General features: G+C 41.3%; 5 protein-coding genes across 13 annotated transcripts; 2 read left to right on the forward strand and 3 right to left on the reverse strand.

The window, feature by feature from the left end:
- Positions 1–5,675: 5,675 nt before the first annotated feature.
- Positions 5,676–11,242, forward strand: VSTM5 (V-set and transmembrane domain containing 5; the record flags this gene model as incomplete). Its single annotated transcript, XM_080363791.1, has 4 exons — positions 5,676–5,760; positions 9,082–9,411; positions 9,512–9,652; positions 11,199–11,242. 4 exons carry the CDS (start codon positions 5,676–5,678, stop codon positions 11,240–11,242), a joined length of 600 nt encoding a protein of 199 aa, XP_080219917.1.
- A 4,693-nt stretch (positions 11,243–15,935) lies between these two features.
- MED17 (mediator complex subunit 17) lies at positions 15,936–28,821 on the reverse strand. Of its 3 annotated transcripts, none has more exons than XM_080353112.1 (12): positions 28,546–28,821; positions 27,799–27,965; positions 27,267–27,486; positions 25,794–25,930; positions 25,609–25,693; positions 23,602–23,754; positions 22,640–22,770; positions 21,280–21,464; positions 20,560–20,697; positions 19,361–19,478; positions 17,973–18,132; positions 15,936–16,317 (listed from the first exon to the last, which is right to left on the reverse strand). In XM_080353112.1, exons 1-12 carry the CDS (start codon positions 28,775–28,777, stop codon positions 16,112–16,114), a joined length of 1,932 nt encoding a protein of 643 aa, XP_080209238.1. In that variant the 5' UTR covers positions 28,778–28,821; the 3' UTR covers positions 15,936–16,111. The 3 variants fall into 3 exon arrangements, with proteins under 3 accessions (XP_080209238.1, XP_080209237.1, XP_080209236.1); XM_080353111.1 differs by having other exon boundaries at positions 16,285–16,353; positions 28,546–28,801; XM_080353110.1 differs by lacking the exon at positions 15,936–16,317 and adding an exon at positions 17,661–17,746 and having other exon boundaries at positions 28,546–28,801.
- An 825-nt stretch (positions 28,822–29,646) lies between these two features.
- Positions 29,647–39,816, reverse strand: LOC308052928 (ester hydrolase C11orf54). Its single transcript, XM_080363643.1, has 9 exons — positions 39,726–39,816; positions 38,221–38,344; positions 36,602–36,700; positions 35,612–35,685; positions 34,737–34,838; positions 33,564–33,740; positions 32,666–32,815; positions 31,966–32,082; positions 29,647–29,909 (listed from the first exon to the last, which is right to left on the reverse strand). Exons 2-9 carry the CDS (start codon positions 38,276–38,278, stop codon positions 29,736–29,738), a joined length of 951 nt encoding a protein of 316 aa, XP_080219769.1. The 5' UTR covers positions 38,279–38,344; positions 39,726–39,816; the 3' UTR covers positions 29,647–29,735.
- A 1,215-nt stretch (positions 39,817–41,031) lies between these two features.
- On the forward strand, positions 41,032–56,408 carry TAF1D (TATA-box binding protein associated factor, RNA polymerase I subunit D). 2 transcript variants are annotated; one of them, XM_080361089.1, is made up of 17 exons: positions 41,032–41,091; positions 42,016–42,088; positions 44,449–44,694; positions 44,800–45,265; positions 45,551–45,726; positions 47,444–47,504; positions 47,824–48,110; positions 49,445–49,513; positions 49,766–49,818; positions 51,031–51,151; positions 51,481–51,527; positions 52,384–52,421; positions 52,887–52,947; positions 53,348–53,402; positions 54,337–54,409; positions 55,233–55,291; positions 56,015–56,408. In XM_080361089.1, the coding sequence occupies exons 3-7, from the start codon at positions 44,462–44,464 to the stop codon at positions 47,977–47,979; spliced, it is 1,092 nt and encodes a 363-aa protein (XP_080217215.1). In that variant the 5' UTR covers positions 41,032–41,091; positions 42,016–42,088; positions 44,449–44,461; the 3' UTR covers positions 47,980–48,110; positions 49,445–49,513; positions 49,766–49,818; positions 51,031–51,151; positions 51,481–51,527; positions 52,384–52,421; positions 52,887–52,947; positions 53,348–53,402; positions 54,337–54,409; positions 55,233–55,291; positions 56,015–56,408. The 2 variants fall into 2 exon arrangements, with proteins under 2 accessions (XP_080217215.1, XP_080217216.1); XM_080361090.1 differs by lacking the exons at positions 52,887–52,947; positions 53,348–53,402.
- Positions 56,409–57,097: 689 nt separating this feature from the next.
- Positions 57,098–100,426, reverse strand: CEP295 (centrosomal protein 295). Of its 6 annotated transcripts, none has more exons than XM_080358159.1 (28): positions 100,362–100,426; positions 98,041–98,174; positions 96,694–96,894; positions 95,310–95,434; positions 94,297–94,390; positions 88,644–88,757; positions 87,114–87,254; positions 85,828–86,011; positions 83,878–84,069; positions 82,042–82,266; positions 80,333–80,439; positions 78,601–78,813; positions 77,689–77,786; positions 76,476–77,562; positions 75,365–75,536; positions 75,074–75,226; positions 69,951–70,057; positions 69,028–69,166; positions 67,246–67,479; positions 65,746–65,894; positions 65,351–65,507; positions 62,763–63,403; positions 61,830–62,003; positions 60,489–60,606; positions 59,484–59,687; positions 58,857–58,965; positions 58,257–58,356; positions 57,098–57,402 (listed from the first exon to the last, which is right to left on the reverse strand). In XM_080358159.1, exons 2-28 carry the CDS (start codon positions 98,146–98,148, stop codon positions 57,355–57,357), a joined length of 5,394 nt encoding a protein of 1,797 aa, XP_080214285.1. In that variant the 5' UTR covers positions 98,149–98,174; positions 100,362–100,426; the 3' UTR covers positions 57,098–57,354. The 6 variants fall into 6 exon arrangements, 4 of the variants coding, with proteins under 4 accessions (XP_080214285.1, XP_080214284.1, XP_080214287.1 ...); XM_080358158.1 differs by having other exon boundaries at positions 65,746–65,903; XR_013923194.1 differs by lacking the exons at positions 57,098–57,402; positions 58,257–58,356; positions 58,857–58,965; positions 59,484–59,687 and adding exons at positions 60,962–61,037; positions 61,501–61,605 and having other exon boundaries at positions 60,579–60,606; positions 65,746–65,903.
- Between the last annotated feature and the right edge of the window lie 42,928 nt (positions 100,427–143,354).

A 143,354-nucleotide genomic window follows, 5' to 3' on the forward strand; every position in this document is an offset into this window, starting at 1 on the left:
CAAGGTCCCCAGGCACATGTGCCGACTGCACAAGGCTGGAAATCCCAAACCACTCGTTATAGCAAAAGTGAGTCACGGACGTGGCCACTGCCTTCCTTCAGTCTCTGGGAAGATATTGATGACACAGCCATACCAGAAAGCCTTTGTAGACAACTCCTACAAGATGTACTTCTAATTTTGAAGGATTTGAGTATGTTTTCATGGCTGTTACACTTGCCATGATTGGTGCCATAGCTGCTTCTCTGGGTCAAGCTGTTTTTCTTGACACTGCTTGTGGTGCAAGAATTGCAGCTAGTGTTGATAATCAATGCAGGCAGGTGTATTGAGCATGAGGAAGTGGAAAAAGAAGGACGAAAGAAGAGAAAGAGAAAAAGGCTAATGAAGACCTCAATGAATTGCAGTGGCCATGTAACGTGCCTTCTGCTACTGTAGTGCTAGCCTGCAGCCACCACCCCTGTGCTGACTGTGCCCTGTGCTCTTGCCCTGCCATCTGGAAGGGATGAAGGCAACCTCAGAGACCCACAAAAGTAAATGATTTTTTTCTCTGTTTTGCCATAAACTTCCTAGAAAGAAGCAACTTTATGTTTTGGTTTCCTGTTTGAAGAAACTGAGTGTATGGCCATCTCTGTAACTACAAAAGGGTGCAGAGGATGGGGCTGAGGATGTAACACCTTGGGAGTTTTAATGCCACATAGCAAAAACCTGGTTTGTTTCTGACACTAAACAGTGACTTGTGGGCAAACACAATCACCCAGCTAACCCCACTCAAAGGTGTGCTTTCAGTGCCTCCCATTTGAGAAAAGCTGGTTCCAAATGTCTCCCTCCAACTAAGCATCCGTGTGTCCTCAGGTATACATTTCTGCATCTTTCAAGGTTGAGTTTCACCTCATTTCATTTTTTCCTCTGTTTTCCTAACCCCCAAAACCACAGACCAAAACCACAAGGAGACTAAAGCCATCTAGATTGCTTAAAAAGTGGAGGAACACTGACAGAGTGGGACTGCCCATTGTTTCTCAAAGCTATTGATTGATTTGGGGCAAGAGAAGGGTTTTTTTGTACTGTGCTTCAGCCAAAAAAGAATAAAAGGCAAAAAGAAACCAATGACAAAGAAAGTGCAGATTTGGCCAGGTTCTACTTCAAATACTGAAAAATACTTTTTTTCATCTTACATGCATGAGAGGAATGTTTTTACACACTGAGACCTCCCAGTTAATATTCTTTTCGCTTCCAGAAGACCAGAATAAAGTAATTCTGGACCACCAACTTCATATGAAAGGGGAAAGTCCAGCAGAACGTCTCCTCTTTTTCTTGTCTGCCTGTGCCTGGTGTACATTTCTGTTGCTGGTTCAGAAGCCTGCAGCTCTTTCCTGCTCTCTGCCAGCTGTTTGCTGGCTCTCTGCATCGACCAAAAGCATCCCAAGGCAGCGGTGAGCAGCTCCCAGCCCTCCCACCCTGCAGACACAAAGCCCTACAGCCCCTGATAACATTTCGTTGCTGAATTTTCTCCCGCGATTTCTCGCAGGATGAAAATATCTCTAAAATGCTAATGTAGGTCTGGAATCTCTGTGAATTTTTAACTCTGGTGGTTTTTATCTTTTCTTCAGCAAAAGACAAGGTCAAGCATTTCATTGAGTCCAAAAAGACATCAATGGAAAAAAGGTGAGGGGAATAAGGAAAAAGCAAACCCTCTTTATAAAGCATTTCAGAGTCATGCGGCATATTAGAGAGCGAAAGGAGCTTTCTGGCTTCTATCTGGCTGTAGTTGCAATTGTTAATGTGATTTTGTTCCATTATTAATGACACCAGAAAGAGAAATCAGGCCTTCCAGGCAAACTTGAGAGACTCTCAGATGGTAAAGAGAAGGAAGGGAAAAAATCCCTTAAAATAATGGAAATAAGCAAAGGGAAGGGGAAGGGTAACTTAAAATACTGATCATGCAGCAATAAAAGTCTGCAGATGTCTACAGCAGTGTAGGGATTGTGAATAAAATCTTTTACAAAGCTTGTAAATCGTTCTCAGAGCCTGCTAGTTTAAGGGCACTTTGTAACTAAACAAGGAATAATTAATTTCTTACAGCCTGTACGATATTGCTTGATACATATATATTTCCTAGAATTGCTGTTTGACAAGCAGAGAAAAATAAAGCCAGAAGAGCAGCATTAACGGATGAAACGTCTGTAACCCAGAGCAGCACATCATCAGCTTCATCTGAATGTGGTTGGACAGGATTCCAATAAAAAACCTTGTTAGGAAAAGACATCATGAATATGCCAAGGTAAGTAATCTCAGGATTAACACTCCCGTCTGGTTTTCTTGTAAATGGACTGTGAGGTAGCTACCCAACCAGCACCATGCAGCAGAGCCGGGCAGGGCTCACCCTTTGCTCCCACCCACGCTGAAGCCTTGCACCCACGCACAGGACCCATCACCAGCTCGTCCGCAGCATCCTCTTCAAATTTTATCCCAACAGCAGGAGAGATTTCCTGAGACTCATCCCCCATTGCATTGGGAGTGCTGGGAGACAGGCAGTGACTCAAAGGGGCCAAGCATCAGGGGTAAATTTGGTGATATGTTGGCTGATAATCAATAATACAGCTATTATTGGTACTCCTTGAGGTCAAGTGATTCACACTGTAGTCACTGGCTGATGGGGCTGCACCCCATGGTTCCAAACACCACCCCCTACAGTGCCGCTCGCCACAGCCACGCTCCTCCACAGGCTGTCAATAGGGAACCTGTCCCGAAAATCCCCCCTGCCCTCTGCTGTGATGCCACGGGCTCCCACCCTGCCCAAAGCGCTCCCCATTGCTGCCGTTCCACACCGAGCTGCATTTCTGCTTAAGACAAATCTCTTCCCTTCCAAAGGGGTTGTTTGCAGCACAGGGGGTGAAAATGTTGCTTGCAATGGGCTCTCGGGGAGAAAGGAACCAGATGGCTTCCAGATAAATTTATAAAAATTGGGTTAAATACTTTCTTAATACTGGACATTTTGTCATATGCATCACTGAGGTGCATTTTATACTAAGAAAACCCAACCTCTAGACGTTTTATAATTTCCTTCTAAAAAGAAGGAATCTGAAAGCTCTTTTGTTGTTATGGATGCTGAAAACAAAAATTCATTTCTTATCCCAGGGCTCAACATTTGACCTATGCTGCAAAGACAAAAATCCCAACATTTGGGAAAAGCTTCAGATGTGGATTTCAGCTTCATGACTATCATCTGCCTTTCTGATAGGGTGGATTACATTAATACAACAAGTGTGATACATTTTTAATTACTCAAAGTTCAATTCATTTTATATGAGCATATACCCTATATGTTGTGCTGCCAAAACAGATCACTGGGCCAAGAGCTCAAAAATAATTTAAATGAAGGTTGAAATAAATGGAAAAGGAAAATGACATAAAGTCACATTACCACGAGACCTTCTTTAGTGTCTTTGGGAATAAAACTGCCGTGAAACAATGGGATCAGGAAGAAGCTTTGCCAGCGGGGATCTCTCCCAGGGGAAGGGCTCTGCTGCTTTCTCCTGTAATCTCATTTGCAGCAGGGACACCCAGGCACGATGTCAGCCTGATGCAGCAGAGGTGATTTGGCCAAGCACAGCTCAGACAGATGGGGTGCAAGGGAAGCACTTCATAGGCTGCCTCTGTGGATGAAGTGCAAACACACTTTCAGGCATCCCCAGCACCATGGCAGGCTGCAAAACCTACATGAGATCAAATATTTGGGCAGTGTGTCCTCAATGACTTCTCTCCTCCTGTCCCTTCACCTGATTTTCATTGCTGAAGCTTCAAGAGATGCACCAGAAGTCAGAGAAGCTGGAGATTTTCTTGCACCCTGAATAAAACAGATGAGCCCTGGAGTCCGTGTAGATTGCACCCTATTGCCAAAGCCTGACCTAAATCCTAGAAGTGCCCTCTGAGGTGTGCAGGTAGGAAACCCTAAAGTCACATGGAGGCTTTCATCTGGCTGCACCACACTCATTGGAAAGCCCCAGGGGGAGCAGGTCCCCCACAGCTGAGCCCTGAGCATGCCCAGCCCCAATCCTCCTCCGTCCCCAGCCCAGGGCTGTGCTTCAGCCACCCAGACCCTCACAGGACTCACTTGTCATCCTCACAGACAACCAGGATGTAGGGAAACCTGCACTAGTCACAGGATCACAGGATCACAGAATCACAGAATGTCAGGGATTGGAAGGGACCTCAAAAGATCATCCAGTCCAATCCCCCTGCTGGAGCAGGAACACCCAGATGAGGTTACACAGGAAGGTGTCCAGGCAGGTTTTGAATGTCTCCAGAGTAGGAGACTCCACAACCCCCCTGGGCAGCCTGTTCCAGTGTCTGTTACCCTCACTGAGAAGTTTCTTCTCATATTTAAGTGAAACCTCCTGTGTTCCAGTTTGTACCCATTGCCCCTTGTCCTATCATTGGTTGTCATTGAGAAGAGCCTGGCTCCATCCTCATGACACTCACCCTTTATATATTTATAAACATGAATGAGGTCGCCCCTCAGTCTCCTCTTCTCCAAGCTAAAGAGCCCCAGCTCTCTCAGCCTTTCCTCACACGGGAGATGCTCCACTCCCTTAATCATCTTTGTTGCCCTGCGCTGGACCCTCTCCAGCAGTTCCCTGTCCTTCTGGAACTGAGGGGCCAAGAACTGGACACAATATTCTAGTCCACACAGTGCAGTGGGAGATGTGGCTGCCCAGCTTAGAGGGCTCTGGCAGACCCCTCCCATCCACTCTGAGAAGCCTGTGCTGACCAGCAGACTGAGGTGTCTCTTTTATCCATGCCCTACCAAAGAAAATTTGAGGAAACAAGAGGAAGAAGGGGATGGAAGAGCTGCAGAAGGGCCAACCTGGTGTTTAATTCTTTCCCCACCCTGAGGGTGCACATGGCTTCTGTAGCATCTGCCCCTGAGCGAGGATGAATTTTCAGGACTGGGGCACTTGGATGTTTTCTAATCACATTTCTCCCTAGCTCATGCTGTCCGAAAGATAAACAAGCATTTCTAGGGACCTCCTCTGGAAGACGTTGGAAGGAAGAGATGAACACACAGTACTCGTGCTGGGTACGGTGGGATGGGAACCAGGCTCATTTTCCAGTGTGGTCATCTGAGGTGACCCTGGGGACACAGAGATGCTGTTGCCCAGCCCCACCATCTCACCCGCAGCATCACCAGACTCCTCGGGGGACAAAGTTCTTTTTAACACCCCGACGGGAAATTTCCCTTGCAGATGGGTGTTTCCTTAGCAATCATACACACACACACACACACACAAAGCATCCTCGATGGAGTGCCCCCAGCCCTGGGCACGGCTCGCCCCCTCGCTGGGAAGCAGCACAGCGGGCAGGGCTGCGGCCCCCCCGGCCGCCCATTAGCGCCCATTTCCTGGCTGGGGCGATGGCAGCCGGCCGGGCAGCGCTTTCCCTTCCTCAGCCAATTGCATCCTCAATCCGTATCGGCGGATCGCGGGGTGTGAGGCGTGGGAGAGCCCGGGGGCCGGTGCGGCGGGCGCCGGGGGGAGCAGCGACCGGCGCCGCGGCAGGAGTGGGAGGAAGAGGAGGGAGAGGAGCGAGGAAGAGGCCCGGGGCGGGCAGCCCCCGGGGTCGGGCCGCGCTGGCCGGCCCAGCCGCTTAAATGCAACCCCTGGGGCACCGGCTTCTCTCTGATGAGACCGCTCCAGGGCTGCCGGGGACGGGGCGTCGTCGTGGGGACCGTCACCCTCTGCCTGGCCGCCGGGTGGGCTCTGCAGAGTAAGTGTGCGACTCCGGCCCTTTCTCCCCTCCGCTTCCTCCCCCGGCTCATTCCTCCTCCTCTTCCTCGCCGCGCTACCCCCGGCATGCGGCGAAAGCCCTGCCTGACCCCGCCGGAGCGCGGAGACCTGCGGGAGGGGCTGGGGACGGGACATAAGGGGGCTCGGGCAGGCACCGCTGCTCTCCACAGGCTGCAAAAGGCCTGGGAAGGCTCTGAGGAAGCGGGGGAGCGGAGCGGGGCCAGCCCGGGGCTGCAGCCCGGCCGGGGAGCTGCGGCTGCGGGGGAACGAGCCCCGCAACCGGTCCGGCGGGGACAGCCCCGAGCAGCCGCCTCCCCGCGGCTTTACCAGTGACGGCGGGGACAAGCATGGAGGAGGAAATCAATTCCTTTTAACCAGCCCGAAGGGCTCCAGCTCACGCTTGGGAAGCGCAGCGGCGAAGAGGGAATCACAGAATCATAGAACAGTTTGGATGAGAAGGGACTTTCAAAGGTCATCTAGTCCAACCCCCCTGCAATGAGCAGGGACGTCTTCACCCAGATCAGGTTGCTCAGAGCCCCGTCCAGCCGGGCCTTTAACGTTTCCAGGGATGGGGCATCTACCACCTCTCTGGCAAACTCCAGTACTGCCCTCCTTGCAAAAAATTTCTTCCTCATGTCTAGCCTATATCTCCCTTGCTTCAGTTTAAAACCATTACCCCTGCTCCTGTCATAACAGGCCCTGCTAAAAAGTCTGTCCCCATCTTTCTTACCGGCCCCTTCTAAGTACTGAAGGGAAGGTGGATTTTAACCCAGCACCCCGTGGGGGTGCGGGGGGACAGGGCAGCACACGAATAGCTCGCCAGTCCTCTGCAAGTGACAGCCAGAGTAGGCTGCAGCGCCTCCATGCCTGGGAGTTGAAGTGGGCAGTGCCACAGGGGGGTTCATTTGGATACGTCCAGCTGTCTCCTTCATCATCCAGGTGACACTGAAGGGTGAAGGAACTGTCCCCTGAGTGTTGGAACTCCAATTTGGAGCTGTCGTCCCCATTTTAGAAAGCCTGCTTGGGGGCTCCTGACTGCCAACCCTTTTCCACCCGTTGCCCAGCACGCTGCAGGCCCGGCTGCGTTGCTACAGCAGCTTTGACTCTCAGCCAGGTGAATACTTTGGAGTGCGGCAGCAGCGTGCCAGGGACAGCAAACTTGCTGCACTTTGAGCAGCACCAGTACCCTCCTCTGTGCATGTTGTACTGGGTGTGAAGGGTCTGGTTTTGCAATCAGCAGTGCACGATGGCCTTGCACTGTGCTGCAGGTGGGTGTAATGTTTGCTGTCAAGGCTCATGCAGCTCTGTTTAGATTAGACTGCTTCAGGTGATCTGGGCAGACTATGTATTAAACGTATTTTTGAATGGTTATTGCATTGCCTTTTTTGGCTTCGTGTGCTGGGCAGGGACAGAATTTAATAGAAGTATTATTAGTTTTTTTTACATTTGCCTTGCAATCGTGTATTTAAAAAAAAAGCCATACCCTTATCAAAACATTAAAGGGTCCCTGAGTGGTGAGACACTCAGTTCCTGTCTAGTCAGAAGCAGAGCAAAAGGCCTTTAAATAAACATGGAGCAGAAAACAATTAGAACAATTTGCAGCGATTATCAGAGGTTCGCGTCTGTTGTGTTTCTCCAGCTGGCACAAGCCCCATTTCACAGCCCTGGTTAGTCTCTCCTGCACACAGGCTGCAGGGCAGAGCACAGCATAGCTGAGGATGTGCTGGGCTGCCCGGAAAGCATCACGTCCCTGCCAAGCAACATGAGCATGACAAGATACCCATGGAATGGGGATCCCAGGGGTTTTATCTGGGCACAAGCCGAGATCTCATCTGCTTAATAAACAGATAGAGGCTGGGACTTTCTCCTGTGCCGGTCCCACAGGTGTGGACCCAGGAATCACACTGGCTTCTCGAGCTTCCCAGCCTCACCTTGACCAGCAGAGTTTCTGAATTCTGCTACGGATCGCAAATAGAGTGAAGTCAGCTTGTAATTCATTTACCCATCTCTCCCATTTGTGGTTGCTTTGAGGTTTTGCTGGCCAGAGGGGGTTTCTTATTTTCTAATAAGGTTTTTTAAAAGATTTTTTTTTTCCCTTGGAGATTTTTTCTTTGCTTTTTTTAGACCATTTTTTTTTCCCTGAAGTCTGAAAAACCTCCAGGAGCATCCCCAGGGGTCCAGCTTTGCACTCCTGCAGTATTGCTGAGGGTCTCATCCTCCCTCCCTACTGCGTTAGAGACACGTGCAGCTCAGCATTATTTCTTTGGTTCTGCTATTGCATTCAGGCTGTTGGCACAGTATGAGAGGAGAGCGGGTGAGCTGCTCCAAGCCAAACCAGGAAAAGGCATTCCCCGGTGAGGCTTATTACTCTGTGCTTTATCTGCCTTTTTGCCTGGTTTGATTTTTGCGGGTAGATAACAGGATTTCAGTCTCTAGCCAAGTGTCTCAAACATGCCACTAATTATTAAAAAAAGAAAAAGGAAGCCAATTGAAACTTGGATGTTTGGTGTTTATCCAAATCTTCATGCAGAAATTATTGCAGTTACACATTAAACTACATGGTCAGTTCAGTTTCACAGTGTTATGAACAACTCTGTAATCACATCAGTGGGAACTGGGTGAGAATTAAATATTCTTTCATGTGCATTTTTTCCTGGAAATCATCAGGAACATGAAGTCCCTGACTTTGCGTGAAACTGGGCACCTTTGATTACATGCAGTGTGTCTGCACTGCCATATAACCTGCTGCCTTTATGAAGCTGTTGTCTCAAACATTGATTACACATCCTGAAAATATTACAAAGTCCTTGCCAAGTCTTCACATACTTAAGCCTTCTACAGTTCTTGCTTTTGGGAGATGGTAATTAATTTAGTAGATTACCTTGACCATGGTGATTAAACTTTCCACTTAAATGCAGGATTTTAAAGGAAGGCCAGTTAGTGATGAATACAAAAGCATTGCTCAGAGTTTTCAGAAAATGTTACACTCCCTTCCCCAAAAAGATTTGTCCAAAGTCTGCCCTCATGGGTATTAAAATGCAGAAAGACATATAATTACTTGTCCTGGATGGTGGCAGTGTTTCTCTTGCCTATCACTGATTAAAAACGTGTATTTACTCTTTAATTTAAGTATTGCTTTTATGGTCAGGAGAAGGAAAGAGAAACTGCGGAGCATAATCCATCCTCTCCTAAATCAGACCACTGTGATGGGTAGGATGAATCACACCCCAGAGGTCCCATCCTGCCCAGTTCAGTTGGTTCAGCATCACCTCCACACTCATCACCTTCCTTTGTCTTTCAGCTCCCGGAGGAGTAACATTAGTTGTGCCACAACCCAACATCAACGCAACGGTGGCACAGAACATCCTCCTCTCAGTTGAATACTCTTGCAGAGGCGTCGCCACCATTGAGTGGAAGCATGTGTCCAGCTGGGGCACCACCAAAATCGTTGAGTGGAAAAGTGGGAATTATATCAACATATCCACGGTCTACAAGGACAGAGTGACTACTTTTGAAAATGGCTCAATACAGCTTCTGAATGTGGGCATGAGAGATGCCGGTTACTATTTTATCACTGTAACTGAGGAGCATGGAACCAACACCTACGGCACCATCATAGTCAACGTTTATGGTACAAACTAGATGAGAGTTCTTGGCTTTACCTTGTCTTTCAACATTAATCTGCTCATAATCAATTTTATAATAGTATGTTTTTTCTGTCCTCCCTGCAGAGATCATCTATGAAGATTTACATTTTGTAGCAGTTCTCTTTGCATTTCTCGCCGCAGTATCTGCCATTTTGATCTGCTTCATGTGGCTGTGTAACAAATCTCTGCATCTATTTCAGAAAAAGACAACACACAAACTAACAGGTATCTTGCTAAGAATGCCGTCAAGGTATAGGGTTTTCAAGTCCGAATTTTTAGCCTAAAATTCACTTGTGATTTGGGCCATAAAGGTGCTAAGCAGGGACACTGAGAAATAAGACTGGAAGGGCTAAATTCAGTTACCCTGTTCAACTCTTTACTAGCTGAGGCAACAGAATAATAAATATTGAGTTGCAGAATGATCCACAGGACATCTACCTTATACATTTTACATCGAAACTGCAAAACACTTCCCAACATTGCTAACTGCAAAACTTAGGGAGAAGAGGCCAGAGCTGCAATAACCCCCATCAGAAGGCAGGAGACAAAGTCAAGAGCATCAGCAATGCTCTCGGGGTCCGCATCAGAGGTATCTCCTACGGAAAAATACTCAGATGGCCCTTTGGAGTGGTCCCCACCTCATTTCACGGAGCATTCCACCCCTCCTTCTCCTCTCAAACCCCCTTTCATCTGTCCTCATGTTTGATCCAGTTGCAGACTCCAACAAACACTGGCTAATAACAAAACCAGACTCCTAAAACACGCTAAATACACCAGGCATGAGAAGATCAAGGGAACACTGCACCAAAGGGAACGTTCACATACTAGAGAAGCAGTTTCCAAGCCACAGCCAGGGATATTGAGCCCAGGCAGCAAGACAAGGTCCCACACTGCAGGTCTGGGCTCAAGCTCTGGGCACATGCTTAGGATGGGACATTTCTTTTACCACTTCAAAACATATCAGGCATTTACCTCCCTTCTTTGTAAGTGCAGATGCACTAGTGGCTTCTTGTCTGGTAGGTGAAAGGTCTGTGTTTCTTTAATAAGCACTGCTTACGTGGTTACACTACAACAAGCAGCGTAAGTACCAGTATTTGACTAGACCAACACAGACACTCAAGAATCCTAAGCCACATGGCCCAGACTTTGTGTCAGCTCTGCAAAACCTGGTATGAGATTAATCTGGCTCAAGCTGACCTACCGTTCTAAGCGCTGCTGCTGTTTTCATGGTGCACACACCGCTCACGAACTTCTGTAGCTACTGAAAATTTCCCTATCACGCCAGAATATACAGGCTTTGGTTTGGATAAAGCCTCTTCTTCCTCCAGATAAAGCCAATCTTCCTCCAGAGCCGAATCAAATACAGTTAATTGGCAGGGTTCAGGAAAACCACAGTTCTGGAGACTTGCTTTGTCATCTCCCAGAACATGATCCGAAGCAGAGACCTAACTTCTGCCCCCGTTCCACTTTAGAAGAGCTCTCCTTTCAGAAGCCACAAAGAGAGGTATAAGAACAGGCCCTATGGACTTTGCTTTTCATAGTCTTTAGTCTTGTACTGGAAGAAACCAGTGTCACTTTAAAGATTGTGAGGGACTCTTTCTGCAGTTCAATGTTTTGAAAATACATATTTAAAACCTAACTGTATATGAGTAAGCTTGAGCTAATATTAAAAAGTTCAAAATGTCTCGGCTATTAAGACAGCATTGTTAATTTTGGAATGCTGGCCTTCCAATCCATTTGCCAATCAATAATAATATCCTTTTATTTGCAGCAAGTACAACAGAAGAGATTGAATTGGACACCATTGAGTGTTAGCCAAGGACTGTCTCATAACAAAAATAACAATTCTACCTCAGGAAAAAGTATTGGCAAAGAAAGCGAGAAGAAACCTAAAAGGTAAAATGTTTGTGGCTACTGTAGAAACATCCTGACTTGCAACCTAATAGACATTAAATCAGCAGTGCCTGATGCAGCCATTTTGACCTGTGAAGTTTTCGGTCAAGAAAAGAGTATGCTTTTATGCTGAGCACGAACACATTTTTGTGGCTAATTAATAAAATCTACAGCCTTTACCACACTTAAAACCAACCAACCCACCCTCAAAGATCAGCCCATAAAGGAAATGATCATGGTCTTCAAGGACACCTGTATATTGGCTACAGCAAGTCTCCTATTAGAGCCAGAGCTGCCATTAGCATCCTTCAACGTAATAAATGTAATGTCTAATTACAGTATTATATTAAAAAATTAATTGCAAGGATTGAATCCTGTTTATCGTGCCTATGCTGCTACTTTGGGGTGCAAGGCATTTCCTGAAGCCCTGGAGACCAACTGTAATACTTCATGAGACAAAACTGACTTTGAAACAGCGCCGAGCTGGTCAAAGTTCCCCCACTTGCGTTTCCAATTGTTTACACTGCCCTGGGGTATTAAGACACATCTTATGACATTACTAGAGAAGGCTGTTAAACAAGGAACCATGCACAGGCACTGAAGAGGATGTCATCTATAATGATTAGAGGGTTCAGATAAAATACTCACACATCACACCAGTGGGGTGGCAAAATACTAAACAGTTTCACTGTGAAAGATGTCAACTCCTTTACAAACTTAGGCCACTGACAAATAGTCTATCTGGGAAGAAAAGCTAAACCAGCATTACTTAGAAATCCAGTATTTACAGATATGGTCCTGAAATTGCTCTTGTTGAGGAGCTACCTTTGCTTTCCTGTGTTGCAAGAAAACATGAAATGATCAAACTAATTTTTTCTTGAATCTGAATACTGCACTTATGTTTTCTACCTGCAGACCTGCTGAGTAGAAAAACATTTGGTTTTATGAGTGAGAAAGCACTAAACTGAGCTTCAAATTACCCTGTTTTGATTTTTTAACTAGAAGAATTCTGCAGCATGAAATAAACTTGGAAAATGTAAGAGACCACAGCCCAGCCTGTGTCTGCAGACGGAGCCCAGCTGCTGCCACTGCCTCTCATGCTTCAGCTCACTTGTTTGCAAAAGCCTCTTACAGTTCAGACTGACAGAGCTCTGCCCCTGCCCAGGGACTATGATGCTCAGGTGCTATGGGTTAGATTTGGAAAAACAGAGGCTTTCTTACCAAGTGCATGACAATGCTGGTAGGTGCCAAACAGGCTTTTTCCACAGCACACTGTACACAATCCCTTTGAAAAGCCATCCCTGGATTGAACTGGCCATTTGTAGTACAAACAGCCTCACCTACTCGTAAATTTGAGTACCAGATTCAGCTGGTTGCTCCTTCCTGCATCTCGGAGATCAAATAAGGTGAGAAACTAAAAAAAAAATTAATAATCCCACTCATCTTGGCAAAGTAACAACTTGTTCTAATTCCTCAATTTAAGTATATATTACCAGTCTTTGGTATCTTTGGGTCAGCTAAGCTTTGACAACACAGAAGTCATAAGTGTATCTGTTTTAATCACCAAACTTGAAGTACTTTGTAAAGTATCCATATAGCATATGGAAAACATATTAATACAACAGATATTAATAATTTAACATCTATATTTTTCTGTTTTCCATTCCAGATTTTTTTTCAGTTTCTAAATCTTAGAACTTGAATGTGATGCTACTCATTAGGCTGAACTGAGTATATAGCAGGTGCTCTGCCAGACGTATTTAGGAAGTACGAAAAGTGCAGCTTATATGTAACACCATTATTATTATCTGCTAACATTGACTTGAATGCTGTGACTGCCAAAGCCAAGAAATAGATAGAGGCATGAGTGACATTTGAACACATTGCTGCAAATTTGGAGATGACTTACACTTTTAGACTACAGTATTTGAAGGCTGAGATGAAAATAGAAAATGACCACTTAAAATTCTTAAATTTAACATGTGCTATAGCAGCAGTAAGAGGTTCCCAGCTCACACAGTTCTGCCTTGCTCAGCAAGTTCAGGCACCTGTCCTTGGGTACTGATGCTGGTGCCAACCTTGCTCTCAGGCAGTAATATCTTAGAAGAACAATAGGGATTCAAATAATATTCAGTGAAGACATACAGTACACTTAGACTATGTACAGCTTCCTTGTAGGCAGTTCCTCATTCACAATTTCACACAGAATTTAACATGCTCACTCTACATAGGTAGGATCACTTACAAAATATTCACATTTTATTAAACTGATGCTTGTCAATAATAATACATGATTATATATTTTCTATATTATCAACAATAATAATGATCATCATAATAATGATGAATGTCAGTAACATTTGATACACTGAATGTGAGGCTAAGCTGTCTGTAGCAGTTTCTTACAACACTGGAGGTACATGAAGTATATAAAGTCTTACAGCAAGCTGTTGAAGTGGAAGTTTAGCAACTAATAGCTATTCTTACTCCAGTTGTGAACTCTATGCAGAACAGCAGCAAATTTAATATGGAGAACATTCCAAGCAATCAAAGGGATAAAGGTATTTTGCATTTAAACTTTAATTAAAGAGACGTCCAAGTTCACAAGATTGCTTTGGCAATCAATTGTAAAGGTCTTAATCACCCACTAGTGTCTTCATTTCATGTTCAAAGATGCACTACCAAGGATTTCAAGATGGTCCCCCTGTTAGAAGCCTCATTTGTCTGGTTTCCATTAAAATTAGGAATCCCTGTGTATTCAACACTAAAAGACAAACTCTCCAGGTCCCTAATCTTTGTTTGTGTTGTGTTTGTTTGTTTGCAGCTTGGCCTGGATGTCTTGAGAAATGTCTTCACAGCTCATGTGCAGCACTTGAACTTCTGCAACACCAGAGACGTCCTCTTACATCCCTTGTTTCTATCCAGTAGGGGACAAATCCTGCAACTCTGAGATCCTAACAGCTCCACAGTGACCCTATTACTTGGTAACAAAGAGATTGTTTGACAAAAAGGACATCACTACATGCAGGCCTGTCAACTGAGGTTAAGAACAGTGAAGTGTAATGACACGTTTAAGTTTCATCTGCTAATTATTACTCAGAGAAGATCTGTTGTGCTGCCAAGAGTCAAAACAGCCTCATACAATCAGAGGCACAAACAGGTAGATCAGGCTGTTGGCTGAACAAGGAACAAACCCCCCTCTGCTGCCAACCTACAGAGCCTGCTGGCCAAGCAACAGGCGGTGTATACAACTCACCCGTCTTTTAAGAAGATCAAGAGCCTATTTTCAACTAGTATTTCTTCATTTTCAGAAGCTGTCTTAGGTAACTCATGAGAACCTGAAAGGAAAACTCTTTCTGTCTCATAGTTCAGTTGCACAGAAGCAAGTACTTCAAGGAACTGTAATAACAAGACGTTCTGCGCTGGCAAACACCAACAGAAGTAAGTACAATAGCTGCTTTGGATACACACCGAGGAGCAGCTTGCCACAAGCAGTTGCTTAATATATATTTCCTACAACTGCTCTTTATTGCTCAACAATTCAGCAAAATAACAACTGTCACCGTACAATTATGACGTTCAATTCAAATATGTTCTATGTGCAAGAAGTTCTTACAGATATATACACACACTTCATAACACAAAATATGGACATAAGTCTGAACCAACTCATACAGCCAGGTTTCAAAAATTGCTTTAGCAAATTATCATCAAACAAAAGAAAAGTTTTGTGCAACACCTTTCTAGAAGCTTCAAGAAGGCTACAATGGCAACCAAAAAAAAGACAAAAGCATGACTCTTTTGCTTTGGAAGTACTTCTAAAGAGCTGACCTTCAGGAGGGTATTATTTTTTTTCCCTAGATGATAATCAGTAACAGTGCAGGGGGGGAAAAAAAAACAGTGTGGAGATCCAAGCTGTACTGCATAAGTTATCAGCTTCTATCCAGACATTAATTTACACAAGCCACCCACAAACTCAAATTGTCAGAATTTTGCAAGCAGAGTAAGACCCTTTCCTCTACATGTTTGCAAACAACAAGGACAGAAAACACAAGCAAAGTAACTGATACCACAGAGGCTCATCTATAGCCATCAGAGGGGAAAGATGTTTGCCACAAGCTGTGACATGGTAACACTCTCAATTTAAACAAATTGCTAAGTAAATGTATCTCTCAAAAACAAATGGGTCACCCAGAAGCCAGAACAATGTACAAACTCCAAGTCAAGAATGTCCCGCAGTGAAGACTGTTCCTTTTATTTAGCCTTAATTCTTGACAAGGGAGCTCTGCCTCTCCTCTGTCCCACTTCTCATTGAACGAGTCCATCAGCTCCCACAAGGATTCCCATTCCCTGCAGTATAAGCTGCCGAAAGGCTTATCGATAGCACAACTCAATTCTCGTTTTCATCTTCCAGAAAAACCTGCCAAGATCCATTGAGGAAAAAGTAGGGCCATGAGGGGAAAGGGAATGACTCCGAGCAGACACCCTTCATGTAGCAAAGGACTACTGAATTTAATTTTATAAAAGAAAAGTACATTACTTACTCAGCTATGTTACTCTACATAGAACAATCTGCAAAGATCCAGCTGAAAGGAACTTTTCCCAAAAGTTGTAATTTATATGTAATTGAAAAAGTTTTATTACAAACACTACAAGGGACATGTATTTGTACAGGAGATAAGTTTGGTTTCGCTTTCTTGTACTGCCCCATAGGTTTCCTTTGCTGCACAGGCAGTGATCATTTACAGCGCAGTGATGGGTCAAAGGCTGCACGGAGAGGCTGACGGATGATTAGCAGGGAGTCAGGGCGGCCATGAGGAGTTCCATTTTGTACACAAAGTTACGTCCTTCCATTTTATTCCACTGCACTTCCTTGAACGGCCCTCGAAGGTGATTCCACTTGTTGTCTTGCAGTACATCACCTTTGGGGAGATCCTTGCACTGACTCCGTGGAAACTGAACCATAACTTTGCTGCCACTTTCCGGACCATTACGTACTGCGATGAACAGAGATGTTTATGAGCACTTTCACACTGTAAGAACCCCTCATATTAAATATCCTTCCTTATGTATGCTATATACATTACTCCTACTCAATTCCAAACATGCTGAAAGCAAACATGGGAAATGATCTTTGTTTTTAAAAAAAAGCTTTTTCTCTTTGAATTTTGTCTCTCATCTCCCATTTCTTTATTATTTTACTGCCTTAGCACTGCATGTTCTTGCTTAAGCAAATTAGAGAAACATTTGACCAAAAAAGCAACCCTTACAAACGGGGGCGTTTCTCTAGTGATGCCAGGAAGAGCAAAGGTGGGTTTTTTCTGATTCTTGCCTTGGATGTATTCCCCCCCAGTATCTTAAAAAACATGATCAAAAAGATATTGCTTCTAATGGATTTCTCTCAAATGGACAGGAATAAAGTCACTCAGGATAGCTGTTGCTTTTAATCACAAAATTCTGCAAGACTGGTGGAGGTGTGGTGGTGTTCTACTGGGTTGGGTAGGTTTATGTGTTTTGATGCTGGCTGGTGGTGGTCTGTGTTTGTTCTTTTTAAATAAGCAGTTAGTGAGTTAACACTTAGCCTTCCCCTCACCTACCAAGCTAGTGTTCTACAAAGAAATAACTATCAAGCTGAATGAACATAATTTCTCCTTCATAAATTGATGCTGACTATTCCCCATCACCTTCTTCTCCTTACTATGTTTGGAAACTGTTTCTGGGACTGGTTTTTGGCCTCATCTTCCCAGTAATTGCAATGAGGCTGACCAGGCTGTAGTTCCCCAGATTCTCCTTGAAGACAGGTTGTGATATCTGCCTTCTTCCAGTCCTCAGGAATCCTTCCTGATCACCACGACCTTTCAAAGGTGATCAAGAGTGGCCTTACAATGACATCAATCAGCTCCCCCAGCACTCCTGGATACATCCCACCCGGTCCTGTGAGCTTGTGTATGTCTAAGTCTGTTCAAAGGTTCTCCAACTCCATCCTCTGCTCCAGAGGGTAAATCGTCTTTGCGCCAAAATTTCCCCTGGGTCTCAGGGACGTGGGATTCCTGAAGGTCAGTCCTGAGACCAAAGCAAAGGCAGCACCAAGTACCTTGGCCTTCCCCATGTCTTGTGCTACCAGGTCCTCTCCCCATTTAAAGGCAGGCCTACATTTGCCTTAAGTCTTCCTTTTGCTGCTGACTAATCTATTGAAGCTCTTCTTGTTGCCTTCTATATCCCTGATATATCAACCAGCTCTCTTGGACCCATCTTCTCTCCGTCCCATAGAATGGTATCCCATAGGATTCTTCCAAGAAGGTCCTTGGAGAGACCAAACTCCGTTCTGGTTGAGAGCTGTGATCCTGTTGTTTGCCTTCCCTTCTCTCAGGAACTTGATGGTTTCTATAATCTGTTTTTTCTATGCTAATTCTAGTATTTTAAAGCCTGTGGAAATTAAATCAGGTTTATATGAAGTGGCTTACTGGGCAAAGTATTGCTTCTATTTAGGTGTCAATTCTATACGCAAAGAGATTGTTACTAGAATATTTTGCCCAAAATTGAAATGATTCTATATAAGTCTAGAGACTATCTCAGAAAGAGACTTACAAAGTCTGTAAAATTTGCTTAAGAATGTTAAGGTTTTCCATACATTCACAATAGAAAACAGTACCTGAAATGGCATAGTCTCCATTTGGTGATGCCACAGTTATTGCTGAAGCATTGCCAATACTCTCCACCGGCCCCAAGCCAACATGATTACTGAAACTCAGCACATGCCATCCCATAACCTTCGCAAGCTGCTGAACTGCATGTACTTGGTGCTGTGACATCTGAAAAACAACAAGCGATTCATCTTCTCTTCAGTATTTGCACACCACAGAAAATAAACTGCTTACTGGTTTTACCAAGCTTTTTTCCTTCTGCTATACAGCAGTCACTTATAAAACTGACTTTGTCTTATAAATTCTCTAGTTTCAGAGGAACTTGTTTTATAAAACATATATGCTACATAAGTGCTAGTAGATCTTTTTGTGTTATTTGAATTTAGACTAGTTCCTTTGCGCACTGAGAAGACCACTGTATTAAGCAAGCTATGCAGTTAGATTATTCAGGTCTCAAGAACTAATTCAAGTGATACAAACAGGATTTTGAAATAATACTTTATCTGAATGGAAATAAGTCTTCTGCTGTAAAATATATAAGATCTGTGAGAGTATTATCATAGCAAACTCAGAAAAAAAGTTGAGGCTCTCAGATGCATGATCATCTCCATTAATGCTCACGTGTAAGCATAGAGCTTTAACTGCTTAAAATTTTAAATGCTAATGCTTTTCTGTATCACAAACTTGTAACAAGGAAGTATCTGGCACTGTTCAGAAGTTCTCTGTGAACAAGTCTGAAAACATTTCAGCAGAAAGAGATACCCTCAGCAGAATCTGCTTCAACTTGTTTTCTGTGTTGTGGAGTTTCGTGTAACTGCAATGGGCCAACCACTGTTATTAAATACTTGTATTTTGAGTATTTATAATGCAGAGTAGGGAGACTGTCACTTCTGAATAAAACCAGCGACTCGCTCTAAGCAATTAAGAAAACAGAGTTCATTCAAATATCAGCTGATTTAGTAATGGCTGATGCAGAGTGAACATTAACAAGACAATGTTGAAACCGCAGCAATTGTGGCCTCATTAAGATCTCTACTCTAGACAGGACCTGGTTGCAGTAAGTTTCATATATTGAATACCTTTCTGTCTGCTATGACTCTCACGGACTTGTTCTGAAGTAAGCAAAAATCTTAGTACTCCCATGATGATTACCATAAAGAGATGTATTTTAAGTGGGAGGGAAAATATTATTACTACTAACCTTAGTAAAAACTGGAAACTGACAGTTGCTAAAGTCATCATACAAAACATACTGAAAATAGGAAGGTGGATGACTGAATTTTTCACTCTGTATTTAAAGTTTTCTCACATTTTCTACACAGATAAAGGTGAGATTTCAACAGCTTCTGTTTCCCAAACACTAAAAGAAAGGGAACAATAATGTATATGAGGTTACCTGAGATAAAAGGAAATCCTGCAGTTCTTGCTCTTGATGGGACAATGTAATAACTCTTCCATCTCTGTGCACAACCCTGATCTGTTCAACTCCGATGTTCAGTTGTAGTTGAATGGATCTTAGAAGACAAGATGAGTATTTATTCAAAATGCATTACAACACTTAGGAAAACAGGAAACTAAGTACACAGAATCCCTCCCATACATTGGCAAGAACTCTAAGATGAGGATGGTGCAAAGCCTATGGAACACAACAGCAATTCTGAACATTTCCATTTCATCGCTCAGCGCAACATCTCCCCCCACACTGCAGGGGACACGCTCTGTGACATGTTCCCAGACCTGGGCCACTGCTTCTTCAGGTCAAGGAGCCTTCTGAGGCGTCTCACAGCTCCCTGCCTGCCACTGTACCCAAGTGTCCTTCCAGAGGTGCAGGGAAAAATGAGGTGTGCTCAGGGCCCGTTCTATCCTACAGCCAAGACTTAGGGAGCACACAGAATCACAGCATAGAATCATAAAATCATTTCAGTTGCAAGAGACCCTTAGGATCATCGAGTCCAACCGTAACCTAACGAACTCTAGCACTAAACCATGTCCCATGTGCTCTGGAACTGAGACTGCAAATCACACCAGTGACACAGCCAGAGCGGACTGCTCAAAAGGGTAAAAACAACTGGGGCATCCAGTCAATGCAGCTGATAATCCACTGCTGGTCAGCACATGGACATTCGTTTCTGGAACATGAAATCTCTTATTATGATGACAAGGTGCATAATTAATAGCATGAATTACATGAGTCCCACATTTCAGTACCTATGCAACCAAGCTAGCGCACTAGCTCTCTGTGGCCAGACTGAAGTTTAGAAGCCAACACATACAAAGATACTTTATATTTAATTATCTCTATCCAAACTAAATCTCCCCTGAAACAGCCATTTCACCTTCAATTCCTTATTTGAAAGAAAACTATGATAGTTAACTACTTACTAAGTTTCTTCATTAACATGTAAAGTGGGGGGAAGAGTTTTCTCAGGGTGGCTGTTCCCTCAACAGCTCAGAAAAAGAAACACTCATACACAACTAACGGGCTCCTACTTGTCTGTCTGAAGAGAACCTAAACTTGTGAAACACAACCCGAACACACTCTGCCATTGCTGCACGCTTCTACAACTAGGAAGATGCATGCATTTGCATACTTACTTGCATATTTGTTCATATCCTTGAGAAGTTATTAGAACTTTGACACTGGATTCATAAACATCATTTATATTGGACCAGTGAGCCTGAATCTGAGGATCCTCAATACGACTCGCCAGACTGTCAATGGTTCGAGCAGTTCTAGTAGACAAAGACATATTCCATGCACAATAATCTAGACAGTTTGTGCTACTATCTTGTTTAAAGGAAACTAGTAGGTTATTAATTTGTGGGAGCTTTTTCTTTGTTTGTAGTTGTGTGTTTGTTGTTGTTTTTTGTGTGTGTGGCGCACACACAAATCAATGGAACAGTGTGGATCAATGTTCTATTTCAGCACCATCCTGCTGCTAATGAAGCACGCTTGCTTACTCTGTACTTTTCACATGCATTCTGAAGCAGTATCAAAGTTACTCAGTATCAGCTACTGCACAGCAAAGAATAGTAAAAAAGATTTATGCAGTTTAAGAAAAGTAAGGACAATTAGCAGCATCCTGTGTTGTAACTGTCACAGAGATCTCAAAGAAATCTGTTGTGTTTTGTTTGGTTTTAATAGCTGAGTGTTGTTTGCTCATATTTCATATGTTGCTGCTTCTTAATACTTAAAGACTACTTTAACAGTGAAGGAAGAAGTAGCTATTTTTAAGAACACTGAAAAAAGATCAATTGTATTCTACATAACAGTACATTTTATTGTAACTTTAATAAGAATAGCTTGTGACCTACCTGCGCCTCAAAAAGATATGTTTTGCCTGCTTTATTATTTTTTCCAGAAGTCCTTCATTTGACTGTAAAGAACTGATATCATTTTTATCAAAAGCCTGGGGTCCTGCAAGTCTCATTCTCTTATGGCCAAAAGGGGCACTAGCTGGATGCGGCATCACTGTTGAGCTCAGGGTTTGCTTGTGACACTGTGACAAACAACAAATGTTATAAAGAGAAGTGGTCAGATAATGTTTTTTTCAAGAAATAATACGTATACTACAATACGCTGCTTCTCATCAGGTTTTTTGAGTGTACATACTTGCCAAAAGCTCAACTTTTTTACTTTATAAACTTGACAGCACTATAAAGCCAGCTTTACACTTGTACTTTGGCTCCCCTGTTTATGCGGTTCTTGCAAACCTCACGGAAAGTGATTTTTTTAAAAAAGGTGCTAGCTAACAAAAAACTAGTAGTATAGCAGTAGTTGCTACTAAGAAATCTGCCTTGTATACATGTCTGGAGACAGAATGGTCAAACGAAAAAAAAAAAGGAAACATTTGAGACAAAAAAAGATTTAGCAGCCTGTTCAAAGTCAAGAAAGGAAATTCACAACAGAGCTGAGCACTGAAAGCTTCATGAAACCTATCCCAGTGTTTAAAACACTGGACTATTCCACACGACTGCATGAGTTGCAGAGTCATGCTCTAAGGCACGGGTGTCAAATTCATATTTACTGGCGGCCACAACAGCCTCACAATTGCTTTCAAAGGGTCAAATGTAATTTTAGGACTGTATAAATGTAACTACTCCTACATTTAGTTTGACACCCCTGCTCTACAGAGATAAACAGTCCCTAAAACATGGTTTCACAATTGTTTAAGTATGTAAAATTGTGCTCTTTTCCTGAAAAGACGCAACCTCAACCTTCTACCCCAGGTCCTTCTGCTTGAGTATACGAGAATCTAAAACACTGAAGCAAAGAAGCAGACATCCAAACAAATGAAGTTACTATGGTAATTGATTGTTCTTTCTTTATGGGATACAGTCTGAACAGATGCTCACTTAAAGTATTTGACCAGCACTAATTAGACGCAAAGGAAAAAGGGAGACTGATAAGCTGTGGTGGAAAAAGCTTGCCCAGCTTTTCTGATGTAAGCAGTCAGGCCTGAGGTTAAACGCAGAACTAGCGCTCCATGAAAGCATTAACTGGAATTCTCCAACCACCTAGACAGGTTTACAACCTCACGGCAGCTTGCCTTATGCACACAGACAGAGCACAGCTGGCCTCTGGTGGCACTCGGCTGGTACAACAGTGCTGCACACTGTGGAAGACTGAACAAAAGCCCCAAAACTCTTCAGTATTTGACTGTAAATGCATTACCTCTCTGATAAGTTGATGCAAATTATGTTCCAGGACATAGAGATGATCCTCTGGATTCTGTTTTTCAGAAGCAGACTTCTGTGATTTTTTGTCATTGGAAGAGTGGCACAGAGAAATAGACAACTGCAAACCTGTATGAAGCAGATTACAAACAAAATGAGAACACAATTTTCAAGAAGGCTACTGAGAACTGCTTTTCTTCATGTTTTGTAGATGGTAGTTTTACAACCAGTATTCCCTGTATCAGAGAAAACCAAAGAATGATGTTGGAGAGCACAGCACCAAAGGCAAGTAAGACTTGCTACTCACTGAAGTGTTGACAGGCCAACTATTAAACTCACTAGGTGCATTTCACACCAATTTCTGTGATACTCCTACACAAAAAAAGTCCTCAGGACCCCATTCCTTTCCCAAAGGAATAATGATTTACCATCATATGAATTTTAAGCAATTCAGAAACATATTCTTCACATGATGTTATCAGTTGTGTACCCTTGCTATGAACAGAGGATTCACCAGCCGATTCTGAGCCTCCTCCTTGCCATTTAATTACTCTCACTGAAGATTACCGGCCCCCATTCTTCTGAAAACCCAGTAACTCAAGTCTTAAGTTTCAGCTGCTTGCAAACCAGAAGCAATGACTTATGCACAGCTCCAAACTGCGATGTGTATGTGGCATTACAGTTGACAGCTTTAGGTGCTACTGACAAAAATACAAAGAAAAACAATCCAAAATCCACACAATAAAATATGAGTAGTTTAGAAACTAAAGTGCAGCATCTGAATGTTTCTATAATTAGCAAGCAAAATTCAAATTCTGGGAAACTCTGGTTTTCAAAACCTTTGAAAAACAAGAGTGTTTGTTTTCAAGAAGATAGCCTTAAAAAAAGTCGCATCAATCAGAATCTCAGTTCACGTTTAAGAAATAGTCATAGGTTAAGAAGTCTTAACAAGTTTCCTACCTGGGAAAGGTTGGGAGATTATCTGATTTTTCACAACAATGTGGGGAATCTGCGATTTAATTTGAACAGCTTCTCGTGACAGCTGGGCAAAAATTTCTTTACACAAAAGAACATTCTGTGCAGTCTCTAACTTCGTCTGCCAGTGTGGAGAACCTGAAAATATAAATCGACATTTGCAGGAGGAAAAAGTAAAGAGAAGCTACCTTTTGTTCAGATCCCAGATACTGTACAAGTAATCCAGCTACAAGTAATCACTAAGGTAATCAGTATCTTCTATCCAAATAAAGTATTTTCAAAATTTTATCCCAATTAAGCAAGCACTTTAAGATAACACTAATGCATTTTACTTAGATTTTACATAAGTAAATTGTGAACTGCTCCCTTCTGGAACCGCGTATTGTACTCTCAGGCCTTTTGTGAACTCTGCTAATGAACCTCTGCTGCTTCAGTCACGATCTACTTTCAGTGATACTTCAAGCTTTATTAAACTCACTCTACAAATGTCCTGGTTTTGGTTAAAACAAGACCAATCCTCTGTTAGTGAATTTTCCCTTCAGTTAGTTTCTTCTAAGTAACTGCATTTTTCTGAAGTTGGCTGCATGTTTTTCGGACAGTGATCACCTATGGAGCATAATGCCCAATGTTTACTGAGCTAACGGTAGGAATGGCGTGCAGAAGAGGCCCAGGTTTATCTTTAATTGCTATAGCAGCCAAGGTCGCTGACAGACCTCTTATGTCTCAATAAGTGAGGGAGTCGTACTTGCAGGGGGGAGGTGGACAGAACAGGTGACCCAAACTGACCAGCAAGGTATTCCATGCCATATATGTCATATGTGGTTTAAAAGCTGGGACATCACAAGGGTCTCGCTCTCTTTGTCCATGCCTGGTGTCTGAAAAGGACCCTGCCTGTTCTCCTGCATGCAACCCTGACCCTGGTTCCAGTCTGTGCATCCATGAATCCAGTTCCTGTCTACTGTGGAGTCCAGTTCAGGGCTTCCTGGTGGCTGCCCTGCAGGTGACTTGCTACTCTGGGAAACTCCACACTGGTTTTATGTATTTTGCATTATTTTCTCTCAGTATAGTTTTGGGTGTTGGTTTTGTTTTTTTTTTTAGCTTTCCATCTTGCAAGTCTCTGTCCCCTTTCCTCTTTTCCCCTTTCCTTAGCGGGGAGGGGGAAGCTAACAGAGAACATCTGCCACACTTTATTGTTGCCTTGCAGTAAACGGTGACAACAATGAACCACCAAATAATGTTAAATTCATGTATGTGCTTTCACAGGATTTATAGGTCCAAAATTCTTGGAAAATTATGGTCTGAGTAAGCACATGAGCTCCACACTGTACCCTGGATACCATATGAAACACCTACATAGAACAGCATCCTGTCTATGTTCAAGACAGAGCAAGCATCTGTGTCACAGACCACCGTGAAATAAAATCCTGTCAATTCTTTTTAATCTTGAAGGATAAAGGATGAATTTTTAATCCCAAAGGTTTACAGCTTCACATATTGGCACATATCAAATGAATCAATACAGTGTCTGCCAGGTGAGCTGTTGGTAAGTAAGGCACATACTGTCTGCAGAGTTTCAGATCCAGAGAAAACATACGAGCCATGGAAACAAGTGATGCATTTTGTGCAAAATGAAGAGTGAACAGTCACTCAGTTCAGTTGAACTCATGGGATGCAACTGGCTGAAACACAATACACTGGTTTGCTTTCAGTTATGTGCACAAACTTTTAGTGACTAACAAAAGGTGCGTGAGAATACTTAAAATATAATCCTAGTAACTGTGTTTCAGAAACTAATTAAACACATATGAAAACCTGAAGGAGTGTGCTTTGAAAGTATCGTGTTTCCAAAGCACATGCAGCCTCTAAACAGAAAATTTCAGTTGAAAGAAGAGCGAACAGGAATATTTTTATTTAAATCTATGTGCTAAAATTTTCACATGCAAACCCATTTCTTAAGAACGTGCTCAAAAAACAACATATAGCTAGCTGTACCTGGTTTTGATTTTGGCATGGGTCTTTTAAAGAGATTGACTGTTCCAAGGTCACCAATGTCCGGAGCTTGTTTCTGAATAGAAACCTAAACAAAAGAGAATGTTATTTGATGTTTGTTCTTTGTTGCAAGCATATTAACATCAAAACAAAACTCACACTATATCATTAAAGTTACTCTGGCAAACCTTGATATAGGCTGATCCCTCTAAATCACTTGGAATTTGAACATCCAAAGGACAGTAATCCTCAGGTATCTTTTTATCCAGGTCAATGTCTGTGTTCTTTATCACCTCAAATGTGCCGTGATGAAGAAAAAGGGAGCCTAAGAAAGGAAGAACAAAGATACACATACTGTACATCAACCATCTTCTGCAAACAATGAAGCTCATACCTCTGTTTTGCAAGAATATGTATTTCTAAGTCTCCAAACCTCCGTAGTTGCAATTGACACAAATTTCTTAATGACTTCTTAAAAAACAGGTAAATTAGAAAGCTAATTTCAGCACATCAAAATCTCAGTCCTCCAGTGTGTGATGTGGAAGTTAGCAAGTAGTATTGAACAATTATGGCAGAAAACCAACAGTGTTTCTAAATGGTGCCAGTAGATGCAGGGAAGGAAAAATAAAAAGGTATTTTGTTAAAACAAGAAGAAGTTAACTGCCCCGTTTTGCAAGCAAGTAGTTTAAGGTGCAACACCCCTACTGAGTTAAAGGAATGCTAATGATGTTTGGTTTACAGTCTTAAAACTACAACAATGTTCTGTCTGTAAAATACGACTGTACAGCCAGTCATTCAGATGGGACAGATAAAAGCAGTTGCCCACATCTGTCCTAGTGCATCCTTCTGACATCCAGGGCACTGTTCATCTAAAGAGACATATCCTGGGCTACAACTACAGTTTCTTCATCAGTACAAGATGAATAACCCTAAATTTGTCCTACCCCCACTTCACTGATGACAACAGAAGCACAACATAACCAGTTCAAATGCCTGCTTTGTATCTACGTCTTAAGTTTTGTGAGATCCTGTATTCACTCTTTCACTCCCTAACTGGCTCTAGAACTCTGGGTTGGTTACCCTCTCTTCCTGTAATCTCTGAAATGATGCAAATTCTCAGCATCATCTCTCACAAGTGTAGGAATAACACGTAGAATAAACCTATCTTCAACAATGCTCTTTAGTCATGCACTTTAGTTTTAGTTAGTCCTCTGAGGAGCAGGGAGTTAAACACAAAGATCCTCATGAGTCCCTTCCAACTTGAGATATTCTATGATTTGATCTTTGCTCAGAGGAAAATGCAACATACTTCTTAATATTTTTAAAAGGCTTCACAGCCTGTAGGTAAGAGCCAAAGATTTACAAGCTCTACATGTCAACTGATCAATTCCATTGCCAATGCAGAATTGTTTCTGTAAAGCAATCTTTACTAGAATCCCACAGTTAGCCTTTAAAATCACTTTCAAGGTTGAGGATTAGCATGATATTTTTCCTGATAATAAAAGAGGCTTCCTCCTTTTATAATCCTATCTCATAATTACAATGAATTTTTATTATGTTATATTATTATTAGAGCTATCCTATCTGTTCTTCCAGTTACACAAAAAATCCCATAAAATATAAATACCCATTCTTGAGAAAAACGAGACCCTAGTGTTTACCTGCACTTCTGTAGCTCAGATCCCCGAGAATTTTGTCTCCTACTTTTCTCAGCTTCCAGTGTTGTCTCAGTCTTAGCAGTTCAGAGTTGAAGTCTCTTTGTCGCTTATTTTCCTGGTTTTCCGCAACTGACTTGGATAATCTCTCCGCACCTTTCAAGAGAATTTGAGCTGCTCCAGCTAATGACTTCTTTTTTGAAATCAACTGTAGAAACTGAGGATTCTAGTAACAAAAATAAAAAAAGATAGTTGCATCTTAATTCTCAAGAAGATATTATTAGTGGAGTCTAACTGACAGTGACCAATAACTTTTGCTGGATGTTCAGTAACTTATTTAGAATTACTTTCACACCAGCATTATATAGCCACAAGCAGCATTTTTACTTAGAGCTCCAGCAAAGGGGCCTTTGGTACCAGCCTCACCTCCCAGTCTCAGCCTCACCCCAACCCATAAAGCACCATACCAGCACATGGCAAGGAAAATTTTACTAAATCACATACGTATCACACACGAAAAAAATTCAAAGAAATATACCTGTTTTGGAGGAATAGGATCCTGCATAACTGGGTCTAGAGTCATGAACTTTTTATCCTTCACAATGCTAAGAACATCATACAAGACACACATCTCAGTCAGTGCGCTTCTTAAGTTGTTCCTCACTGAATCCCAAGGCCAGAGAGATGGCTGAAACTTTACCAACCCTAAAAATAGGACAAAAGAACAGGGGAAAAAAAAAAGATAGTAAAAAGTAATGGTGTAAGGCCCATTTTTAAGCCACAGAGAGATGACAGAACAGTCTGGGTTGGAAGGGACCTTCAAAGCTCATCTAGTCCAACCCCCTGCAATGAGCAGGGACATCTTCAAGCAGATCAGGTTGCTCAGAGCCCCATCCAGCCTGGCATTTCTTCTGGGATGGGGCATCCACCACCTCTCTGGGCAACCTGGGCCAGGGTTTCACCACCTTCATTGTAAAAAAATTATGTCTCATATCTGGCTTGTATCTCCCCCCCTTCAGTTTAAAACTATTACCCCTTGTCCTATTGCAACAGGCCCTGATAAAAAGTCACAATGGCCTGAAATACAACATAATTGTGTACTATCTGGATCTACTCTTTTCCAGTTTACCACTGTAATTCACTCGGTCATGCAAATCCCAGCCTGATCCATGGCCAACCGCGGGAATCCGCGAGGAGGGTTCTCCAGGCCCAGGCGCCCGTGGGGCCGCAGGCCGGGCAGCCCCGCAGCCAGAGGGCCCGGGCTCGCGGCTCAGCCGCCCCTCACCTTCCTCATCCTCCGTCTCGCCCGGCTCGGCCCAGGCGCGGCCCGCCGAACCCGGCTCGTCCTCCTCGGAGCCGGAGCCCTGGCTGAAGTCGATGCGCTGCGCCAGGCGGGCCAGGTTCTGGGACATGGAGAGCGGCTGCAGGTAGGTCTCGCTGCCATCCAGCCCCACCTCCTGCACTTGCTTCTCGCACGCCGACTCGATGCTGATGCGCACGGCCGGCGCTCCCGCCATCTTGCCGCGACCTCCGACCGCGCCTGCGCGCACCCTCCGCCCCGACTACGGGTGCCGGGCGGGAGCGGGGCGGTGAGAGAAGGGGCGGGGCCAGCGCCGGGGGCGGGGCTCGTTTGGCCCCGGAGAGGGCGGAGCCGACCCTGAGGGGCCGGGCGGGTTGAGGGTGGTCGCGGACGGCGTCGGTGCCCGCGGAGCTGCCGCGTCACTTCCACGGCCCGTGGGAACACGCCGCCGCTTTCCCTCATCCTCCCGCGGCGCTGGTGAACCCCAGCCCGGTGGCGTCCTCGGAGCTGCAGCGACTTGTGTGTTCAGCCTGCAGGAGACTGAGGAGAGAGAGACCTCATGGCGGCTACGGCTTCCTCACAAGGGGAGGAGGAGAGGCAGGCGCTGAGCTCTTCTCTCTGGCAACCAAGAACCTGAGGGAATAGCAGGAAGATGTGCCAGGGGAGGTTCAGGTTGGACATGAGGAAAAGGTTCTTCCCCCAGAGGGTGCTGGACACTGAACAGGCTCCCCAGGGAGGTGTCACGGCCCCAAGCCTGACAGTGTTCAAGAAGAGACTGGACAACACCCTCAGACACACGATGTGAACTGTGGGGGTGTCCTGTGCAGGGACAGGAGTTGGACTCCATGATCCTTGTGGGTCCTTCCAACTCAGGACATTCTGTGATTTTTGACCACAGCTGGTTTAATTCCCTGTTCTAAACATAAATTCACTTCTCAGTCCCCAACATCAACTACGACCACACAGGAAGCTCAACCCAATAGCAAAAAAAACACCCCACAATAATATTGCAATGAAATTACCATTTTAATTCAGTCACAACAATTTTAAGTACAAAATTAAGAAGTTGGCAGTTTACCGCTCTCATATTTATTCTCGACTGATAAATGTGCATCATTAAAAGCGTTACAAAAATCAGCATTTGTATTTCAGAAAGACCAAGCTGCTGTGGCGGCTCAGTCCCTGCCCACACGGTGTGTCTCGGGGGGCCGGTCAATGCGGAAGAGCAGCTCTGCGGGCAGCAGGTACCCCAGGTACCCCACGTTCTCAGGGCTGGTGTCCTGGTGGTAGTGTCCTCCCTCCCCGTGCTGGCTGAAACAGTGGGTGTGCTCCAGGCGCAGGTCAAAGCCCTGTCACCAGAGAAAAGACCGTGAATGTGCATTCAGGTGAACTCCGGTTAAAAGTTCTGGGATAGTCTTTGCTTTATATTGTGTGTTTTCACACATCTCAGGGTTCACTCCAACAACAGTGAAACTTGAAAGATGCTTGGGCAACTAGTAAGGCAAAAGAAGAGAAGCTGTACAAGGATTTACCATGAGACATCAAAGAGAAAAGGATTTAGAAACCCTGATAGCTCCCAACTTTTGGTGTCAACCTCCTAGAGATTTCCCCCCCTATTTTTTTTTTCCCCGCCCTCTCCCTTTCTTTCAGGATTAAGCAAAACAGTCACACCAAGGAAACCCTACTGGAAATCAGAACCTTTCTGCACTGAATGCCACAGGCCTATGCAATTAAGGGACAATCTCTACTCAAAATTCTGAGCACCAGCTTAAATGAAAATGGGAAGAACTAAATAAAATAACAACTAGCCCACTAAACTGTGAGATCACACCCACCAGTTTGATATATCATAGAATCATGGAATGGTTTGGGTTGGAAGGGACCTTTAAAGATCACCTGGTCCATCCTCCCTTGCCATGGGACACCTTCCACTACATCAGGTTGCTCAAAGCCCATCCAGTCTGACCTGGAGCACTTCCAATGATGGGTCATCTACAGCTTCTCTGAGCAACCTGTTCCAGTGTCCCACCACCCTCATCATAAAAGATTTCTTCCTTATGTCCAATCTAAATCTACCCTCTTTCAGTTTAAAACCCTTGCGCCTTCTCTTATCTCTACAGGCCCTGCTAAAAAAGTCCCTATCTTCCTGATAAGCCCCTTTTAAGCACTGAAAGGCCACAATAAGGTTTTCCTGGAGCCTTCTCCAGGCTGAACAACCCCAACTCTCTCAGCCTGTCCTCCCAGCAGAGTTGTTCCAGCCTCTGATCATTTCTGTGGCTCCTCTGGCCACTCTCCAACAGGTCCATGTCTTTCTTGGGGCCTCAGAGCTGGATGCGGCACTGCAGGTGGGGTCTCATGAGGGGCAGAATCACCTCTCACAACCTGCTGGCCACACTTATTTTAATGCAGCCTGGGATACAGTTGGTTTTCTGGGCTGCAAGAGGATACTGATGAGTAACACAATGGCATTTGAATGCCATCTTCTACTGCTGTCTCTGTAGTGACACTCAAACATTTCCAAAACCATAGGCTTAGCCGAGTGCTGGTGAGCTTGCTGTCAAGTCAGATGGGAGCAACCCAGCTGCATCCACTACACAAGTTGCATTGGTTCTGAATGCAGCAGCTGCTGATGGCTGTTTTCAGAGCACTCGCCACTTGATTTTGGGAAGATGCACACAATTTAGCCTTTGGGCAAAGGTTGCCACATAATGACAACATAAAGTCACACCCTGGAACATATCCAAGCTTACAGCATGTCTCATTTAATTCTGGAAATAGGTTTTTTATATTACTTATGACTGCATTATTATTTATAGTTATTTTCATCTATGGTTTCCTGGTTACTTTTAAAAAATAGTCTTCCTAACAATGCGTATCTTAATAGCTTTTGAAACCAGATTGTTTTTTATCCTCAATTGTTTGCTGTTGTATTTAGTACTTGTGAAAGATGCTAGATAACTTTCTAGCCTGAGGTTTTGCAGGCTTTAATTTGCATCAGCAATTATGAGACACATGCTTCATATATTTTGACACAGCATTAGTAGAGACAGTTCTTAGGAAAGTGAACTACATGAACACGTGGCTGAACAAGCATCCACACTCCTAACATTTCTGCTGGTGTGGCCAGCACCAAATGCAGACTGTGCTGTTGGGTTTGGGACAAACACTTGCACCCTTGCAATTGGAACTGAACTATTAAGTTCAATCCACTCTGAACAGCCACTAGAACAGATTGCCCTAGCCTCAATTCAAACCAGTGACAGGAATGAGAAGCTTCTGTTCCATTATACCACCTCTGGAAGAGTTTAACACAATATACACACACTCCTGTTCTTAAAAGAAAAATCACATCCAGGACAAAATTCATTACAAGTCTCAGTTTACACTTAGAAATGACAGACTCACGGGATCTCTGGAAACTATTACTGGCTGGCAAATTAGTGGAGCCTTCATTTCAAAGAATTTGAGCCAGTTATTCACATCCTCGTCGGTGTTCAGAGGACAGGCAGAAAATTCTGGAGGCTACAGAAGAAGTAAAAGCTTTGTAAGTGAAAGGAAGACACTTGTATCAAGACACTTTTTCTCTAGCAACTTTCCTTTACTTTTGCTCTCCCCACTATTCTGCTCACAGTCCTTCTTGCCTAAAAGAAGTTCCAGTGTCAACTACTGTGCTTCTGCCAGAAACACAAGTGACCAGAATATTGCTTCTTTCATTCCACACATAGTGGGAGAACTACTGAAGTTAGGATTCTCCTCCTGGTACATTTTATAATAAGCAATAGACTTTTTAAAATTTACTGAGCTTCTAAGTATAATCTCAGTTCATGTATTTAATTTCATTTTACAATAGTTCTACAGTTCTTTAGCTGTCCACAGATTTCAAAGGAAAAGATGATGGTACTAAGGCCAAGTAATTAAGCGTCACTAGTTTTGTAACATCACTTTCGTAATGTCAGCTCCTCACTTTAATACACTGCTTATCCTAACAGATTATGGATATATTTGAAAATACAAAACAAACTCCAAGCAGTAAAATGTTACACCCTGATTTATACTTCTGTTTTCAGAAGGATGAATAAACTTAAATGAACTGAGAACAACTTACCATAATGTGAATCTTTGCTTTCCCCTTCTGAATGATAAATGTACCACCCATGCCAACTGGCTTTTCTCCATAGTGTTTCTCTAAAATTTGTCTCAGACAAGACACAAAGTTAAGTTCCCCAGTTCTTCCATTGGCTTTCACTTCAATGACCTGGAGAATAAAGTTAATTTGTCACTGCTGCCTCCCACAGCAGCAGTCTGCAATGGTCTGTAAGAGCTGCTCTGAAATTCTCCCAAGCTTATAAACCAAAATTACTTTCGAAAATGTGAGTTTTCCTGCAAGTACTGCTCCACTTGCACCCTTCTAGTACCTCACCAACTCCCTTTCCCAACTTTCTGTTCAACACTAGCTTGTCCTGTGAAGGGTGCTGAGCAGCAAGTCATTTACTTATACATAAGACAATGATTTAAGCAACCCCTCTCTGTTCCCCAGCTGGCTTCCACTCTCTTATAAAGAAACTCTTGGAGACAGAGAAGGCTGCTTAGTTTCCATGCAGTAGTCAGGTTTTTGACTGCTCTGCCAACACCTCTTTGTGCAGCTGTGGTGGGGGAAGCACTTCTACAAAGAAACTAGACAAGTGCCCAGACCTGATTTACACAAGTACGTTGCACAACCATTACCTTAAATCACTGTTGGTTTGGGCTGGATTTGGATGGATGATTTATGATAGAAAAGTTTTAGTACACTAATATACTTATCCCTCAAAAATTCCAGTGCCTCTCTGTCTCCACCAATTCTTCCCATCATTCAGCAGCATCTGTTCCTTATGTTTGAATAATTCTTTAATGGAATTACTACTTCATTGTTATCACAGAAAACTGATAGTAGAACATTGAAGCACACGGTTCCCTTCAGCCACAAAGCTCTACACAAAGTCACCTTTGATCCAAATACGTACCTTACCGGGTTGGCCCTCGCTGGCGTAAAGATTGGCCAACAGCCCAAACTCACAGTCTGTGTATTTACTGCTGTACTTCTCAAGCAGGCATCCTTTATCTGCAGGATTTATCTGAGCAATGTAGCTCCCATTTACAGCAGGCTTTTTTTCACTCTTAGTTTGAACAATAGGAATAAGCTGAGACAAAGAATAGGTGAGAATAAGTCAAGTAAGTCAATGAGAACATGGAAGAGTCATTCCAATGAACAGAACTCATAAATGCAATTTAAGCTTTGGACAACATTCCCAAGAAATAATCCCCTTCATCACACAACTGTCTCTCAGGATGAGGTCTGTACTGGTAAGAAAAATGCACTGATATTGTAATGTAATTGGAAATTCCAGAAAACAGTTTTAATTTTTCTGGACAGTTACATTTAATGTTATGTGAAGATGAATGCTAGTGTTGAAAACAAAACCAACCAAACAAAAAACCCCAAACAAACAAGAAAAAAAAAAAACGAAAAGAAGGAAAAAAACAGTCTAACCATTGAGATCTGAGGTCGGCATGCAAGTATTGAAATTCTATATAATAGCTTATCAGTGAACAGTAACATCCACTACTATTGTGGCACAAATTTAATGCTGACATGGACTATCTCATCTGCCAATAAATGCATCAAAAGGAGATAGCAAGACCAGAGGTTTATGCTTCAAAAGGCTCTAATCAAAGCCTCCACAGGCAGTAGTTTTTGTCTCCTGCAGGTGATCGTTTTGTGTGTGGCATCTTTAAAACTTATGAGGGTAAAACGAAGACATCCAAGAGGGCAAAAGACAGGGAGTATTGCAAATGCATTTACCAGTAACTTTGACAAGCATTTCTAACTCTTGTCATTAAAACCTCTGGTGAGGTCTTTGTCAATCAGTTTCAAAAAATCATGTTTCTTGTATGCTTGAAAACAAGCACATGCTTCCCGGAGAATTACAAGTTAAAAATTAATCTTTATCATCTCAATAGTATGCACTTCACTGGATGGCTCTCATCCAAATCCGTCCTCATTATTTTATGTGCTTTTGGCATGAATGGTGTTTATTAAACTTTTTATTGTAAATGGAAAATACCCAGCATGATTCTGCTCTACTATTACGATACTTCTATTACTTCATTGAGAACCATCACACTTATTTACCAACCTCAGCATTTACTCCAAGAACCTTTGATGAAGCCGCTCCAGCTCCAAGAAAGAAAGCTCCAGGAAGCTCTATGTCTTTTGCAACTGTATTTAGATCATAAACCTGCAAAAGAGAATCAATCCTATGATTTTGGTGTGGTGCTCTGATTCAGATTTGTCATCCCGTTCACCATAACCTCTGGATGCATTTAATTCGCAATGCCCTCATTGGTATTTTGGATAATTAGGTTGAGCACAGTTTCTGAACAACACATTTGGTAGCAACAAATTTGGTATATGAGCATTTGTTCTCTGAAACGTAGAGTCTGCCTGTATGTTTTCCTGCCATTTTACCCCAAAAATGAATTATTGTTCTTATTTAAGTTTGTATTTCGGTAAAATAAAAAATGGAAGGGAATATCATATAGAGCCAGATGTCAGAAAGGAGGCATGATGTTCTTGGAAAAGGACAGTGACACAAATCCATTGTTGGCCTGGAAACGCAAATACAGCCAGTTTTTACAAATTAGCATGGCTGTGATTTGAAATCACAAGCATACAGCAAACCATACATAAACATGCACACGAGCCCTTTGTTTAGTACTTCCTTCCATGGCTCCTGTCACAGACGGTATATTTCCAAAATTATCTTGTATTTGAGGGCAGGAGAAGATGAACCATCATCCACGATATGGTATTTTTCCTTCGATGTATAAGATTTCCTGACATAGTCTATGTTAAAGACACGTCAGAATCAATCTCGTAAAACACCGAAAAGTCTTTTTTACAAGTGGAATCTTATAGTATCTGCTAATCCTTAGTTTTGTTTATATTTCAATAAGATATTGCTTTTCTTTTGACAAATGTATTAAATCCCACAGCTACAGGAAAACTCACTTTTTCTTTCCGTACAACAGGTATTAGGTAAGGAACACCTCCCACATCTGCTATTCTAGGCTTTCCACAGATTCCTGGAAAAATACAGCCAGTTAGCCTGGTAAAATAGTTTTTCCTAATTAAACAAGCATGCAGTCTAATCTACCAAAGAACTTGTTCCTCAAACTTCTAAAACCCTTTGAGAACACTATTTCCCTAGCATGCTTAGGTAACGTCTTGCACTACTAAGACGTCCAAGGACAGTAAACCCCCAAATGATTCACAGTAGGATTTAATGCTAGGCAGCCTGTTATAAAATTAACATTCGCTAAGCACAAAAAAACATGACAGTGGCAACAACTTACTGGTTCTCCGGTAAGATGCCCTTACCACACAGTGAATACCCCCACCGGTACTTGCAAAATTTCAGCAAAGCTGGATAGCCAAGTCACAGGACAGTTCATCATCCCACTTATTTGGACATGTATTTTACGAAGGGATGAATCACCTTCTGTTTCTTTCACTATACTGATGACAGAGGGAACTCAGATGAGTAGCACAGAAGACATGTCTGTCTTCCAGACAGCTAATGTCAAAAAAGATGAATCCCATTCACTTCACCAACATATGTGAATGGCAGGGATTTAAAAATTAATGGAAGTGCAACTCCTTAGGTTCATACAGTGATTGGCAGAGATTTTAAAAAGTATCCATCTGGAAGGTAGCTTAACTTCAAAATCTTTTCAATACACTAAATAAAGCTTATGAAAAGAGTATTGCAATCAGAAGTTAAGAAAAAAAAAATAGGACAAGTATGATATTTGGTATTGAGTTGTCCTTGGTCATACATCAACTAGGAAGCAAGTTCAGAAATAAAATGTAACTCTCATATATAGTCTTTATCTTAAAAACAATTTAAGCTCTTCCAGCATGTATAGAAGACCAAAACCAAGTAAGATCAGGTAGAAAGAACTGGAGAAGTCATAGTGGAAGACAGGAATACTAGGTTACCTTTGGCAGGAAAGTTGAAGGGTTCCTGAGTCAGATCAGGACAGTCTACAACAGAGACTTGAGCATCAGCAAAGTTTTCTTTAAGCCCTTTCTGCAAAACTGTAATAAAGAATAATGGCAAAGTTACTAACAACGAAGAATTTCTAAGAGTTTGACAAGTTACTAACAACAATAAATCTATCTGTTTAGACTTTATTTCAGCAAGATATATCAAATGATTTATGCTTACCCAAAGTAACCGCATTGATTTAAATGTTACTGTCTGTAGGCACTTGGTTCCTGAGCCACAGCTTCAGAGAAGAGCAAAAGCTCATTCAGATAATTGTTAGTTAGCACACTAACAGAAGAATTTTTAACACCTTTTAATTGAAATACAATGACTGACCGCTCCCAGTAGACTAGGAGTAGCACAATGTGAAGCGACATGGGTAAACTTCAACTACATTCAGCAGTGGTTTTGCTTCACGAGAGCAGACAGTTACGATCACAGAAAAATATCATGTGAGAGCAAAGGAGGAAGTGAGGTTTAGCTGAAGTGACAACCAGTTCTTTAAATATAACAACTAGACTGTTTGCAATTGCTTTATCATGATCTCAAATGGTCTCTGCTGTTTGGAAACTTCTGCAGTCAAGGATATTGCCCATCATGTTTCTGTTCATGTAGGGATTTTCTGGCAGGTGCCACTGTCAGTACAAGACACGTAATGAATGTGCTGAGGGACAACCAACAGCCCCAAATCTAAACTTTTGGGTTTGCTTCATATCAACGCTTTTAGGCTCAGACCTGCAGAGTCACTCAAACAACAGGAAGGATTCTGACTTAGACTGTTTGGAAACAACTGCCAGACACTGTTTCAAATACCACGTTAAAATGCCCAAGTTCTTTCATGCCTGGGGCTCTGCTTTGTCTGATATCTCAAACTAGAGAACAGAAAATCCAGCCTGTGATCTCAAATCAGGCAGTTCCTTATTTACTCAGAGGATTTTCCTGTGCCTTCGTTTCCTCCAGTGGGGGTTTCAGCCCCACTCCGTGTCTCAGGAGCACCCTGACCAAGCCATTGACCACAAGGGTCAGTAGAAAGTACTGGTCAAGTTTCTCAATACACCTCAGAACCTTCCAGTAAGTAGAAAAGGACAAGAAAAGGACACTCCTCAAATTATACTCAAGAGCTGAACAGCAACAAAATTCACAGCTTACAGGATACCCTCAGGACAGAGATGGAGGTGGGAGAAATTCTGCTTTGTGATCCACCTTTTCTGCTACTGTTTTAAGCTGTTCTACTGCAAGTACACACTGTTCTCTGCCAGCCCACAGGTCTGTAATTGTCAAAACTTCCACAACCCATGCACGGGTCTGCAAATGCAGCAGTTCTAAAGGGTCTCAGATCCTGTTTGAGTGCTTAAACATCATTTGGGTCTGGGGGAGGACTCATTGTTTGCTTTAAGGAAATAACAGCATATAGAAACACAGTGCTTTTCTTTACATCTCAGTGTACTAACAGCATGAACATTCTGTGTGTACTAGCTGTAGAAAGGTTTTGATAAGAGCTTTAAGATAAGTTTGGAAAGTACATTATAAGTTTATAAGTTTGTAAAAAGTTACACGCTGCATGACTTACCCCCAGCAAGCTCCTCCAGACTTGGAACATGAAAAGCAAACCTTTCGACTTTGGCCATTTCCTAATTGGCCCTGATTTCTTCAGGCAAGAAATTACAATATATCACACTGCAGGAGCAACCGATCTATCAACAGGGATAATAGTTTAATGATTAAAACAGGCTGTTTTCAGGGTATTACTTATTTTTCATTTTCAGTCAAGAATACACAGAAAACAGTAGAATTGTATTTCTGCCATCAAAGGAAAGACTAACAACTTCAATATTAAAGTGCATTTTCTTATGTGCTTTGGAAGAAGATGTACCTGTCAGCTGTATAGCTGGCTCAGAGCCTTAGGTATGCTAGTCTCAAGCTTACAACTGGGTGTAGGCAAAACACATCCTACACTGAATCCAGTTGAAGGGACAGGTCAGGAGATTTATCTGTCCTTTGTCAGCCTGGAGTCATAATTTGGTTTTGAAATAAGACTCGGCTTTTCTGAGCACATTAGCTGCCTCCTCAGTTCTTCCCCACCTTAACATTTACTTTTGCAGCATTGGCTATGATAGACTTTCAACCCCAGCTGTGACTTGGTCTCTAACTGATTCTGGGAATGTGTTTCCCCTTCGTAAGAGTCTGTGACACCCTTCCAGAGGGGAACAGGCTAGCAGCAAAATCAAAAACAGCAGCAGCAAGTTCTGCAGTATCAGGCTTTGTATGGGTACAGAGCCTGTAGCAAAAAAACTTGTTTGAACATAAGTTTAAGAACCTCTTTACAAATGAACTGTATTTCAGTCAGCCTTGCAACAGCAAAGCCAGCTACTAGGGCTAACCACTAGCTGAGGGCACAAATGGCTGATTATACACTACCTATAAATCAGCCACCCACAGCAATCATTAACTCCTTAGGCACATGCTTGCTGCACACAGGAGAAAAACAAAATGGGTCCCGTGATCCAGATCTCAGGCCTTGGAGTAAAAAGCAAAAAGCCTAATTACAATCCCAAATCTGACAGAGCTTTTCTTAGGAAAGACCATGATGTGAGCTAGCTGTTTATGTGTACTTTTAGCTTCTATTTAAAAAAAAAAAAACAGCTTGTATAATTGTTGAAAATCATAACTGTCCTTATACCATCAGCCTCTTGAGTCTGCATAAAGAAAAAAAATATCCAACAGGTAAAATGGAAAAAAAAAAAGGAAATAAAAAGAGTTGGGAGATCATAGCGGTCACTTAAGTGAAGTCTTCGAGTTCCAAGTTCAGCCACCTCAAGTTACTGCTGTAACAAGCAGTAGAGAAAGAGAGAAGGACAGCTGCCTGTGTGTAATAATTCTCATCTTAATTGGTCTTATTCATCTCCACAGGTGACTCAGTCCGAATAAGTAGGCTCAGATATAACACCTAGACCATCACCTGCTGTTTAAAGGGCAGTAGTCTGCTCCCCACAATCAAGAAAGGAGGGAAAGACTGTGGAAAAAGCTCAATGCACCATGATAAACCCAATCTGATTGCTAGGCAGTAGTCCTTACCTGGAAGGACACCAGAGAAGTAGATCTGTGAGTCACCGCGCAAAGAGAGCAGTCACAGGGGAGCCTGTGTCTGTGGGAGAGGGAGAACCTGAAAGGAGACAACATCAAACAGTTGAGATCCATCATGGAGGGGTGGACCGACATTGAATTACTACAAAAGACTTTCAAATAAAGAACACAAATGCTAAAGGATGATAAGATTGTTAGAGATCTGGGATGGTGCAACAGGAAGGGAGATAACAAGCATCTAAAAAGACTTTCAAAATCTGTCTTTTCAGAGCAGGAAGAAAACATCAGAGAGAATATTCAAAGGCCAGGAGAATGAGGATGGAATGGGAACTATGATATTAATGGGGTTGTCTAGTATCAAAACCTGAATTAAAACTAGTTTGCAGGGTAGAAGCCAGAAAGGAGAGGTTAGAGGCAGGCTAGAGACGAGTCAAGGACTGGGGGGAAGAAATATCGGTGAAAAATTAATACGGCAGTTACGGAGAAGACACCAAGAAGATCAAAACATCTACAGCTGCATCCTTAGGGGTTGCATTCCCCAGCTGGAGCCAAGTGAGGAGATCCTGTCCGGGCAGGGGAAGGCTGCGGGACAGCAGAGGCATCTGCCCGAGCGGCGGGGATTTGGGGAAGGGATAAGTCATGGAAGGACAAGGAGAGCGCCTGGCGGGACTGGGGTGGCATCCAGGTGGCCGAAGGCAGCAGGGGGAGCTGGAGCGAAGGAACGCCAAAGCTGACAGGGCACTTGGCAGGGCTGCGAGGGGAAGGAAGGGGGTGCTCAGGCTGCAGCCGCCCGCTCGGGGAGACGGGACAGCAGTAACAAGAGACCGACCAGTGCCGCGAGTCTCACCCCGGGCGGGAAGTGCGGGAACCGCGCCCTGAAGAGAGCCCAGACCCTTCGGGCTGAGACAGCCGGGAGCTGCCCCGCACCGCCCGAGCCTGCGAAAGCGCTGGCGGACGGTCCCTGCCCCCAGACGCGGCCGCCGCTACCGCCTGCCCGCACGTACCTTCCCCCGCCGCCCGGGCTGCGCGGCGGCACCGCCCCCCGCCTCCCGCCGGGCACCGCCCCCCCCCCCTCGCCGGGCACCGCCCCCCCCCTCCCGCCGGGCACCGCCCCCCCCCTCGCCGGGCACCCCCCGCCCCTCGCCGGGCACCGCCCCCCCCCTCCCGCCGGGCACCGCCCCCCCCCTCCCGCCGGGCACCGCCCCCCCCTCCGCCACCCTCAGCATGGCAGCACCGGACAACTCCCCAACTCCCTCCCTCCCGTCAGCCCCCGCGCCTCTCGCGAGCGCCCGGCGCTATTTAACCTCCCGGGCGGCCATTTTGCGTTCTTTGCAGCGGGGATGCGAAAGGGGAGCAGGTGAGGTTATTGCGCGCGCCATCCGCCGCCATCCGCGGCGCTGGGGCGACGGGAGCGAGGGGTGCGGGTGAGGGGGGAAGAGTCACAGAGTCACAGAGTGTCAGGGACTGGAAGGGACCTCAAAAGCTCATCCAGTCCAGTCCCCCTGCTGGAGCAGGAACACCCAGATGAGGTTACAGAGGAAGGTGTCCAGGCGGGTTTGAATGTCTCCAGAGAAGGAGACTCCACAACCTCCCTGGGCAGCCTGTTCCAGTGTCTGTCACCCTCACTGAGAAGAAGTTTATTATAAAACTTAAGTGGAACCTTTTGTGTTCCAGTTTGAACCCATTACCCCTTGTCCTGTCATTGTTTGTCACGGAGAAGAGCCTGGCTCCATCCTCGTGACACTCACCTTTTATATATTTGTAAACATTAATGAGGTCACCCCACAGTCCCCTCCAAGCTAAAGAGCCCCAGCTCCCTCAGCCTTTCCTCATAAGGGAGATGCTCCACTCCCTTCATCATCTTTGTTGCCCTGCGCTGGACTCTCCAGCAGCTCCCTGTCCATCCTGAACTGAGGGGCCCAGAACTGGGCACAATATTCCAGATGCGAGTAGCAGCGGTACCGGGTCGTGCCCGCTGGCCGGGGAGCCCGTGTGCGGGGACGGGCCCGGCCCGGCGCGGTTTCCCTGGGGAGCGGCAGTGCCGGGAGGCGCCTCTCGGGGCGGGCGGGGCGGCACCGGCCTGTGGGAGCGCACACCGGCCTGTGGGAGCTCAGTGTCCCCCGCGCCGGCCCCCGCGCTGCCGCAGCCCGGCTTGGGCGGCGTGACCGGCGCCTGGAACCTGAGGTAAATGTTGGCGAATTAAAGGGTGGCTATTTGATGAGGAGGGAAGTTTGTGTGAAATAATCAGCCAGTTACACCTTGTTTTTTTTATTTCTTGAAGAGATCTGTCTGGCCCGCGGGCTGTTAAGCACTGGGGTGCAGCAGAGGCGGGGAACGATGCTGAGCCCCGAACTGTAAGTACCTGGCACAGCCTGGAGAGCTGAGAGGGCTGATGTTGCGTGTGGTGGTGCTTGGATGTCATCCTGTTTTTGGATGTTGCGTTTGTCAGGTCTTGGGTGAACTGATGTTAGCCGTGTGGCTGCAGTTTGTCCAGGGCGTAGGTGCACGTTGCTGCTAAAAATCACCTTTCCTCGCACTGATATGTGTATTTTGATACAGCAGATCTCAATTATAGTTCTGATTTCTTTGTTTTTGGTAACAGTATGTAAGATTTGTATTTTAATCATTTGCACTTAAGAGGAACTTGTACTTCGTTATCTACTGACTGTATATTAGGGTAAAATCTGTGTTTTGTTGCTTACTCACTGTATTTGGTTAGGATACCTCGCTGTACTAACCACAAACTTGAAAAATATGTTGATGGAGCAGAACAGAATCCTTAGAAGCAGAACTTAAAGCAGACAAGAAGGATAATAAATAACTGAAGCTATAGAATTGCTGCTTAGTGTAAGCACAAATGGACTGTGCCTGCTCAGTGAGCTGCTACCATAAAGAGGTCAACTAGCAGACAAGTGATGAAGATGATAAACGACCCAAAGAGGAAGTAACAACCATCAAAGAGATTGAAAGAGTTTGTAATACCAGTGAGAGGATGCTAAAGGACAGCAGAGACCATAGAATAATCTGCCTTATGCATATGCAATTAGTTCTCAGAGCAGGCAACCAATATGATAATGATTTCTGGGAAATGTAATGAGTATGTAATATTTGTACCAATATAAACCATGTACCATCAGCTAATCAGTGGCATACCTATGGAGGGACACCCCCAGTGCTGAATAAATAAATGCTACTTTTAAAACCCTAAAATGTGGTTTTAAGAGCTCGTTACTTTGCCAGTTTCATGGTACCAGTATGGCTGCAGTTTGTCCCCGACATAGATGCAGGTTGCTACTAAAAATCGCCTTTGCTCACAGTGAATGGCAGATTGAGTCCCTATCTGCTGCTATTTTAAGTGCATTAAGATGAGTTTAATGTCTAGTGTACTTCCAAGTCTGCATTTAATGCAGGTTTGGAATGAAATATTTTCATTTTGGAAGAAATGCAAGGGGGTAGGTTCTGCCTTGAGCAGTTAGATGATACAAAAATTATCTAATTGTAGAGTGCTTAAAATTCAGCCACTGATGTATGGCTGCAGCAGACTTGTGATATTTTTATCAGTCTTTGTTTTGAGAGTAACTTGGAGGTCACTGTAGCTGGATGGATTATAGGTGTGAACTTAATATTGTGAGTAGTCGTGGCTGGTTGTGTTCTGTAGCCATTTGTCCTGGCCTGCTATTCTTAATCTTTACTGCTGATCTATATAGATGTACTGTATTTTCAGACTCGTCAATTTCATGTTGCTTATGCCATGCTTTTGGGAGGCCTTCCTGAATCCATGCAGTTATGTGTAGTCTACAACATGAAACTGTTATCCAGATAATAGCAGGTTATCTGAGGAAATCAGATGAATCTTCAGATGCTAAATGGCATGTAATAACATTAGAAATATTAATGGGTATGATGATGGGTTTGTGAAACAGTAAAAAGTACAGTGAAATTACAAAGATGCAAACTTGTGTGACTAGTAAATTATCAAGGACCAGGTAAAATAAGGCTATTAAGTAAGAAAGACCTGTTCCTCTGATGTGTATTTCAGTCCCTTTTGTGTAGACTTGGGCAGCTGAAGGGCTGGATTGGGCTGTCTTGCAGATTAGACTGAAAATTAACAATTGTTTGTGGGACTGTTTCCCATGTGGGTTGATAGCCAGTGAACAAAGGATTGATAGATGGTTAGAGCAGCAGGCTTTAATTATAGTGTAGCTAGCAAAAGAGAGGGAAGATGGCATTGCTTCTGGCAGCGACACTATTAGATTAGTTTTAAAAGGTTGCAAAGCATAGGGAAGTGGGTATCTGTGTGTGACTTAAAGCTGCAGTGTCCTTCCAAGTGTAAGAAGCTGTTGGCTTACATGTGTGCTTATACAAGGGAAAATTTATTCCTAGTTGGGAGAGAGTTAAAATATTCTGAACTCCGATCTATGAATTTCTGAACAATCTGATGCAACTCTGAAGTTAGCCTTGCTTTGAGCAGGAGTTGGACCAAAAGAGCTGTAAAAATCCCTTCTGTGCTGAACTATGCTATGAATGTCTTAAGTAGCTGCAACTTAACTGTTGCTCTGAAGGTTTATACACGTTTGCCTGTGGTTCACAGGAGAATCTATGTTAAAATGTGCTCGAGATTGTTCTTGTAAGTTTATTAAGTGGAGTGGTGGAAGGCTTGTTACCTGATTACATAGAATTTTCTTTAAAGCCTTGAATTCTCATTGATTTTTAGGGCACACTGAAGCATGACTGATACGGATGAGTCTCAGGCTTCTGGCTCCGATTACTCTGATGCCCAAGAGCCAATGTGCAGCCAGCAGAAAGAACCATATAAGGTACATGCATGTGAAACAAATACACAAATGGAGTGTTCACTTTCAAGACAGAAGAAAGCTGCTCCTAAGGGGTCTTCAGATGAGCTTAACGGTGTACGCAGACCTTCAGCTGAGGTTTTACTGGACAGCAGTGACTCAGAAATGTGAGTTTTTGTCTCAAGTTTAGAATTTTTTGTGTGAAGTACTTGTGTCATATATCATAAAAGTATACATTCCTTTGAAATTAAATATTATTTTTTCCTTTGCAGTGATCTCTCTGCTGCTGGTGGCAGTGAGTACCATCCCAAGAGCTCTATTGCACCTTCAAAGCGAAATAAGAGATCTCGGTCTTCAGGGCAACAAGCTGGATCTGTTGGAGGAGTGCCTGACAGTGAAAGCTCTTCCGATTCTTCTGTATCCCCTCCAAGTCCAGTGAAATCATTGGAATCTTCCAAGCAGCAGAAGTCAAAACTCAATTTGAAAGCCATTTTTGCCTATCACTTCAGAGGAAAGAAGTTTAAGGCTGCTGCACACCGAAAATTCAGGATTGTCTCAGGGAAGAGGAAGAAGAAGAGAAAATATGAGAGCACAGGGAAGCCTATAGGGAGGCCACCACTGACAGCCTCGCCTCTAGAGCAAAAGAGAAGGCTTCTACACAGAGGCTTTCGGTTCCCTTTTGTTGAAAAACATTATGGAAAGAAAGATCTTCCCTTAAAGATGGTTCTTGGTTATGAGGTGAGTCTTCTTTGTCTTCTTTTGTGGGATAAATGTGTTTTTTCATTCAGTCTAAAAGTAGTGAATTTAAATAGGCTATGTTGTGCTTCTACCTGGTGTCCTACAACAAAATGAGGAAATGGTTTTTACTTTTGTTGAACAGCATGCTTGATGTTGTCTGTTTAATACCTTTGAGACAAACACAGCTAAAATATGGGTATCAGTATAATACTACAATTCAGTTCATTAAATAAATCCTTTATAGTGATATTTTAAAGATCTCACCTGATGTATTTTTTTCTTTAGCAAGCAGCTATTAAGGGTTTTTTGCAGTACATTGAAGTGCTTAAATATGAAGAACATCTTAGAAAAGGTCTAAAAGCCCTTGAGGCTGGTGGAGACTTAGAAAGAGAATGTCTGGTGGTACGGAAACACAAATATTTAGATGATGAAGGCCCCATTTCTCCTATTCGGGAGACAAGGTAAGTTCATCTTTGTATTTTTAGGTGTATAAAACTTGGATTTTTTTTGTTCTTACCTAAAATATAAATGTGTGTGTATTCATGCAGGTGCATGTTTGCTGGTATGGGGATGGCACCAGCCCTGCTTTAGTCTCCAGCCCCAAACAGCACTGTGCAGGTTGCTCTGGAGAAAACCGTCTCCATCCAGCCACACCAGTGCAGTCTCTGCTGCTCTGACACTTAAAGAATTCAGGAGATAGGAGAGGAGCATGTGGGTTTGTTAGAGTTTTAGGTGTATCAAGTTCAGCTCCTATCCTGTCCTTGTAGCTGCTGTCAACACTGTGTAATCTAAATGTGAATATCTGCTTGTGAAAGTGTTGTTTATTTTGGGAACAAAGTGCTCAGCTACTTGGCATTCTGTGCTTGTAAATATGACCTGGAACTTCTTACAGAAGGAGATATTTTTAATCTGAAGACAGATCTTTCTTTCAAGTGATGATTTGCAATGTCTTATTAAAATGATGTGGTAAAAATGTTCCTGAAATGAGTTCCTCTATAGTTACCCCAGATAATGAAGTGGTGTGTTTTATGGCAAAGACTAAAGGATATTTTCCTTTTTACTATATTAAGCATTGAAGTATCATCTTTGGTCTTTCTTTATGATCATGCAGTTAACTTAGATGCAATAAAGGGATCAGCAAATCAGCAAGAATACTTAATGTTTTAAGTATACTCAGCACATTAAAATAGAAAGACTAAAAGACAGTGTAAGGTACAAAGCAGGCTTTCAGCTGCTGTTCACTTTAGTAATCACACTGCTAATTATGTGAGTAGAAGTATTAGGGTGAGCATGTAAAATGAGTAACATTAGTTTGCTCTCTTACAAAAGACGAGAAGAAACAAAGTTCTGTAGAATAAATGCAAGTCAGCTTATGCAAACATTGGATTCTTTATATGAAATGAGTACTGAAGACTTGTAGGTTTTAGAACCAGCCCTTCCTGTGCCATTCACTGAATAAAATGGTTTAATCTGCTTTGAGGGAATCCTTTCTATCTTAAACCTGTAGGTGACAGTAGAACTGGATTTCATACTTGTGTTCCATGACAGTACAGAGATAATATTTGTCAGTTCTAATACCAGGAGGATGGCTATGTGTTCCTGCTAGCTAATGCCTGTCCTCGGATTTTCTTGATCGTATTCTGCTGGGTTTCTGGCTTACTGACTCTCTAGGTTGTTTGCTGGTGTAATCACAAATATCTCAATACTACTATTGATGTCTGATATGGAATGTTTGTTCTGCTGCTAAGCACTGCTTCTGTCTTGCCAGTATTGCTACTTAGGATGCAGTTCTGGATTCAGAAACTACAATTTGAGAACAACCTTATGCAGAAGTAGTATTATCTTACGCCTACCCTGTTTCCCTGAAAATAAGACAGGGCCTTATTAATTTTCGCTCCAAAACGTGCTTACTTTTTTACATGCATAGCTGCCTGGGCAGTATTTAAATTGACTTTTTAATGAACTGTAACTAGGACTTATTTTTGGTTTAGGGCTTATATTTCGAGCATCCTCAAAAATCCTGAAAAATCATGCTAGGGCTTTTTTTGGGGGAAACGAGGTACAAGCTGTAGCACTTCCTTACACATTAAGAGAAACCAGGGGCTGTGGTAGGGCAATAATTTGCGTGTTTTGGGCTACTATAAAAATAGGAACTTGATTTGAATGTTTATATTTCAGTGATGATGGTGATGACAGCTTGAATTCTCATAATCAAGATGACCTTGATGCCAGAGTAGTGGTGAGTAAATATTCCTTAACTTCAGAAACTCTCTAACCTTCTTTCTCTTCGGAGGTTTAAGAATTTGTAGGTAATGTTTTGAGTACTTAATTCTTGAGCTTAGATGCAGAGTTAACTGTGTCGTACCTGTGAATCCTGATCTGTAATGCAGAAGGAAGTTGTTTTGAGAGTCTGCGCTCTCTTTGAAGTAGTGCTGGAATGTGTAGGAATTCTGGAGTTCTCTGAAGAGTTCTTAAGTTTGCGAAGTTACTTCCAAAATCTTACCTGTTAAGTGTCTCAAAACTAGACTTGTGAGTACTTCTGTCTTCCATTTTCTTAGGAGAACAGCTCTTTCATTATAAGCAGTAAAATTCCAAGTAAGAAAAAATCAAAGCCAGAAACAAAACGTGCAAAATCACCTAAAGTGATTGAAGTAGAGGAGGAAGACAACTGTGCTGCTGCAACCTCTGGGCTTCTGCAAGGGTCACCCCAGTGAACAGAAAACGAAGCAATGAAGTGGCAGTGGTCACTCTTCAGTTACCTTTTCATGGCCTGCTTGGTTTAAAGCATTGTTCCTAAGCCAGTGTTGAGCTATCAACCAAGGAACCTAGTCAGGTTTGGTTTAAGGTGAGTGTATTGGGCTTGTGTCCGAGATGGTTACAAAACCAGTATAATTTGTCTTTTTGCTAACCTTCTAAGTGTCTTCTTTGTTGTCCTGTATCAAGTGCATAATATCCTTGATCCAGTGGCTGATAAACCTGCTGAAACGCTGACTTCTGCAACTTGACTAGTGTTAACCAGTGGATCATGGAATTTGTGTAATTAAAAATAGGAAAACAACTTCTGAAGATTGTAACATAGCAGTAGCACAGTATAGGAAAACGTATGCATTTGTGTATGTACATATATATGCTCGTGTTACAAAGGACAATTTGGATGCTTTTCTTTCATAGCTGACTTTTGTAAGTGGCACTTGATTATTTTTCTGTGTCTTAAGGAAATGCAGGTTAAAGTTTGAAATATTTTGAGACCTAAGGGTTGAAGACACAATGCAAATCAAGTGCCAACAGTAAAAATTCAAAAGTGCTTAGTCAACTTGGGCAGAAGTCTATTGCAAAATATGGTTAATGTATTTAAATGATGATAAAAATCAGTTTGTGTGATTGAGGTTGAGTATTCCATGTGGAATAACTTTTCTGGAAATTAATTCTCTGCTCCAGAATCTAATACAATGATCTGAAGTTATAAGTTATCTTAAAAAATAACTCCAGCAGCATAGTGAATCTTGGATTAAAAGATTGTTTTTCCCTTCTTGCCCTCCTCTGTCCAGAATGGTTTCTCATATGAACATGACTAAGCAGAAGATCAAAGCTCTTTATGATGACATTACTTAACAAGCATTGCCCCAATTGCAAGCATCTTTTCTCAGGGATGCTTTAGACAGTTGGAAACACGACTAGTGAATGTTTAGAAGTGGTCTGAATACAGCTAACTCCTAGATCACTAGGCTGTCTTGGTAGCAGTAGAAATAAAAAATAGTTTTAAAAGTTTACTTGTCAGTCAACAATATTGAAAAAATGAAGGGTGATCTGCCTCACTCAAATGCTCTTAATAACCAAATGGCTGTCAGCAACAAACTAACAGCTGTTCAGCAGGTAAAAGTAGTCTGGGCCAAACAGTGATGTTGTCAGAAAAAGACTTTATATCTACTGGTTTCATTTCCTTCAAAATGTAGTTGACAGTCTGAGGAGATATACAGTGAGTCCTCAGTACAATGAGAGCGGGTCAAGCAGCATTTCTTATATGGTTGAATTAAAGTCACAAGTCCTTGTAAAGGAAGTTTGAGGTTTCCCAGTTGCAACTTGGTAGCTAGGGGGTAAAACTGCAAAAATTACTCTGCGGTAGTTGAAGATCACATTGAGTGTTGGTCCAAAATTAATGGCTAAACGTGATTCTTGCAGGCATGTACCTGAGAAATACTCCATGGCTTGAAAGACTCATCCTGGACCGAGGAGCGTGGTTCTTGCTTGGTAAGGCATAGCGAAGTGGTTCCTGGAGTCCTGCTCATTCTGCAGTTCATGTGATGAATTTTTCTGTTCAACTGCTGAGTGACTCAGAAATGAACTAAATTTCAATTCTGATTAGAACTGGATAAATTAATATGAAAATCAAGCTTATTACAACCGCTAAATTGATTGCTGAGACCTAGCTTTTGACTTAAGAAATCTTGAATTATTTGATCGTATCTGATAGTTCTTATCACTTTGTTTTTTTCCTTCTAGTTTGTTGCCTTTGGAAGATGAAATACTACTGCTCTGTTCTCTTGGTGTGCAAGGTAAGCTGTTAGTTGGTTTGCAGTTCCTATTTTCTTCAGGTAGCTTTTATACTTTGTTTCACTCAACATTTTGGAAAAACTGTATTCCATAGTTCAAACGTGAATACATAAGTGTTCCATAGCTGCGCAACTTTGTGTGAAAGCTTCCAAAGTATGGAGTTCAGTGCAACATCTCTTCTGTCAGTCTGAGCAAAATGGGAGCCTGGAGCCTCTGCTTGAATGAAAACCCAAACTTTTGAGTTCTTGAATACTTGTCTGTTAAATGCAGTTTTTGTTAGAAGTTGTGTATAGAAGTACATTGGTTTTACCTGATGTTGAATGCTGCAGGGCAACTTAATCTTACCTGAGTGGTTTGGACGCTACCTGGGACCTTCGCTGCTGTGCCTTTCTGTACTGGGCTGTATCATTCAGCTGCAGCTTCTGATCGCTTCCCAGTGGTAAAATTTCATCTTAATGCATGTCCCATGCAAGAACAGGGGGGACAGCACAAAAAAGCCAATAGTCTTTCACAAATATATTGATAAAGCTGTGAAACTTACTGCAGGATGTTACTGAGTTCACATGGCTTCAGGAGAGACTAGGAAATAGAGTGGAAGAAAAGGCCATGTGAGATCACTGCATAGGAAAACAGCTTGAACATGGGCAGCCCTGAGCTAAAGCTGGGCAGTAAGGAAAACCTCATGAGAACATACTTAAGAGGCACTTTCTCTGGCCATTGCTACAGTAAGGGCACTGGACTAGAAAACATCAGTTTGACATAGCATAAATTGTTCTTATGTCAGCATGATACTGGGTTTTCTGCCAGCTACCTTGGTCAAAACCATACCTCTCTCTAAAAATAGAAAAGAAAGTGACAGTTATTATTGTAGGTATGTAGGAGACTGAGAAATAACTTGATTTTTTTTTTTTTGGTACTGTTAAAAAGCTGTTTCAGAAATAGTAAAAAGATAAAAGTTGATGCAGCCAGTCTGTTCCAGCACGTGTTCAGTTTTTGTCTGTTGCTGTAGACAAAAACCTGGAACCTAGTGCTTAGAAAAAACCCTTCTTTCGCAACCCACAGCTGATGAACGTATTAGTTGTGTTACATATATGAAGGGACAATATCTGCATATATTCAAACAGCAATTCCTTTAAATCCTGATGAATCTAGGGGATGAATTTCATGTTTGTGATTTGCAGAAGTGTAGTTCAGTTATGTCGATCTCTTTCCAGGCTCTGCAGCCCTAAGCAGCTGCAACTTTTTTGGAGTGCTTGAATTCTTACAGCTGTTTGCTGGCCTGATGTACAACTCTAGTACTTTGGTGGACTATAGTGGAATGTGTTGGTGAAAAAGGTAAGCTTTGTGTGTAAGAATATTAGATTTCTTCAATTACTGTTTCCACAGCAGATAATCAGACTAATTTGTGCACTGTCTGGTGTCTGCACCCAGCAGTGTCTCCCTGATGGAGTGTTCAAAAAGCAGTGCTACAGTATTTCAGCAGCTGACATCGTTGGTTTTCATGCAGATGTGCTGGTTAAACTTGGTATTTCTGTTGGAACAAGTAGATTGAAGGTTTCTTATTGCAAAGCTTGTCAAGTCCAACACGGAAGAACTGTTGAACTGTTATGAGATAAAAGTACAGTTAAAGCAATGGCCTTGTTCTAAAACATTTCTTCTTAAAGGGCATTCCTGTGATGTCTGGAACATGGTGGAAAGCCTCTACTTAAGGGTAAGTACTGAGGAAATAGTAGTTCTTTCCTACGTGGAGGTAGTTGGATGAGCATCATAAAAGCTAAAGTCTTAGCTTTTTGGTTGCCTTTTTACAAAGAAGCAATATTTTATTTTGAAATACAAATCCAAGTACCAGATGGCAGCTGGCAACATGTTTCTTTTGAAGTTAACTGGCTAGGCTTCAAAACCAGAAGCTATTCTACAGACATTGTCAAGAGCTAATTGTTATGCCTCGTTATTCAGCAAATAGACACAACTCACTGTGTGTCTGAATTGAAGAACGTGGCTAGAAGAGTAACAGGTTCTGCTTTCCTCGCTGTAAAGTTAATTGCAGTGGTGACAATGAGACCTGTAACAAGTTGACTTAGTGGAAAAATGATGCAAACATAGTTCAAAATGTAGCTACTGTAAAATCTCAAGGATTCATTCTGCCTCCTGCCTCCTAGAGGAACTAGAATTGGCAGGTAAAGACATGCAGTGCTGCATTCTTGTAGGTGGTTTATTAGAGCATATTTGTAAGGTGTCTTAAAATTGTGCATCATGTGGGTTTTCTTTACATCACAACACCAGCTGACTGTTGGGTAACTCCCTTAGTTGTACATTCTGTGCCATGGTGCTCCAGTTGCTTAAAATTGCAGGTGGATTTTGTTGATATGGTAGTGTGGGCCATGGCTCAAAAACAAACAAACAAAAAAGAAACCAACACGTTGTTGTGCCATTAGAATTCAGACAGCATAACTGGGCTACAGTCTGCCTGCTTTGAGTATAAAAGTACCAAAGTCATGGTAAAAATTACTACACTGCTGAAATAACTTGGAACTATTACTCAGTTGCAACAATTTCCTTCTTTTTAGGGAGCCTACGTGATGGTCCAGTCTGAACTAGCATCATGGTAAGTTAGTGTGACATTGTTCTTTTGCCCTCGCCTGTTGCAGGTTAGCTCTCTGTCTTTAACCTGCTGAGCTGCTTATATTGCTGAGTTTCTTACTGAGAAGATGCAGCGTTGCTTTAGAAAACAGGAAAGCTTGTCTTCCTCCCAGCTTGAGAATACTGTGAGAAAATTGTTGTGATGATTGGCAATATGTTCAACTGCTCTGAACAGAGTGAGTGAGAATGGCCTTTCTGAACAAATCCGAGTGTTCTTTTCATGTCGCTTTATTCTGAGCATCTTAACAAGCAGCGTTTTGTGTCAGTGAGCAAAGATCATGACTCTGTAAAGAAAAGCCTCTCTCAGGGAGAAAGGCTGTCAGGAATGCCTGTGGTGGTTAGAAATCACCTAAGTGCCAAGTACTGCTCTAGGTTCTGATGGTTTGTGTGCACATACGTGTCAGTATGTAACCTTAGCTTGTATTTTCAGGTGGAGTGTGATGAGGAGAAATACAGAATATCATTTCGCAGAAATCTGAGGCCTCTTCTAGGTTAGTATGACCTCTGAGGTTCTGCACGTTCCTTAATCACAGGGGGTTAAAACTGTTGCTCACATGGAGTTCCACTAATGTGGGGAAGATAAAATATAACTTACCTTCTTCCTGCCACCAAATGTCTTGAAACAAATGTACAAAGTGGTTTTTTGAGATACCTTTCCAGTCTGCTTAATTTTTATCTGTCATGTTAATTTATAGTAGCAGGAGTGTTGAGGTCTATCCCGATAGGATCTCTTCCGTAGGTTCGTGTCGTTGGAAACGCCTCACAGAATAAACTTGTGGTTTCGCTTTACCCATTGAACTACCTGTTAGCTCTGTGGGATAAAACTGCAAGACAAATCTCTGCAGATGTAGCATCCTAGGAACGGCAATAATGCTTTATGTTTTCCTTTAGGTACTGACTTGTGCTTTTGACACAAATGAAAAAGTGATTCAAGTGGAAAAGCTTGGTAAGAGTCAAGAGATGGTGTGTTTTGGGACTTGAGGTGTAACCAAAATTTTGGGTTACATGGGCTGAACCTACTCTTTAGCCAGGTTTTTGTGTAGGTACTCGATGACTAACATGGTTTATTGTGGTTTGAGTTTTCTGGATGGCTTGAAACAATCTATTCCCCCTTTGATCACGAAGGAGTGATTGTTTATTTCCTGTTTTGGTGGCTGTAGGAAAGAATAGGCAGCACTATCTGACCTACTCTGTCTGAACTTGAAGCGACTTTGTAAACATGCTGCATTTTTGTTCTGTGTTAAGTAGATGTTTGGTATTTTCATACTGAAGAGCAATATTGGGTTTTATGTCTGAAAGTTCCTGAGTATAAAGTGTTATCTCCGAGCAGCTCGGCCAATTTACTACTATAGCATTAAAATATTTGGCTTCTGTTGTATAGAATGCAGAGTTTAAAATAAAACAAGCAAAATATTCTCAAAGTATAAATCCTTCATGGCAGGAATACATACACACTTAAAAGAATTCTGAAGCTTCTCTTTCTTTTAGGTGAAATTCATGGAGATTGTTTTCTTTTAGTTGCATGGCAGTTTTTGTGAAAGGAAGAGTATATCAGCTCAGCTTATCGCTAGACACCTAACTGCTGCACACAGAAAGCTTGCGCGTTAAGATGAGTGATTGCAGCTGTTGCACTGAATGGTATCTGCACCCAGCAGCATTCTCCTGCTGGGGTGTTCAAAAACCAGTGCTACAGGAGTTCAGCATGTGGCATCGTTGGTTTTCATTCTGCTGTGTCTGTTAAACCTGGTATTGTTGCTGAAACAGTCTCTGTCCCTTTTCAGGGATCTGGGTGTACTTGCTTTCTCTTTCCATGTTCAGTGTGAGAACTGGATACTGTCGACTAGGCAAGTGCATTCAGTTTCTTTTTATTTTCTAAACAGGTGCTAAAGCACAGAACAATGTGACTTGTGCTGTGTTAAAAGGATGAGCTGTGGAAGATAACCTGTCTGACAGGTGAGTATGGAGTTACTTCTCAGTTCACAAGGTTTCCTTGCAACCATGTGTTAACTTGGTATGACTGTAGAACATTGAAACCCCTCAGTCAGTGTGGAAATAGTCATCTGGTAGCAGAGACTGCAGGGCAGTGATTACCCAGTATCTGAGCAGGTTGTGTATCTGTGAGCCATTCTTGTGTGTATAAATACTTGAAATGGATGTCACAGTTGTGCAGCAATTTGTAGCACTAGTTTCTGAATGAGACTGCTCTGGGTCGTGAGGAACTGTTCTGCACTTGGAGCTTTTAACAGATTTTAGGCTTGTTGGTGTACACAGCTTGGCAGGATTGATTGGTCCTTAACAAGAAAGGAGAACCTGAATATCAGTTTAAGCTGGTGGTAGCAGCAGCGAGAGCCGAGTACCTGGTCATTACCAAGGCTGCTGGGATGTTGCTGTTTCTGGTGAGCTGTGGACATGACCGTAAAGCAAGTAAGTCCAGCAGACTCTTCCATTGCCACATGATGTGGCACAAAGTCTGCTGGGAATAAAGCTTTAGTGTGGGTCAGACACAGTGCTCCCTCCTGCTGCTTCGATGACAGCAGGTTCCTGCTGAGGTGTAGGTGTGTGGCTGTGTCCTTGCACTTCAGATGCTGAGGAATAAAAGTTCTAGCCAGAACCTTTGTAACTTGGACTCCAGAAGCTGCTGTGGAAAGGATGGATGATTGATGGTTGTCACACACAGAAGCAAAAAGAGGAGAGAAAAGGCTGCTCCCTGCAATTTACGTCCAACTTTGTTGTTAACACTTTGCTTACACTAACCTAATCTGCCTTTAACCCATAGCTGCAGCATGTCAGAGGGCTGAGGAACACCATCTGAGTGCCACCAGAGTGAGTCTGAAGGTAAGAGTGCTCAGCAAAACTGCTGATACTGAAACTCCAGGTCACTTCAAAGAGAGTTTGCATGGCTGAAAAACCAGCAGCTCTTAACGCGGTGACCGCATATTAAAATCCTCTGCAGGATGCCGTGGACGCTTGGTGTGTGCTATGGTCTATTTATGAGGATATAAACCTTCCCTAGTGAGGCCTCTTGGGCTGAAAAAGGATGTGTATCTACTGCCATAGGTCCTTTGAGATGCTGATGTAGGGAAGAGGCTGCTCAGTTCCATTCTGAAACCAGCTGACTTTCACAGCATGTGAAATTGGAGAGCAGGTTAACACAGTTGTGACACCAGCAGTCCTGTGACTTAATTGCTGCTTCCTCTTCCCTTGGCAATATGATGCACCCTAGAGCTGAATGAAGGTCTGACAGTGGATAATCCTGAACAACTGGGGGAGGGAGCAGTGCAGGGTGGGAACACAACAGGCACAGTGAGTAGCGATAGGAAACAGAAAATAATGGTATGTGGGGAGCTGGCATTGAGATGATGCTTCTGCCTCTTAACATTGTAGAAAGGGGGTATGGATGTGTTCCCCATGTCGTGCTTCAGACTAGAGGAAGCCTTGTTAAGTGAAGAATCCAGTGTGTGGAAGACAAAGTTCAAATAGCTGTGGGTTTTTGGGTGGTGCTTTGTGTTGTGTTGTTTTTTTTTTTGAGTGGAAGTGCTGATGTTTATTCTCTCGCAGGTCCTGGTGAGGTTGCTGTGAGTGCTGCAAAAGAAGAACTAGAGAGCTCTTTCAAACACAACCTTATCTAGACTGTTTCTTGCAATAATCTAGAATTAAGTGTGTCATTCCAACTTCCCTCACTGCTCTATAAGATGAAATAGTGGATGGTATTTGGAAGCCAGTTCAGAAGCACAGGGAGCCTTTGCCCTCCTGGAAGGGATGGAGACTTCGCTGCCTGCTTGGTGTTGCATAAAAGCTAACAAAGCTGAGTTGTGTCAAGTTGTGATTTGACTAGAACAGGCTTTATCAGCTGTTCTCCTTCACTTCTCTGTCACTGAACTCCACTGTACTAAAGCTCTGGTGAGGTATTTACTCTGTACAGAATGTCAGTATTTAAATAAAACTGTCTGAAAGCTGCAGCCTGGGGTAATTTCCTGTTCTACTGTACGCAGCAAAAGGAGAGGTGAGTAAATCACAGCTTGCTGGTAGCAAAGTGGAGGTTCAGTCTGATCATAGTATGAGAACAGGCATATTCAGTCACACATTCAGCCCTTGGAGAACCTTGAGAATAAATATGAGACTACAGATACTATACCCTTCATCTTGCATTGCAAAAAGCCTCCACCTCATCCAGGTGCGTGGTATGACAAGGTGGTTTTGGCTTATGCTACTAGGGGGAAACAAATGGCTTTTGCTACTGTAGCACATGCAACTGCACCATGGAATATAAAAATAATCAGTGAAAGCAACCCTAAATTGAGGAGACTTTCTCTGCTGCATTTTGAACAGGACCAGCCTTAATGAAATTGCCCTGCTATTCCACCTACCCATCACTACCTTGAACTTTGTTGCAAAAGTTGCTTTGAAATTGCCCTGTTATGATATAATTTGCTCTGAATTGGAGCTGAGGAAGCTGGGACAGAAGAAACACATTTGGAAGTGGTAGCAGTGTAAGGTTTTTATTCTCTTCCTGTCTTTAGGTGCTTAACTATGTGCCTCTTGGCTGCAGGAGTTCACTTCCTAAAACCTTAAATCACATCATGCAAAGGACAGGTTAGAATTTGCACAAGAAATTAATGTCTTATACTCTGAGGATTCAAGTATTTCAAAAAACTTTATTTGAAAATGTTTAATACAGGTATGTTACAAGAGATTGTATGATCTCCCTTTCAAACATCCAACACACGTAAGTAAAGGCTTTTCACAATTAAAACTGGTTAATCTGCTTTTGCAGGAGTTCAGTAAAACAAGGTACTACAGATTGTTCACTTACAGCTCCCCAATTCACTTAATGAAGTCTGCATTACTCCTGGGATTGTAAAATACACAAGTGTTCCTTGTTTCTCCAAGTCTGCCACTCACGGTGCTTTCCAAGTCTTCTTGGCTCTTAGTTTTTCCAGCATTTTCTGCAAATCAAACAAACCATGAGATCACAGTAGTCTAGCTTAAGTGACTGCAAAAAGTGTAGTAAGGTGGATACACCTGAGGTACTACTCATATTTAGGCTAAACATCAGTAAGAGTGGAAGTACCGCTCCAAAACCCACACCGGTTTCACAGGGGAGGTGTGCTTTTTTTCACTTCTTTTTATACTGTTCTACACATTCCATAAGTAACAGAAAATAAGAGCAATTTATTCCACCACAACCACATTCAGGTGGTCACTGCTAAAGGCAGGAGTTGAGCCTGGAGCCTCTCAGAGCAGCCTCAACCTGTCGGGTTTATAAAGTATATAATTCCTCCTGGTTGAGGGCCAGCAAGGGGACAGGGACAATTACCAACCCGAGTCCTCTTGTTCTAGACCAACTGCAGGCAAACGCAGATGGAATTTTTGCAGCTTTTAAGTTGAGGAGCGCTCAGCAAGGCACAATCTTGTGTTACTTACAGTAGCAACAAAGCCAGAAAACAAGAGACTACCTTAATGGAAATTCAGTCAAGCTGGGACTAATAAAACCCCCACCCTTCTTTGGCCCAGTTGACTTTCTAGCAGCTGGAGTCCCTCAAAGGCTTTTTGCTCAACTCAAAGTCACCAGAAACATTCAGCCTGACATAGATGCTTTTTAGAGACAATTCCAGCCCAGTCATAGTGCTGACAAGGAAATGAAGTGGGATATGTGCCAGGAGCACCATTTGAAATCCAGACTGGTTTGATGGGCTCTTTCAGTTGCACGCATACCACAGAACTATGTCTTAATTACTTTGATTAGAAGCTCTGAAGTCATGAGAACTAACCAGATAAGATGACACTAGTACACGATTACCTTTTGAAACTCTTTTGCCTTTTCTCTGTTTTTAGCATAAGTTTCTTGCCTTGTTCTTTCTTCCTTTCTGATTTTTACTTCCGCAAGTTGATTACAAAGTCTGTCAAAACAGTGGGAAAAAAAGTGTCTATTGTCAGGAAGTGAAGTGGCAAAGCAGAAATCAGTTAATAGGCTTAAAGGTTTATACTGTCTCAATTGTTAGAAATTTAAAAAAATAAAATGGACTCGGGTCTTTAGTAATCTAGAATCACTTAAAATTCTTCTTTGGCTGCCTGTATCTAACAAACACCCTGCTTAGGAGTTGTATTTGCGTGTTATCATTAAGCATCCATATACAATTCTGAACTTTGTTTCACCTTCAGTATAATTTCACACGTGAGCGGACAGCAGGAGCTGAGCAGACAGCAGGAGCTGAGCAGGCTGCGGCCCTGGCTCTCACTGCCAGCGCGGGGACAACTTCCAGCAGGTTCCTGGGTCAAACACAACATCCCCGGTCCCAACCCGCTGGTGCTGCTCTGACTGACCAGCAGCTTTCACAGGACAGCTGGACTACTTCTGGTTTTTCAATCTAACCTTCTCCCGCTTGTGTTCATGCAATACCTTGAAGTACGCTGATGCATTTCAGTTTCTCCAGCTCGCCTGTCTTCTGGAGAAGACACCTTCACTTCTCCTACTTTCTTCAACTGATTGGCAACTGCACCTTTTTTTCCTTTGAAAAAAAAAAATCCAAAGCGTAGCTTAAATCTCTGGTTCAGCGAACTCAAAAGTATGAGAGGTTTCAAAGATCTTTAAATGGCCCTACAAAAAAACAGGCTAACAGAACAGACACACGGGAGATGACACCTTGTGTTGAAATAGATCTTCAGTCTCACTCATTAGGCTGTTGCCAGTCGCGGTTCTCAACAGCCAACGTCCAGCTCCACGTTAACACAGAGAAGCAGCAGTTCACTGAATATGGTTGTTCTTTATCAAAGAACTATTGTTCGCAAAGAAATGATCTATGGCCACAAACATGTAGGCAGACTGTGAAAATAGGTCTCATAAAGGGCCTTTACAACAAGAGGTGGCCAGACAGTGGCAGAAAAAAAGCTCCCTGCATTCCTAAGAAAACAAATTAAATATTTGTCTGCAACAGCAAAGATGCAACAAATGTGAAATGTATTCTTCAATAGAACACAGCAGCTGAAAGGATACCTAATGTTACACCTTGTCCCCAGATAAACCTACCAGAGGCAGGAATCGATTCCTTTCGCTTGCTTAACTTCTCAGACTTTCCTCTTTGAAACTGTCTGGCTTCTGGCTTCGTATTTTGTCTGTCTTTATTTTTTATTTCTTCTACTCTTTTCAGAGATTTCTGGAGGAAGTTCTTCTTTCTTTTTAAAAATGATTCTTGCAAACTTCCTGGTGTGGACACAAACTCCAGCAGCATCGCTGTGAAAGAAAAAGTCAGGTCTGAACGTCTCTCACTTACTAGAGTTGATATTGCTCATGGAAAGTCATGCATTTCAATGCATCTCTCCTAAAATGCTGAGCTGGACTACTTTTGTGAATCACACAAGGGAAATGACATTAGGAATGATGAGTAATCTTGTAAAACAAGCAGCAATTCAGACCTGTGGAATCTAATAACTGCAAGCAGGTCTGCCAAGGCAAATCCTGTGATAAACACTGCACTGAAAGCATCTTGATGCCTCAAAATGTATTAAAGACCTGAGAAGTCCCTAACATGGTTAAATTCTGTCAATTCCTGTCTTTTGCGTTACTGCTGTTCATTTCGGACAAAAAAACCCACTTTGCTGATGTTCCACACTACCATCAGAATAGGAAAAATACATTCTTTCGCTATAAAGCTTGGCGACAGACAGGAAAACAAACCAACCAACCAACTCAAAACACATGGGGCATAAACTACATGACAATAAATCACAAAACACTACAGAATTTTTCAAAATTAAATAGATACAACACAATAAAACCAGTAAAAGTTATAAAGCCTCATTGGAGACAGCCTGGCATAGGAAGAGCCAAGTCAAGACTTCCTTGTCAATAAGACACATTTTAAGCCTGGGCCAAATGATCTCCAAACCAGGCCTGAAGAGGAAGATGCACTTGCCTAAGGAAAAGCAGCTCTATGTTTTCCAAAGGAGAAGTGTATTTTATTGATTATTTTAATACTGTAAATAAAGACCTCCTCTATCTCAACTTCAGTTTATTGAAGTCACATATAATTACCTGCCGTCTGATGTGATGGAAAGTGACTGTCATTGGGACTCTGGGCTTTGGAAGAACCATCAGGACTTGCAAACACCGAATAATCCACATCTGGAGCTAGCGGGAAAAATTCTCTCTCCTGTTTCAAAAATCATCAGTGATTGCAAACAAAACATGCCACAAATTTGCACAAAGCGATAGTACAGTGCCACTAGCGTAGACTAGATTCAAATAAAAGATGCAAGAAACACATCAGAAAATGATCTGCATAGTAAGTGTTAAAAAGCTGCTTTCTAAAAAACATTTTAAAACTTAAAATAAATAAATAAAAAAATCCATTAAAGACCCTTTACCCACCAGATCCCGATTTGTTCTTAGTTCAGGGCTGCCTAATTTAATCTCAACCAATCTGATTTTCTATCTCTCCCCCATCACTCTCCTCCCTGTTCTCGGGGAAGGCAGCACCCACCGCAGAAGCACGTCCAGCCACCAACCTCCACCCTGCCCACGTTTCCATTGCTTTATAAAGACCCAACTTCAGGCACTTTTTCAACCTTCTCGAGATGCCTCCTGCAACTGAAACATGATTTCACCTAAAGTATTAATCTAACACACATTACTTGGTTTTACTTCATTGCTTCTGTACCAAAACTATTCTCTCATTACAAACTAGTCCCTCTATAATTTATGGCCTTTGCTTTATAGAATCATAAACAGTTTGGGTTGGAAGGACCTTCAAAGCTCTTTTAGTCCAACCCCCTGCCATGAGCAGGGACATCTTCATCCGGATCAGGTTGCTCAGAGCCCCGTCCAGCCTGGCCTGGAATGCTTCTGGAGAAAGGTTGCTTTATGTAAGCACACAGCAAAAAGCAGACCATAGACAAGTGAAGTACAGCAGAACAACAAGCTGATCATACTTTCCTCATAAAACAAGAACTGCTATGTGGACCTGGTGTAGCTCCATCCGCCAGGCAGGGGATTTTTTTCCTTTCCTCGCCTGTTTAGTTTGTAGCCTTTGTTTTCTCCTACCTACCCTCTTCCTTCACGTTTTCAATGTAATGGGACACAACTTAAGTCTTGAAGACAGTGGCAAGATGTTTCTGTTTCTCAGTAGAAGTCTTCCCAAACTCTGCTTGCTCTGATATGACAAGGTAGTGATGTTAAGGAATAGCCTTAACTTAAATTAGTTCCATTATATCTGTCCACAAAACTTAACAGCAAAACTAGATGATCCAGTGACTCACTAAGTTCAGGCAACCCTCACATTCTCTCATTTTGCAACAGTGGATTAACTGCTACCGTGGGGCCTCTCCTTCTAGCATTAACTTAAAAGTACAATTACATTAGATAAGAAAGACTCACCTCAGTAAAAACATTAAAAGCAGGCTGATCCACACGTGCTGCTTTATTGATTCCATCCTCTTTAATTTTCTCTTGGTTAGTATGTTCAATGTCTGATTCTGCCAGACTGATGTCATTTGAGGCTATCAGAGTGAGCTCAGATTCTTCCAGAATACCACACCCTGACTCAGTCTCCTGGAAAATAAATTATACAAGACATCACTATAAAAAATAATATATATATCACTATTTCCAGCAATAGGAACAGCTGCTATCTTATCAAAAGAGGAGGCTCATCCAACACGTAGAAGAAAGAAAATTCATACCCACGCTATAAATGAAATGCAGAAAGAACACTTTGCTGAGGTATTGAGGTGTGCAAACCCTGGAACCTGAGTCCAATGCAAAGTATTTTATCTACCAGCGTTAAAACCCAAAAACAAATAACCAAAAGCAAGCAAACAACAACAAAAACTCCACCTCTCCTTCACTCACCTCAAGTTTAAATTACTTAGCTCCAGAGCAACCCTTTTTTTTTTTTTTGCTTTAAAGCTACATCAAAGCTGTTTCCTCGAGTTTCGTTATGCTCTGGTTCAATTACTTACCTCCTTCAGGCTTCTAAATGGGGAGGGGCTGTTCAGTAAGTAACTGTGCCAGGTAGCACAGCCACGTGTTATCGTGACTGATGCTGAGGGAAATGCAATAGAGACGCTACAGCTCCTCCAGCAACCATGGGAACTCCAGCTCAGTTTAGCTACTGCTAATTACTGCAGTGCTACCATCTGAAAGAAGCAGTATGGCACAAGTCCAGGAAACATGCAGGTCTTAGACTAGAATTGTAAGAATCAACATTTGCCAGGCTTTCAGATAGTAAAGGGCTTAGTGCGATAACAATAAAACCTAAACAACAAAAAAACCTGCACAGATTACTGCTTTGGCAAATTTCTAACTCACCCAGACTGGAATAGGACACGAGCTTCTGGGCACAGATTTAGAATGTTCTTCATGTCTTCCCAGGAAAGAACCATTCTGTTGTATGGCAGCCTGTAAATGGATGTCCGTGTCTTCCAAGCTGGTTCCTCTGGGAATCCCTGAAGCTTTTTTTACTTCTGGAAAACCTTGATCTGGCTCCTTTACATTTGTATTGCACTGAGAATCCAGTTCCACAGCTTTATTTGCTTCATGTACATGAACTGGTTTTTCAGGCAGTTTCACATACTTCTTATCAAATGCCTCCACAGGTAACTTTTCAGAATTCACAGTCTCTTGTGATAAGCGTTTAGGGAAAGTTTCATCCACTGTACCTGGTGGAGCATCCAGCAGATAAAATGATTTCTGCTCTTCCAGTGGATTCAGACTTTCATTTTGCTGATCTTCCATGGAACACTGGAGATTAATATGTTCCATATTTTTTGTCAGTTCTTCATATTCTCTGGCAGATGAAATGCAGTTCTCATTGCCCCATTTTTTAATTCCAGAGGTTTGTTCCAAAGATCTCTGGAACACAGCATGGAGGTCCACTGGCTGATCAGCACTCTGACAGTGGGCACTCGGGGTAGATTCCAATTGCAGTGGGTGAAAAGAGTCTTCAGAACCTGTTTCAAAGAGGATCAAGTCAAAATTCCAGCTAACACAACAGAATTCCAGCTTTTAAAAGCCTGTCCATAATGAAAAATTTTAGTAGTGTATAATAAGAAGTCCAGCAACTAGGAAGAAACATTTTATTTAAGAAAAGTCAAAGTTTCTTCTAGTGTAATACCATTAACAGTACATAAAACAATTGCTTCACTGTATACAAAACAACTTCAAGAAACAACACTTTTTATTTTTCCTTCTTAGAATATGTTTAGGGACAGACTTTTCTATGCTAATGACAACTACATTGTAAGTCAATGGATTTTACAATTTATACTCTGTCAATGAAAGCCCTTTGGGTCACCTTTTGGGACAAAGTCTCTAAACAAGGAAGGAAACAATCTAAACCACCATTATTACTTGGGCATAAACTTGTTAAAAGTAGAAGGAAACATCTGAATTGGAACAATGATTGTTGTTTCTGTAAGCTACAATATTGCACCCTCAATTATCTTTCCCTTAGACTCTACACATACACAGCAAGATTTCTTTCCCAGAAGAGGCTGGGAAACAAAATCAGGTATCAACATTTTAACTACTGGAGAAGCATTTCAGCCAAACAAGGGTTGCTTGTTATTTCTTCCCTCTTTTAAAGCACAAGAGTAATAGAATAATTGGTTCAGGCTTATAAAAACATGTAAGAGATGGGGAGATTTTGTAGTTACAGTTAAATCACAAAGATTGTTTCTGTAAGCAATATAGAAATAGAATGGTTTGAAGTTAGAAGGGAGTTTCCTAAATCCTATTTGCTGTGACCACAGGCAGTCTCAAAGTGTAAACCTCTTGTGGCACCTCTTGTGGCACTTACTACCTTTTTTTTGGTACCAGCATCTGCCAGCTAAAGGGAAAGAGAACTAAAATGGACACAGAACAGCTGCTTGCAGCTTTAACGATAAATTGTGTGTGTTTCCAAAAATTATACGTGTATACATATATATATGCAAAAAACAACGATAATTGACCAGGAACATTTACATTATAAATACATCTATTACTTAAAATATTGTGCTGTGTTTCCTCTTTCTGTTGGTGCATGTTAAAATGATGAAACATCTGATTCTTGGTAAATAAGAGCTGCAGAAATATTTAGACTACTACGAGATGCATATGGAACTTGAGATTGGTCTTCTTGCTTAGAATACATGAAATATCAACTTAATTTAAATTCAACTGCAAAACATTAAAAAATACTTTTCCTGCTATAACCTGCAGTTAAAGCAGCATTAATCTAGTAAATTAATTACTACATTGTAACACAAAAGTTTATTCCCTCCTTTCTCTTTCCCCCCTTTATTTTGTAGATAAAGCAGTTCTATAATCAGATCAAATATCTCAACACGCAGTACATAATGACTACTGGTGTGACTTAACAGTGGAAAACAAAAATTCAATGACTTGTTGAAAAACACAATGTATCATAGAAAAAGTAATACAGAGAGATTCTAACCCCTATACCTCAAAAATTTTTCATTAATTTATGGAACTTCCTTAATTTTCTCAAATTTAAAAAATTACAGACATGCATCAACAAATATTTGGAAAAGTACCTAGGCTGACAGTTTCAGCCAGAGTTGATATTTCTTCACTAGCATCAGAATTACTGCACAAGCAATAAGAAACCCAATATCAATTAAAATGACATGAATATACAGGCCTGCTTTTGTATTAAAGTCATAACTGCTGAGAAAATAAAGAACTCCATGAAATTTAGGAGTTCCACCCATTAAGTGTGGTGGAGAAGACAGTGTGTGAGAGCAGCAGCAGAGTTAAGACATTCGAAGTAGAGCTGATAGATAAGTGAAGGTTCTTGCCCAGTTTCAACACAGCAAATCCACTTCAAGGGTTTGTATTTACATGCTGGGAATGGGTTGATTGGGAAATCATTGATCTGACTGTACTGTACGTACCTAGAGTAGAATGCTCTTTAACAGACTCTTCTGCTGTAACATTTGGCCTGTTTGTTTCAAGAGCAGAAGGCAGACTGCCGCTTTCTATGTTCAGACCGGAGTTGCTCAATTCTACAAATGCAGACATGTCTTGGCTTTTTGTTGAAAGTTTTGAAGTCTAGTGACAAAGAAAATAATCTTGACTTAAGATTCATTTTCTCAGAAATATGAAGGTTAAAAGTTAAAGGTAATATTTGATTTTTAGATCACATTTCTGCTATAATCAGCATAACTACTTCCAGTTCTAAGTACATCAAAGATTATTACTGTGTTTCTTCTAAACAGATGACAGTATAGGGATTATACATTTAAATCTTAAGCCAAAGTATTCCTCCATCAGAGATTTTCTGTAGTACCTTGCTAAGTTCTCTACTGTCTTGCAAAATTCTGTATTGAGAACTGGAAGATGATGAACTATCCAAGTCAAGACTTGGCTCCAAAGGCTGAAAGAGCTGGTGATGAAAGTTCAGCAAATGTCTCTGTGTTTCAAGAAAATCAAGTTCAGCTGCCCGAGCTGTAAGAAAAGCAGTTATTTTAAAAACAAACAGCCACCCCTTAACATCCTCCCCTCAAAAAAACAATGGACATATCACACCTTGCTTTTATATGCAGTAAATAAAACATATGGAATTCTGCAAGTATACAAATACTAGCTTGTAAAAATTAAAAAAATAAACAAAAACCCCACTATGATATCAAATTCTTTCACCCTGAAACAATGCAAGTACAAAAAAGCAGCAAGGAAGTGCTACGCCACTGTTGCTTCTTTTTTTTAATGAAAAGCTAAAATCCATAAGCTGTCAGTTCAGCACTTGTGAGACTCAGAAGTTCTGTGGGCTTCCCAGTACAAAACACCCAGCGACACAGTGAAGCAAGTCCAGTGAAGAGCTACAAGGAAGATTAAAGGAAAGATGAAGCACATGATGTTCAAAGACACAAGTTTGTTAATCTTAAGAAAGGGCTTCGGGGTGTGGGAGAAGAGCACAGAAATCTCTGCTGTGTGCTGCATACTAAGAGACCATACAGAGGAGATGCAGTCAGTCTGCTTGAATGTGCTCAGTGAAAGAAAAAGATAAGGGACGCAAGATGGAACACAGGAAATTCTGGTTAAATACAATTGAAAAAAAGGGAGAAAAAAATAAAAAAGTTGTTAAAACATCGCCTCTGTCCTTGGAGATATTCAGAAGTTGCCTGGACAGGGTCTTAAGCAACCTCGTCTAAGTTGGCTCTGCTGTGAGCAGGAAAGAGAATTTGGATCTAGAAATGGTCTAGATTAATTCTCTGATTCCAGGTTTTCAAATATTCCAGGAGGAAGCAGTTCAAATTAAAATACTAGGGCTATCTTTGTGACAGCTAATAAAGATGTTCTTCTTTTCATGAATCATTACAGTTTTCTAGAGAGCACAGAACTCCCACCAGTCTGGCAATCAGTGTTTCATCAACATGTGACCTTGCGTGAATAACAAAGTATTAAATATTACTGACTCTACCTTCCTGAAGCAAAAGTTGTGCATAAATAAGTGATAAAATTGGCACAGATAACAAACAGCCTGGCCATGGTAGCAGGAAGGTGCACAGAACAAGACTATGATCAGGAAGATACCCGATCAGACTGTTTTGGGGTTTTTTTGCACTATATTATGTTGTGTGGACATTTACATAAAGCAAAGCATGAAGAACATCAAAGCAAAGTTCTCGCATGAAGAACATCAAAGCAAAGTTCTCACATGTAGAATCCTTACTGACTTTAAAACATAAGCTGAATCTAAATAATATAAACTAACACATAACATCAAATAAGCTCCTCCTCATTCTGTGATGAGAGTGCAGCTCAAAAATTCTCTAAAGGCAAATACCTTGAAAACATGTATTGTCCTCTGAGCCAGAGTCCAAGTCTCCAGTATGTTTCCCCAGCCCCTGCTGTCTCTGATTTCCTTTATAATGATACACCTCTCCGTCAGGCAATCGAGTTCCAGATGCTCCAGACAAATTCTCTTGCCTCTGCCGCACAGTAAAAGGCAGCGAGGAGTTCCAAGGATGTCTTGCTGTTTCTCTCAAAATTCTGTTTTCCATACTATCAGAAGGCAATCCTGAAATAGTAAGATAAATGTTCACAGTTTTGCATACAAACCACTTACAAGAAATCATCTGAAAAGACACTGCTCAATATCCTGAAATATTTGTAAAGAGCTCTGGGGTTTCGTTTCTTCAACTGTTTCCTGTCAATGCTCCCACAAACTGTACCTCAAATCTCCACAAATACAAGCTGATAATATCTAATTAGGTAGCAGTCAGTACAGCTTAGCACTTTTAGGGTATGTAGACTTAGGAAAGACTAAAACAATAACATCAGTAAAGAATACATACTGTTATTTTATACTAGCTAATGTATTTTCCTTTCATATCACATATAATTTTGACAATCCTTTAATGTGAGATAATCCTTATCCCTTGCATTTCTTTATGACATTGGGCAATAGTTTCATTCCTGCATAAATCGAAATTGCCTAATACTAAAACAAGAAATCTGAGGGAATCAAGGACACCCAAATGGGTTTCCTAGTTAGCGCACGAACCCCTCTTTGTCTGTACGCCTGCAGCAGAATCGCACAAAGCCATCAGAAAAAGTCATTACTAAGAACCAAGTGTATAGTGAAGATAAAACTAGACTTGAAAAACTTATTCATGTAGCTGAGTAACCAAAACCTTTGGTATTTTTCTTCCACAACTAAAAAGAATTAGAAAAGCTACTATCAATCTTAGAATTTGCCTTAGCTTTCTTATGTCAATAAAACACAGATTTGTCACATGAGTTATGAAGTTTATTACTCAAAATACCACTTAGCAGTTTAGAACATTAGGGCTAAAATAAAGCCTGAGATTTCGGTGCCTCAAAAACTGTAATCTTCAAAAATTGATTTATTAATATGGACTAACTCATATACATGTGGTTATTTACAAGATCAGATGTGTCAGATTAACACAATATTAAGTCTTATAGTATATAAATCCACGGGTCACTATCATTTCCCATGTTCACAAGTGAAAATGTCAGTATATAGAGAAGCAACTACTTATTTATTATAAAGGAATTATTTTTAGTTTTAAGAAAAAGTAACTTAAAAGCAAGAGGTAGAGTGCAAGCAAAAAATATGAACAGATATCTTCCAGAAAACTATTAAAACTCAATATGGCATTCAAATGACATTTTTGCAAATATGTTATTAAGAAATAGTATGGTGACAAGCACGTATTGGTACAATTCTCTTAACAGCAAGACAACAATCACAGCTCTATAACAATCTATGATATGTATCAGTTTATCATTTGGGGATTATTTTTTTAATTTGCCACTTGAAAAAACTGCGAGTGTTCGAGTTGCTTAATAGAATTCAAAATACCCTTGTCCAAAGCTGAGAGATTATAAGGTTAAATTATTATAAAAGTAAAAACATCATGAGGCCATAATGAGGTATTTTGGTTACACTCAACTCTAAGACATATTAGTCATTCTTAAGTGAGGTTCCACATTAGCCTGTTTCAGAATAACGTATGTCCAGTGAGTTAGACCCATTCTGCTATAAAGAAAATACCTAATTTTCCTTTCACAAGAACAACAACAAAAACCAAACACCTACCAGTATCACCAGGGCTTACACCCAACATTTCACTAGTCGAAAGGGTTCCAGTGGAAATTGTTGAAGATAAGTCACAGGGTTTTCCTTTCATGAAAGCCTCTGAACCTAAGGGCGTGGATTCTACTTCAGAAAGTACTTCCTAGGATGAAATAACACACCTGTTACCACATATCTGGATGTCCATAATTATAGCTTTACAACCACACATTTTGCTCTGAGCTCAGTTCAAGTGTAGAAGCCTTCATGTGTTTGCACAGTCAGGCAAATACAGATTCATCATTGCTCAGTACAGAACACTCACACCCAATGGCCCAGACACATCACCCCCCAAACACCCCCCAACACACACACACACACACACACACACACACAATTATAAAGCCTCTCAGAACTGCATACAAATCATGACACCTGGAAGATTGTCTTATCTTCTGGTGGTCAGATTTGGCTATTTCTCATCACAGACCCACTTCTACTAATTGTGGATCTCAGAGGGACATAAATGGAATACATGAAAAACTCAGGAATTTTACATGTACTTGCAAGACTGAGCCTTTTACATACAAAAACAAAACAAAACAAAATATCCTAAAATATTATCTTCCTTAAATGTGAGGTAAGCTGTACAAAGTCACAAAACATAGAATGAGGGTTCTTGTACTTCCAAATTTTGAAGGATTAGATGTGAACATTTCTTCCCAAACTCCAAGTTAAACCCTGTGTCCTGGCAGCAAAGAGGAGCAGCAGAGTCCTGAGGCAATACAGCCAGTAGTTCCATTGCAGAGATCACCTCTCTTTACTTAGTGTTTGTTGTACTGTTGCCTATAAATTACTGCAATCAGTCTTAGCCACCCAATATGGGATAGAAAGATTTCTTCACAAAATAAAAAGTGAATTTATATGGTTATTTTGAGATGACTAACCGTATTATTGAGCTTGGATGATAGTCCAGAACGCGTTGTAACTCCCTCTTCAATTTCAGCAGCAAGAACTGGTGAATCTTGAACCACGTGAGAATCCTGGGACTGGGCTGAACACAAATGTAACAGAAGCAATAAGGAACAGAAAACCACTTTCTATTATAGTTCATGGTTTGCAATTTGTTTTGAGCACCAGATGGCAGCAATACTCTGCTGCTCCTGTTCTCACTAATAGGGCACCAATTTGCACATCTTTACCACTTTCTTCTCACCTGCAACACAATTTCTGCTCCACTGTACCACCAATTTAATTGGTAACCAGCAGTTCTCCTTGACCAGCTTTCGTGAAATGTCTTAACTAGCATGACAGCTCTCTGCAGAGCAAGCAGAAGCTAGAAATCCATGCTTTGGCTTTGCAGAATGAAACATGGCTTTGCTAGAGTTACTACAACCATTTAATTGAGGTGGGACGAATCTTTTGTCCTCTACTATTACAATGATTACAAAGAAAAACAGACATTCTATAATAAGATGTCAAGGTTTAAGGCAAGGTAGCAAACCAGGACAAAGGAGATGAGAAAAATCAGAATCAATGAATTAATTATTAATTAATTAATAATTAATTATAGCCTGACTACTACAACAGAACTGAATCACCTTTGCCATAATGCTCTTACACATAAAAATAAGTAAGATCAGTATCTATACAAAAGCACCACCACTACAGCAGCACCCAAAAAATGCGATTGCTGTATTCAGTGCTGACAAGCACCTTCGAAGTGTGACAGTTCTAAGATTGTAAATTAACTGCCAAACAAACAATTCTAAAATAACTATTCTTATTTCCAGTAATAATTTTCAAGAAAGAAGTGCTAAATATCAAACTGAAATTAAACAGTACAAGTTCAGTGGGTGTGTTTTCTCCCAATTATACAAGGGCTGCTGGTGACAGAGACATTTCAAGCTCCCAGCATTTGTAAGGCTCTATACTTAAGCAGATACCGTAACATTTTGTGAATCCTAACACTAGTTTGTAACCTGTATAAATTGAAACTCAGTGTCTCACTGGGAGATGGAGTACAGTTGTTCCATTTACTTTACTATACAAAAAAAGGGGGGAAGAGATTTACCAGTGAGGCAATATCAGTAAAGTATCTATATGATGTGATATTTATGTATCTGAATCCATATGAAACATTTAGAAACTCATTTCAGGGAAGGGAAAACAAAACAAAACAATCTAAGGTTTTCTATAGCTGCTATCATCCAGTAGTCTTCTAGGAGAAAGTAAAAGACATGGAAGGAAATAGATCGAAAATATGCTTATTGGGGTTAAAAGAAACTATATTATTACATTAAATGCTAACTGATTGATCTCAAAATAAATGGTAAAGAAATTCTCAAATGGCTTATTTCCTCTCCACTCACAAATTCTCCAGAAAGTTCTAGCAGGCTTGATCCTGATCATTTATGACATTTTGATTGGTAACCGAATGGAGTCGTTGGCAAGAGAATTTGCAAATAATATGAAGGGTGGAAGAATGGTAGAGAAACACAATATCTCGGACTCCTGCAGAGCTGGGTCTGTTAACTCTGTTCCAATATAGATAAAACTATAAATCTAAGAGCACAGAACACTGGTTTCCAATCCCTTTTCTATATGTATGTGACAAAGATCTTTGGGTTGACAGGAAAGATAACTTCTAAGGTTTGAGTAGAACAAGGTGGGACCAAGGTGGCAACAAGCTCCTTGGCTGGATGTGGCAGTTGTGAGACACAGCAGAAGTTTTGCTCTTTTTCTTTGGAGTAGCGTATAGGAGACAGAGCATCCTGAAAATGAACAAGGCCTTGAAGAAAATTCCTTGAACCAGCATGAAAACTGCAATCATATCATCTCTTGGTATTTAAATATCTCCATAGGAGGAAAGAGAAATGCACAATCCAACAGATTTCTAAACTCAAAGAAAGTAATAATAAGAAGCAGTGGCTAGAAATGTCTGTTAGACATTTAGAAACTGGAAATAAACCATTTATTTCATAACTTGGTAAAAAATAAAATGCTGGAACAAACTACTGAAGAATTCTCCATTTCCTAGTACCTTTACATAAGATTATTTTTCTGAAAGAAATGATTGTACTTTCTACAAAATACCAGTGTGACAGGTAGTAATTTAAGATACATATGAGATGAGACTGAAGCATTTAATACTCTCTTGTATATAAATTCTACGGAGAGCTATGCTACAAGTTTTTCATTATAATACTGTAATAACCTGCGCTGTTCTTGTGATATTAATATAAGGAATGAACAGTAGCAATTTCATGCTATAAACCAAATTATTTAATTAAAAATACAACATGCTCATATCTCATGACTTTCTCACATTAATATCCTTTATCCTTTGGTGTCTCATAAAGGAGGGGTTTTTATTCTTCTCTCCTTTCTCCAAAATAATAGTGCTGCACAGCCTTCCTGTTACAAAGATACTGCTGATAGTTTTGGCAGTTGAACTGCTCAGAAGGACAATCCTCTTAAAAACATAATCACAGAAAGCTTTGGTTTTTTTTAATAAATAGAGATGTTCACATGAAGTTTTCTAATCCTCTTATATAAATCATTTCACTGTTCATATACAATACTCACTAATGTAAAAAGCACTACACTAAGATATTTCATATGAATTGGTTAATGATCTAGCAAAGATTCTATAATTTAGTCAGAAAAATACAAGCCTTTTCTCCAAATGTTGTTAAAAAAGAGAAAATTATTTAATGATAAATTAAGTTTAGATATAGATATATTTCAAAAAGCATATTCTGAGAATTAAATGAAGCAGTTGAAAGATAATGAGCTTACATGCAGATATTGAAAACAAATTTCTAGTAAATACTGATTGAATTGAAAAGGATGTCTCAACATAAACTAAATGAAAAGTTATCTTAAGATTTGGAGCAGTGGTGACATTTCTAGCAAACTCAGGAGAAGCACACTGCATATTGCACATCAAGATGCACATACAAGGCAGCAAAGTTGCTGGAAACTCCTTTGCAGATCTAGTAATATATTTATTTTAAATGGCTACTAAAAACTGTACTGGGCCACAAAATGCTGACATCTTGCAATGAGCTTCAAATTGCTTTAGTTGAGGTTTCACAAACTTTGTGTAACAAGTCAGGCACAGCATTTTCAATGATAGCAACAATAAACTGCATTTCAATCTGCAGGAAATTTGAAGAAAAGCAAGTGCATTATAACTGAAAGTACTGGAGCCTTTCAGTTAACATTATTCCAAGACCAGAGAGAAACGGTGAATTTGTAAAGGCAGGGAAAAAACAGTAGGAATTAAAAACCTTGACATCCACTTGTTAGTCCAATCTCTAGAAAAACTTCTTAACCCACTTGCTCTGTTTACTTAAGACTAATCACCTTTGTCCTTTTATAAGGCAGTCAGGCTACCCATAACATGCTTAGCAGGCTTCAACAATCTTGTAAGAAAATTATTTTGAACATTCACAAACCACATTATAAGAAAAACAGGTGGGTTTTTTTTTCATAAGGAAAACAATTTGGTTTAATTTATGGATCTGACTTTGCGACATATGGACACAGCTCATCCTCAAAGGTGTGATGTCTAATACAAACTCTTCACAGATGAACAGAAAAGATCAGAATTAAAGTAATTCTTACATTACATCCACCTCAAATCCTCTGTTCAGTTTTGGGCCCCTCACTCCAAGACAGACACTGAGGTGCTCTGAGTGCAGAGAAGGGCAACAAGGCTGGTGAGGGGTCTGGAGCACAAGTGTGATGAGGAGCGGCTGAGGGAACAGAAAAGGAGGCTGAGGGGAGACCTTATCACTGTCTGCAACTGCCTGAAAGGAGGTTGGAGCATGGAGGGGGTTGGTCTCTTCTCCTGAGCAGCAAATGATAGGACAAGAGGAAATGGCCTCAAGTTGTGCCAAAGGAGGTTTAGATTGGATATCAGGAAAAATGTATTCCAGGAAGGGCTTGTCAGGCATCAGAACAGGCTGCCCAGGGAAGTGGTGGAGTCACCATCCCTGCAGCTGCTTAATAAATACGTGTAGATGAGGTTCTTAGGGACATGGTTTAGTTGTGCACTTGGCAGTGTTACATTAATGGCTGAACTCAATAACCTCAAAGGTCTTTTCCAACCCAAACGATTCTATGATTCTACAATTGCACTATTTTTACTTCTGTCATAACAGACGATTCTTTCAAAGTTGTGTCTTGGAGCTAACACCCAGCCTTCTGTTTTTTAATCTCAACTGTATTTTTAAACAATTTCTTATACACACTCATCTTTCAGTGGACATTGATATTTGCAGCATGTCACCACCCCAGGGTTCTCTTTAAATAAACAGTGTGAATTCAAGGAACAGTGTGAATCCCAGGAATCACTGGGTACTGAATCAGGCACAGCCCTGGTCTGCTCAAACCAGGTTCCCACCTGACACAGCTGCAAACCCAAACACCCACATTAATTACTTTTCTTTTATGCAAAAATGTCTCATATCAACTGTTTGAATGAAGTATTTCATTATTTCATTATTTTGCTCAAGATGAATCAAGATGAATCTTGGAATTTTTTACAAAGAGTGTTTCATAATTGAAAAAAACTAAATATATGGTCTAAAAATTTCTGTGGAAACTTTATACTAAATCCGTATTTAAAAGATTTGACACTCATTTTCTTGGTATGCTCAAAACCTAAACCTGTAGACACATTCCATCAACTCCAGTTGTGCTCTTTACAATTCCTGTACAGTTGTCTACTAACATAGACCCTGCCCAACAGAAAAATCAACAGGGAACTTAAGTCATGGAATTCTGGTGAATTTTCTTTTCTTGGTGAATTTTTGTTTCAATTATATTTTTCTAGTCAAACACTGATGGGATAAGCTTGTTTCAACTATAACTCAATTTGCTAGTATATAAATTATACCTTATAAAAGGGAACAGTATCAGATATTATTTCATAATCAAGACTCTCAAATACTCTTCAGAAAATATTAGTTCCTCCAATCTGTAGTTCTCATGAACAGCAGTATTTATTATATATTTATAACCACATATATATATATATATACACACACACACACTTTACCTGCAAAAGAAATGTTGAAGCTCTTTGATGTGTCTACCTCTGGTATAACACTAAGTTCATGTTGTTCCAAATTGAGCCCTAACTTGACTTTTGTCACAGGTGGTTTGGAAGATCTCCATCTTCGTTCTCGCCAAAGAACATTCTCAGACTGTTCTGAAAAACAAAGTTTTGCATGTTTAAATTATATATACATATATGTGTGTGTGTATAAAGTTAACTTGGGGAGGTGGAAGAGAACTCCATCTCAGCAACAAAAAGAGAAAAATAATGAAAAATACTACACAGCCTTACCAGTTTGCTCAGCTGGACCGATGCACCGTGAAGTCATTTCACTTCTGTGAAATTTACTCCTGCCACAATTCTCTTGTTGGTAGTTTTCTGAGACTTGGAAAAAGTCAGTCCTGTTAATCCAGTCAGGCTTTTGTGCCTCTGTCGTTTCTTCATTTGTGCAGTTACGTCTCACCTTAGAGGGAAGGGGGAAGCAACTGTATATAATATTATATTTAAGCTCATTTATCAAACTAGCATTTTCTTGTGCGTGTATTCCATGCAGGACAACACTGAGCACTCTGCAGAAGCAGTTCAAATATGCAAGATATTGGACCGACTTGCTTAGCTTCCAAAAACATCTGGATATGTATGTATTTTATTCAGCTCTACAAACCTAATGTGCTAAAATATAATTGTTTACATTTTCAAGGCCTCTGTTAAATCACATCAGAATACTCAGCATTTTTAACAGGAACTATTCCTGAAAAGTCTGCTTTTAGTTTTCCAGCTCTTGAATTCAGGAATTTTAGCTGTTGGACTCAGACAACAGTTATTTTTCTAAGACGGCTTTTGGTTTTGATTTTGGGGTTTTTTTTAAAGGGCAAAAGGAGATTCTTCAGAAATTCAAAAGTAAACTTTGATTTTTCTTCTGCTATTCAAACCCATGCAAAATTACAAGTCGAGAGTGCAGCTGCCAAACCAATTTCCTAACACGTACACATAAAAAGACAAACTTTAAAAAATAATCTATTCAAAATGCTTACAATATCCTTTGAGGTACTGCTGAAGTATTTTTTATACAAGAGCCATTTTACACATACACATTTCTAGAGCTGAAGACAACTATACTTGCAGATATTTCAGACAATATAACTGTTTCAATAGACATTATGTTCAGAGACGAAGCACAGAAGTTCATACTACTTCTGTAGACCGAACAAAAGAGCACTCTTGGGGCTTACAGAAAAGAAACACTGATTACAAATCACAAATTCTAATTAAAATTTTCATCATGGTAAATCACCTAAAACTACCAACACTCCATGGGATACTTCGCTAATTGGTAGCATTCACTCCTAAGTTTGACTCACCTACTAGATGAGTCCCCATGCAAAGCATTTATAAAACTTACCTGCTTGTTCAGAAATCTTTTCAAAGCCTCTTGCTGTCTCTGCATCTGTTCCTTCAATTTATCTTGCTTCTCTAAAAGCAGTTGTTCTTGTATTTTCTGCCTAGAAAGAAGAGCTTCTCTTTGTGCATCAAGCTGCTCTTGCAATTCTTTCAAATACTTTCGCTGAGCTTGAATGCTTTCTGCTGAGGCCAACACTCTGTCCCTTAAATTCAGTATACCAGAATAGTTTAACAAAGCTGCATCTCCAGTTTTTGATAATGAGAATTCTTCAACACCTTGGGCTTTAGATTCTTCATGAGATAAAGTCACAGGTTGAGAAAGATTGAGAGGTTGTTCAAGGCTTGTTTTGATGGTGCTCCCTACAGATCCCTGCTGATAGGCCAAAGAATCTCCTGGGGCTGCCTGAACTAGAGGAGATCCCTTTGTTGATGGCATAGGGGGTGTCTTAAGCGGAGGCTCTTCTCCAGCTTCTGTCTCTGTTTGGTGGTTAGGCATATTCTGAGATGACTCTGCACAGTGCACTGTTTCTGAAGGCTCAAAGGAATCTTCTGCAGGCAAAACAAATGTAACATGTTGCGCTGATGCTTCTGGTTGTGTTCTTACTGCAGTGACATCTTTCATGACTAAACCTGAGGGCAGCTGGAACCGAGATGGTTCCCTGACATAACTACTGGAGGTTTCCAACATTCCCACTTGTTCCTGTGAAGGACAGCCACATGGCAAACGAAACTCTCCATGCTTCAATTTTGATTTTTCTAAAATCTGCACATGTCTACCAGGACAAACATTATATATTTGCTCTTCACGTTCCTGTGAGGATGTTTTTTCCAAAGTACGCAATGTTCCTGAAAGCACGGGCAGTGACTGTGCATGTTCTTGTCCCTGAACCTCTTCAGATGACTGGCACTGTGTTGGTTGTGCTCCTTGCCTCTGTGTAAGTGGTTCCGAGACAGGCTTTAAATTAATTGGTTTTGTTGCCACAGAGCTCGGAGGTGTTGCAGAAGTAAACAAGTATCTTCGCTTCAGTTTATTCTGATACTCCTGTAGATGATGTCTAGTTTCTTCATCAATGATCTGTCTGAGCAGCCTTAACAGAAGGAAAACATGAATATTTCTACAGTAATGCAAAGATAAACATCAATCTCAATAATCAAAGCAATTGAAATTATTTTGAAACAGGCAACTCAGACTCCCATTTCATAAAGGAATTTACCTATTTTGCTGTAGAAGGTACTGTTGATAATTACGAAGCCTCTGTAAACGGCTGTCTTCTCTAGTACTCCCCGTTTCTGATACAGTAGCATCTCCAGTCTAATAAAAATGAGATAATTTTAAATACACATATACAAATAACTCACAGAAAACTATTAAAGCAACAACCTTAAACTGTATGTTCTATCTCCTAAGTTTACAGAAGCCACTCTGTACCACTGTTTGAAGTCTGTGAGATTTCAGCCCGAGGCAATGAAGCTAAAGCAGTTTCTGGAGCAGATGGCCCACAGCTACGGTCTCCCTTGGCAAGTCGAGCACACACCGTCAAAGTCAATGGTGCTTACAGCAGCCTAGCTCAAAGAGGTAAATGTACCCAGGAGCAAACTCAGGGAGCAATGATCCAACAGATCTGCCTTTTCAAAGCAATCAGGTTCTCAGAAGAGTACAGGTTGTGCAAATGCTTCAAGATTTTAAAGAAAGATTACTTCAACATCTTCAATAAATTCCACTCCTTTAAGTAGCTGTTTGAGATGCAGACAGACAAAAACACAGAGGTGGGGTTTTTCTTGTCTTTTTTTCCCCCCCAAAGATTCTTTTTCTTCTTGAAAAAGGATGTGTGTACATGCATAACCATTACATGACTATAATCAGATTTTACTAACAGGTATTTTAAATAGATACGCTGCCCCAAGGACTATGCAAAAATAATCCAATATACAAAGTCCAGTGATATCGTATGAAATAAAAGCTTCCTCATTAGACAAAAGGAAGCTTTTATATGTATGAATGTCTGATTCACGGCCTAAGAAATAAAAATTGTCTGGACTGACAGAATTTAAAACTGGCAGATGGTGCTCTTGATGTTTATAATCCAGATAATTTAAACTACACAAGATTTTCTACAATTCTTTACCTCATGTTCCACTTTGTTCTGCTGATCTGTAGGAGGAATATTGTGGCTTCGTGCCAGTTGACCTTGGTCTTTCTCCTCTTTTTTTTTCTTAGCCTCCTCCAAACAGTTTTGCATTTGGATCTTCAGAAAAGCATCTTCCAAACATGCTTTCTCTTCTTCAATTTGTTTAAGCAAGGCCAGCTGTTCTTGTTTCTGTTGCTCAATTTGCTCATTCTGTTGAGAAGAAAAATGAGAGTGAATTTCCAGAACTGAATGACAAAGACCCCTCACAAACACCACCGTACACAAAACTTTGTTTCAAGTTACAATGCAAGTTTTATTACTTGTGACAGGCATTACTGAACTGTAAGAGGCCTTTAAAAAATGTTCCAAAGTTTGCAAGAATAATTTCCGTTTACTGGCTAGATACTTCTAATAGTACCTGGATCCATTTACTATTGCACTATTATCTCTTCTCAAATTAACAGAATGGATAAAATCAGAACCTAACGGTTCAAGATACATTATAATTTCCCAGGGACTGCAAAAGAAGTCCTTTTCTTAAATTGAATTCAGAAATCTATTTTGCATTTTATAGAGCTTTTCATCAAGAGTTCAATACATTTAAATGTTAATTCAAGCCTTCCAAAACTTCTGAAATAGCTAATAACCACTTTAAAAGAACTTAATAAACCTCTGAAGTGTATTGTTTATTTTTACTATCTTTCCATGTACCTATCAGTTACAAATCACTTAGAACCACACGTAGAAACAGCATATCTATTTTTAGAATGGAAATGAAGAAAAATTTCAAAGTACTGGCAATGATGAAATGGAAAAGAGTCTTTAATGAGACAGTCTGAATGGGGATGTCAGGAAGAGCAACCTGAGAAAAACCTCCACATGAGAACAGTCCAAGTGGAATAACAATATATTTACGTCTCGGCAAGTGCAAAGTGGGAGAAAATGAATGTTACAGAAAGTAATCACACTTTCACGGAAGATCTGATGCTTTTTTTTCCTAAAACATTATTATTATTTTGACTTTTTTTTTCCTGATTTTCTAAACTTTAACTATACAATTTAAGGCTGCACTAAGACACAATTTTCAACTTTCTTTTTCTTTTTTTTTTAATTGATAAACCACCACATAATAGCCGGTGGGTCTCTAAGGATACAACAAAAAAAATTATAATGGAATATATACATGACGCACATAATGAAATAATACACAGAGTTATTATTTTCTAAATACAATAAATGTAGCATTCTCATACACACTAAAGAACTTCTGAATTTGTTTCCTGGTTAATTAAAAAAACCAAACAACCCACAGAAACCAAAACAGTCAAGGTTTGTAAGTTTTTCCTGTCACTCTAAACACAATTCCACAGAACTTACACAGGGTTAGTAGAGTTTTCAGAGAGTTGTGTATTGTTGACTACATCCTCCCTAAAGCAAAGCTATTAATCTACAATTGAGATTCTTATTTAATCAGAGAATGGGATCCTTGTCTATAGCACCTGTTCCATTTTAAGAAACTGGGTTTTTCCACTCTATTCTAAATTCCAGCTCACTTTCGAAAAATTAATACAAAGAGTTGAAGTGTAGGAAAACTTGTAGTCAAGGTTTATTTGCTAAAAGTATGTTAAAAGGATCTATGGCTGCTTTATAACCTAAAGCATTTTAAAGTCTTTTGTAAATAATTTTTTTACATCGTAACTGAGATAGGAATAAACATACACACACTTACCTGCTTTTGTCTTGCCTGTTCCATTCTAATTTTAGCTGCTTGCTCTTGAGGATGAATTAGAACTGAATTTTCAGCTGTGACTGTATTTTCCAACGTTTCCACAGAGTCTAAAATACAAGTTATTTAACTGTAATTGTAGTCAGAAAGGGCCTTGGATCTTCTTTACATCCTGCTTTACAGCTTTGCAACCTCTCTGAACAAAATTAATAAGCTGCTCTTGAAAAGATTACCCCTGCCGTCCCACTACTCTGCCTGTCCTCCTAAGCTGGAAAATCAGGTTTTTGTATTATTTAAGCCCTTAATGGCCTTTTAGCACGTCTTTCTTGAGAATATAGTAACGTGTGGGGGACTGTGCTGGCTCTGTGGATTTCCTGATGGAGGATATGGGAACAAAGATTAGCCTTGAAGATATTAAGGTCTACCCGTGAGAAAGGGTAGAGGAGTAAAGGAGTATCCGGAGATATTAAGGCATACCTGTGAGAAAGAAGGGAGTAAAAGAGTAACATTGGCATTAGCAAAATTTGCCAATGATACATTACTATTGCAGCCTGTAAACAATAGCAAAAAGACACTGGAGCTGGTAAACACTATATAACAAAAGCATTTGTGGCTATAAATGGAGACTGCTGTTTGTACTTAAGAAGAATTTTGTCTATGTTGTTTGTCCATCCCAATTGCGACAGTAACGGCCCAGCTCCAGCAGGACAGGAGATTGCTTCTACCCAGATTACTTGGTAGCCTAATAGCAAGATCATCTTGAGGAATAAAAAAACCACACATTAACCTCTCAGAATAAAGAGGGTATAAAACTAACGCTCTCTGGGCAAATGATCTAACATTTGACTAATGCACAAAAAGCAACTTTTCATTGTGTACTACCAACCTAAAATAGCAGCATAGTTTCCCCAAAGGCATGTTTTCACTCATGCTGCACTCCCCAACCCCCAGCAATTATGCTGGTGTATCCATGTACATGATTGAACTATATGTCTTGATCTCATTTTAAAAAAACAAGCACCCTATATGAAAGCAATAAAAAAACCCAAACAAACACCACCACAACTTAATCACTTTAATAGACTTCAGAAACTCCACTTAGCATACAAGTTTACCAACTTCAGCACTAGCAAAGTCAAAACAGCACAAAGAATAGAAATGGAAAGCAACCCAAAAATGGTTTGGCCACCAAACAAATAGAACATCTAATTGCTATAAATTCCAGTTTTAAAAAGCAGCTTTTCAGAATGGTGCCTAGAAGCAGAAAAAAAGCCCCCACGATTTCAGATGTATCAGCTCATGCTTGTCTTGTGCATCTCCAGCTGTGAACCTTTGAAGCATCTGGCTTTTCCAGTTCAACGGGTACAGAATTTCAATGCCCAATTTCACACTGAGAATTCTGCTCCTGGAGACAAACGCCTATTAAACCATGGCAATATTGAGTGTGACTACAATTTGAGTGAGATTTAAAAGATACAAAGGTATTTTGGACAAGACCTTAATGGGCAAGTTGGACAGAAGAGGAGAAACCTTCTTTTTGTGGTTTCAACAAATCCACAAAGCATGGTCAGCAAAGATAGAAGAACTGTATTTTCTGGCAACATGACAAAATATAACTACTCAAAATTCATTAAACAGTTTTGTTACAGTCCACTCTTAAAAGTCTTTTTGCTCCTACACAAAAAAAACTGACGCAAGTATGTATTACGTACCTTTGGCTTGACCTACTGTATTCTTCTGTTGCTCACGGTTAAGTTCTGAATCACATAATGGTCTCTCTTCACTAGCAATTGTGCCTGATTCAATAGTCCCAATTTCACTTTGACTTTCTTTCTCACTTTTTGACGTCCACTCCTCTTTTTGGCTCCGAATCTTGTTCAGTAATTTCTTTAGGGCAAGTTTTGACTGAGGTTGGTGAGTTTTTACTTCTTCGTGATCTATAAAGAACATATTAATTTCCCAAAGCTCTTAACAGTATATCTTCACATCATTAAAAATTAAAAATCCCTCTTTTTTTTCTTAATTGCTTACACAGTTGGACAAATAGCTCAGATATATTATCAGTTTTTAAAAGTTTAACAATATTTTGTCTTACCTGAAAACACGCAGCAGTAATTTGGTTTTGCATGGTATAAAAGGAGGGCTAATTTAGTTGTAGTGTTTAGTGTCAGACTACTCCTGCTGCAGAAACAAGCAGCACTATCCCCCCCACCCGCCTGTGTGTTCTCGTTGGATTAGCACTGGCCACACAATGTGCAACAGACCAAAAATGGATTGTGCCTGCAAACGGCTGTGGCAGATTGGCCAAGCAGCAAAGATCATTAACACACTTCTTGTTCACATCATGTTATTCTATTCATGCCACAAGCAAAGAGTACACACACACACAGCTGTTGCAGCCTACTCACAATATGGAGCAACTCAAATCACAAATCTGAACTTAAAGGACATAGAATAATTAGACTTTCATACAAAGTCAAGCTTTAACTTGGAAATATTTCAAAACACAAAATGAAAAATATTTCGGTTGTGCTGGTTTAACTGAAAACTAGTAAGTTTTCCTTCATGCAGTTAGAAACCTTTCTTTTTTGTAGCTAGCACAGTCATTGTTTGGACTTAGTTTGAGAAAAAGAAGATAACACCCTGGGACAGAGTTAATGTTTTTAATTACTCTGGTTTGCGAGCGAAGAATGGTTCTGAGTGTTCTGCCCACAGGTGTGGGGCAGCAAGGGGAACATGGATGGGGCAGAGCTTGACTGACATCCAGAATGATCAATAAAAGTATTCCATCCCATTAGTGTCATGCTGCAAATTTAAGGAGAGTCAGGATCTCCCAGTTAGTTCTTCAGCCAAAGTCGGGAGAGAGAACTGTTTGGGGGAAATTACAGTCGGGAGTTTCTTTAGTTTGGGCTTATTGTCATTCTGCCATGTTGCAGAGGCCTCTGGGCCTTTCTGCCCTTTTTCTCTTTTATTTCTCTGGGATCTGCTGTTCAGGACCAGGTGCTGCTTCCTAGAACTGGCTGCTCAGTGCAGACGGAGTTCGTGAGGAATTGCATTGAGTATCTTATTTTATATTCTATTTCCATTTTATATATATTAGCAGTAGTAGTATATTCGTGTTATTTTGTTATTTTATTAAACTGTGTTTATCTCAATCCACGAGTTTCTCCCTTCTCTTTCGATTCTCTCTCCTATGCGGGGGGCAGGGGGAGTGAGTGAGCGGCTATCATTGTTATACTGCTAAACTGGGTTACACCACAACGTAAGTTCACATATCAACATCATCCCATAATTACAAAGGAATTATGGCTCCTAATAGTATATTAGAAAAAGAAGTCAAATTTTAATTTTTAAATTCATAATTGTTAGAGTATTATCACCCATGACAAACTTCATAAACCACTTGATACTGAAATACTTCATAGGCATTAAGAAATTTTAGTGCTTCAGACATTTTAGTCAATACTGAAATTAATTTATTTGAGATATTAAACTCTCCTACTATAAAACCCCAAAAGTTTGTTAAATGTAAAGTTTAAAAGCTTTACTTTCTGATTCATTGGGGACCTCCTCTTCCATCATCTGTCCTGATTCTTGCTGAGTATCACAAGCAGATTCTTGTTGAGTGTCACAGGCAGATTCCTGCTCCAAAGAGATATCAAGCTCATTATCTTGAGATCTGTCCAAAGGGGCTGGCAGAGGTTGTGGCTCAAACTGCAAAATCAGGTCTCCTTTCATTCCTAGTGAAAAACAAAACCACATAAGATGACCGACTGCAATAAAAAACAAACAACATTGTAAGACCACATTCATCATACAAATCCCTAAGACGTTCAGATATTAATAGCTTGTTTCACAACAGATTTAATATTTTCTTTCAAAATAGATGATTCAAAATTGTTTAAAACATTAGCCATCTATTAATTTAGAAATTCTACAGTGTTTTCCACTAGAGTATGCCATGTCTTTCAAAATAAAAGATTATGTGACAAAAGGCTCATCTTTATGCAAAAAGCAGCACACAGGAACAATTACATGCAGAAGGATCCAAAAAACTTCATCGGGGAAAAAGCCCATCCTGATCGGGCTGCTCACAGGGCTGTTACAGGATAGTGATTGATCCCAAGCTCCTGGAGTGAAATCCTAGGAGCCCAGCCAACAGGAGCTCTGCCACCATCACTGACCGAGGGCGTTACTGCCTACGAGGGGTGTGGGACACATCGTAAGATCCTCTTGGGATTGTATATCTATAGATATTTAGGAGAAGAACCAAAGGCAGGGAAAGGAAAAGATCAAGTTAGTCTGGAGAGGAACAAGTCTGAGGAAAAACATAAGAACAAGGGCATAAAAGAGACCAGTCAGTGTACCTGTCTGCTCATGCACTATGCCTAACTGTCCATCCTGTCCTCTCACTAAACTCCATTTCTAGCTGTTTTCCTCAGTGAGGAACCCTCTATTTTGTATGCATGTGTGTGTATGGATATAGAAGGGCCCAGCACCTGGAGTGAGGACCAAAAGTCACAGATGTACCCTGTGTCTAGAGCTCTGGCTAACAACTCCAGAGGCCAGAATTAGTGCCTATTATGTGGGTATGAGTACCAGAATGCAGTGGCTAGCAAATCACTAGCTGGACTAGCCAGTAAGAGGCTTAGGAGCTGGTATCAAGCAGGTGCAAGGCTGGACTGGATACTAAAGAGGTCAAGGGATCTGCAAATTGGCCAGGGGAGGGATCAGGAGATCAAAGCATCCAAGCCAGATACAGGGGAAACCATGGGGTCTCAGGATCAACAAAGAAAGCTGCCAGCACATCTGTGTGTGTCTCAGAGACAACTGGGGACAACGGGATCCAAAGTCAGCTACTCTGCAGACCAAGTACTTAAGGTCAGCTACTGCAGCAATCCATAGCATGTGTATGCCTGTGCATACGTTCACATACCCAACTGGGTCTGTGTACCAACAGCTGGAGTGGAGCCGCAGGTATTAGGGGTTCACACACCTAGGAGCCATCAACTGGGGACACTAAGGATCCAGGGCCTAAAGCCACTTAGGGATTGACCCCCAGCACGTATGTGTGCACACCAGTGCGTATGTGAGCACGCAATGTAACTTAGAAGGCTACAGGGTCCAGGATGAATTACTGGACAAACTGGGTGTCTAAGACCTGTTACTGGGTCTCCACAGTGTGACAGGTGGAGACCTGGGACACAGGGGACAGATACCAGGTAGACTTGAGTCTCTAAGACCAACTGCTGGAGGGCTCCATACTGTATACACAGATGTATATCTGTATATCCCACAGATATATATCTCACTAACAGGCCTTCATCCTGATCAGCCAGAGCAGTGAACAGGATGAGTACTGAGTATAGCAAAAGCCTGCTCGTTTGTGGGCCTGCTGAGAATTCACACACGACCTTGTTGGACTGGGCAACAGGCAACTGCAGCAGCCTCTCCTCTACCGGGCTACGAGGTTCAGCAATCTCCAACAAATTACTTACTCCTGTCTTCACTGTACATATCTTCAAACGCAAACTCCAGTTCTCTCTGCCATTCTTCTTTGATCTCCATGCGTTTGTATGCAGGCACAAAAAGCTGAGGTGGCATCTGCGCTACAGCCTGTCTTCTGCGCATCCGATCCATATTCTGCATTTGCTCGAGTTCTTTCAGTAGCCTTTCCCTGCCCTTCAAGTGTACGGCAGGTATAACATAAACATTTGGTGTTCACAATGAGACAGATAAAATATTTCCAACTTGGTTACCATGAAGTTTGTTTAATCCTTAATGTATAAAGTTAATTTTATTCTAGGGAGAGAGTGCTTCCTTGGGAGAACACTGTATCTGACCTTTAAACACAGGAGTCATCAATACTACACAGAAGATCTAATGTTAAATAAAGTATCAGGCTGTATTTCTGCAGGCCAACCTTCCTCAAGAGAATTAAATCTTTGTTTTAACAGGTAAATTAGTACCTCCTTTGGTAGGTTAGTTTTCTTAGTATGTACTTCAGCAGCTGCTACTTTTAAAGACAAGAACTAAATACTCTTGGCACACTACAATTATATATTAAAGCTATTGTAAAAAAGCTTTATTTGAAGTTTTTTTGGTTTTTTTTTGCTTGTTAACTTAAGGAGCATCAGTAATATTTCCACAGTTGCCCACCTTAGTTAGGTTACTCATTCAGGGTCAATCATATCTCAACTAAAAACAGGAGGCTTTTGCCATTTCTAGCCTCCAAAAATACTTGTGAAGGTAACAGACAATAGAATAAATTTCAGAGCATACCTCTATGTACAAAGACCTCTCTCAACAGTTCAGTTTTTACTTCTTAAAGGAAATAATTTCAATATTTTCAGACTTATACACTAACAGAACCTCAGTCTTTCAGTAAAAATTTTGAAAAGTTTTCAAAAAAAATAAACTTTTGCCCTCTGAATAATAAACCATTTTTCCCTGGAACCACAGAATCAACTCCAACTAAACCTGATGTGAAGAAGTAGAGCTTATTGCCTATTAAAATTTGGCCTTGATTATTTCCAGTTGATTAATAGCTGGTCAAACATTAAGCTAACAAAAATTAAAGGATGTTCTTCTAAAGGCTGGTCTTCATCTGTGTCCTTTCAGATCACCAAAACAAGCAAACCGAGTTTGATGGGTTTTAAATGCTCTGAAAACTCCATTTAGTCCACCAATTTTCCTCCTGTTATTCCTTTACTAACCAACTTCTTACAACTTACTTAACATTGGTCATTTTGACATTAAAAGCAGGCACAACCACTTTGCCTACCTGAGCCAAATGGACCTTCTTCAAGGCATGATTTCCTCTGAGATGGGCCTTTTCAAGCTGCTCTCTTCTCTCCCTCTCTGCCTCTCTGTGTAGTTCCTCCAAACGCTTCCCCACCTCTTCAGCAGCCAACCGAGCGTCTGGCTGGCAGGCAATCAATACTTTAGTCCATGAAGTTCTTTGTGGTAGTTGAAAGCATATTCACAACAAATAAATGAACAACCCTGCACAAAAGCACTTTAAAAAAAACAAAAAGGCATACAATGCCATATAAACACCCTTGAAGGTTCATAATTCTTGGTTGCCAAAAGGACCAAACTATATTTTTGATCTTTGGGAAAAAAAATAAATTACATATTCCATAAGCGTATGTGTCAAAGTGTTCTTGTTTCAAGCTGTACTAAGGACAATCACGTGTATGATTTGTTATAGTAGAATGGTTAATTTTCTTATAACATGAGGTAAAATTAATAATATAGTTGATATTACAGAGTGACTACTTCTATCCTCACAGTTTTGTTTTAGACAAGAGGGGGAAATAAATGTAGAAGTGTTTGCATACTCATTTGGGAAACCAGAAACAATCTGCTATTTTTAAATAAGAAAAATCTTACCAACACACGAAAATTAAAAAATACGTAAGAAAAAAAAATAAATCATTGCAAATAAGCAAGGCAAGAAAGGTTAACATTTTGGAATTTTCCATTACAAAGCTAAGCAAACTACAGCATTTCCTCTTACTGTTTAGGCCTAGTCCTTAAAATGTTATGAAAACTTAAAACTTCATGAATGAAAACTTCATTAATGCACTGAAGAAAATATTGACAAAAACTAATGTATTGAGAAAGCTTTTCTAGTCTAAAAGAGGCTGATCCAGAACAAGAACTTAGACTTGGTCTCATATCACCAATAAACCAAATATTGTTTGTTTCCAACAGCACTACCTTAATTCAAAAATCACCTCTAAAAGCTAAGCTCTTGCCCTGTCTCTCACTTTTCCACATCCTCTCCTTTTTCTGATCCGACTCTGGCTTTTGTCTGACTGTACTGTAAATGTGAGTACGATTTCCCATTTGGCAGAAATCTATTCATGATTCTTTTTCCCAAATTAGCCTTCTGCCATCTTGGCAAGGTGAACCCACTGACTGCATGAACAGATGAACAAAAATATGAGGTAAGTCTGGGACTACACAGCTAAAAGAGGAAAAAGCTGGATAACTGCAACTGTTAATTTAGCATCAGCTACAAGGTGGAAGATTTGGATGTCCTAACATTATGCCACTCTTGTGAATCTTGCAGAAGCCTGTTCATGTGGGAAAGACTCTCAGGTGTGACCCTGCAAGGGACTGAGCACATAACAGGTCATACAAGGTTCCCCATCTAAGAATCTAGTTAGGAAGATGTGTAATGGCTGCTTTATACAAGTTCATGTTTTTCAACAAGTTCTAGAAACCCAAATTGCTGATATCCAGACACTGTATGCAATATAAAGATATATGCAAGCATGTATCACAAACACTTGGAGCTAATCACCTGCTCTCCATCCACTTCTCTGTCCACATACGGTTCAGAAATATGGTAACGTGTAACAGAAAAGTTGCCAGTGCTATAGGGCTTCACTGCAGAAGTCTTTTTCACTTCAATATTCTAGGAAGAAAAGTACAAGTACAGCCATGTCAGAGAACAGCAAAGCAACTGAACAGAACATAAGTGATCTGTACAATTAAATTAGTATTAAGAGAAAGCCACTCCTGCAAATTCTCCCCTGAAAATATTGTTGTTTAAAACTTTACATACATTCAAGAATCAATAAATCACATCAGCACAAGGCAGATCTAGAGGGCTTAACAACTGAGAACATCTAACAGCCTAAGGCAAAATCCTCCACTCAAATTGACATTCATCAGAGATCTCTACCTGCATGTTTCAAAAGCATCAGTTTAATTCAAAAGCAAATGAGTTTAATGTACTAATACAAGTCCCACTTAAAACAGCTGTCACACTCACCTCAAAGCAGGGCAGCCACAGATCCACAATATAATTATGCCTCACAGCAAAATAACACTACAAGTACGCTTTCTTTACAAAACTCACAACCCATTATGTCCAATTTACTAGTTGACCAAAAAGAGCATTTTTCACAACCTCACTGGAAAGTGTCTGTTCATACAATACTTTTAAGTTTTGGGTACACTACCACATTTCAACCCTTGTCTGAAAGAGTTTGAACACTGAGCAACCAGACCCTCCCTCTTCTTTGGCCCAGCCTGATATTCTCAGTAGCAAGGCAGCCGGGTTAGCTAACTCAGAATTCTGTAGGACCTGTCTTTGTACTTCTGACATGTCCTCCAATTATTTTCTCTCAGCTTCCTCTTCCCTACACTTTCTCCTAAAAAAGGATTCTTATCCACATAAACTAACCCAGCAAGTTTCATAGCCCAAGTGGTTTAAAACTAACATGACCATAAACAAACAAAAATACACAAAGAGCAAAATTAAGTGTTGGGAATTTCTTAAGCTCATCTGTATGTAACATGGGGCATACAAAATTTCAGTATTGATTACCTCCTGCTATTTTATAAAGACTGGTATTTGGTTTGCATGGCAAGGGTTTGGAAGCAGGAGGGCTATAAGGCAGACTTCTGTGAGAAGCTACTAGAAGCTTCCCCAATGTCTGATAGAGCTAATTCCAGCCGGCTCCAAGACGGACCTGCTGCTGACCAACGCTGAGCCCATCAGCAATGGTGGTAGTGCCTCTGGGATAACGTATTTAAGAAGGGAAAAAAAGTTACGACACCAACAGCAGCCAGGAGAGAAGAATGAGAATACGTGAGAAAAACAACTCTGCAGACACCAAGGTCAGTGAAGAAGGGCTTCAGGTGCTGGAGCAGAGATTCCCCTGCAGCCCCCGGTGCAGCCCATGCTGAGCCCGGCTGTCCCCTGTAGCCCATGGAGATCCATGGTAGAGCAGGTGGATGCCCAAAGGGCCTGTGACCCCATGGGAAGCCCATGCTGGAGCAGACTCCTGGCAGGACCTGTGGCCCTGTGGAAAGAGGAGCCCATGCTGGAGCAGGTTGGCTGGCAGGACTCATGACCCCATGGAGGACCCAGTTCATGAAGAACTGTAACCTGTGTGAAGGACTCATGTTGGAGAAGTTCATGGAGAACTGTCTCCCATGGGAGGGATCCCACACTGGAGCAGGGGCAGAGTGTGAGGAATCTTCCCCTGAGGAGGAAGGAGCAGCAGCGACAATGTGTGATGAACTGACCACAACCCCCATTCCCCGTGCCCCTGCTCTGCCTGGCAGGAGGAAGCTGAGAAATCAGGAGTGAAGTTGAGCCTGGAAAGAAGGAAGGGGTGTGGGGAAGGTGTTTTAAGTTTTTGTTTTATTTTCTCATTATCCTTCTTTGATTTGATTGGTAATAAATTGAATTAGTTTTCCCCAAGTTGAGTCTGTTTTGCTTGTGATGGTAACTACTGAGTGATCTCTCCCTGTCCTTATCTCGACCTGCGAGGCTGTTGTTCTATTTTCTCTCCTCTGTCCAGCTGAGAAAGGGAGAGATAAAGCAGCTTTCATGGGCACTTGCTGTCCAGCCAGGGCCAACCCACCTCAAGACAAGTGAAGAAAGTGAAGTCCTTAAATTTATATCTATATCCATCTAGTTTTAGCCTTACCAACAGAACTTCAGTAACTTATTGTTCTTAAGCAAGTGCATGTTATTCTAGTGGGAAGAAAAAAAATACATACAAATAAAAGCATACCATCAATAACTTATTTGTCCTTGATAATGCTGTTTAAAAATTGTCAACTTACTTAAGAAATCATAGTAGTTGTAACAGACCAACATCAACCAAAACACCTATAGATACTGACTATAGCTCTGAAAACAGACAAGTCCCATGTCTAAGCCTCATTAGCCAGATCACTGACTGCTTCACCTATACTGTGTTACCTTCACAATGTATAATTAAAGCTCAGTCTTCTGAATGGTTTAAAAAATGTATAACTAAAAAGTCAGTAATTAATAATGACACTTAATCAAGCAAATCTCCAGAATTCTATTCAAAAGCTGATGATGTGAAAATTATGTTAGAGGCTGCAATTTTCCAATTAAAAGCAATTAATGCTGAAAGAAATAATACCTGTAATATTACACCTCATGCTGGAACCACCACAGTTAAGAATCCATCCACACCTCCACAGAGAAGTTTGTCATTCCTCCTTTCATTTTTATTTTTTTCCCTAAAAAAGTAAGTAAGTCCATACTAAAATCTGGCAAAACTGGAGCAGCGACGTATCATGAAAGGGGGAAAAAATAAAAAGAAAAAAAAAGAAAACCCATCTATAAATGTCATGAATACTCAAGAAGAGTATAGTAACATGTTTAGGTTGTATTTCCTTTACGTAAAAATCTTACAGATCATATAAAAAAATAAAGTTCAAAAGAACTCTGTGACACTTGTCAATAAAATGGTCTTTACAGTTTAACTTCAATTAAGTAACTTAACAGTTGGTCTAACTAAATAAGGCCTCAATTCCTAAAAGCCATTCTCTGAGAACTAAATTTGATTATGACAATATATCAAGAGTAAAAACACTTGTTTTGTAACTGGGTAAAGTAACAATAGTAGGAGTATCTCCAGAAAATGTTTCTTATATTCTAAGTAATCCTGCAATGAATAACACTGCCCTAGCTCCATTTTATTACATTTTATTCAATTGTTATTGCAACAGAGCATCAGATTATGATTATAGTTATATTTAATAAGCTCTTTATGTGCATTGATTCAAGAAAACAAGCATGTTTATGCAGATGACCTTGTAATTTGCTGTAATTCATAGGATTCAGAGTGAAGTTAAGCAACTCAAATTCAGTGCCTTTTGAGTAATGCATTTGCAAGACAGAACTCCAGATTTTTCCCTCTGAAACTGACAGTTAACATCTTTTGTTTCCTCTCTATATACACAACTATGAATAAGCCACAGCTCTAATCATCTCTGATCTTTCAATTACTTAGCATTTAGCCCCAGTTACTCTTCCAAGAAAATAACTTTGTCCTTCACCCTGTGCCCTCCCAGCAACACAGGCCTATGAAAAAAGGATTGAAATGCATACAGATATGAAAACTAGGAAAAAGACTCAGTCAGTCTACAGAGATCAAACTGACATGCTGTTATATTCCAACAATGCAATGCAATCCCTTTCCTCAACAAAAATCCAACATGTCAGCAGAATTGTTGATTCAATCTGCCATTATCAGAGCATTAACTTATTAAAAGAGAAGTAACCCACCTACTGTAGAAAATCAAGATGTTTGCAAACTCTGCTAAAAGTCTGTTTGTTGAAAAAGTGAGTAAAGGACTTCTACTCATGGGTATAAATGCATTAAATTGTAGTATGTCAGGAAAGGATGTTACGATTCTGTAATACTTCAACAGGATACTGACCCAGACCTGTCATCCATTACAATCACAAATGCAATTGTACCAGAACCCAGGGAAACCTGAAAAGTCTCCTTGCCTGCCCTGGTGAAAAAAGACTAAAGAGTAAGAAGAAAATTCTGTATTTTTAAAATGGAAAGAGAGGTTTCTTACTGAGGTTTTTGGATGAAAAGTATTATATAGGACTGTGTCTTTTTAGTCATTACACCATCTACAAACACACGTTAATTGCGGCTGACTTTCAGTCACCAATTAGAAACTTTTTTAATAGAATGCAACATAAAGCACATCCTAATCTGCAAAAGTTATCAGAAAGCAATGCAGCATCTCGCGCTTTTCCAACAATGCCAAACTGAGCAACAAAAGCATCTGAAAACCAGGAAAGAGCCAAAGTTTTAACTGACACAGGTTTCATCTGCTCTGCACCAGATAAACCAGCAGCAAATCACATGGAGCAACGTGGAGAACAGCAGAACAAGAGAGTGTTTGAATTTGCATGAACTATACCATACAAAACCTTCTTTCATCTGTTTCAAAATCCCATATTGCATATACCTCACCAGAAATAGCCCCAAACTTTAGCACTCCCTTATGACACTTGCTTTTTTCCTCACTCATACCCAACCACCACAAGAAAACTCTTGGGCAGCCAGCGAGGCAGCCTACAGAGAAGCAAGTACTAAAAGACACACATGCAAACATACAGGCACCCCTTCTTCTAATGAATCTGCAAACTGTGAGGGTCAGACCTTACTCAGTTTCTTCAGATCCATCAGTACCAAACCCCACCATCCACCACACCACATGCTGTACCTGTACCTGTGAAGTTTGACAACTTCACTGGTTCCCAGAGGGACCAGTATTCCTTAATCCTTTCTCTTCTTGTCAGTGGTCTGAATATCCCTGAACCTGACAGTGTGCAAAGTACAGCACCACACACGGCAACTTAGACTCAGCATTAATGTTCTGTTAAATTAAATATACTAGAAGCTAACTCCAGAGTAGAAAATGCATGTAATGTTCTTCCTGAAGTTCAGATCTGCAATCCTACAGCAACTTCTACACCCATGCAGAATCTCTCTGAAATCCAAGTAGTACGAAGGAGGTACAAAGTTGCCTTCTAAAAAGGGTACAGGATAGAATTAAAAATATGATTTTAATCTACTTTCCTCCTCAATAGCTTTAGGTACTGGTTTCCTATCAAAATTAAACACCTTACCCTACATTTAGTATTCCATATAAGCAACAATGAAATTGGAAGGGAAAAAAACCCCAAACAAACAAAAACCAAAACACACAACAACAAAAACCCTGCAGCTAAAGAGGTAGAACTATCAGCATTACAGAACTAAACAAATCTCTACTACTACATCATTATGACAGAAGGCTGAGGCAGTGTGTACATGCTGAGAAAGATTATTGTACAGTTTAATACCACTGTGTAAATCAAAGTGAGATCATGATAAAAAGACATGTTAACCACAAAAATAAAATCTCAGATGACAAGAAATAAAATCCATACATAACAAGAGATCAGAAATAAACAAATAGCAAAGCTTAGCAGTAAGAAGTCTGCTTATACATAGTTCATTAATTTTCTTGATTTTTGCTGAGCCACTCTCCTTATAGTATGCAAATAGCAATTTCAGATATCCTGCTGTGAGAAGTCAGATCAATAAATAAATCATTACAATGATATAGTACCCTGAAATTGTGATCACTATTGCATCATGGATACATACCTCCAGAGGATGTGGCTGAGGGGGTGGCAGGCTCGCCACTTTAGCTGCTCTTTGTCTTTCTACTTCCAGAGCGTATTTACGCGCATTTGTTCGTCTTGGGGAAAAAAAAATAATACTTATATACATATATATTTATATAAAATATACATACATATATATATATATAAAACAAAACCACACACATACAAAAGCACTCATGGAAGAAAGAAGAAAAGGAAAGTAACAATGACAGCACTGTGCAAAATAAAAGGCAAACCTAAAAATAAACAGATTCAGATATACCTGGATTGGATGCTCAAGAGATAGGGGTGTGCAAGCACACTGAAAAGTCAACAGAACTTATACTGGAAGGCAGCACTAGAAAATGCATTTTTGAAGTAATGCAAAAACATTAATACACACAAACTTCTAAAGAAGCTTGCTTTTCACTGAAGTTTTCAGAAAGCACTGTATCACTTCAACATATTTTAATTGCTCAAGTGTGGACAAAAAGTATTTAATCAACAGGTCTCAGCTCTATTCAAGCACAACTATCCCCAGAAGTACAGAGCTCATTTTTCATTCCAGCTCAAGTTTGGTCCAATCTGCTAAAACAAAACAAAACAAAAACCACAAACCAAACCAAAAACAAAACAAAAGCACACTAGGAAGGAAGACAAATGCGATAGTTCCTGTGTTCAAGTGGGTAACTCTCCACCAGGAACTGGCCTGAGAACATTTCATATCACTGAACAGCTGCTAGCCAACAATGTAAACTGAGAATAGTAATACAGAGATAAAAGGTTCCTCACTCATTGAGAGTCTATAAGGCCAACCCATATACTTGACATTTTTGTCTTGGTTTTGAAACTACAGTTCTTACCAAAATCCACAAGCTTTGTCCACAAGCATTAATTATCTAACCCATAAATTTTAAGCAACTCCAAGCAAGAAGCATCAAGATTCTTTCCTTTCACCTTATGACATCGTAAAATGTATTCTATGCTTAGTAAAACTAGATAACTATTGCATACCGCGCTTGCTCACGAAGTAATTTTTCTTTTTGGTACTTCTGCTCTTTCAGGGCTTTCCTATGTCTCTTTTCAGCTCTTTGCTTCCTTTCCTCTGCTTGCTTTGCCAGAGCTTCTAAGTCAGGTTCCTTAACAATAAAATATTGCAAGAACTTAATACAGGATTTTACTCACTTCTCATACTATCAGTGTAATATTTCAAATTAAGTACTGTTTGTAAGAATCACAAGCTCAAAATTACTTTCAACCATACTAGAGTAAAAATACTCTCAATTATAACCTTTCCTTCTCTGCCATCTTCTTTATTCTCTTCTCTACCACCAAGAGCAGCAAATTTGCCACTTTCCCCAGTCAATGTAACGAAATATTGGCGTGGAAACCTTAGCTTCTCTCTTCATCTCTTTCATAAAGAGAGTAATATAAATATACTTACACATTTTAGCAAATGCTGACTAAACTGCACAGCGAAATCAAGTTACTGCCTTTCAGTCATTAATGACAACAATCACGTATCAACAGAAATATTTATTTGTAATTAGTTCTCTATTCCTATGGCATTTGTACTACAGTTTTCCACAAAATCATCCAACCTAGCACCAGGAAGAACTTTAAAAGAAGTTAGAGACACTGAGATATGGAAAAGCATAATGTTATTTTTACTTGGGTTAAAAAGCCTGACTAATTTGGGAAGTAAGGTAGTCTGCAAAATTCATGCAAGAAATCTGTCGGATCACTGATTTCTATAAACCTGGTTCAAAGTCAAATCTGCTGAAAAGTTCTATCCAACGACCTCAATGATCTCTTTAAGAGAGCCTACACAAACTATAAGATTTTAAAGAAATGGAAAATAGTTTACAGGTGCAGAATTCAGAAGTGACAACAGTTAGCAGTCTAGGCAAAGGCCTGAGGCTTTTATCAAGACTTCCCATGTCCTTTGAGCGCTGAAGAAAAACAAAAAGGTTAAGTGTATTTTCTGACCCATAGAAAGGATACTGTTACATGGTAGAGAAAAAAGTTACTATATTCCTGGCATACTTGAGACAATGATTCACCATGTGCAATTTAGTCAAGTAGTAACACATACTATCATATATGTGTATAATCTAACATAAACAAAACTTGAAGAGTTTGCTCAGCAAAAGCCTTTGCAGATAGGCCTGCTAGACCATTTAATCCTGGTCTTATGGAAAGCTATCTGCAAAAAAGTACATAAAAGTTCCTAAGAAGTTTCCATTCTTGAAAACCTGTCATTTTAGGTATTAGGACTGCAAAATCAAGAATAAAAAAAACAAACAAACAAACAAAAAAAAAACACGCAAGCAGTAGCCTTGGTATTTCTAGAACATCAATAATTTCTCCAACAACAATATTAAGCTGTTTTACTTACATGCTCCTTGGCTTGTCGGTGACCCTCACCAATTGCTCTTAAGCTCGCTAAATAAAGTTCTTCTAAAGCTTTCATCTTCTCATCCTGTGCTTTCTGCCATTCAGCTCTCAGTGCCTCCTCTAACCGATGTAGCTGTTCTTCTCTCCTCTGCTTTACTTTCTGCCTTATCTGCAAGGCGATATACTTCTGTTGCTCTCTAACCTGTAGAAATAGCATCTCTGTTTAGTCGGCAACTTAAAAAAAGCACAGGTTTTTTTTCAGCAATCCTTTCCATGATACATTGTGCCCTCCTTTCAGCTTTCCATCTCATCTCCTATTCCATTAACAATGTGCCTAGAAGATATTTAAAGTTGTTGTTACCTTTTTCCATAATTATATTTAAATAAAACATTTAATCTTAGTTAAATGTTTCAGTTGAAGTCCAAAGAGCAACATGTAACTGATAAACAAAATGCAAAAACTGCTTGGAACATCCTTCCCTCCAAAAATACAACACAGTAATTTATTAAAGACTCTATTACAATGCAACATGATTTAAAGAAAATCAGTAACTATACTGATGAATTAAAGCCTGTTTACTAAGTTTTTGTTTTCACTTTGTCAGTAAATTCACTTCACTGAAGAAAAACCATAAAGAAAGAAGCCCAAGAAGGGTGAAAGATAAGTATATGGTAAACACCTTGAAGATGTAAATTTTTTGAAGATGTGAAAGACCTGAACAGCTTGTGTAGGACAAAGCAGAGGAAGGCTGAGAGAAGAGTAAGAAGAAGAATGCAGAAACAGCTCTGTGTCCTAACAGCAGGACAGCAGAACAGAAACAGGAGGATGAACTGATCAACAGACGTGTTCTGAAGAATATAAAGGTACTTTGCTCAGACATTCTATAAGGAACAGTAGTTAAAGCATTTAGAGCTATGACATATTGTAGCTATTGAGTTCATCTAGTGGAAAACTGTGAAATTTTATATTAGTAGCAGTTGTCTTATTTCTTCTGCATGATCACTGTGAAAACACCTGGAACACTTAAGAGGTACGAATCCTTACACAAGTCACATGCAGCAGAAAAGAGACACTTGCATATTCACAGCCAAATAAAAATGGTAAATACTGGGAAACTGGCAGGGAAGAGATTCTGAAACAGATGCCAAAGCAAATCTAAGACACAGAGAAGGTATCACAAGCAACCTATGCAATTAGGAGTAAATAAACATGAGAAAAGGAAAATAATTCACAAACTAAATACAAACCTCATATACGCTATTATGACCCTGAAATTTTAGTTAATTTTCCTAAATTATTTGTTACATCATTGAATTAAATACAGAACATGCAAAAATACAGACATACTTGCTGTAGCCTCAGTTTTCTTCTTCTTTCATATTCTTGTTTCAGAAGCATGGTTTCTTCATTAGGACTAAGCCTCAATTGCCCAACTTTTGCAGCTTTCCTCTTCATCTTTGGAAGCGGTGAATAATCAACTTCTATGAGAACAACATGAAAAACAGAAATTGTGCATAAATTATATAAGTAAACCAGCTACAAAACACGGATAGTGACATAATCTTACAAATCTATGGTGGTATCTAGGACTGTGAGCTACAGCTGTTTACAGCTGTTTCAATTGTACTCAATAACATTTGTCACAAAGTGTACGGCTTTTGAACTATTTATGCTATGTAGCAAACTCTGCAACGGTATCACATTCGCATTCTTCATTTTGGACCAGATAGGCACATCTGCAAAGTGAATAGTAAACACTACTAACACAAAAACGGAAAACCACCTCCCAGGCTGGTCACTTGGGAGATTTGTACTGAAATGCTCTCGTAACAATTACAAGATACTGAGTTTGTGAACATTTTTGACTGCAGTCTTAAGGTTTTCTGCTGTGAAGACTGTGAGACTCCCAACAACAGTCTGCATGCCAAGCATTTCACTAGAACACTGAAATTGCTCACTGACAATTTTTTATTCAAGTTTTCTTAAGTAGCCACTTCAAATGGTGTTTCCATGTAGATTTTACTGCAGAACCAGGATCTGATGGTTCTACAAATTGTTTCCCATCATCCTCACAATTAAAAATTTCATCTTCATGACAAAATAGACCTTTTTAGTCTGATATGCAGCCTAGTACAAAACTGCCCCCTCATCTTTATTTGATCTTTAAATATTTATATCCCTGAAAATACTCTCCCAAAACAAACCAACAGAGACTTTCAAAAGCCACTGTTTAGTTTTTAAAATCAAAAGCTTATTACTAATTAACAATCTATGTAGCAGCAGTAACAATTTATCCAACATGTTACACCTGGAAATACTTATTTTCAGTATCATAAATTTAAAAAAATAAGAAAACTCTAATGAAATCAGGTAAAATGTAGAAACAAAATCATTATCCATAAGACGCTTTTCATACAGGGTTATTAAGCCAATTAATCCTGTAGGAAACACTTATTTTGCAAATATAGTAGGCCCAAGCAGGATCTCTCAGCAAAGCATATTTCAATAAAAATTTTGCAATATCAGGTGTTCTACATAAAGGTAGGCAGACATAATAGGGCAAAAAGCCCCTGCTTATATCCCTCCAAAATTCCAGCTGCGATTTCCAACCCCTTTTCCCCATTGGTTGTGTACAGGGTTTACAGACTACCCAACACCTGCCTCAGTTTACATACAATACCCTTCCCCTTATCAATGTATTTAAGACATGGATTCCTGGTACTTTGGCTACCTTTCCCCCTAAATTAACTTGTAAATACAGGTATCAGTATGCATATAGGCATCAGAATATATTCCAGGAAGAGACTGTGTTTTACATTAAGGATTCATAGTCCGATGTCTCTCAGTCCTACCCCCTGCTGGGGTCAGGCGCCAGGTCCTCAGTTTTGTAAAAACAACATTCCTTCGTTAAAAGTCCCTTACAATCTCAAGTTCGTTACAGTATAAACAGAGGCAGAATATGATGGTTCCTGCGAGCTTTCCCTTATTCAGCTAATGAAGTACAAAAGAGAAGTTTATCAATACAGACAAGGAGCAAACGCCCACATTCTCCTCTCCCAAAACAAGGAAAATTTAGGAGATGAACGATACGAAGATCTAACATTTAAAGGCCAAGAGCAACAGCAGGTGACGCAAATGCCACAACAACCAACGTCTGCACAGGTTCAATTTCAGTACAAAGCAGTGAGTAGGTACAGGGCAGTTCCAGCTAAGCCAGCCTTCCCCGGGATCCCTGTACTACAGGCGTGCTCGTTGGCGACATTAACACCTCTTTTCACCCTTCCAGGGCAGCACTTCCCCACAGCCGGGGAGAAGCCGCTAGGAGGTGAGGAGCGGCCGGGGCTCACCCCTGAGGGGGCCGCTCGGGGCGCAGCTGCCCGGGCGTGAGGAGGATGGAGCACGTAGGGCCTCAGGGAGACCCCCACCGCCAGCGAGCTCTGCCCAGGAGGCCCCGATCAGTCAGGGGCAGCCGCCACCGCGGGCCGCTCAGCCAGCCCGGGCTGAGGAGGGACAATGCGGAGGGGAGAGAGAAGAACGCGCTGCCCAGCCCCAGCCGGGAACATCACCGCCGCCTCCGAGCGGCCGCAGGCCCGCGCGGGAAGGCGAGAGCGGAGCGAAACAAAGGGAAGCAAAGGCAACAACCCCGCGGAGAGGCCGCCCGCACCTACCGCCGCCTGTCCCGCCGCCCGCTGGGCCCCGCCGGCCGCCGCCACCGCCAACGGCCGGTCCCTCGGCTGCGTCACCGCCAACAGCCAATGGCCGCGGGCGCAGCGGGAAACCAAGCGCCGCGGCGGGAACTCGATATCTGCGCATGCGCTGTGCTGCCCCACACCGCCCGACGCTCCGGGCTCGCCACAGGGCGCATGCGCCACCGGGCGGCCCTGCCCCGCCTCCCTGTGCGGTGAGCCCCGCCCCCGCTTCCCGATGACCAATGGGAGTGGAGGAAAGCTGTGACTGGCGGGTGAGACCCAGCGCGGCCAGAATAAAAAGGCGGCTGGAGTGAAAAAAGCATTACAGAATGGTTGGGGGTGGAAGGGGTGTGTGTAGATCATCTAGTCCAACTAGCTCAAATAGATCAACAAGGAGAGGTGCTCTCCCCTGTCAGGTTCTCGGTGGGTCCTTTCCCTATGCTGGATTTAAATGGTACTTGTGTTTTGCCCAGTGACTCAGGTGATCTCAGTAAGTGTTTGAAGGTGTTTGTTACCACGGTTTTCTTAGAGCGCCGTATCAGCAGGACTTAGGGCTTTCAAGCACCAGAGCTCACGTGGGAGAGGTATTGGCTGCACTAGCAATGGTGAGGGAGCAGGAGGAAGCTCAGCGCTGCCAGTTTTACTTCAGTGGTTTTACCTCTTTCTTGTTCAATGTTCTTTTTGGATGCACTGTGTGAGCTGGAGTAAATTGCCTAAATTCAGTGCACCCAGACTTGCTGCTCTGTCTTTTAGGCTTGCACATGGCTAAGTCAATTCTACAATGCATGGATCTCCGCTGCTGTCTCAACCTTGTAACTGCTGCTGATCTGTCTTTTATAAACCACTTTTTTTTTAATAAACTAACGTTTGATGCAATGCTTGTGTGCTTCTTTGCTTTAATCTTCACATTTCAGTTTGGTTTTTTTTCCCAAAAGGGGCCATTTATTATACATAGGAGACTTGCAGCAGTTGGGACATGGAAGTGGAGTCATCCGATATCCTTGATTTATGAGGAACATGAACCTGAGCAAAAACTTGTTGATGTTTAGAGAAACAATTATGCTGCACATAGGGATGAAGCAAAAGAGGCCATGCTAGACTGTTGTTTTTGCATTGAGTAAGTTTGCAGGGTTTGAGCCCCTGCTGTAAAAATGGAAGAAATGCTTGTGATCAGGCAGAAAGGAAATAATCAGTCATCTTACACTTAAACGTGAGTGCAAAATACAGCTACTTGCTATGGTGTTTTCTCCTAGACAAAGGAAAAAACATTTGTACTAAGAGCTAACTCTCATAGTAACCCACCATACTGTGCCCCACAGGACTGAAACCAGAAGAGCTGAGATTACTTGGTAAAACTTTGTGAGCTTGTGTGTGCAGATGCGCAACCACACAGAAAATGCACTAAAAATATGGGATTGAAAAAAAAAAATATACATGAACACTGGAAGAAGAGATAACATAGCAATTTTCTGCATTTTATTGCTGAAGTACCTTCTTATTCACTGATTTCTGTGCTATGGGATCAGTTAGGGATATAATTTGCTTTCTGTCAAATGCTTGCAACTTGCTGCAAACTGCTGACTGTAATAGCTGGTACCAAGTTAATACCTGATTGTACATTAAAGACACCCAGATGTTTCATAGGATGCATACTGAATAAATTAAACTTCAGCAGTGCGCTTCCAAATGTGTTTTCTGTTCTCCTTATTGGATTTTTTTGTCCTTCAGCATTTTCATTATGGCATTCATTATGGCAGCGCCCTCCACAATAACATCTCTTCTAAATAGCTTTATCCTGCAGGTCAACAGGTGAAAAAAATTTAAGACAGTCTATTAAGAGAGTAATTGAGACTATAGATTTTAGAATCTTCTACTTATAAAATGTGAAAAAGGTCAAATACATGCTCCTCAATTATCCTATTGAAAAAAAGGGATATTATGAAACCTACATGTACTGGGTTAGATTTTTGTTTCAAGGGTATTTTCTAGGCAATGTGTTGCAGAATTATTTCTGTTGCCACCTAATTTACATACATATACTGAAAAACAGGGATTTAGCGAACAGTCATTTTAATGCTGTAATGTTTTCTACTTTTTACTACACCTGTTTGAATTACAGTATTACAAGCTCGCATTAATCCTTTCCCCTTGTGAAGCAGATGGTTTTCCTTTTATAAAAGGTGAACAGTGATGCGGCAGTATCAGTGCATCTAGCCAGGCATACATAAAACTGGAGATAATGGCTCCCCTGTGCTTCAATTACTGGTCACATTTCTCCTGGGGAAAAAGAATGATACTTATATCTACACATTCCCAAAATAGTTGGGGGAAAATCTGAATTTCTTTTCAGGAACAGAATGCTTTCCATACATAAAAAAATGTCTCGCAGTGTGAATCTATGTGAAAACACAGATTTAAAAGAAACCGTTTGTGTTTCATGGGTTTGAAGTCGAGGAGGGGTTGTACGACACAAGTCTGCTGCTGAGGCGGCCGGTCAGGAGCTCAAATCACAGCACAGGCCTTTTGCTACCCCAGAAAACAGCTTTTCAGGGTGGGACTGTCCGTAGTTCCCTGTCACAGGAGGATGTTTATTCCATCAGCGGATGAAGCGTGACAGAAGCTGCTGGCACAGGCAGGTTGCCTTAGTGTGCTCTGTGGGACAGTAAACTCTGCAGATAAGGTCGGTGAGGCTGGAGTTGCTCCCGTGTGCCCAGAGAGAACAGAATCCCTGTCTCATGGGCAGGTCGAGTAGAGCAGCGCATGCAGCCTCTGCCTTTTGCTGCCACGCAGGAGCACTTGCTCCTTTCTTCATTAGAAATTCTTAACTGCCCACTCATGTCTCTCACTCTCACAGGGCAAGGGTGACCTACCTCACAGGCTTTTCTGCAGCTTCAGCTTTCAGGATTTCTGAGATCCAGGAACAGAACATTGCAATCACCTGTTGGTTTACACTTGTAGAGGACTTGGCACCCTGCAAGAATTAAGTATTCTCCTTGGAAACCTTGAAGGAAGAGCATTAAAGAAAGTGTCGTATTCAGATACTAAACCCCCCACCCAGAGTCCTCTAACACCTCATTAGATAGCAATGCAGTTTTCTGTTTCTCGCCTCCTTCTTGCTGATCAGTATCTGAATGAATTAAGAGCTTCTCTCTGTTTGAATTGGCCTTTCTCTGCATCCTTTCTCTGCATCTGTGTTCCACAGTGTCACACAATCACATTATCATATGGTCTTAAAGTGTTTCCCTGTGGTTCATTTTGGTCTGATCTGTGATTACTTCTCCTATGCTTTTATCTTTTTTAGGACCTGACACCATATGTCTAATTGTTGTGACCATCAGGAACTGACAGGATGTGGTTTTACAAAGCTTTGTAATCCTCCAGTTCATACAATCTCAAAACTGCAAAGTGCTTTTGTTAAATAGTTTGTGTTAAGTACATTTTTCATGTGTAAGCTTTGCAAACTTAGATGAAGTTTCCTAACAAGGAAAAATGGCTAATCTTTCATTTTGGGACTGACTAATCTGCTGTGGTCAGCCCATGCAAGTGCAGCCTATAATAATCTCTGCCTGATACTGATTTGGAGATAAATTTTCTTGACAGATGGGGAAGGGTAGCTTTCATTATTATACTCCATGTCATGCAATAGAAGGCTGCAAGGCTCTGCTTTCCAGTACCCCAGCAACTGTATCCAGAGCTCTGCCTGGATAAATTATCCACTTGCATATTGTAGTAATGAAAAAGATACTACAGTTTAAAAAAAAAATAAAACCAAGCAAAATATAAGGCATAAAAAGCTAAGTAGCTGTTAAAAGTATAATGTCCTGTCATTAAATTAAATACAATGTACATCCTAAAATTATTGCCATGGAAGGACAAAGAAGTGGCTCTACATTCAGATCTGGGTAGTGTCTTACAGAATAAAAACTGCATGCTTTCTTACAACATTGGTCTAGAAGCTCATGATAGGGAGCCAACAGCAACCTTGAGCGATGCCCGTTCTCTGTCACAAATGTCCCTGGACTTCACCAGCATCCTTAGCCCAGCATAATGGTTTGGTTCTCTGGAAAACAACCAGCCTTGAGGTGGTAAGAGATTATTATTCACGTATGAACAATGATGCCACATAAGGTCATTTTAAAGTGGGCTCTCGAACTCACTCCCAAAGCTTAATGTGAACAGAAGTCAGCTGGACGTGGGTTTTTACAGATAAAAAGGATCCTTGTGTAGCTGTCCTGCTGCATGTCCTCAAAACCACTCTGCCTAATCACTCAGTGATGCCGGTGTATGCAGAATTCTACAACACAAACTCGGTTTGCGTACATTCATCTACTAACATTCTTGTAATCTGTGCTCAGCCTTCTAAAATATATTGGAACCACACACCGAATTTTCCCCAATTGTTATAATATGCATAGTAACTATGTGCACAAATAGGCCAATTATGCTCAGTCCAGTGAGTTCACAGCTGGTCTTTGCCAGCTTTTCTCAACTACTGTGCCATATCTCGTTTGGCTAACCTTCCTTTGTTTTTTCTCGTAATGTCTACTTTTATTCAATTTCAGAAACTATACTGAACATTACTTGCTTTATTGCACGTAGTTTCAAGCAGAAAATAGAACACTACTGGATTTTCTGTTATTTCCTTCAAATAATGGATTCTACTCCAGCAAGATCTCTTACGTAGCTTAAAATTTTACCTTGTAGAAAAAGACCTCCTTATGTGATTAAAAATGCTTTCTAAGTTTAGTCCTGCATTGGTAGTAAGCATAATATTTTCAGCATGTAGCACAGATGAAACTGAGAGAAAACTTTTTTTTTTTCTAATATTAAAATTATTACTTTTCCTCCAGCCTAAACTGGCTTGTTTTGTATTGTTTGCCTCCTCCTTTTGATTGCTTATATTCATTACACTGTTGACAGGAGGTGTTGGAGTTTTCACAAGCTTCAGTTTCCCTCACGTGTGCATCCAAATGCTGTGCTGTAAGCAGTAAAACTAACATAATAAGATCTTGAAAGATAGCTTAAGGCTTTAAGTCTACAAATCGCTAAACAAGAGGTTAAAGGTTCTGATGAAATCATAAAGAACAAGTGAATAGTCAGGTCCTGCCAACTTAATCACTGATGCTATCAGAATCCCCTTTGATGTGTTAATAGTCATTTACAGATACAGCAACTAAAATGCGTGCTAGATACTCCCTTTTCCTTACTGTTGACTTCTGCCATCTCTGACAGCTTTTAGTGTGGGTTACATACAAGATGCAGGAAAGTACATATCTTTATCCTGGAATATCTGTTATAATATCTTAATATTGTTTCTGAAATACCAGCAAAATTTCCACGGAGTGAAAGAGTGGATCCTGGTTTGATCAAGACCTTCACAGTCTAAATCAAACAGACTATATGATCAGACAGACTTGTGACATACCAGATTACACTTCTACCACAAATTACCTTTGATGTTTTCTTTAGTAGAAAGAAACTGATTATATAGATGGAGTCATTAAAAGGCTTTATGGAGGAAATACGTTTCAAAGAGAACCTTACAAAAGGAATGGATGGGGAAGAAAAATTTACAAGGAGTGAGAATGAATTTGCACCATGGGGAGGAACTTGGAAAAAGCTGCAGAGTGAACAAACTTGTATTTAGAAGAAAGCAGTGAACGTGGAGCAGTGATGTACTGGTTCTTATTGGTCCCATTTTACTCTTTAACAGAAACAAATCTCTCTGCAGACATGGAGACATTTTCTGTCCTCATTTTGCTAAATATTACAGAAACCAAGGAGGGATAAAAGAACAAAGGGTCTTCAGTGATTGGAAAGAGGTACATTTAGAGTCAAGTATAAGAGAAGAAAATGTGGAAGGGAAGCTGATTAATGACTTAGATGTGAGCTTGGTAAACTAGAATTTGAGCTTCAGTTTTATGCAAGACATAGACTTTTGTACATGTTATCTTGGCTTAGTCTCTTTGGGATTGATCTGATAAGTGGAACTAAGTCCCAGAATCCTGATCCTGAAAAGCCTAGCTAAGCTAAGAAAGTCCAGAAGTTAGCATTTTTTTAATCCTAAAGACCCCTGAGCTTCTAGATTTGCTGACCTTTACAAGCTCAAGCTGTTCCCATGTGGACAGGACTTAATGGCTCAGAATCTAAACGCAAACAAGATTCAGGAATTACATTTTTTTTTAATATAGGTCAGCATCTAGTGTGCTCTAAGTACATGCAGCACAAAAACTGCACAGAGTTCTGCACAAAACACGCTACTATTTTCTTTTGAGGCTGAAGAGACGATTGGAGACCAGGCCTCCTGTTTTCCATGTTTTGGTCTAAACAGCCTGAGTAGGCATCTGCTCACTCTCCCTATGGCCAAATTGTTAGCGAATGATGTTTTGCACAGTCGCATGGCTTCACAGGAAGGGGGACGTGATCTCATCTTCCTACAAAGAGCCGTGCCTGCTGGTTAGAACATGAGCACCAGTTGACTCTGACTTGGACCAAGAAACATTATAACATCTTTCCCACTTACTCCACAAGGGCTGTGACCAAAACTGCCATTAAGTCAATGCGGTTCCTACCACCTGCTCCTGTTGGGGAAAAGAAAAAAAAAACACCTTTGCCCAACTTTTTTATTTTTCTTAAATGTAGGTTTCTATATTTAGTTGAGGTTGGAGGCTAAAGATATATTTTCTGAAAAGTATTTCCCTACTGGTCTGAGAGATGGAATTTAAGATCTATTCCTTTTCTCAGTATTCCCTCCAAGCCAGCGCTAGGTAGCTGCACCTTTGACTTTATGTGGTTCCCTACTGGTGTGCTCACATCTTTAGATGATACCTTGAGGTTCCAGGAGTGCTGAGGTGTAGGCGCCTAAGTCAGCCCTAAAATCAAAGGTGTCTATTGAATCTTACCCTTTGTTTCAGGTATTAAAGTAATACTGAAGTCAGTAAAGTAAAGGGAGTGGAGAAAGACACGGACAGCAGTGTCATTTGCCCCAGTAACGTCCTTGGTAAAGCAAAAACATTTTTTTTCCCACTGGTCCAATAAAATTGCCTCAATCTGCTTCCTTGGGTGATCAATGCTCATCTGGAATTTTATCACTGTCCCTTTTAGAGGATAATTTTATTGTTTTACGTCTATAAAGGCAAGGTAATAAACTTGGATTTACATAGAGCTAATTTCTTTCTTTGTGAGTGTGTTCTGCAGGATGTGAGCAATTAAGCTTCTGTGGGAGGATACGGGGAAACATGATTAATGGATCAAAGAGACACCATCTAAGGGAAATGGGTATAATACCAAGGGAGATAACGCTCCATTTCATAATAGTTATGCAAATATGCCAAATGTTGGAGAATTCAATTAATATTTGACAAATGGATTTTCTGTGATGCAGAGTAAACACATACTGGGGAAAAAATAAAGCTCTATTGCACATTATCTGTCAGCCTCCTCTCACACAGGCTGGGCTGGCTGGTCAGGCATCTCATTCCACTGCAGGTGGCAAAGAACAATGAGGCACGAATCACTGCCAGACAGTGACATTGTTTGGAGGAAAAAGATTGACCAAGGTGAAATTCTATGCACACAAGGCCAACCAGCACTTGTCAGACCTATTGCTCGGTCCTCTGCTAGAAGTTAAATTTTATTCCATGTAAATGAAAAGTGGTTTAAGAATGAAGGTGACAAGAATTAGACATTTATGTTATTTTCTTTGTCACTTCTCTTATCTGTAAAAGCAACAATACTAGAAAAAACAATGATCAAATAAGAACAGCATTCGTGAACTAGTGGAAGACATTGGGCTGGGACCCAAAAAACCTGAGGCTCAGTCACCCAAGTATAAAATGAGTTTAATACTAATGATATATAAAGGCAATGACTCATTTAGACAGTGTAGTGATGGGAGATGCACAAATATCTAGATTTACCGAAAACATAAGTTTCTTGTTTGTTTGCTAGCCTCCATACTGGATGTGGTATTTTAATCTGTACCCTTAAACAGTCCATTCCCTTACTAAGGATTTATTAAGAGGTTTCGTTCTGAGAAATTGTGATCCAAAGAAGGGAGCCATTTGAGAAACATATTGAAGAGTGTCTGACAGAGCTAACAAAATGTGGCAAGAGTTATGGAGCTGAAGTTGTAAGCATGAAAGTCAAGCTTGTCCCTTAGTTGCAGCTGTGCTATAGGTCAGGGCTGTACCTGTGCACACACCCAGAGCCCTTAAGTCATTAATTCCCAGAGTGGTCTAGGAGCTCCTCAGCTAGTCATCTGCATTGACGATTTAGATTGATTTGAAACAATGAACCAACTTGAGACACAGTGATTGACTGGACTTCCAGCCGCCTCCACAATTTAAAATTTGACTTTCACAGAAGCTCTCCAGATATGAATTGTGGACGGTTTTAAAAATTTCCCCAGACAGCTCCTGCTGTCCCTATATCAATTTATATGCTTAAGGGTGTTGATTAACATTCTGAGTGGAGAATCTGCTCAAGAGACCCCCTTACATGGTTCTTGCTGCAGAATTTACCAAACTTCACGTAGACAGTTGTAAACAGGCAATAGAAACTGTTCCTACATATGCAAAAACAGTCACATAAGACCTTTATAAATTCTTACGACAGTTAAGAGATGTTTTGTATGGTTTTTAAGATAATCTGTAGGAATGCATCATATACATGCTGGAGCGGTCACGTAGCACCACAGGCCAGTTGGCTTGTCTAAGAATTGAGCCAAACAGTGGTTTCAGAAGCTTGACCACATGATCCAGTTAAAATTCCATTGCAAGGACTCCAAATGGCAACTCCCATTGCCATCTCAACAAATAACCACCCTGTTCGAGAGATCTAATTGACCATAAGAGCGTTACCCTGTGCCAAGACCTCAAGAAGCTGTTTCTTTTTATCCAACACTCTGTGTGTCTGTGCAAAAATCCTGGGCTGTTAGGACATCCCATGCCTTGGAGTCAGGAGGGTTCTTGGGACGCTCCTTCAGTGCCCAGAGACAAGAAGTTGGGGAGAACTTAAGAAATAAATCTTCAAAATCCTGTGATCCTCAGCAAACCTTCTCTCAGAGATGGCATGTTCCAACTTGACTTAGAAGCTCTCGAATGTTTCAAATGAGACTTTTCTTTATTGTTTTTTTTTCTGATAAAGCAGGTCCCTACTCTGTGAAAACAGGAGTCCACTGTGGTGCAACCAGAAAAGACTTGGTGAACTATAAACTTACATACATCACATAAGGGCTGTATTTTTTTCAGTGTCTAGCATGACAGCGAAGTTACCCTATTTAAAAGTGATACTGTTGCTTCCTCAGTGGTGGTGTGTAGCAGCCAAAGTAATTATTCTGGGCAGTGGAGATGTGGGGTTGATCCTTTGCGTGCAAAAGCCCTGTCTCAGGCTAGGAAGGTCTCTCTGGGGCATGCCCTGTGCCAGCTGGGCTGCCATGCATCCTGGAATGACACTGGCAAGAAAGCAGACAGGGTGGTACCAGCCTTTGGAGCCATGGAGAGGAAGGTGAGGGGACCTGGCAGTCAGGCAAAGATGGAATTCTTATCTGCTGTGCTCTGAACTATCAACATGTTTTACATTAGGTAATCCTGAGATGAACACTCAAAGCTAATGAGGGAGTAGAGACCCCAGGTTGGGCTTGTCCTTCAGCTGTGACATTCCTCTGGAAAGAAGGAGCCACGCTCAGGGCACCACAGCAAGGGGAAGGCTCTGTCCTGTGTATCCTGAGCGGGTAGGACCTCCAAAGTCCAGTAAAAGAGAACTGCTCAGACACTTGTTATCCTCACGATTTTATACTGGCCAACCGCCAAGCCCTTGTGTGGCATTCTGGGCTACCCTGGGTAGCATCTCATTCTTTTCTTTGAGAATATGGACCTTACATGCGTAATTTCATTTCTTTGATTCACCCTGCTGAGACCAGACTTTGTGAAGCCTGTAAGAAGGGCATAAATAGGCACTTTGGATCTCATCCTTGCATCATTTAAGTGTGCATTTTCCCTTTGCTTTTGAGTGCAGGAGAGGATGTGAGCCCTGTTTTCTACTCGCAAGGCATGTGTTCGATTCACTATGTTCAAGTTACAAGATCTTAAGAAAATCCTCATCTCTTCTACTAAGCCATCTATTTAAATCAGAGGTAATAAATTTTAATAAACATTGATATTTTTTCTGAGTTTATGATTTCTTTTAACGTGCAGTTTTGCTGTGATCTTGGAGTAATTGCCTCTAATAGATGACTTCCCTGTTGTCAGGGCTGATTCTATCTCAGAATGTATTAATCTAACCCACATGTACGCTTCAGTTAAATGTATCTTGGCAGACATCCACCACTGGAATCAGTGCTAAACACCACAGAGTGTTTTTCTAATTGGACATAAAATTCATAGTTTTATCATACGATTCTTTGTTATACAGTGTGTCCAATTAGATTTAATGAGCTCACTTGCAGGACAAGTGGGCCAAACCAGTGCTGTTGCTAATTTAGAGAGACTACAGAAAAAGTTACTTGATTAATTTCTTTCCAAAATTAAACCTTTCTAGAAAATATTGTTGCTTCTTTCCCTTTAGCACATGAATATACAAAAGCCTGATTTTTGGAAGTAAAATGTTTTCCCAGTGTGTAATTCCCAATGATTGTTGTAATCTCTTTGTTTTTTTCTTGCAAATATTTTGGCAACAAAGATAGGTGTAGCATATTCTTATATTATGTTGCTAAAACCAAACTCAGTAGCATGATGACTGAAGAACCAGTAGCAATGTAGCTATCATAGCATGAATTAGAACAAGCCAGCTTGAAATCCTGTGTAAATACTTGGCAGCTGGTGCCCAAGCTACTCTAGCTATGCTGCCAGCTCAAGAGTTCAGTGTAAAAACATTGTCAGTTAATACAGAACTAGTTTAACAATGTTTTGCTCTGGAAAAATTATCTCACTGGAGACAATCATGCTGGCTGGGACAGGAGGAAGCTTCAGCCATTACTGTCTGAATTCTCTAGACCTTGCAAGGTGTGCAAACCTGAGCTGGTCCACGCTGGAAAGCTGTGTGCTACCAATCTAATTCAAGAGATCAGAATCACAGAATGGCTGGGGCTGGAAGGGACCTCTGGAGATCATCTAGTCCAACCCACCTGCTAAAGCAGGTTCACCAGAGCAGATCACACAGGAATGTGTCCAGGTGGGTTTGAAGGACTCTCCAGAGAAGGAGACTCCACAGCCTCTCTGGGCAGCCTGTTCCAGGGCTCTGGCACCCTCAAAGTAAAGAAGTTTCTCCTCATATTCAGATGGAACCTCCTGTGCTTCAGTCTGTGCCTGTTGCCCCTCATCCTTTTGTTGGGCACCACTGAAAGGAGTCTGGTCCATCCTCTTGGCACCCATTGTCACGGAGGCACCCCGAGGTTAGTTTAAGGGACAACAGCGTCCAAAACAACTTTTATTAAACCGGTGAGAAACAGGGTTTTAGCACTCCAAAAGTGACTTTAGTACAGGTTCGGATATCAGTTGAGGAAAATTATTAAGGGGCAGCAACTAATACAACAGGCGGTCCACAGAGTGCATGCATGTGGCTTCACCCAAGATAATGCTGGAGCCAGCCCTGAATCCCGGAGAAGTACACACTTGCCTAAATACGGTGCAGGATTATTTTAAAGAGATACACGTACTCATAGTGAGTACGGAAAGTGTACACTCGCGATTCTGCGAGGGTAAATTTATAATACACTCGCAATCCTGCGAGGGTTAATTTACTTACACGTGCAAGTGTGCACGGAATATTCCACGTGCTTATGTGGAAGCACGGGAGGAAAATACACTCACGATTGTGCAAGGAAATAATTTATACATGTGCTCGTATTGAGCAAGGAAAGTTACGTGTGCAAATGTGCACGGAAAGTACACCTGCTTGTATTAAGCATGGAAAGTTACGGGTGCAAATGTGCACGGAAGGAAAATACACCCACGATTATGCGAGGATTAATTTTACACGCGCTCATATGGAGCACGGAAAGTTACACGTGCATATGTGCACGGAAAGTATAAATATACTCGCAGTCCTGGGAGGAGAAGTTTTACTCGCACCCGTGGTGCCAGGCAAGCGGAGTCTCCATCCCGGGGGAGCTCTCGGCGGCAGCATCTCGCTCGTGCTCCGAGAGACCCGCGACAATGGGCGGAGTCTCGACAAGAATCCCGTTTTTATACTGACTGATCAGACCTGACTGTAGGCATTCTAGAAGCTTCTCTGCACCCCCACACCGGCTGTGGGTGCCCCTGAAGCCTCCAAACATCCCCCATACTGGCCGCAGGCGCCCAGCAGCTCAGTGGCACCTCAGCACTCTCTTCTCCTAATGGCCCTGGCCAGGGTGCTCTGGGGCCAAACAAAAGAAGCTGTTAGCCTCAAACAGCAGAGAGAGAGGGAGATGTGCCTACTCCTTCCACACTGAAGGAGGGAGGGGGAGCGAGGAGGGTTTGCATCCTGCCACACCCATCCTTGAGATATTTATAAACATTGATGAGATCCCCTCTCAGCTTCTCTTGTCCGGGCTGAACAGACCCAGATCTCTCAGTCCCTCCTCATAAGAAAGATGCTCCAGACTCCTCATCATCTTTGTAGCCTGATGCTGGACTCCCTCCAGTAATTCCCTGTACTTTTTAAACTGGGGAGCCCAGAACTCCAGATATAGCCTCGCCAGGGCAGAGTAGAGGGGCAGGAGAACCTCCCTCGTCCTGCTGGTCACACTTTTCCTAATGCACCCGAGGACTGAACACCTGGAAAGATTAGAGCATGGACAACACCACAGAGGAAGGATTTCGTTTGGCCTCCTCCTCACTGCAGCACGAGCAGAGGGGATAACAAAGCCAACTGGTAAGTTGGTGGTTGAAGATGCAATGCAAAACGTCAGTGTCAACACATGGTTGAGAAGAGTGGTATCTGGGGAAAAACAAAAAAAGGAGATCCAAACACTTGAGACAGTCATTCACAATTAAGAGTTCTCTAACAAGCTGACGCTATTTTATATGGAACCCTTCTGTCTTCTGCCTTTCTTCTGATGTCAGTGGGTAGATGATGGGAGCTGGTAGGTTGTCTATCCAGTTGCGAGAGCAGAGATGGGAGCAGCTCCATGGGCAATGGCAGCCCCACTGCCACCCTCCTCTTCCCTGTGCCCGTCTGTGTGGCTTCCTCTCACTGCCTTCACCTGCTGAGTTGCTTAGACAAGGCACTTGTCCGTGTGGGATCACTTTCCACAGCTGCAAAATGGGAATAATCCACCCATTTCTGACAAATGCATTGAGAACTACCAGCATGAACCTCAGAACAGGAGTGGAACTCATTGCTATTGCAGTTTCACTTGCCCCTACGTGCTTTGTGACAGTGTCCCAGGCCATGATTGCTTCAGGAATTGCTACTTCTGAGTTATTAAGAATTAAACAGTTCCAGTCCTGTTTGTATTTGATAGACATATGCTAAGTCTTTCATCCCTGGTATCCTTGCTGCTTCTTACAAAGTTGTTTCTCATTTATATACAGAAATAACGAGACAGACAAATGTTAAAAGGATTACCTGAAAGCTGCAGATCCCTTCTGGCAATAATTATTTATCTGTCCACCATTCTGTTTGGGTGTATTTTTTTTCTCTCTCAGTGTATATATATATATAACAACAAATTACTTAGCAGAATCAAAGCTGCTTATTTTAAACTTGCAATGCTTTCTTTTGACCTGTCCCCTAACAAGCAGCACAGTGGAGGACACATGCACATTTTACACTTAGTGATCTTTCAGTGTTAATTTATTTACATGCATCTAGTTGCTTTCCTAATAGTATAGACCAGTCTTCGTTCCCTAATGAAAGTAGTCATGGGAAAATTGCTTGAGGTGCTATAATGGAAGCGAATTTATTACGATTTGTCTTTAGCAGAGCGGGCTAAGCATGAGTACTTTGTGTGTTAACTGTTTCTTTCACCTGTACAGTACAAATTTTGTACTAACGATGACAATGTATTACCAATTTACACAGTGAAGAGTCGTCATTAACTAAATATCCTTGTCTTAACCTCCAAGAGAGGACAATGCCATTAACCTCTTTTACAGATGAGGAAACAACACTGGATTAGAATGGTAATGTCATTGACTTCTGTGGATTTATTCCCGATTTACACCAGCAGAAATAAGACTAACACTAGTCCTCAGAAGAAAAAGCCATTTGCTCATGGTTATTTGGTCACAAAGCTGCATGCTCAGGATTAGGCACTGAAGACATCTATATTTTCTTTGCTGTTATAGGAAGACTTTCTACCGAAACAGCGTCTATAAACCTTTAGTTAGGATTATTTTTTAAAACCACATACCAGCAAGGAATCTTACGTTGCTGTCCCATGTGTGTCTAGAAATAATTGCCCTGTGTCTAGAAAGGCCTGCATCCTATGGAAATAAATGAACAAGAACAAATTATTTTTGATGAAGTTCTACTTGCCCAGAAAGGTGGATGTTTTTCTGGGTATGTTTAATAGCAGCAAAGAATAATGGGCTTCCAAAGATTGCCAATGAGCAAAGAATGTAAGTTAAAAGCCTTTTTATATGCAAATACTTCATTGTGTTTGTGGTTTTTCTTTTTTTTTTTCCTTCTCATTTTTTTGAAAGCAAAAGGACAATGGGACATCAGTTATTTCAATTTACATATGAATATCCAGAATTCACTTTCCGCTTACAGTAACTCCAGAGTCCTGGTGGTACCTGTCAGCATCTGAGGCTTGGAGCAAAGTGGGACTGTGCTGACTTCCTTCTGCTCGGCAGAAATCGGGGGTCTACACTGTTTCTGCAAAAACAGAAAATCTTCTTGCAAGGTACGTGTTCATTCCCAAGTAAGTGGTGGCAACAACATTATTTCTGAAGCGGTATGACTTGAAAACACTTGGAAATACAACTATCATGCCTCCTAGCTCAATTATTTCTAATGTATCCATTATAAGAACACTTAGCTGTCAGTTGCAACACACTCACTGCGAGTCTGGGAATTAAAGCTGAAATTCAGCCTTACACAGAGGATTAGTACTGAGCTTCATGTGTAAGCCCCACTCAAAACAAGGTTAAGTCTCACTCGTTAATCTCCTTGCTCTAAGTGGTCCTTATGGGTTAAATGGGCACTGACCACACTGGCAAGTGTCCCCTTCCCATGGCTGAGCGGTACCCCAAGCATTCACATTCCTTCTTGAAATGAGGTTAGAAAGTAATTGTAACTAAATCTTGAGTATTCCAGATGAAATGATATCAGATCTGCAGACTGAAAAACTACTTTCTGGGTCAGAAACCAACAGGGAGGCCAAATTTCAGGAACCAGTTCAGTGATATTGCTGGCACAACATAGTTGGTCTGCTGACATTCAAACTAATATTCCAATGGGGTTTGATACTCTTCTGAACATTTAAAATATTTATATATTGAAAATCTGAAAATCTGAATAGAAAACGAAACACTTATTTCTTCCAAAATTGTTTTTCACATTCCACTCCTTCCAAAGGTAAGTGTATATGAAAAGCAATTATGTAAAACTCTTTGCAAGACCAACTTTGAGCCAGAAAATTAAATCAAGTCAGATATTAGCAGAACTCTAGAGATTCTAGTCCATTTCCAAAAGTTTGCAGAGATGAGAATCAGAGATTGAGAAAGCCGTACTAATCTCAAAAATCAAAGGCAGCATTTTAAAAAGTATGGATTATTTATAGTAGTGCGTAAGTAACCATCAGTTTTAAGTTGCCAAAATATTTGCTAATAATTAATATTCAAAACCTCAATTTGCAAAGGGAATTTGGAGAATACGTATCACTGTTTCATTATTCCCTTATCCATGAGTGCTGCTCTTTCTTTGTCAGAGATGCCTCTTTCCTAATACAGTTTATCATCGGGTGGGATTTTTATCTGTCTCACATGGCAACACTTGAATGCATGAGAGATGCTGGCAAGTCTAACAGATTTTGTGTGGGAAACTCTTCCTTTGTAAACAGTAATAACAACCTTCCTGCACAATAAATAGGAAAGCCTATGGATTTCTCTGTTCTTGAACTGTATTGCCAAATAGTCATGAAAGTGAATTCTATTTCATTGGCTGATAGATGCTTATTTAAAGTAAGGCATACTTACCTTTATTTTTAATTAATTACACTAGTAAAACACGATGGGGTTTAGATGCTAAAAGCTAGCATACAGATAATAAAATACATTCTCTCTAGGTTTACATATGGATCCATAGTCTTATATCACAGGAATCACAGGATGTTCAGGGATTGGAAGGGACCTCAAAAGCTCATCCAGTCCAATCCCCCTGCTGGAGCAGGAACACCCAGATGAGGTTACACAGGGGTGATGTTCCCCCATCCCACTCTGTCCCCTCTCTGTCTTCTCCCCGACACTGGTCACAGAGCCACAGGCTGAGAGACAGTTCTGTCTCAGGGTGTCCGTATCACCAGATCTGCAGGTGAACAACCTACCCTGGGGTTACATTCACCCACATTTAAAGCACTCAGCCTCCTGTTAAGCTTGCTCCCTAGCAGGGGCTTGTCGTAATATAAAAGAGCAAGTCAGTCTGGGATGTGACAGGATCAGTGTTTAACCAGTACAGACTGTTGATTCCTTCAGAACTGCACTCTCTTAGTTGGCCTTGTGGTTTCAAACCCACAGGGCAGGAGCAGAGGAAAACACGCAGCCAGGGGGAGCTTACAGGATAGACCTATTTGTTCCTTAAAACACACAACGTAAAGTGCTGTAAGACGGTTGTTCGCACAACTGCTGCAGTAGTGATGAAATGAATGCATGCAGCTTTATCACCACAAATGTGGTCCTGACTTCCCACACCTCAACATTTATGCAAAATTTATTTTGACAACAAAAGATGTCTTGGAGTCTGAAACACCTGTAGGATAAAGTAATGCTCCCAGTTAGGAAACAAGAATTTTCACATGTTCCCTCTCTTCTGCTGTGCCAAAAACCTCTGTGTCTCTGCCACAGACCTTTTTCTTTGAAACTTGAACCAACCAACCAAGGACTGCTCCATCTCCTTCTGCAGTCAATGGGAACCCCAGTTGACTTCACTCACATTTGTTCACTCCCTTAATCTGCCTGAATGCATTTCTATTCGAACAAGAAGCAGACATTGATATTACCAGAGAAAACGAGGGTGACATGAATCTAATTCCAAACAAAAGAGATTTATGGGCCAGTTGGAATTACAGCACATTTATTTTCTTTAAAGTTAATGGGCGGCATGATCCAATAATAATTGTATCTTATGCTTTTCATAAACCTCTTAAGGCATTTCATAATAAGTTAACAGTTCAAGCACGTCATCATTACAGAACATTTTGCAATAATCCATTAGGAATTAATGTAGAGTGAGCTTTCCATCATCACTAAACAAACCACTACACAGCTAGGATCCACGCCAAGCAGACAGGCTTTGAATTTTCTAATGAAGATTATATATTCCTGACAAGCATATTGCCAGGACTTTCTATTCACCTCCTCCCCACCACCTGCAAATTTTGTGTTTAGCCATTTCTCTAGTGAAATTAAGAAAATCCAGTGCTTCGCATTTAATTCAGAGATTGTGGGCAAGATGGATCATAGAAAATGCAATACGAAGTAGCTACACTACTGGATTGAAGATCAGTCCCTAGAGTAGCTTCATGTGTTTCTGAATTATTTCTTGCTCTTAAGTGAGTAAGACTCTCAAATAAACTTTTGCTGCCTCTTCTTAAATCTTGCTACTCCTCCTGTTTTTTCCAGTTAATGGTTCTGGACATATCCCTTCCTCCTCATAAAACACAGCAAAGAGGGAGAAGGCACCTGCGCAGGTTTTTCCTAGCTGTTGTCATACCTAGAAATTACATGTCCGGCTCTTACGGGTGTTTTAGGGCAGCAGTGATGCAATCGTGCTTCTTATATTCCAGAGATAATGTCTGGATCTTAAATTCAAGCCCTAAACAGCTCCCTCGCCTGGCAGCAGCCGCTGTTCCTCTCCCCTAAGCTATTTGTGGCTTTCCCCGACCGTCTTCTGCCCAGCAACAGTTTGTCCCTTCCCATCTGCAGCGACGCTCTAATGTCAGCATCCTGCCCTGAGATCAGCAGCACGAACTTCCAGGACGATTTACAAAGAAAAATAGCTTCTTCTTCAAAGATTAAAACTCCCTTTAGATGTCTGACACCAGGCCCCCACGCTGACAGCATCACACGGGATGTAACTTTTAAGCCGTTTAAGCGAGACGTGGTTTTGTTTTACAAAGACGGCGCATAGTCTATTATTAATCTTTTGCATGAGAGACATGGCAGTTTCCCCACTGTTCTGCCAGACAATATGGTTTGATTGCTTCTGCCTCCTGTCAAGTCTCCAGTTGGAAATGTGTAATACGAAATGAAATGCAGCAAAACAGAGACGGATGTGCTGAGGTAGTTAAAACAATGGTGGGGTAATTAAGGATCGGTATCGATACCAGAAACAAAACAAGCTACTGTTCGGATGGTTTGATTAACACTGCAGGTTTGCAAGGCTACTGATCACGCATCCTCTGTACAAAGTGGAAGGAGAAAAATCTTTTTAAAATAGGAAAGTTTGACCCTAAACGGTGCACACTGGGAATATTTAATTTATTTAAACATTTTCAGGAAGGATTCTCCTCCAAGCAGAAACAGGAATAGAAAATGGTTCTTGCAGCAGCTATAACAGCAAGTTATATAGTGAGAGGCCACTCTGATCTTTTTGCTAACATGTACTGCATCCTTATTATGCGCTTAGACCTGTGGCAAACATAGCAATAAAAAAGGAGACTGAATGCCAGTGGCAGAAAAACTATCAGTACCTGACTACATAAAACATGAGAAGTTCCTCCTGTGCATGCCACATAGGAAAACAAAAAAAAAGCCAAGAGCTCCTTCTTTCCCTGCACCAAAAAATGGTGAAGTGCTGCCTAGAACAGCAGTGCCAAACTGTGAATTGCTCTTATTAATGCTATATCATGCAACTTCAAAAAACAACCAGTTTTGTGCCAGAAGGTACCAGAATCCCAGCAATGGAGTGAGGTTTACTGCTAGGTGTCTGAACCATAGCTCCTGTTCTTTTGCATCTCTTTTACAGGTTACATTTGCCCTTGGTACCCTGTAACCTTACAAGATTGGTCCCCTCTCGTGTCCAGCTGCACTTCGACTATCAAAGAGAGCCAATAATTCATAAATCTTTAATTCTATGAGATATTTACAAAGTAATGATCCCTCTTGTTTGGAGAAGAAATACAGTCTGTGCACCACCATTAAGTTGCATCCATGGCTGTGTGGTGTATGCACTGTATGTGGCAAACAGGGAAAGGGTGGAAGCACAGATTCCCATTGGCTTCAAATGGGATAGATGACCAATAACTGAAAAAAATCTCCTTCAAAAAGATCAAGGAAAAATGAATGAAACAATTCCCTCCGAAAGATATATTGCCTCTCCTTCTTTTCCCTCTTGCCAATAGTGCCTTGTCTTATATGCAGTCATCATCTCTCTTTTCTGTGAGGGAGATATTAATGCAGCGTAGCCTCGCTCAAACTGAGAATATTCTTACTTTATTTCCCAAAGTGAATGTATCAATTGAACCAACTCATCAACTGGAATTCACCTTGCATGAGCCAGCCCCAGCTTTCTCTGTTGCCAGCTGAACGATGCGCGTTGCTGACAAGCTGGGCAGAACAGGCCATTTCACAGCTGTGAGCTGCAGAGTGAGCGAGGCTGCCGGTCTCCAGCGGCATGCCTGCCCAAAGAGCTGCTGCTTCGCGCTCCCCTCGTCACACGGCAAGCGCTTCTGCATGAAAAAACACACTGCAGCCATTATTTGTAATAATGATTAACAATAGAAGAAGGAATATTAATATCAGCAGTGGTTTTGTGACTAGTGTACTGCTAGGAGGCTGCTTAGATTAGGTTCAAGGCTGAGCTCTGCTGGGTCTGCTGGATGCTCCTGATAAGTATTTTACCTAACAGCTTGCTGATAAGGATCATAGAATCATAGAATCACAGAATGTCCTGAGTTGGAAGGGACCCACAAGGATCATCAAATCCAGCTCCTGTCCCTGCACAGGACAACCCCACAGTTCACACCGTGTGTCTGAGGGTGTTGTTCAGTCTCTTGTTGAACACTGTCAGGCTTGGGGCCGTGACACCTCCCTGGGGAGCCTGTTCCAGTGTCCAGCACCCTCTGGGGGAAGAACCTTTTCCTCATGTCCAACCTAAACCTCCCCTGGCACATCTTCCTGCCATTCCCTTGGGTTCTGTCATTGGTCACTAAAGAGAAAAGCTCAGCGCCTGCCCCTCCTCCTCCCCTTGTGAGGAAGCTGTAGCTGCCATGAGCTCTCCCCTCAGTCTCCTCCAGGCTGAACAAACCAAGTGACTTCAGCCGCTCCTCATACGGCTTCCCCTCCAAACCCTTCACCAACTTCACAACCTCTTCTGAACACTCTCCAGTAGCTTTATATCCTGATTATCCTGTGGTGCCCAGCCCTGCACACAGTGCTCCAGGTGAGGCTGCAACCCAGGCACAAGTGGCCCAGTTGCTTCTTTTGCCTTAAAGGTTTGAGCTTGTTTTCTCATGTGCCATCATGTCCAAGTTGCAGAGCACTTGGAATGTCTCTCCTGGCCACCTTTGCTGAAGCTTTTCCACCCTGCGTAGAATAATTCATTCTCACAGGGACCTGAGAGAGCATGGCTCGTAACTTAATTATTACAGCAGGCATCTGGAGAGGGGATGGGGTTTCTTGTCTGTTCTGCAGGGGGTAGATGAGTTTTAATTTACTAAGTATGTGATTGAAATTTGAAAATGAGTGCTAGGCAGGCAATGCACAATGACACAGACTTAAATTTGGTCGTAACACTACTCAGACATGAACTGCTGTGGTAAAGGAGCATCTTTACCACTCACTTCTCCGATGTGGATCACGATTGGCTTCTGGTGCCTTTTGAAGTGACTTCAAGCTGAGATCAAGGGCAACACTCCGGGGTAATCCACATTTTTGTAGGATCAAATGCAACCGCACAGGTGTAGTGCAGTGAGTAACCTCCTCTAACTACAGCTAAAGGAGAAGCACCAGGAGCGACATGCTCCCACAGAGGGTTGTTCAATCATTTAAATCATTGCTGGGCAATGAAGGCAGGATACGGCAAGCTTCAGTAGGTCTCTAAGATGAAGTGAAGCCTGCTTCCAATTGCTGGGCTTTTTTTTTCTAATGGTCTTGGCACCTAACACTGAATGATTGATTCAGTCTTCAGAAACTAAGTAGAAGATTCCCATTGATTTCAGAGGGTCACAGAAATGACTCACTCCAAACCAGCAGTCTTCACCTATAAGCATCAGTGATAAAATAGACCAGTCACACTTTTAAATCTAAATAATTTTATTTGGAAAGCGCTATTTCTACAGAAGTGGGGGTTTTATGTGAAACTATCAATTTCAAAACAATTTCATTTAGGAAATAGTGAAAATTTTCCTCTTTCAGTATTCTCCAAATGAGAAATGCTCAACTTTAGTACTATTATTTGCCATTTAGTGATGAAGCTCATATAAAAGAAATCTAAATTGAAACAAAATATTTGGAGTAGTTTAAGGTAAAACACGCAAACTCATCTAAAAAGAACTAATTTTATTTAACAATTTAACAGCAACAATTCGCACCCCACTCATCTCCCTGCCACTAAAAAAAATAAGCTTTTGTCCCACTTGGAATAAGGAAAACCTCTGTCCCATCAGGAATAGGAAGAGCTTATTTCAAGATTTTCACAGATTGAAGAAAATATTTCCCAGCCAGCTCTACTGAATAGACTTCTGTGTCTCAGAGCTGTAAATATAGTTTGCAGATCTTGCATCTGCTTTTTGTTTACAGTGATGGTAAGATATCTGTATAGGTAAGTCAGGTTTTCCATGACAACAGTTCGTACATTTCTAGCTAGTGGTAGTTCTTGAAAACACAAGAGAATACAGAAAGAGAACCTCAGAGAAAAGAAAAGAAAAAAAGAAAAAGGAAAGGACCGAAAGAGCAGAATTAGATCTAAAGAGCAGAATTAGATAATGCATAGAGTAGCTGAGCTTGTTCAAGTAGGTAATTGTATTAGTATTGACTCAGTGTAACCATCTCTCTTTCATAAACAAATGCTTTGCATGACTGGTTTTCTGTGAGTATAAATGCATTGGATTTTTTTCTTGTTACTGAATTTTATAGGGAAAAAAACAACTACATAGATGCAGGTGAAAAGAACTGATCCCTAATATTTTATAGGAGAGGCAGTATGAAACATACATAGCAGTGAATCCAAATGTAACTAGAGATCATTGGAATTGTTAGGGTGCATAATCATGCTTAGCTCCACTCAAGAGAGTTCCGAAACCAAAACTCCAAATTTGAAGCCATCAGGAACGTAGTATTTCAAGTACTCCCAGTCCCAACTGTGAGCTTCCATGTGGGTCCAGTTTCAAAACAGAATTTCATACCCACCTCACTTTTGGGCGATCGCTCTTGTAGTCCCTGTTCATGCTGAGTAGAACCTACCTACTCACGCAAGTTATTAGACTGAAAGACAAGGAGGTAAGAGTATCTCCCCCATTCACATTCTCACAACACTGCAAAAAAAAAAGTGCAATATATATTTTTGCATTAAAAGTATAAAACTTTGGAGGAAAAAAATAAGCAGAAAGGTTATGAATTTGGCCTCTGGGATCCACAGGACTGAAGTGATACGAACATCCACAGATATTAGATATTATATCCACGAGTACAATGAGAAAGACTTTGGAATTGAGCCCAGAAAGAACTGCTGATACAACAGAGAGTTCCTTATGCTTCTCCTAAAATCTCAAGGTCTGATATTAATAAATAAAAAGGTTTTTAGGCTGGAATTAAACTTCTGTAGTTTTATGTAGGACAGGTCTTTACTGCCTACTTCAATTTGCAGGACAATCTAACCCTCAGACTCTGCCCAAGATTTTGAGAAATATGGTAGCTGGGAAAGTCTTTACGGTCAAGTCACAAACTTATTTTCAGTAGAAGGTAAACAGGAACCAAACGTTTTCTTTCTGTCATGTTATGTATTAAAATGTCTAAAGTGATATTAGTGGAACCAGCCAATGTACAGACAGAATCTACTCCATTCCTCCACCCCACTGTAAGTATAATCCCTCTCTTCTGACATAAACATATATACATAGACATCCAGCTCATGGTCCAAGCCTGACTGATCATAGAAGGCCATAGAATACCAGGTGGGAAGGGACCACAAGGATCATCTGGTCCAGCCTTTCTTGGCAAGAGCACAGTCTAGACAAGCCCAGCACCCTGTCCAGTTGAATCTTAAAAGTGTCCAACGTTGAGGAACCCACCACTTCCCTGGGGAGATTATTCCCATGGCTCATTGTTCTCATAGTGAAAAATTTCCCTCTTGGATCTCTCTTCTTAGGCCCAAAACTGGTTTGTAAACAAGACATCCCAGCCAGCCAGTCTGAAATCTTCACCCTCTCTGGCCACCCATCCATGCAATCTAGAATCTCACTTTTGATGGTTTTGATGGAGGAAAAGATAAATAAAGGCATTATCTGTCCATTTCTGCCCAGGCAAGTGAGGGGGCAAGGAAAACTTCCTAATCATTCCAGAAAATGATCTGAAGTCCTGAGAGAGGAGATTTAGTTACAGACATTGGACTACTACACAACTGCTACAATGAGCAAAGCAAGGACTGTGGACACGATTCTGCTCACTATGGTCCTGGGACCAAAGGGAACTGCAATGTCTTCGGCCCATAACCTCAGCACACAGGCTGTAAATTTCTTCCAGAAGATTGATGCATAATTTATGACAAAGATATTAACTCCTACTTTAAAAAAAAAACAAAACCAAAACCCTAAGTTATAATGATCTACTGCTTCCTGTTTAGCTATTCTCACAGGTCGTATTTTATTTCAAGGTTGACTCTACCCCACCCTGACTTAAAGCTCTTGGATTTTGCAACATCATCAAATGGGTTCAAACTGGAACACAAGAGGTTCCACTTAAATTTGAGAAGAAACTTCTTCTCAGTGAGGGTGACAGACACTGGAACAGGCTGCCCAGGGGGGTTGTGGAGTCTCTTTCTCTGCAGACATTCAAGCCCACCTGGACATGTTCCTGTGTAACCTCATCTGGGTGTTCCTGCTCCATGGGGGGATTGGACTGGATGAGCTTTTGAGGTCCCTTCTGATCCCTGACATTCTGTGATTCTGTGAAGGCCCATCACAATGAATTACAGTGACACCTATGTCAAAAAAGCACAGGACCCATTTCTCTGCTAAACATGCTATGCAGAAATCTGGACAATACCTGTGATTTTCTAATGTTACCTGAGGATACCTGCACTCCCCTTAATTATATTCTTTTACTTTCCCAGTCACTGTAAGGTGATCATCAGGGAAGCAGGAGGAAGCAGAAGGCTCTAGTATGTGCCAGAAAGAATAAGGGACATGCTGTAAACAATATCTATGTGCCAAATGCTACTGGATCTTTCAACAGATCATTGAGCAGCCTACAGCTCCAGTCTGGAATTAGATTGATTGTTCAGAGGAAAAGTCCACAACCGAATTAGCTGTTTGGATATCTGACTGCGATGATTTTGGAAAAATATAAAAGAGCTCGCTGCTTTAGTTTGTTTATATACATAAGGGAAGCAAATTATCTGCTGAGAGCCATGGGACTGCACATTAATTTTTAAAAATAAAAGCTTTTTACACTTAAGTTTCTCCAAAACACTTTGTCCTCTGACACTGAAGATAACATCAACAGCAACAGAAGAAGTTGATGGCTGGTGTGAGAATCTTAAAGGAAGTGACAGTAGGTGCTTGCCAGTTAAGTATATTTTTATGTCAAGAAGAAAAGAATAGAAAATGTCAAACTATACCTAAAAGTAACCACAAATGTGTAGGCTGAAAGAATTAATTCACACTTGATTCTGTAAAAGTCTCAGCTCTTCCTGTAAATAGTCAACTGCCTTCAATTCCTAAAAGATCAATAGAAGTTGAAAGCATTTAGTAACTTGTAGGAAGTTGCTCAGCACTACACCATGGTGTTTACAGTGCAGATTTTGAAAGTCTGGCTGGCAAGACAGGATCTTCAGAGAGAAACACATCTTGAAGCAAAGAAAATCTTTTCTCAAGCGTGCGCCTTCAGGGATTCACCATAACTCACATAACTGTTAATATATTTATGGTGATTGAATGTGGAAATGTTATATGCAGACATCAACTTTCAAAACGGTTGTGATTTAGGGAGCTGCAGGTGTTACTTCTGTAAATTTCACATAGTTCGGTGCCAAAAGAGGAGACAGCGTGAAAAATTACAAGCAGATCTACTAAAGCATTTATATCCATGGTCTGTACTGAAGAAAGCTTTGTCAACGTGACTTATCTTTCCATTTCTGTAAAACATGGTGCAGATGTAACTGTCTAACCTGACTTCTAGTCACAATATTTAGCTACCTGAAAGATAAAGTATGATGTAACACTATACATTCCTCCTCTTTCAGTCTTTCTCAGCTTTGGAACTGTGAGCCTTTGAAAGCAGATGACATACTCCATTATTATCAAGTAAATTTTTTATCTATCATTTGATCACTTGTGACAGTGAATGAAATGTAAAAAGAGTAAATGTGCACTAAAGAATTAGCCTGCAAACTATAATAGTTATTGTAGTGTATCCAATATACAAAATGTAAATTATCTGTCACAGGTTTCAGAATAATATTTTTATGCTTTTCAGATAAGATCAACCAAGTTCTGGTCACGTCACATTTCTGTGTTATCTTTCAGAATATAAAACGTCATGTCCTGCTGAAAAGGGAATTCTGAAGCCAAGAGTCCTGCTGCAAACTGGAGCTCCAGGGAAAAAGAATAGTATCTTAGTGTGTTTTAGTTTTGGCTTCAAATGTTCATAGATCAGAATTTCTAATTTTGTAAATCTAATTTAATTTCACTGACTTCAACAGAGCTGTGCCAAGTTATCCACAGTTCAGAAGAAAAGAATTCTGCAGGATGGTGACAATGCAAACTACTTCTTTTGCCTTGTCAGTGTGGACTGGCTTCCTGTTTGAAGAACTTCTCTCATAGTTTGTAAAGTCAGAAGAAAGCACTGTGGTAATTTACTCTGACCTCCTGAATATATAGAGGTCATCACAATTTCTGGGCTCAATTCTTGTGTGAACTATGGCAATATTTTTTAGGAAAGCATCCTGTCTCAATTTAGACATTACCAGTATTGACACATTTCAAGTCATGCTGGATGTATATTCCTCTCCTTATTTATTTGCTTGTACGTTTTTAATCTCAGTGTAGCTATGTGGAGCTCTCACTTTCATCTGGGATCCTGAAGAGTCTGTTCCTGAAGTCTTGTCCCCCACATAGGTAATTCCAGTTCACAGCCGATTCACTCCTCAGAGCATCTCTTTGATACACTTACTGTACCACAGCTCCAAAGATCTCCTCTCCTGAAGAGAAAGCGCAGTATAGTCTCTGGGACAGTTCAGTGACATCTATCATTAAGTCAGCTCTGAGAATACGGATTAAGAGCCAGCTGGACTTCTAATTTTTCAGAGACTACCAAACAACTTTCAGACAGTAATAACTAATGGTCACTTGTGTTCTGAGGTAGCTGCTGAGCTAGAAAAGAAGGTGTTTGTTATCCATCACCTCAGGAACCATTGTTATCATGCCAAAAAAATCCTGAGCCTTATCTTTCAGCATGGAAATTACTCAGTTTCACTCCACTGGCAACGAGTAAGTTTCATAAGGTGCAATTCATCTCACCCAGCTTTAAATGTTTACATCTGATCTACTTCTTAAGTACTTTTTATAGTCAGTGAAAATAGACACTTCCATGGCACATCCCTCCCCTCCAAAACCTGGCAGATGAATATCACCACCTAGCTAGAGTGTTTCAGGTAACCGTATGGGAGATTTCCATGGTAAATATCTATCTAACACAAGAGAAAGAAGACTCTGATGATGTGATTCAGGCGAGGCCCCACGGGAGAATAGTGTGAACAGAGAACAATGAAAACAAGAGCCCAGAGTAAGTCTGAAGAAAGTGTGGAACCAAAAATTAATCAAAGAAAGGAAAAGGAGTTCTTGAAAGGTAAAGACACCAGCAAAACGAGAGGTGGAACTGCAGAGAGGGGGGAAGGATCTGCTGTCAGAGTGCTGTGGCTCCGGCATCCCCTGACAAAAGGTCCAGAACTGCTGGAGCCTGTGAAAATCACAAATCCAAAGAGCCTTGGCAAGCAGCATTTGTTTCTTATTATCACTTTTTTTCATTGTATCATTATTGTTTCTTATTATCAATATTTTGCCAGTTGGGAAGGTATCGTTTGGAAGGTTTTGCTTCTCTAAGTTCTCAGAAAATAAAAAATTCTCCAGGGAAAGGGCCTTGTAGTTTATACACATATGCACCCGTACGATTGCATTTTGTATTTGAACTTGTAACTACTACCACAGTTACCACACTTCATTTACTGCCTTTGTGTGATTTTTTCTCTTTTTCTCCATACACACACATAGAAACATTTGTACTTATTAAATGACTAAGCTGCTACTGTCACAGAAGCAGGATACAACAAAAGGAAAAAATAGTGAATTTGGTAGCAACATTTTCCATCCTTGTACAGTACTATATAAAAAAATCCATACATTCTGAGCAGGTTTAAGGGAAGATTACTGCACACTGATAGCTCAACTTGAAAACATTTCTATTCTAGATTAAAAATAAAGTAATAAAGATTATAATATAATCCTGGCAGCAGATTTTTACATCTACATCTAAAGGACTTGCAGGTTTATTAAAGAATAGTGCAGTGTCTTAAAACATGAACCGAACCTTTTACTGAGCTGTACTGCAGACTCTACTGCTGCAATCAATACTCCAAACAGCCCTATTTTTCTTGGACAAAAAAACATACATATATCTGACATTTGAGGAAACCAGGTGGATAAATCAATAGCTAGACAAAAATGCACTTAATCATATCTGTTCTGGACAGATGCAGATTGGAAAATCCTATATGATCCATGTATTGCTTTCTGCTTAAAGCTTAGAAATTAATCTGTGTTTCTTAAATGACAATGTCCTGTTGCTAGAGTGATTACAGTAGCAATTAACTGTGTGCCAGCTTGCGTTAGGCAGATTTATTGCTCAAACATAAGTTCAAGTATAGTTTGTTAGAGTACTTTAGCACAAATACATAACTTACTAAACCAACACATTATGTACTTAATAAGTGTAACAGATTTACTGGAATATGTTGGAAAGATTCACACATTCATTTTAACATTAAATCTACTGGGCTGCATTTTCTTACCTACAGTCAGCCCAAGGAGGAATTTAATACATACGCATACTATATCTTTCCTTAATGGTTTTAAGCAATAACCACTATTGGACATTCCTCACGGCATTGCAGGCGATCATTAAACATACATAATAGCCCTACTAAATTATTATAGATAACTCTAATGCCAAAAATGTCTATGTTCAAAGGCACATTTATACACAAAACGGCTGCTATGCTTAAAGGTGCTCTTTTACTTGACATCGCTTCATAAAGCCCTTTGAGATAACCACAGTGTGAGAGACGCTTTAGAAAAACACAATTTTATTTCTTCTCTGCTTTAGCCCTAAGCGGTTCAGCGTTATTTGAACATCAGCAACAGCTCTTCTTTACAACTTCAAAGTCAGATTCTAATCTCAAATTGGCAGTGCACCTCGAGATTAAAAATCTGCCCACTACTGGAAGAAATAGATGTTTTCAGCAGAAAGGAGAGCAATAGGAGGTAACAACACGACAGCCTAATATCACTCAATTAGAAGGTATATTAAGCTTACACTAAGGTGCCTGACATGAATGCTTTTACAGGAAAGCACTTTAAGAAAGGCGTGAGGAAAAAGATGACACCATTAAGCTTGGGAAGAGTTTTGTAGCTGTTACTAAGAGCAAGATTCCTCCCAACTGACCTTTTCAGCGAAAACCTCTGTGTCAGGTGGCCTGCAACCGTGAAGCCCAGGTAATGTCTTTTGGCTTCAACATGTGTAATCCTGAAGAGAAGAAAATGCAAATACATGTCTGAGGTCTTTTAGTTTCTACTAGTGACAGCCACTGTCTGTTTAGGAACATGGTGAGAGGTCTCCTCTGGACGAACAAAGAGCATCTCTGTGGTGGAGCCAACCCGGACTATGGAAACTGGGGAGCAGCTACAGAGGTTTTGGGGTCCTGCTGGTGCAGAGATCGCAGCGGTTCTGGCTGGGTGTGACGGGCTCCTCAGCAAACAGTCCCCCCGCTGTCCCCACTCACCCCTGTTGCTGGAGGATGGCAGGGGGCTGCTCTCCATTTTTATTTTAGGCCCATTATTGCAGAGTTTGATCAATTTAACAAGTGCTTCCATCCCGCTGGTATGCAAGAAAGCAACTGCTCTTGTGATTTCACCTATTTTGGCATTCTCCTTTTTAAATGCAGCAATAAATGCAACACGGCATGACTTGGAGTAACGTACGAGACCCGCGCTTGGGCTGCCACCAGTGCCCGCACCCACCTCTTGACCCCCGCCCCTGTTCCGCACAGCCCGGGCGGCCCCTGCGGGCTGCGGGGCGGGAGGGGCCGGGTGTCACTCACTCCACTCCGCAGACACCGGGGTTCCCTTCGGGCGGGCAGCGCTCGCTGCCCCGCGGGCCGCCGGCTCCCGCCCGGCGCTGCGGGACGGCGGCCGCGCCCCGCGCTGAGCTCCCCTCAGCGCCCCGCGGGAGCGGGCCGGGCCGCGGCCCCTCAGCGGCGGCGGCGGGTCCCTCGGCGGGCGGCAGAGGGCGCCCCGCATCCCGGCAGAGCGGGGCCGGGAGGAGCCTCCGGCGCGGCGCGGCCGGGGAGGAGGAGGAGGAGGGAGGGAAGGAGCTGCCACGTCCTCTGCGCCGAGCGGTGAGGGAAGCCAGCCCGCGGCTCAGCCCCACGTGTGGCGGAGCGGGGAAGTTGCCGGCGGCCAGCTCGGGCTCTGCCCCTCTGCCAGCGCTGCCCGTCCCTCCGGTGAGTGCAGCTCCGAGCGGGGTGCGCGGCGGCCCGCTGCCGCCCGCTGCCGCCCGCTGTCCCGGGGGAGGCCGGCGCGGCGCTGGGAAGGGGCGGCGGGGAGCGCTGGCGCGGGTCGAGCCCGCGGTGTCCCCGGCGGGGCGGCGGACTCGGCTCCCGGGCGGCCCAACTTCCTGCGGACTTTGGCTCCGAGCGCTCCTTCCCGGGGCAGCGGGAGCGGCCGGGGCGCCGCGGTTAGAGCCGGAAAGTTTTAAAAGCCGGCGTGTGCGGAGGAGAACCGGGCGGGCGACAGCCGCCGCCGCAGCGTGTGTGGCGAAGGGGGGGCCGCGGGAAGCTCGGGACGCCTTCCCGGCGGGGCGGCCCCGCTGGCTCCGAACCCCGAACCGGAGCCGCGCCGGGGAGAGACCCAGCCGGGGGAGGCCCCGGGGCGGCCGCGGTCCCGCCGCTGCGGGCGGGGAGCTCAGGTGTGCGAGGCGAGTGGCTTCGGGGTTGAATGTCAGCCCTGAGAAGCACTGCGGAGAGATTTATGAGGAAAACAACTCTTTAAAGACTCGCAGAAGACTTTCAGTTTTTGTAGGCATTGCCTTTTTGTTTTTTTTCTTATTAATTTCGGTTCCCCAGCCGCGAGTACAATTGTGCAGAGAAACGACCGAGACCTGTGTTTAAGCAGCCTGTTGAAAAACAAAACAAAATTAGGGAAGCATTGAAAGGTGACCCAGGGAAAAAAAAAAATCAAGATAATCCTTTCTGAATGTGAAAAAGTGGCTTTTGTCTCATTTTTAAGCACCGTGCTTTTATGTCTGCATGTTGTTTCCCTGCGATGTCCTGACGTGAGTTCAGCTCATAGCTTTGGGCTTCTCTTTATTGTTAGTTACCTAAAAATAAATAAATAATTTTAAAAATCTGTTATGTTTCTAAACTGGTTATGGTTCAAACCTTCTTTTAAAGCAGCAGGGAAAATAAATGTTCTCCTGTTACAGGGATTTCTATTCCGAGGTCCCGATCCTGGCTGAAATTTGTATGAGCTTTGTTATCAGTGTGTGCGGTACCACCCTGGCTGGGACCTCCTGGGGTTCCCATGTTTCTCTCAATTTTGAAGATGTGATTGTCAGTTATTTTTAGCTTTGTTAAAAATTTCCTCCTTTAAATGAACCAGGAGTCTTGTAGGAATTCCCTGATGCCCTGTTAAAAAAGTGAAATGAGTTTCTCATTAGTACATTTTTAATAACTTTTTGCTCGTCCTCTCTTAACTGCCTTTTAGTGGTCTATTTATAACATGCAGACCTCGTAGACTGAAGTTAAGAAGAAAGCTGTTTTTAGACTGTTCTCAACCTTTGTAGGTGGAATTTCACTGATCTTTGTCAGATAAATGAGCTGCTCCCTGTCGCAGCTGCTGCTTTCCCTCGTGCTTTGTGGGAAACACAGAGGGGGCATCTACCAACAGAAATTTCGGGTGCAGCTGTTGAATACCCCTTATCGCGTGGGAAACTCTAAGAACTAACCTGTTACTTTAGTGCTTTTTCCAGCGGGGACTTGCACAACTCTCTTACTCTGCTCCTCGAGAAGGTTTTGGCGGAGCTGTTGACCACAAATGCAGGGTGGCACAGAAGACCATGGCAGACATACAGAGATAAAGACAAGCTATTTAAAGAGCCAGACATCTTCGGACCCTCTCAGGGTGGCCTTTGGAAAGCCTTCCTAGTCCTTAGCGTGCTTAACACTGTTTTGGGGTGCGATAGGTGTTCACAGACTGGTGGCAGCAGCCGCATGCCCAGAGCTCCTGCCTGTGGATCACCACCTGAGCTTTGGAGCTACCTTAGAGCGTCAGGCGTGTTTGGAGATTGTCCCGTGTGAGGTGACAACCCTCTGTCGCGCTCCCTACCTGACCATGGTTTGTTGCTGCATGTTTAGAGGTGTGTACAGTAACAGTGAGGACTGTTTCCTCAGTGGTTGCTGCTATATCTGTATGCTAGCAAAATAACCTTGATTTTTATTATTTTTTTAAAAATCTAATCATGTTTTTTCATGCATTAAATAGACAGAAACGCTTTTGCATATATATAAGATATACATGCTGATTAGGTGATATAAGCTGGCTTATGGGATGGTAAATAGACTACACACTACATCTTTTGGCCATGGCACTTCATGTGTAAGGTAATGTAATGCAGTTTCCTAGTTTGTTTCTGTTATGAATTTTCCTTCTCCATCATCTCGCCTGTTACTTTGAAGCCCAACAAGGCTCTTCCCCCTGGTGTGTGTGCTACCAGAACCAGTGGTGTAGAGGAGCTGAAAGACTTTCTCTGTGAAGGGTCACAGGAGACCTGCCCTGGTTCAGCATGCAGCACTGCAGTCATGGGGACCGCACATTGATCTTTGACAGCGGTGTCAGGGCTTGAGAGAACTGAGCATTAATTCTCTCAGCCGAATTGGGCTGGGTTTTGCTTTTATAGATATGCCCCAGCTGCTCCCACAGTCATCTGAACCCTTCAGGAGTGGATCTGGCATCTCTTGATTCAACTGCTTTGATCCAGGTGCCCCAGAGTAAAGTGATGTCTGTCTCCATACTAGTCTCTTCATCGTGCACTGCAAGAAGCATTTATGGGTGGATTAATGTCCATGATGTCCGATAGCAATTTCTCTTGCATGCCAGTCGGGATGTCTGTGGTTTTTGACTGATTATGTAAATCCTGTCAGACTTGGAGAAATGTCCCACAAAGAGACCTTGGCTGTTGTGTTCTTTGGAGATCCCCAAGGCTGGTCACTGTACGGGGCCACCAGAGCAACAGCAGAGCTGCTCTGGGAGACCACAAGTTCTGTAACAGGTGGCATTTTTTTCACAAGGTAAGAGATCCTGAGGGGTCTCTATGATTGTGCTGTTTGGTGTTGCTCTGTTTTGTTGTTGTTTGTTTGGTTTTAATTATTGCAGTATCAGCTTTCCAGTAAGTGCTCTGTGAAGCTGAGAAGTTACCTTCCTTTCTGCCCATTATGGGAAAGAGTTATGTTGACAGATGTGGGCTCTGTGAGGATTTGCTGAGCTCTTAATCCTGTTTGTGGCTAATAGGCCACGCTAATGTGGAAGGGCATCTCTTTCAGTATATAAAGGCCTTAACTGCCTGCTACCTTAGGGAAATGTGCTCTTGAAATGCTGTAATTGTCTTAGCGGTTGTGGCAGCCCACGAGGTTGGTGATGTAAAACTCTGCAATAGTGCAGGCCTCCTCCTCCCACTTTTTGAGGGTTTTTTTAGAGATTTTTACTTGTTAAGACAAACGCTACGATAATTGCTGTAGGCAACAGAGGAAGCAGGCCTTGTACGCTTAATACGGCAAACAGCCAGAGATCAGGTATTTGTGAGCCCTTTAGGCACACATGTGTCTCAAGGGGATGAGAATGTGTGATAATAGTCTCTCTTGTCTTTTGCCCTACTACTAGTTTGGTTTCAGGGGTTTTTTGTTGTCTTCTCTGTCCTGCTTCGCTTGGTTTCTTGTACACCATTTTTAGTTGCAAAAAAGGTAGTCGCTTCTTTCTCTCTTTAAAATGCAAGCTCTGTGCTTTTAGATGTCAATGTGACTAGAAGTTTCTGACCGCATTAGTCATTAGAAGTCTCAGAATTTCTCAGAGTGTAGGGCATGCCCCAATCGAATTATTCGGTATTAAAGTTGTGAAAGTAAAAGCATAATTTAAAGTATATTAAGAACTTGGCAGAGACTTCTGTGTCAAGTCCCTCAGTATGCTGGTCAAAACTTAATCTAAATAAATGGTGTGCAGCGATAGGACTTTCTCCTGCAGTTTCATGTGAGTGTCAAAGACACCGCTTTCCACCCCATGTAATTAATGTATGCTGTTTAAGCAGCTGCTCTATTAAAGATGGGGACACCATTCTTGGGATCAAAAGAGTTACGTTGTGTAGTTTGCTGGTGAGATTCTTTGGGGCTGAAAAGCTTATGAGCAAAGTAGTTGTTTGCATTTGTGTTTTCTTCTATGCAATATTAAAGGGACTTGATTTCTGTGTTAACCAAGCATTTGGTGGAGGATGTTGATAAATCCAGAAATCAGAGCTGGGTCTGTAGATGCAAGATGGAGGCTTAGTGATTTGTGACACTGACTTGTAGTATGCAAGACACTTGATTTTTTAGGTTTCTCTTGAGCAGAGGTTGCTAACTGTGCCAAAATGTTTGTATTTTTCCCTTATATCAGCCTCTCTACAACAGCTACAAGGGAAGGCTGCTTCTGTGACTATGATGTATTGTCTCTCTAATCAATTTATCAAAATTAGATGCAATAATGAGACTCAGTGAAAGTGTCAATCTTGTGGAATTAGTTTTTTAAATGTAAACAGGTGGTAACAATACTGCCGGGTTTTTCTGGGTCCTTTGCAGGTGCCTGTGGGCTTCCCAAGGTGAAGGGACGTGGAAAAGGGGTCTGAGTGCATGCAGGGTGGGGGGTTCTGCCCCACTCGGGTGTGGACTTTCTGCACTATGGCAGAAGTTCAGAGGAGATGAGTGCACAAGTTTTTGTGAAAGGGCCAGGTGTGCAGTGGGAGGGATGCTGAAACCCATTATTGGACATACCAGCCCCTGCGAACCAGGCTAGAACGTGAACTCATGGCTGGCGCCAGCTCCACTCTTATCTGCTGCCTTCCATGATTTTTATTTTATGTTGTTTGGACTGCACATGTTTTCCCTTAGACTTTCTCTAACGATCCTTTTCTTTGGCATTACAGTTATCTGTATTTTTCTTTCCTTTTTACCCCCAGCTGTTCTTTGTCAGTTTGTCTATGTGTTTTTTTTTTTAATTGCATCCTTAGATTTTTCTCCTTCTGTGCACCCCTCCATGCTGTTTGCATTTGTTCTTCCTTTATTCATCTTCTTATGTTTTTCCCCTTTTAACTCTTATCCTTAGAGGAACCAGTTTTACTCTTGGAGACCAGCCCTTTCTTGCTGATTGCCAGCTGCTTTTATTGAAACTAATTTGCATTCTCTGCTCTTATTGTGCTAGACAGAGGACTAGTGGTTTTGAGTAAAGCTCTTTCCCCAAAGGCTCTGCTGAGAAATTGTCTCTGTATTTCACAAAAAAGAGAGGAAAATAAAGAGCAGCATCGGTGCAAAAGCTGCTCTGCCTACACCAGCGTGTTTGTGTCTTTGGCATAGGAAGACTAGAAATGTGGCCTGTCCTGTTCCAGGTGTGATGGCTTCTCCAGGCTGAAATGAGCTGGTGAGGTGGAGGGAGTGCAGAATGACATGGCATTGGATTTAGGTGTGTGGGCACTCTGTAGACACTGGCAGTAACAAAACAAATCCATTCTGTGTTGTGGTTGGTTTATTTGTTTTTGGCCACAGGCAGATCAAATGTTATTAAGAGTAAAGATATGCTGTGGTTGAAGAGTTGAAGAGCCATGGCTGTGTGGCAGTAAACTTGGAAAAAAATTAAATTGGAGCAGGTGACTGGGGTGCTTTAATGCTCAAAGTGCTGTCTGCCTTCAGATAGGCTCTTTGATAAGGCTCCCGGAGCCTTATTAATTGCTAAACAAGTCCTTGTGTCCATGCCATGTTGATTTGGGGCTTTATATCTTGCTAGAGGTATGGATAATCACGGTTTGGATGTACCCAACCTCAGGGTGTATATCTGTCTCCTTCTCAGGCTGGTTGCTGTTTATAAATTGGGCTCACTGCTTTTTCACCCAACATAAGTTAGTTTTTGTTTGACACCCTGGCTGTTTATATTTGGAAAGGAGTTCTTTTACCATGTTACAGTGCTTAGCATCAGGTGTGGAGAGGGCGTGTGCTGTATAAATCTATTATTAAAACTCACCGAAGCGCTTTGCCTCTAAAATGTTTGTTCCTAGTATGGCTGCTTATTGGTAGTTAGATGTTGATAGCATCTTACACTTCACAGGGTGTTGTCACATCATGAGAGATCTTGTGCTTGACTGTGACACCCAACTAGAAGGATAACAAAAATAAGGAATCTTTGAGGTGAGGCTGCAGGGTGCAGCTCTTAGTCATCAAAACGCAACTTAGGTACATGGCTGTCACAATACAAATAAGGTTCAAGATCCCAGAGCCTTTTATTAGGCCTTACTGGTGATGTTATAAAATATGCCCCTGAGCCTGCAGCCATGGCACAAAAAGAAATTTACCTGTAGTTGTTTGTTTTTGCAAACTTAGGTCTGCTTAGGAACCAATTCTCATGCTGTACTGTGTGTCACCATTGACCCACTGCACCCACCGTTACGGTGTGGCCTACAGATGAACTCTGGTGTGGTTTAGGACAGAATAAAGGATGGACATCTGTCTGAACTGGCTTGAGGGGTTTCGGTGGCTATGCTGCATAGCATCAGGAAAACAGAAGTTTACTGAATTTATACTGTTTAAAGCAGTGGCTTGTAGTTAGAATATTACAATCTATGGAGTATGTTTGAATGCTTGGAGACTTGGAGTTGCTTGTGGTGAAGACCTCGGTGTGGAGGAAAGGGGTGCATGGCAACTTCTTACCCAAATGTCTAGGTTTGGTAATGTTATTCAGAATCACACACAGAATCACAGAATGTCAGGGACTGGAAGGGACCTCAAAAGCTTATCCAGTCAAGTCCCCCTGCTGGAGCAGGAACCCAGATGAGGTTACACAGAAATGTGTTCAGGCGGGTTTGAATGTCTCCAGAGAAGGAGACTCCACAACCCCCCTGGGCAGCCTGTTCCAGTGTCTGTCACCCTCACTGAGAAGAAGTTTCTTCTCAAATTTAAGTGGAACCTCTTGTGTTCCAGTTTGAACCCATTACCCCTTGTCCTATCATTGTTTGTCACAGAGAAGAGCCTGGCTCCATCCTTGTGACACTCACCCTTTATATATTTGTAAACATTAATGAGGTCACCCCTCAGTCTCCTCTTCTCCAAGCTAAAGAGCCCCAGCTCCCTCAGCCTTTCTTCATAAGGGAGATGCTCCACTCCCTTCATCATCTTTGTCTCAATGTTGGTTATTGCTGCTGAATTGAGGTTATTTCAGTGTGCTGGACAAGCCTTACCCAGTTCCCCTCCATTGTTTAAGTCTTTCCCACAGTGAATATTTAACAGGATGGGAAACACTGTCTGTCAGAATAAGATGTGCTCTGAAATCTCATTGCCCGAACTATTTCTAAGTCTCTTAAATTTCTGAAAGTTGAAGCTGACTGACTTCTTTCTGTTGCTAATTTGTTGAGCATGTTAACTCATTGTACAGTAATCTCCAACAAACATGCTTATGCTTTTTTAGAAAATGATACTATAAATTGTGCAAGAGAAACATAAATATTTGTATACAATCATTTTATTGTTTTCTTCCATGTCTTCCAGCTATAGCACTAGTTTCCTGAGTGGGAGAAAGTGAGACCTTTCTGTGCCCAAACAGAACAAACTGTAGGAGTGGGAATCCATTTGACTTTACAAATCCTTGCCTTTGTTAATAACAGGATGAGTTATTCCTATTGAACGTTATGATTTTTTTTTAAAAAGAAAGTTATTAAATTCAGTGTGTGCTTAAGGGGGAGCAAGGGGACTTCTGAACATGTGAAGAAACCTGTAGTAATCATTGGAGCAAATCTAGCAACAAACAGAAATATTCAAGTTTATGTCTTAGCATTGATTTCCTCACAGACTAATTATGTCCATTCTAACACAAGATAGGGTGTAGCTGTACAATGTCTGACAGACTGACCTACACACTCAAATAATTAGACAGGAGCTGGATCTTCTCCGTAAGCCTCCTGGCTTTGTTATTGCAGTGCTGTGCTCAATTTAAAATGCAGTGCTGAGGGACCGGCCTTTTCCAGTTTAGACACAGCACCAGTCTGACAAATCACTGCAGCTTTTGAACTGGAGCAGGTTTGCATCTGATCTTCTCTGAAGAGGAGTGAGGAAGACGGGGTCTGCCCGTGCTGTCCCACGCGCCGCGCCCCAGGGCTGGCTCTGCTCAATCAAAGCTGTTGAGGGCCGTCCTGGCTGGTTTTTTGTGTTTTCTTCTTAATTTTCAGCCTGGAGAAGAGAAGGGTCTGGGGAGACCTTATTACAGCCTTTCAGTACTTAAAAGGGGCCAACAAGAAAGATGGGGACAGACTTTTCAGCAGAGCCTGTTGCGATAGGACAAGGAGTGATGATTTTGAACTAAATGAGGGGAGATTCAGGCCGTACATGAGGCAGAAATTTATTATACTGAGGCTGTTGAAACCCTGTCCCAGGTTTCCCAGAGAGGTGGTGGATGCCCCATCCCTGGAGACATCCCAGGCCAGGCTGGACGGGGCTCTGAGTAACCTGATGTGGGTGAAGATGTCCCTGATCATGGCAGGGGGTGGACTAAGTGAGCTTAGAAGGTCCTTCCAACCCAAACTATTCTATGATTTTCTGTGTATGCTCTTCTATGTGTGGGAGGTTAGTCCCAGCCGTCCTTTGTGACTTTGAAAAACTTCTGTGGGTTTTTGGGGAGATTGTGGGGTTTTTTTTCCTTCTTGTTTTTTGGGGTTTATTTTTTGTTTGTTTGATTTGGGGCTCTGGGGGGTTTTTGAAAGAAGGTAGATGTGTACTTGGTGCTTAAATTTTTAATATCTGGATGTATTTTCTTGGCAAAGATTGTTTTTCCTCTCAAAACAGTGAAAAGAACCCACTGGCCCCTAAAGCTTTTCTACCTAATGCGCCTCCTTGACCTTTTCAACTACTTTGCTTTTGCAAAGATATAATCCTGGATATTTTCCATATCTCATGTTGCTGAACCGAATCACAATTTTGGGCTTTTGAGAAGTATGAGTTTTGATGATAGATCTGTGGGGTTTTTTACCTGTATAACTTTGTAGTCTGTTCTGGGCACTCCTGAAGGAGAAATTCAGTGTGAAGAGCGATATTCTGACAGTTTTGGCCTTAGCAACCCTTAGAAGCACGGGAGAGGAAGAAGTAAAGGAAAGAACTGCAGTGTGCAGAGTCTGAAGAATTAACATCAGTGTTTTAAGTCTTTTTTTGTATAATATAAGGAAACGGATGACTGGACAAAGAAATCTTTCCCGTGGTACTACCAGAGAAGCACAGACAGTGTTTGAGAGCCAGATACGGCCCCACAAGCAGCAGAAGCAAATTACAGTGCAGAAGTGTTCTGGGTATGATTAGTGTTCTGAAATATAGTTTAAGAAACAGTCAACACATTTTCCAGGAGTTGAAAAGACTTCCAGGTAGCGATGCCTCTTTATCTGTAAACTTCAAATGTGTTCGATAATCCTCATTTAGTGCAATTCAAAAGTATTTTTAAGCTTGACTTTATTTTAATGAAAAAGAGGCATCATGGCAGGATATTCCACATTGCATGTTTGCTGAGCAACACATACTATCTGGATAAATTGCTGAAAACTTTGCTATATGGCATTTATTTGCTGCTGTCTTCTGTGCCATATTTTAGTTGTTGTTATTTTCTTTTTTAAAAAAACTTTTAATAGATGAGTATGGATTTCTGTGAATATTTTCATTCTGTCAATGTTTTTATTCACTGTGTGAAAATACGATGCTGTATTTGTAAAAATAAAGAAAATTTAGGTTGTAGGCATATATTGTAAGGTCATCAGCTTTTTTTCCCTGTAAGAATTACTGCAGGTTTGTTAAGCTTGGGGAGGGACATAGTTGCTTTCCAAAATAAGTGCTCTTTATGAAAGTTTATTTCGGGTTACCTCCAAGAGAGTGAACATGCAAGGAGAGGGTGTATCATGTTTTTCTTTGGAATGTACCTTTGCTTACATATATTTTTAAAGGTTGCTAATCTGTTTCCTGCCTAGGAGACCAAGGAAGTTGAGGAGAGGAGATTATGGATGTATCTGTTACTTCAGCACTGCGGTGTTTCTATGATTTCCATCTCCTACGCAGTTACAAGCTCTGCAGGAAAGGGATGTGTGACTTGTGTTGAAAACTTTCAGGTTTTCTGTTTCCCTGATCAGGCTGGTTTCTGGCTAAACCAGAGAACTTCTGCTGCTAGGCCATCTTTGTCTTCATTGCCCCAGAAAATGTGTGGCCTTGGTGGTTCTGGGACAGGCAGTGATGGTCTCTTCTCTTCCCCCAGACTCACAATATCAGCAATGCAGCAACATCAGCGCTCTGCAGGTCCCTTTGAATTCTGCTGTCAGTTGTATTTCTTGTGAATAAAGTGTTGCTGTTACAGAATTCCAGGGAGCCCTGAATATAAACGTATCAATTATGTGTCAACACAACAGCATCTGTCGTTGAAATTGGGTATCATTTATTTGGCATCAGCATAGCAAAGATTTGGCTGACAGCCAGAGTAAAATATTCCAGCAGAAACTGCTGCAACAGGAGCCATCACTGAAGTAATTCTCTGAAATAGAAGTACTCTAAAACCAAATTTTAATCAACTCTTAAGACATTAGGGACCTTAAGCAAAAACTCTTTCAGGTGCCACGTTCTTGTCTACTTATATTTCTTTTTCATATCCAGTTTTTGGTTTTGTTCCCACCCTCCAAATAGATACATACAGGGTTCTGGGATGTACATGTCCTGTGATTTAATATCCCTTTTTGGCTTTCCATTTCGTATTCCAGCACTTACTTACACAAAAATCCCAAAAGAATGCAATCATCAATAGCTTTTTTGGGGAAAATTTGCTTAACCATGAAAAAGGCAAGGCTTTAAAATAGGAGAGAAAGAAATTATATCCCTTTTCTCATAAAATATATATATTTTGTTTGTTTGTTTGTTTTTTCTGATTAACTTAGTCTGTCTAATCTTCCTCACATTTTCTTAGACCTTTTCTAAGTAGGTTTCACATTCCCAGAGATGTAATTTCAGAAAATTAGGAGAGCACCAAGTGGGTTCGACACCCCATTTGTCATGGACATAATTGCTGTGGTTCAGTAAATATCTTAGAGTACCTATGGGAAACTGGGAACTCAGATCACTTTTATGGATGATCCTTATCATGCTAGAAGGAGGTAAAGAAGGAACTTGTCTGTTTAATGGTGTTGCTTGTAATAGCTGGTTGATTCTGATGTAAGTAACTTTTACATTTTAAAAGGGAAGATCAGAGTTGGAAAGCAGAAAATATGGCAGAAAGATTTGGGGACACGTATCCAAATGTTTACTTCGTGTCTTTTTGCTGCCTGGGCTCCAAACAGACCCTGTCCCTTCATCAAATTAAAGTCTTTCACTTGCGTGCTAAAGAAACTGCTTTCTAGTAAAGCGTTAAGAACAATACAGAGATACCAATAGTTGGGCGAAAATATGCATTGGATTTTCAGTGCTGGAAGAAAAGCTTGTAGAATAAAGATGAGCTGAGATGGTTTTTTTTTTAAGGCGTTTGGTTTTGTTGTGGTGTTTTGTTTTTTTATTTCTCCCTGAGGTTCAAAGTGCTGTGAAGTTCAGTTTCTCTCGGAGGGGAGAGAACAATGAAAGGGAGGGAGGTCGATCATATTCTCTGCATTTTAAATGCGTTGGTTCCTCTTTGGGTAGAAAAGAAATAGTAAATTTGGATTAACTCTTGACTTCATGCTCTCAAAAGCTCACGAGTCTAGAGTTAAGTAATGAAACCTCTTTAGGAAAATCAATGCTACCTTTATCCAAGCTGAATTTATTCAAGAGGTCAGCTTTGTTGCTGCCTTGGCAGAGCTTGAATTTAATGATTAACCTCTTTGTGACTGTTCATGTAACTTCTGGCTTTCCATCTGGTACTTTATATAAGCATAAGCCAAGATGATGACAGAAAGCTGTCGTAGAGTGGTAGGTGCTATTTGGGGAAAAATCTCTTTCCAAATCCTATATGCTGTATGCATCAGCCCCGGCGAAACTGAGAGAAGCCCATTAAGAAACCCGATTAGCTGTCTGCTTTCTGGATGAGTTAAAATCTCTGTCCAGTCTGGTAATCAGTGATGTCTAACTGGTAGCTTAGCTGGTAATAGTGCTGTCGCATTTTATAGAGGCACTTTCTCTTGCAGTTCTGCCAGGCGTCTGTATTCATTTCAGCCACGTAAAACATTGAGCGTCGAAGTGATACCCTGTAATAAATTTTAAAATGCTCTTCAGTGCTGAACCTGGCTCTGCCTCGTTCTCTGGTGTCGCCTTTCCATTCAGCGGATTTCCTTGTGAGATCTGACAGTGTCATGTAAGCAGGAGCATCCAGGAGGAGGGAGAGCGCGTTTGGTGTGAAGGCAGCCCTGAAAAGTGCAGCTTTAGGGTCATGATTCAGATAAAAGTATTGTCAAGTACTACTAGATGGTGTGCTTGCTGTAGCAGTGATTATCTCTGTAATTTTCTGCAGGTTAAAAAAAATCCATATAATTATGGCAAGTAAATATGAAAAAGATGTCTAAAGTAGCTTTAGTTAATGTAATAGCCTATAAGTCTAAATTATTTTCCTGTTAAAATGGAGAATGTGAGGACGAGCAATTCTAATGCCGGCAGTCTTTGGTGTATTTATCTCCATAAAAACCAGATCTGCTGTCTGTTCCAGATCCATAGATCTTCATGTCCTTGGAGAGACGCAGCTGAAACCTGTGGAGCTCTGTAATAGCAACTGAGACAAGTTGCCAGATGGAAACTGAACCTCTCAGAAGCTCTTGTCCCATGTGCATAGTCCTGATTCTTTTGAAGGTGTCTTCTGCTGGTAGTTGTTGCTTCTCATCAGTGTTTATTCATCCTCCACCTTCTCCTTTCATTTGAAGGAGGTGAATTTTGACTGCTGCTGCCTTGATTTTTTTAAGTATTATGTACTTTTTGCTCTTAGGTTCAATCAAGTGACTGTGATCTTAGCCAGTGCTTTCTACCTGATTTTGTATTACATTCTAAACTTGCTATTCTGAAATATATTAATATTGTGTCATTTCTGTCTAGGAGCTTGTGAACAATTTTGACCTGTTGCTAGCATCCCCAGTTGATTGG

This window comes from Nesoenas mayeri (genome assembly GCF_963082525.1).
Source record: "Nesoenas mayeri genome assembly, chromosome: 1".
NCBI lineage: Eukaryota > Metazoa > Chordata > Aves > Columbiformes > Columbidae > Nesoenas > Nesoenas mayeri.

Coding starts and splice junctions, on each gene's coding strand:
- MED17 (XM_080353112.1), bottom strand. CDS start 28,777: ATGGCGGGAGCGCCGGCCGTGCGCATCAGCATCGAGTCGGCGTGCGAG. Junction 27,487..27,798: donor ATCCTATTCCTCCAAAACAG/GTATATTTCTTT, acceptor TTTTGTTACTAG/AATCCTCAGTTTCTACAGTT. Junction 18,133..19,360: donor AGGATTTCCTTTTATCTCAG/GTAACCTCATAT, acceptor GTTGTTTTTCAG/ATGTCACAGCACCAAGTACA.
- LOC308052928 (XM_080363643.1), bottom strand. CDS start 38,278: ATGGCCAAAGTCGAAAGGTTTGCTTTTCATGTTCCAAGTCTGGAGGAG. Junction 36,701..38,220: donor TCTGGAGGAGCTTGCTGGGG/GTAAGTCATGCA, acceptor TCTTTATTACAG/TTTTGCAGAAAGGGCTTAAA. Junction 32,083..32,665: donor AAGCAAAGATTCACATTATG/GTAAGTTGTTCT, acceptor CTTCTTCTGTAG/CCTCCAGAATTTTCTGCCTG.
- TAF1D (XM_080361089.1), top strand. CDS start 44,462: ATGACTGATACGGATGAGTCTCAGGCTTCTGGCTCCGATTACTCTGAT. Junction 44,695..44,799: donor GACAGCAGTGACTCAGAAAT/GTGAGTTTTTGT, acceptor TTTCCTTTGCAG/TGATCTCTCTGCTGCTGGTG. Junction 45,727..47,443: donor TCTCCTATTCGGGAGACAAG/GTAAGTTCATCT, acceptor TTTATATTTCAG/TGATGATGGTGATGACAGCT.
- CEP295 (XM_080358158.1), bottom strand. CDS start 98,148: ATGAAGAGGAAAGCTGCAAAAGTTGGGCAATTGAGGCTTAGTCCTAAT. Junction 80,440..82,041: donor TACAGTAGGTCAAGCCAAAG/GTACGTAATACA, acceptor CTTGTATTTTAG/ACTCTGTGGAAACGTTGGAA. Junction 65,904..67,245: donor GGACAATACATGTTTTCAAG/GTATTTGCCTTT, acceptor CTTTTCTTACAG/CTCGGGCAGCTGAACTTGAT.